Here is a 131,594-nt window from a genome sequence, read left to right as displayed (position 1 = left end):
GTTTCTATGGCAACTGTCAATCACGCGGGCCGGCTGCCCCACCCCGGCCGGGCGGGAGACGGCGCTGACGTGGGGAGGGCGGGGAAGAGCGACGGGTGAAGGGCGGGCCCTGGTCGCCAGGGCAACCGCAGCCCCCCCTCCCCGCCCTCGGGCGTGTGACGGGATCCGTGCGGCCGCGCCGCGGCGGAGCCGGGATGGACCCGGCGCGCCGGGCCGGTAACGGCGCTGTGGGGAGGGGAGCGCCTGCCCCTGCCGCGCGGCTGGCGCCCGGGAGGTGGCGGCCCGCCCTCACCGCCGCCCCGCGGGGCTGCGGCGGCGCCTTCCCCGGCCCGCAGGGGGCGCCGGTACCGCGGCGGCGGCGGCGGGGCCGGGCCGGGCGGTGCTGGAGGCGGGCGGGGGAGCGGGGCCCTGTGGCCGCCCGGGACGAGGCGAAGGGAGGGGAGGCCCGACAGGCAGGGCTTCCCTCACGGAGCGCGGTGTGAGGAGGCCCCCGGAGGGATGCGGGGTCGTTGCAGGCCGCTCTCCCGCGCGGGCGGAGCGGGTGTGCGGGCGGCTCGGGCGGGCTGGGGTCCTCCTCATCCGCCCCCTAAAAAATGACTCTATTTCCCAAAAAAGAGAAAACAAAAACAAAACCAACAAACGCTTAAGCAGTTGCCTCGTCTGGCAGGCGCGGTGTGGGTGTGCTCTGTCAAGGGAGCCTCGAGTTGTTGGGGGAAGGCTCCTTTCCACTCGTAATCGCAGAGTTGCGGTGTCGGTGCAGCTGGCCTAAATCTGTAACAGGGATTTTTCTTTTTTTTTTTTCTGGAATGCCCACAAAGATCAAAAAGTAGAGTATGGCCTTTATCTAATACTTTAATTCCAACATGTGATACTTTAGTCATTTCAGTTCACAGCCAGCCTCCTTGAAGAAATTAGGACATATTACTAACACTTGTTCCATTTGCTTTTCTTCCTATTTGAATATTTTTTATCTTGGCTTAAAAAGTGGAAATAAGCAGCCAAGGAGAGAGGGACAGGTGCAGTAACTGCCAAAACCATAGGTGCCCCAAATAATCCAAGCACTGCTTTACAAATGCAGTATCCCATGCAGGTCAACCAGGCTAAAATTTTGTTGAGGCTGAAAGTAGCAGTACAGAGTCCCTCCACCTTCAGCCACACAGTCTCCCTGCCTCTTTTTTTCTACATCAGCATGAATGCTAGCACAATCAAACTAACTGAAACACCCATCCAAAAGAAAAAGTTCTCTCAATGGCTAGGAGAAATACGGACGCACAGGAGACAGCAGGAACATGTGGGGGGGAATTGTGGGGCCACCCCATTGAGTAGCAACACAGGTTTAGGTTAGATTAAATCATCCACGAAATTGCACCTTAAAGCTGTGGTAGGTATCTGGGAGCACCATGATTTAAGCAGCCATTTCTTATTCCTCTCAGGCCCAGAAAGATTGAGAGGTGACTTTGAGCTGCTTTTGACACTTCTCTCTTTGCCTTCAAGTATGACCAGAATGCAGTTCTTACCCCGGGATGGGGAAAGCCAACACGCATGTTCTGCAGCGTGACAAAGGCCCATGGGATCACCTGCTCCTATCCACGGACTCCCAAGTTATTATAGTATCATCATATTTTGGCCTAGGGTATCTAGAGTACTGTTCAGTGTATTGTACAGGAAATCCAGAACATACAGAAAAGCACTGGCTTGCATACTCTTACAGTTCATCGGTAAGGAAAGGCAGCTCCTCTTTTGGGGACTCCATCCCCATGAGGAGTTCGTAAACCTTGCTCTCACTTTGTCATTCTGTGTGGACGGTGATGTGCCATGGCAGAGTAATTTCTCCGTTGTTCTATGTAGGTAACTATAAAGCTCATAGAAAGTTGTCACATGATTTACTGTATTAGAGTATGTTACAGCGTGTAACTTGTTGGGGTTTGGGGGGGAGGGTTGAGTGGGGTTTTTTGCTAGCATTAAAAATATTACAGAGTTTTCCTGAGTTTGTGCACTTTCTCTGTTGTCCCCTAATTTTATCTTGCGGGCTATACCCAAACTGATGGTATGTGGCAACTTGGGCTGAGATAAAACATCCTTTAAAAGGTGATGGCCTTTTTCTAAATTTTATTTTCCGGTACAAACAACTAAATAGTCTTGTCTTCTTAATGTTATCTTGATAATAATTAATAACCTGTATAGTTTTTCTATTCTACAACAGTGTTCTCTTAAACGTCCACCTCATTAGAAGAATGTATACACACTACAGATGGTCTACATTTTCTGTTTAGATCCTCAACAGCTAAAGTGTTGAAGCTGGTAATCATTAAAATTAAGGAACAAGGCCATTGCAAACTGCAGTTCTTCCACAATCCTGATTCATGCACAAAATCTGGGATTAGAGCTGGTGTCAGAATGGAATTGCTTGTCTGTACACACTGGGAGGAGCTTGTGTTCTCTGCTGGCAGTAGGTTTAGGGCTAGGGCTAGGGATCTGAGCATCTGCCAGGCGGGGACTCCTGCCTCACCTGGAAACCTGGCAACACAGGGTGGGAGCAGGAAGAGCTCTATCTTGGCCATGGGAGCTAGGAGTCCTCTTCTGTGCTACAGATACAGCTAGGGTAAAGGTTGGGTCTCATGTTTGGGAAGTGAGGGTCTTCCAAGCTGGGACTCAGCCAGAATCTTGCTCCATCCACAGAGGTTTTGTTTTGATTTTAAAACCAGGTCAGCTTCCTGATCCATTCTGTTACGTATCCTATAAACGGTTGTACTGGAGAAACCAAGAAGTTGGTCTTGCATAGATGTGGGGTGGGAGTAAAGGGTAGAAGACAAAGATACACTTTAACTGAACTCCACACAACAGGCCAAAAATAAATATGACAGTAAGAGACATTACTTTCTAAGAGATCAGCTTTGGAGGGAAGTAGCTGAGATAATAGAGATTGAAGATGGAGCAATTTCTTCTACTCTGTTCAACATAATAATGAGTTATCATATCTTACTTTTATTTTTCTTTACAAAAGAAGGGACTGTCAAGACAGGAAAGACTGAGAGTCCTTTTTTTCTTAACTCTTCATCAAAAACTACCTAGAGTAGGTTGACAGTATTTCAGTATCACACTTGAAAACAGGAGTTTGCATACATTCTTTATGAATTGGTAGACAGGCTCCTAATAAATACTTGGTTTTCTCTTCTTAAGAGACTAACACCTCAGAAAGCTGAATATTTTGGGCCAAAAAAAACCAATAAGGGGAAAACTTGAAAAAAAATAAGGCAAAAAAAGTACATAAAAACAAGGAGAAAAGAATACAGTATGGAGAAATAAGGTCTAAGAAAGTAATATACAACAGTCTAGAGAAATAGAACAGATTGTAAACTAATAATACTACTAATACTACTAATAATAGAACAGATGTAAAATAAACAACAAAACAGTATAAGAGTTTTCTTTATTATATAAAATAATAATATATACAGCATTCAAAATATTAAATTACTGTATCTTAATAGGACAGAAATTTACCTTACAGTAAACCTTGGGTGATTATTCTGCCTCTCCTGCCTTTCAGTATGATCATGCTGAGAAATATAATCCTTCCTGTTTTCCTCTATTGTTTAGTGTGCATTTACATCTATGCTGTTAACAAAGTGGACTTAGGACCAGTGCAGAAATGGTTATCACTGGAACTTAAATAATTCAAGAGTTCCCGAAGGTGCAAGGGTACCACGGAAAGTACGCTGTAGGAACAGTGGTTCTACATAGCCCAAACAATAGCCCAGACTGGTGGCTGCTATTATTATTATTATTATTGGTATTAGGGGGAAAACCACACACTTTGCCATCTAAGTGAAGAACAATCAGATACAGCATGGCAGATGAACATGAAGTCAGAAATAAATATTTGTGTGTTCCTATTTACTTTTATCAAATAAATAGATTAAGGAGATCAATGAATTGGAGGGGAAAGCTGAAAATTACATGACATTACTTTCATCCTTTGAGGCTTCTACCCAGTAAAGATTAGAAAGGAATTACTCGTTAGGTCTGCTTGTTTTATAATTGTTTTTAAAATTTCTGGTAGTGAAGGATGGACTACTGGTGTGCTAAATGTGGCATTTCTTACATCCACAGTGGCCAGTTCTGCTTATTTATTTGTTGGTTTATTTGGTTGCCTCTGATTATGGGCATAGTCTGCATATGATGGCAGATTTACTTACCTGGGTTCCCAGATGTTGGAAGCAATAGGTAATTTCAGAACCTTCCTCACTTCCTGCGGAAGATTACCATGACTTTGTAACTCCTGAGCTAGGAATGTCTGCTCACATAACTAGTATTTTTAAATAGCTTTTTAGTTATTCAACCCTGCCTTCTGCCAGTCATAGAATTAAAGCAGTATAGTTATGTCCATAGTAATTTTTGTGGCCTTCAGAGTACACGTTATATCAGTAATACCATCTCTACCATTTTGGGGATGAAGATGTTTTCCTAATTAAAGCATTAAGCACTTCCCAAGTCTATGGAAGCTGCTCAGTTTCTTACCAGCTTGGATTCTTATAATCTCTTCTGCTTCAAACTACAGATGCTTATTTTGTTGTTTCAGCCACACAGTTGCCTGATAGTGGAGTATGATTATGGGTAACATGTCCCAGTTTTTCCCTTTTCAACCTTCTTACATTGAGTAGAGGGGTCCATTTGCCTCTTCACTGTATGTTCTGGAAGTCTTCATTCTGTGATCCAAACCCCAAAAAGCCCTTGTAGCCGTGCAGTTTTTCTTTTGGAGTGTGTACGTTTCTGTCGGAACTCCGAGCTTCCTTCTCACTAGTCATAGGCACTCTGACCTTTCCTTAATATTTGTACTTCGAGTAGATGTTTCAATCAGATGATGTGATGTGCCAATAGCAATTCAAATAATCCTTGGCATCCTGCACCTCCTCTGCAAGAGTGGCTGTCTTAGGCCAGCAGACCCAGAAATCCCAGAAAGGATTTCTTCATAATATAGACAAAATATTGTGATGTCAACGGTTCTGTTAACTTGTGTTTCTTAGGCAAAGCCACCATACAGCTCAATCCCTTTGGTACTAGGCCACAGTCTGAAGTTAAGTCCCAGAAGAAGTTCTTCTCTCTGGGTTACATCATTAACACTTCAGAGAATGCCACGGCAGCTCCCAGACAGACTTAATTCTAAATCAAACCATCATCTGGAGTGAGCAGCTTGTGTTTCGCCTGTCAAAAAGGTGCTGCTAAGTAACTAATGTGGTCCATCTCTTTTTAGGCCAGAGAGGTTGCCATGGTAACTATTTGAATGTAGATAGATATGCTTTTGAGTCATCATCAGAGCCCAGCTTTGATAGTACAAGGTTTGGATTGACAGCCAGTACTGCATATTGTGTAGGTTGGCACGCCTCTGGACCAGAAGGTCCTGGAATTGCTGCTGTTGCTACCGGATGAGGCTTGCTACAAAAAAAGATGTGCGGTTCCCTGAGTTTTCTCTTGATATTCTCTTGAATGGCAGTCATGTATTCCTTGGTGTTCTCACTCTATAAAGAGGCAGGTTGAAGACCACACTCCCAAGTATGACAAGTTCCTCACTCCAGTTTAAAAGTCCTTCCTCAAAACAATGGAGTTTTGGGGGGAAGAAGGCTCTGGGAAAAAGGCTGAGTTGCTTACTTTAGGGGAAACATATACTTTAAAGTTGTATCACAGAAGTGCTCCTGAAACTTCCCGTAATAAATACATTTGTAGAACAGTTTCCTATTAAAATCGGGCATCCTGAAGAATTGTGATTCTTCAAAACTTTTGCAAATCAAGTGCTACAATGTCAAGTATTTCCAATCTGGAAACTTCTCTAGATCCTCAGTTTCCAAATTATAGAGTGATCTGGTTTCCCCATGTTTGAAAAGATGAAAAAGACCTTGTTAATTTAATCGTAAAGTTTCACTCCCAACAGGACTAGTACAACACAATTCATGTCTCTAAAAATGTGTATTTGGTTCTGCTGATTGTACCATAGCTAAGTTGAATCTACCTACACCTGTTCAATGTAAAGCTTTATCTTCTCTGCAGGAATTCCTAGAAGAGGAAAAACTGTCCTCAATCCTGTTAAAATTAGGTGCTTCATTGGCAGCTTCTTTTGAAGCTTATCCAGAGACACAAAATACAGTTTCCTTACTCTGTAGTTGTGTAGCAGAACATATGTCTTAGCTGGCTAAAATGAAAACTTTGTTCTTGATGTCAGGAGAAAGCTTCTTGTGCTCCCTCAGGAGGGATATTGTCTATGAAGTTCCAACACATGATATTTGCAGTATCTTGACTTCACAAATCTGTTGAAGTTCTTAGAAGTATGTTCTGCTAGGTGCCTACATGACCATAAAACTTCCTGCTAGCTAAGAAAAAGAAACTGTGATGAGTTTTAAATTACATTTCTCTAAACTTGCCACCTAGGGCATTTCACCGTATTAAGAAATGATTTTTGGAGCGGCAGAAGGAAGAATGCTTCGTTGTCTATTCCGTTTTCCTCCCAGATCCTCTATCCCCTCCCAGGCCAATATATTATTTCAGGTTTTCAGATTCCCTTTGTACCTCAGACACTGAACTACCCAAAGCTCCAGCCTGTGACCCTCCCACTATCTGTTGAGCAAAGGGGACTGTGAACTGTGACTTATTTGAGGTTACACGTGTGCAGCTTGGCCAGTTAGCCACAGTTCAGCTTACAGTTCAGCTTTTCCCAAAGTGAGAAACGGTTAACTAATTAACCAGGATCAATCCTCAACCCAGCCACCAATTTTCACAGAACAACTCTGAACCTCTTTTATTCAAGATCTCTGCCCAAGACAGGTCTGTCAGATTGTGAGGTGGCCAACCATTACTAGGAGTTAAGAAAATATTTTGAGAGAGGACTGAGGGTCTAATCAAGAGGCAGTCCACTCAGCCTTATGACACCAGTATGAAAACAGTGTGTTTGTTTCCAGTTTGCATGTAAATCAAATCAGCTGTGTGTACATTACCTTCCTATAATGTGTATTTCAGGCTCAGTTCCCTGGCTACCCACGCTGTTGTGGCCCTCGAGCATATTCTGTGGCATCACTAATGTAGGCTAATTGCTCTGTGGGCCAGAACTCTTTTTTTGTAGGGCACGCTTTTTAGGGGCCTGCAGTTTCACCTCTGCAAGCTATTCCAGGGAACTGGCAAGGCAGACAAGGTTGGTGCTGACCTTATGCTGAGAATGCTCCTGCCCACCTCATCATGATCACTGCTGCATGCCAGCAGCACAGCCAAGCAGGCCTGTGGTGTCACATCCCACAGGGGTAGTGCTGCCAGAACGGAGCTACTAAAATAGCATGTCGGCTGCTGGGCAGGGTTTTTCTGCTCGTGCAAGGATATCCCATAAGTAACCCACTGTAGGTTCCCCAGGCTGTCTGTAACAGTCTGAGGAGGGCAGAACGCCACAAGCATCTGTGGGGGAAGCGCACGTGTGGACATAAATCTGAAACCGCCATGAGAAGAATAATGTCACCTCAACAGTTCGGTGCCTGTGTGTCAGGCAGCACGCTCTTCCTGTGGTTAAGTCAGGTCCCAGTTCCCTTTAGAGATGTAATAGGGAGGATGAATCCAGAAGGTCACTAGATGGTTTGCAATGAGTTAGGTGGGCTTGATTCTGTTGGATCTTACAGTTCTCCATCCCCATTCTTTTTAAAGAAGCTACAGAGCTATCCATCTCCTCCTGTCAGTGTTAGTGACTTAAAAAAAAAAAAAAAAAAGTTGGAGAATTGATGGCTTTCAAGTCTCAGGAAATCAGAAAACCTTGCAAGGGGTTCAGCCCCCCCCATCCCCCATCCCCCTCCCCCCCCCGGCCTGAAAGAATCTGGGGTAATGCATCCTTTCTCTTCCTCGGCTGCAGTCAGGAAGTCTGATTGTTCATTTATTCAGCACAGATACGTTTCTGAAAAGATTTAGCAAAAATGGTTTGAACCATCTCCAAATCAGTTCAGGAAATCCTGAACTGGGCCAGATGCATGTGTTTTGGCAACGCATGCTGGGCAAGAATTGGCCTAGAAGCGTTTCAGAATAGCTTGTTGAACTGTTCTTTATTAGTGGTTTTCCCTCTGCAGGAGTGTGTATTGTCACAAGTTGTTTTATTAAGGTCAGTTCCAAGCTCTGTACATTGAGTAAATCTATGACAAGACAAGATGCACAGATAGTACACTAGTATGTGACAGCTGTCTGAAACTCCTTCAGTCACACTGAATTGTTCAGGATATGTTTACACACCAGCAAAGTTGTAACCACAGATTGCCTAAATTTGTCCAGTGCTATCAATGTCAGTATGTTTGGAGTGCATTTCTGAATAAAGTCTTAGATCTAGTTTAAATATAAATGTCTAAATCTGCATTTTGGCTCTTAAATGGTGGTAGTTTGGCTTTCAAGATGTTAAGCATGTTGAATGACATTTGACTTTATCCATCACTACTGGAAATCACATTATTTCTGTTACATGTAAATAGTATAGATCTCCTTCAGCTCACCTTTTTCTGCACCAGTACTAATTGCCGAAAGTGGATACAGTTATGTGATGTATGCAAAAAAATGTTTTATACTGGGGGTGATGGAATATTGGCAAGCGTTGGTTGCATAATTGAAGATGAGGTGTGGTGTTTGCATAAGTGCTGTGAAACCTGATTGTGAGTCGAGGAGAAAAAGGACTTCTACTGCCATTTAATTTGTTGCTGGGTTTTGTGCACTTGCATTGGTGGTATTTCATAAATAGTATTTTAAACTGTTTTCACAAGAAATCTGTCATTCACAAGAAATCTGTCATTTTTTAAACTGTGGAATGGACTGGGTAAAGGTGGCAAGTCTGTAGAGATGTGAAAGATTTCATTCAGCAGCAGCTGCGCATGAAACTCACTATGCCAGTGGTTGCACAAAACCACTTCTCTGTTCTCTCTTAAGTGCATTGCCCATAAATTCTTTCCCTTCTGGAGAATAAAATTAACATAACTTCAGATAGCTAATATTTTTATGTGTAGGGACCATCAAGTTTATGAATGCACAGACTGTCATGCTTATGAGTGCACACATCATCGAGTTTATAAGCAGAGGCACATAACAGTTATGCTCACAGCACATAAAGTTTATCTCTTGGTATATAAAACTCAGTTATGAAAAACAAAAGCTGAAAAATTACTTCAAACGCTTTTTTTTCACCCTTCCAACCTATATGTCATAGCAGGTCTTTTCACAATAAACTTCAATTGAATTCTGTATGTATTGACAAAGGAGTTTTTTAAAAATACTGCCTCAGGTATGTGAAATTGGACTACTATAGACAAATTTCAGGCAGAACTTAATTTTGAAGACTTCCAGTTAAAAATTATAACAAAGCTAAATGAAAAGCATACAGAAAATTCAAAGTGCCTAAAAACTAAATTGTGAATGCTTATATAAAAATTCCACTATCTTAGGGGAAAATCCCCAACAAACTAATTTTTCAGCTGTTTTTTTTTAACACGACCCTATCTTTGCTGTAGCCAAGATGTGTCTGTAGCAGTGTAAGTATATAAAAAAAGTAATGTAACATATCCATTCTTTAAGCTTATTCTAGGTGTATCAATATCGAATGTAAATCCCATATTTGACACTTAGAAGTGTGAATTACTACCTTTTCTGAAGAACTAGACTATATTTATTTAATAAAATACTAATTACACAGTGCCAATTGTATACATGGGAGACTTATAAACAAGCAGCGCTCAAATTTACACACGTGCTTTGTATCTGGAATGGACAGAGTGTACAGTTTTCTTTCCAATGTGAAATGGAGTACAGAACACTGTGTTACTTAGCTCTTCTGTTTTATAATTACTGACTCTCCCTTCCTGGTACTTAACTACTCTGAATACTACTCTTAATTGCTAGGTTAATGCCAGTGGCCAGTGAACAGAGCACGTACCTCCCCAATACACTGAGAAGCCAGCTACCCTGATCGAATGCTCAACTAGATTTAATAAGAAGTCGTATTTGAGTTGTGCTATGGGAACTTATTCACTTTTTATTAAATTCATCAGAGTCCTAATACTACAAAACATCATAAGATGTACTAAGATGTAAAGCAAGGGCTGATAATAGTAAACCAAGAAAGCACAACAAGAGCAGTACTTGTCAAAAGAAGCCTGAGATCCAAGGCTTGTCTTACAGACACTACTTCTGCTGAGTCTGAAACTCCTGTCTGCTTCATCTAACTCCTAACATCCTAACATCACCTCCTATGCCCCAGAAATCTTTTTTCCGCTCATTTGTACCTATCCGCTTGCCCACAGTAACCCTGTTCCTTGTCCTCTCACATTCGGTGAGAGATCTGTCTCCTCTGGACGTCAGCAGCAGCAATGCTGAAGAGACAGAAGAGATATTCTCCCTGCTGGACATGCGGGTGCCCAAAACTCAGATGCCACCATGTGCCGGAGCAAGCAACTTCAGTTAGCCCACTGCTGTATTAATCGGAGAAGCAGGAACTCTGGGGAATTTAGCAAAGTTTCTACCGTGCATAGGCAACTGTGATTCTTTAGACATTCATCATTTTGCTTGGTGAGGATAACAAGGAGGATTGTCTTCTTAAGCCTTGGGGTGAGAACCAAGACCCAGTTTCAAATAGGCCCCAAACCCAGTGTTCAATAAGCCTGGCACTGAATATAATCGATTTAGATACATGGTATGTAGTCACTGAGACCAGACTCTCTTGTACGTGCGATGCAGAATCATATTCTACACGTGGAATACGTTGGGTGTCTTGGACATGCTGTACTTGCGTGCATGGTGGTCAGAGTCTTGTGCACTCATGAGATTTGGGGTAAACCTGAAAGGAACAGAAGGAAATATTCTCTCTGACACCAAGGCAGCACCTGTATTGATTATGAAAACCTAGTTCCAGGGAATTGAGGTTTCAGTTAAAAGTCTAAGGGTTTTACAGAAATGTCAGAGAACTTATTTCCTCCTAACTTCATTCTGAGAAACAGCTAAAACCTTTCTGGCCTTGTTTTTTCAGTTTTGGGGTGGTTTGGGTTTTTTGTTTGTGTGTGTGTCCAGAACATTCAGGCTGAGGCAAACATCCAACTAATCCTTGTTTGTTTGTTTGTCTGTTTTCCATTGTTTATAGGTTTGCCAAGCTTTAACTACTTGGAAGAAGTTTTCTGTTCTGGGTGTTGCTTCAGGCGGATTTTTAGTTTCTCTCATTTTATAAAATTTGTTTTTTAAAGGGGAAGGAATAGGGAGAATTTGGGTTTATTTTGAAAAGGGTAATATTTCAGTTTGGGAAATTTATAAGCAACTGCAAATCAAATGCAAGTTTAAAACACTGAAAACAGCAGCAAAAATATTTCAGCTGTTTTTCACAAGAAATAAGTTTTTGTTGTCTTTTGCATGTTGCTTTTCAGGGCAGTAAAATCAGTGTATAATAAATTATGGTAAATATCCTAACTGTGTCACTAATTTTTACCCAAACCCCAGATGGCCCTAAGCATCATCTAGTCCTTAGCCAAAGAGACAACAATATACAAATTTTTTAGAGGCAACAGACAAGTGTTGCTGTATGTGTTCCACAGCAGAAAAAAAAAAAAAAAAAAAAATTGCTTAAAAGTTACTTCTGAATTAGGAAGTTTTCCAAGCATTTGTTGTTCTTTGTCCCAACAGAGTATCATAAACTACAAAAACAGAAAACAGGACTTTCTGCAGCAGCTTCCAGTTGTATCACAAAATTCTGTCTGTGACTTTGCCACAGTTAGCTCTGAGACAAAGGGTGTTGAGTCACTGCTTCTTCAGAGCCGACAGAAGCACCTTATGGTTTTGATATGACTGCCAAAGTACATCTTATTTTACGTGTTTCATTTTATGGTTATAGTAAGAATAAACATTTATTTTTTAAAAAATTAAGCTATTCGGAAATTAATCATATTTCTAGTCAAGTGCTTGTTGTCTGACACAGATTTTACATACCTGTGGTACACAGATTACACTTAAATTCTAGAGTTTAGATACCACTGATGGAGCCGTCAGCCCTTCCTAGCTGCCTAATCTAAGTACAGTCACCTTTCCAGTCCTCTATTTGTGTAGGAGAGACATAGGGGCCTGGACCTACCACCTCCAAAATGTCACAGCATTTACAACAGAAACATCAAATACAGAAGACAAGATTATGAAAAGTTAGAACCAAATAATCCTTTAAGGCCATTACTAAGGGTGTAAGGTAACTTTGAGATGCAAGTAATCAGTACTACAGCAGCTTGATATTCATATAGCACTATGAACAATTTTAGCTATAGATCACCCAGAATGAGTAGTGATTTTTACTGCATCAATATAGGTATTTAAATATTTGTGGCAGCAAAATACTTATTTGATTTTCTTCAGACATAGATTGTTTTCTTTCCTTAATGGCCCCACAAGCCAAACCGAATCTTTTGCATTATGATTGTGTGACATTTCAACTGATGACTAATGGAAAATGTATTCTCCTTCATGCTATATAAGTCAAAAATAACTGATTTTGCTTAAGTTTCCCAATAACTCTCAAGTTGAAACAAAGCACACAAAAGCTCCAGTTCAAAAGAATTTCTTCAAATGATGAAAAAGGGAGACTAGAACGTCAACTACAACCTTAGCTAATACAGTTCAGTGCAGCAAGCATTATCATCTGGTGAACGTGCAAACAGTTGAGGTAAGATGAGCATCTTTGATACAGTCTGTTTTCAGGTTACCCTTATGCAGTGAATAAAAAGGTTTAAATTCAGGCTGCATTGAAGTATTATGCCATGTTCTACCATACATCTAAAAGGAGAGAAGTTCTGAGTATACAAGGGGAGGAAATTACATTTTCTTCCTCTCATCTGATGGTCATGCTCCCTCTTTGCATCACTACCTCCCACATTTGCATTCTTGTCTTTTCTGTCTCTCACAATGGCAGTGGCCACCTGAAAAAAAAACCAAAATGTTTTTCACAATTCATGGAGATTTTCCTTTCCTTTTTGGAGAAAGATTTTGAGGCGGCTTCTCCTCCTACAAGGAGGTAACCTTTCTGCCACTATGTGCTCTTTCTTTCTTTTCTTGCTTTCTAAATTCTCTCCCTCTGCTCCATGATACGCCTTTGCAGCTAGTAGCTGTCCCACTCATCACCAGCAGAACTCTCAGACACCAGCATGGCCACCCTGCAGAGGGCTGGTGTTAGGTATTTACACATGGGTGACCTACTTCACTGCCTAACTAGTTTTGACAGTATTTTCCAGCTATATGGATTAAGATTTTTTTCTTCCTGAAGTCATCAGTCTTTCTCTAACCTTTCATGAGTTTGAATCATGTCATAATAGTAAACTTCATGGCCTCTTAATCTGCTTTTCTATAGTATTTGCATGAAGAACTACTGTATTTGGAACTTAAAACTCCTCTAGCCTGGCATCTGGTTTCCAGCAGCAGCCAACAGAGGATGCCCAAGGAAGAGCTTACAAACAAGGTAAGCATGTTGTCCCCAAGCACTCCTGGGCCCAGTAATCTGTGGTTTGGAGGCTTCTGCAGTGTGGACAGTGGGTGAAATTTTCTTAACAGTCCTTACATTTAATGGACTTTTCTTCTGTTAGTTTATTTGGTTGGGTTTATCCTCCAAACCTTTAGCATCTTTGTTAAAGAATTTCACCAGCCCTTGGGTATCTCTAGGCTTGCTTTCTTAACAAGTCAGAGTTGGGCCATCACCTCAGTGAGTGGCAGCGGCTAACAAAAAGCGCCCTCTATATATGATTCTACACAACATAAAATACAAAAAGTCTTTGGTGTTTTCCCAGGAACTCTCAGCTCTTAATTCTTCATCCATTTCAAAAGGCCATTATATTCCACAGTTTCAGCTAGTTCTCATCGTTCTGTTCCAATTCTTCTGATGCCACTGCTCACTGATGCAGTCTTTGGTCATCATGGTTACTTATCTTCTTAAACAATCTTCATCATAATTCACCTTCTGAGAAAAGATTGAAAATGTTCTATTTAACATGTACTTAATCTATGTCTAGCTTTTAGTTACCTAGCCTTTCTAAATTGATTACCCCAAGTTAATAACTTATTTCTTACCTTTTGTTATGTCTAAAACTTAATACTCAAGATTGATTTTTAGTAATTCAGCTTGACTGGGTTTTAAGCCAGCCATGATGAGGGCTCTACAGGAGACAAATGAGCAGTATTTGCATTGAACTGTCAGTATTGTTCTTAAGAGCACCTGTATCCTATTAAGTTAACCTATAAAACAATATCTATTTATTAATTATTCCTGCTATTAATAACATCCTAAAAGAGTTTTCTAAAAGCTTGTTCCTTCTACAATCCTACAGTATCTTGCTGCAAAGATTTCCACAGCTTAAAATGATGTAGAGAACCCACCTTCTTGTTTTCAGCACGCTTCCTAATAGCTTCATTAATATTCTTAGTACTCGCATTGGAAAAAGACAGTGTCTCTATCTTTTCTGTGTCACTGGTGGTTTCATAGACCTCTGTCATATCTCCCCTCAGTCATCTGGTTTTCAGAGTTAAGAGCCCTCACACAGGACCATTCTGTTTCTTTGGTTATCCTTGTCAAACCTTTTCTGAATCATTTCCAGTTCTATTATACCCTTTTTGATATGTGAAGAACTGTACATACTACTAAATATGCAGAGAACTATGGATTGATACTGGGGTGGATGTGTTACCATGTTCTCTCTTTTGTTCCAAATATTTGTTTTTCTGAGTAAAAGGGAACATTATGCTGATATTTTCATAGAAATATTAATCAGAACCCAAAGATCTCATTTGTGAGTGGAAAACCAGCTTACAGCCCATCCTTGTACATAGAATGTTTTTTTCATGTGCACTACTTTACTCGATTATATCAAATTTTATTTGCTGTTTTATTATCCAGTCACTCAGTATTGTAAGGTCTTTCTTCAGTTCTTCACAGTCAGCCCTTTAAATGCATCACAATTTGTCCTCTAACTTTCCTTTACCTGAATAGCTTAATATCATTAGCAATCTGTGATATCTCACCGCTCACCCTCTTTTTCCAGATCATTTATGAACACATTAAGCAGCACAAGTCACAGCACAGGTCCCTGCAGACTCCTCTTGTGATCTCCCTCTTCTATGAAAACTGACCTTTTATTTCTGTTTCCTGTCATTTAGCCATTTTTTGATCCATTCCTCTTGCTTTTTGTTGCATAAAGGCGCTTTTTTGTTTGTTTGTTTTTCAAATGATGCTTTGTCTAGGAACTTCATTGCCCTGGAACTCCTGGTAACCCTGAAACATGAGATCTCCCTCGTCTACGTCAAAGAATTAACATCACCAAAGAATTATAGATCTGCAACACTTGACATAACGCAACAAAAGCTGTATTGTCTTCCTTGATATGTCATATTTATATATGTGTCCAGTGATTCTGCTCTGTAGGACAAACATTAGTTAGCTGGTCAGCACAGACAACACACGAGGCTCATTTGTGTGTAGTTGCCTGGGTCTTCATGTCTGCCTTCCCCACCTGGTTAGCAGGGGAAGGGTGACACACTGCAGTTAGTACTTCAGCTTTTTGACACCTGAGTTCTGTTAGAACTCCTGGATGGAGGCCACCTGGTCCCTATGACGTCTGGCTTATTTCATCTGTTCCCTAACCTTTTCTCCTCTGCACTTGCCTTTGAGGTAGATCTGCTAAATTCCCCATAATGCAAAGTTCTGGCATGGATTTCTCTAAGCTGTTGCACTGTGAACACAGATGCTAGAACATGAATGTAGTCTTTTCTCCTATGCTCTCGCTTTCTCTGAGTGTTCCTTTTACACCTTGATGGTCTACAGGCCCTACCCACTCCATGGCAAGCCTCCTGTTCCTGATACTTCTGGAAAAGGACTTGGGTTTATTTGGGTTTTTTTCTATGCCTTTGCAAGTCATTCCTCAAGTTCAGTTGTGATCTGCCTTAACTGGCTAAATTCAGTTGTGATCTGGTTAATGTACCAGAATTTACCCATCTGTTTTCTACAATTCCAAAACAGTTCCCAAAGGATACCTTATTGCTTCTGATAACCTCTCTTACCTTGTGGTTTATGCATGCTTGCTTCCTATTCTTCTATGTCTTTCTTCGTATGTTCTGAGAAGCTGGAGTATCCCATTATTAGCAAGATGATGAAAAATAGGTTTCTCCTGAATACCAGAGAACAGGCCTAAAGGCCAGAATTTACCTTGCAGAAGAGTTACTTTCCATCTTCCCATCAACAAAAATTTTCTTCTCCACACTGAAAGGATTCTTTCTCCTCTCATGTTCTTAGTCAATGCCAAGTCCTGCTCAACCAGCAGCTGAGGATCTGTCTCTGCGATGTTGAAAGAGATCTAAAACTGAAAACTAACATGTTTTTTTAAGAAGAATCTTATACATGTAATTGCTTTATTGCCTTTGAAAATTATTAGATAACTTTGTACGTGTGTGTCTGTATGAAAGCTAAAAATAATTTCCATACTATCCCTTACACCATTTTAAAATATTGCCATCCAAACACAGAGAAAAGTATGTAATTAAAAATGTGTAGTGTCACTCAGTGTTTTGTGATGGTATCTCCTTGCCACCACACCTATAATCTGTCAAAGGAAAAAGCTACTTTAGGGACCAAAGTACAAAGTTTTATGTAAAAAGAAGAAAACTAAAAAAGGTCTTTCTACTATCTCATCTAGCTCCACAGTCCAACAATCAGAATAGTAAGGTTGTAAATTTAACAGTCATTTAACATACCTTAAATTTCTTGCACATTTACATACTCCTTACAACTAGCAGTAAGAAACATCAGTGGATAAAAATTATCCATAAATTGTAATTTTAGATTTGGAGTTTTAAAAGCTATTTATTTCACATTAAAATGTAAACAGCTGAGGGTATTGATATCAGTTACTGATTTTTTTTTTTCCAGTCCCAAATCAATATTTTAAGAAATTAAATTTAAAAAGTTCTGTTACATTCAAGTCTCCTTTGAGGCAACTACAAAATTTAGCTACACAAATCCTCTTGATTATAAAAGATGACGTAAAATGTGAGGTTTATCTTGCATTATTAACAAGCACATGTCCTTGTTTCCTGGGAAAACATGGCAATTTCTGCTCCTCTAAGCGGCTGCTTTGACTTAAGTGTTGGGCCTAATGACCAAAGGAATTAAAAAATTATCAAGTGAGATCAAACTAGTGAGTCGATTGGCCCAAGATTTTGCCATCTACATAAGACTTGTCATAAAAAACACCACAGAGAGTTATGGAATATCCAGCTCCCAGATAAATTCTGGGCAATACATTTTTTGTTTAATATGACTGAGAATGTTTTCAATATCTATATAAATCTCAAATTATATTTGAAGTGTTATCAGCACTCAAAGAGTCAATTTTACGCATTAATTATCTGTGATTATTTTAATATTTTAACATGCTTTACAAAAAAACCCCACCTTTTTTTTAAAGACTGCCAACTCCAATTTATTGCTGCTGGCAGAATATGCAGTAGAAATGTGTAACTTACTTTCTACTGATTTTATTCTACATGCTTGTATCAAGCCACAGGCTGTCTGGCAATTTACCAAACAGTTCCTTTCTATCAATCAGTTCTCACACAGAAGTCCGCAAATTTTACTATTTCATTAAGAATTTCTTTTTCCACAGCATTTTTAAAAATACTAACTTGCACATCATCATCATCATAATCTCACAACGCCCAGCATCAACCTTTCGCACTAGAAAAAATTGCCATTTATCTCTATAGGGTTTTTTCTGATTCTAAAGTACTTCTTATTCAGGATAAGGCCTCACCTGTCACTATTTTCTTTTCCTGACAGACTCTTTCAATAATTTTTTTGAATATCTAACTCAATTGTTTTGCTTTACCCACTGTTGGCTGTCACATGTTTCAGAACATTATTTTCCATATTTGCTAATTCTTTTGAGAGGGAAGCAAAGCTTAGTGCAATTTTCAGTCAGTTCAAGCCCTTTTTAAACTATCTAATGACATTTACTTTGAGGTAATTCCCTTTAAAATTGTGCATTTCTGCTGGAAAATGAGTTAGTTCATTCTTAAATACCTTCGAAATTCCTTGACCAATATTATATAGTTTATGGGATTATCTGCGTTTAGTTTCTTACCTTCCTATCACCATTTCCTGCTTTTTCAACACCTCAGCTTCCAGCATAGTTTTGTCTGTCACCTGACACAAATAAAATTAGGTATCTCTACATTTCCTCTGATGCATCAGTTTGCAGTGGTTTTACCCTCTTTAGAGGAGTCCTCATTGTGCTGCCACTGAAGTTAACACAAAAAGCTCTGTAGGTTTCAATAGTACAGAATCTAGTCCTTGCTCTTCTAACTTTCTAGAGGCTGAATATGGCCCTCTAATTGGACAAAGAATGTACATCTGCATTCTTCTACTCTACGTCTCCCGTTTCAAAGTCTTTGAACATTTACTTTTATTGTACCTCTCTTAATTAACATGACATACTATCTGGCTTTCTTTAGGCCTTCTGTATGGACTTTTCCTCACCTTAGTTTCATCTTGACTAGGTTTTTCCACCTTGACATTTGAACAAATAGGTGTATTTTGTTCTCTTCTATAGCCTGTTCTCATTTATATACGTGTAGTTCTTTTAAGTCTGTTATACTTTAAAGGATAAATTTTAATGAAAAAGAAATTTCTGTGCAATGGGAAATGTTTTAGAAAACATTGGTAAGATTTAATGTCTATATAGCCCCTATATTTGGTGCAGAGATTTTAATTTCTTTTTTATTATCTTCCCCATTTCTGAGGCATTCAGAAACACTACCACTTACGTTACAGTGCTGGGATTTGGTATGATTTCTCCACCAAAGATAAGAATTTCAATATGCTTCCTGTTGTTTAGTGTATCAGTTACAGTTATTTCTTCAGCTAACACCTTTGTGTTACTTAGGAGTAAAGGATAGCCTTTCCACTCAGGTGCTCTGAAAAATAATTTTCAGTTCATATCAAGCATATGCTTATATAAACCATATAGTGCTCTACAGACTGTCCCATACATGAACAATATTTGAAATTACTGTTTTATTAGAATTAATCATCTCTGATCTCTTTCAGTAGTACATACTCCATATTCTTCTGACAGCAAGTAGTGAACTTTCAAGTACATTTGTATTGACATGACTTTGTATTACCTGTACAACTTCTCCCATTGAATTCTTTAAGCATACCACTGCTCTCTAAGCAAAGATTTCAAAACTATTAAAAAAGCAGAAAAAAAGTATATTTCAGCTTCCTTATGGACGTTTACCCAATTTGCATAGACTAAATTTTACTTATTACAAGTTATGAATGCCATCATTCTATACCAATTAATACATATATTTCAGTTCTGGGTTGAGACAAATATAGAAGTCTGATTATTCTAAACAATTTAAACATATTTGTTAAAATAATGTCCCATAGGAGATCAGTTACAAGCATAAAACAAATGTATGTATCATTCTACTGAAGTTAATATGATTTTTCCATTTGGTTTCAGTTTAGGTTCATTCATTACCAGAGTCCTTCTAGTTCATTTCTGGTTCAGGCTCAGCAAAACTTGAAAAAAAATACTGAAGTTCAAAGTCAAGTTTGGGTTTGGTTAACTCCACAAGTAGAATTACATGCAAGATGAGTGCAAGCAAAATATGTACCCTTTTAGTCTAGTTCTTTGTGATAAATTCAGAAATAAACAATATTTTTATTCTTGTGGCTGCATGCATCACTGCATGGACCAACAACAGTACCAGTTACAGGAGTTAAGTAATAGAAAGCTGTCATATCAAAGTAGCTACTACTTTTTTAAAATAATTCAGATCTCCCAAATAAAACTATGTTAAAAAACCCCAACCCTCCCAAAACAAACAAAACCGGAAAAAAAAAAAAAGGGGGGGGGGGGGAATAAAAGAACTACTTTAAGAGAGAAAAATATTCAGTATGATTTTGTCATTAAAATGCATATACAGAGAGAGTACCAGAGGGTTGCAGCATAACTTTAATGTTGTAATTACCTCACAAGTGATTCTTTATCTCTGGAATCTAACACCTCCAAATTCCTAAAAGATGAAGAAAGCAACAAAAATACCTCCCGAATTCCGCTACATGGCAGAGTAGTGGTACCTACACACATAATCTGTTGGGAATATTTTAACCCCCATCACAAACCACTGCTACTCAGACTGCCTCAGAGCGATACAAGCTGTCACCATGTGCCTGGGCCTGCCCTCAGAGGGAGTAAGCCCCACGTTTTGACCCAGGTGCCACAGGTCACGGCTGTTGGCCCAGGCATGGTGACAGGTGAGCTGCCTTCCCACATCCAGCCTGTGGGCACCAATATTCTCCTGAGAAGCCCCCTACCCCCTTTTCCCTTTTCATTACTTTTGCACTTCCAGCCTGGAGTGTGGCTGGGGCAAATTTTCTGAAGGACCTCCCGTTGGCCAAACAAAGCCTAAGATTTTCAGTCTCATCATTTGTCCAAATTTGGAGTGGATTTTTCAAGTGGACAGAAGCAGCATACTCCTGACAATGAGAGGACTCGGTGCCAAAATTCAAGCCTTTGCTCTGAAGCTTGAACTATTTAAGTAATTTTGCTGAAATCTTCCAAAATAATTCGGTATGAGGTGGATACTCAGCAAAGAAAATTTGTAATTTGGGTCACTCAGAAGAGATCACTTCCTATAAGTGGTTCTAGTAAGGCCGGTAACTAGTGACATAACAGAAACAAATAATACAAGAGATGATCACTTGGTGACTCCTGATATTCATCTCCAAGAGTTAGATTTGACTCTGATAAACCTTTATTTTTTGGGATCCTGGGATAAAAATGGTTAAAAGGGGAAGGGACAATCACAAGAAATTAACAGTAAAACTCAGTGTCAGATTTTGGCAAGCTGAATAGAATTGTTGGTATATGTCTAGGGCATCTCTCAGCGTTACAACTAGTATTAGCTCTGTCCAGACATTTAGAAACACTGATGTCCACATCTGCCAATCCCTTTATTTTAGCCAACAGCCTCCCTAGTCCATCAGAACATACCTTCATACCTTGCATCTGAGGTCATGGTCACGAAGGAGACATCCAATGCTGGCAAAAAGAACTGCACTAAGAGTGTTGAACTGTCAATATAGAGACCATATTTGGACACCGCACTCGTTGGGAGCCAGGGTGCTCCAGAGCAGTTTGTTTGTGATGATCTGTGTTGCTAGGCAGATGGGCAGCTACAGCTTGTACCAACAGGAGTTTTTTCTGGACATGAGACTTCAGTTCCTAGAAACGAGTAACTGAAGTACCTTTAAAAAGGTTTCCTAGGAATGATAAACACTTAATTGTGAAAGTGACAGCAGAAAAATCTACACACTCAGAAGGCAACTGTACTCACTAGGCTAGAATTTTTTTCTTCCGAGTTCTCCTTTGTTGGGGTAGAATATAAAAATTTTTAAAAATCCCTCTTTACCTGCCTCATAGTAACTAAAACCAGTAACTAGCTATATAAGGCATGGTACTAATATTCATTAATCAAAGTTAAGTGCTCTTTTCTCCTTACACTGACCACTTTCGTTCTCTCTTCTCTGAAACAAACACTGCAAAATGTGGAATGACTTAGGTATCTCACTTCTTAAGACAAAAGATGCTCGTCATTACAAGAGCGTGCGCTGGTTTTTGCCAAGCTTTCTGTAAGCATTCAAGCAGTGAGGGGGCAGAGCAATGAGGTGGTCTTCAGTACTGGAGTGTGTGTAGGGGTGAAGAGGAATGGGGCAGAACCATCTTCTTAGCTTCACATAGCTGAAAGGACTGAATGCAGGCTTGGAGTGCTGCAGACCACGTAAGCTGTGAGTGCTTCCCTCCTGTCGCTTCTAGAGCCCTTCCACGCTCAGGAATGGTCTATCTGAACACTGTTGCTAGGGCATGGTACTCCCACCACTGATAGTTTAAAAAAAAAATAAATACAGCCCCTCTGCGAAGCTTAAGAAAATGTATCTTTAGACTGATACTTCTAAATACCAATCTTTAAAAAACTCAGTTATTTATACTAGGCAATGCAATTAAAATACAGAGAACTTTAGAGTCGCTCAGAGGCTTACTCATTCTCTAATCTCTTCTAGACGCATTTGCATTACCTGTTTGCACAGAGAACAGTAATAAAAATGGAAAGAATCAAGACTTCAGTCAAGGGAACCAGCTCTAGGAATTGGGCTTCAAAGATCCACAATGCCACCAATGAACAGTTCCCCCAGTGTAGAACTCAGGCCATCTAAAGACTTCTTGGAAGACGGCATTCCACAGGCAAATTTGTCTTTACTCTTCAGCCGTGTGCTTTATGCACTGTTGTTACAGTAGCGCCAGTTTACAATGACTGTGTAGCACACTTCCAGGTTTTTTTGTCCAGGCTTTCAGTGGTTCTGTTATTTTGATTGCTGGTACTCAAAACCCAGAAATCTATCGCAATCCCCTGCTCCCCGACTAAGCTGTAGTTCAAGAATTAAAGAACTCCCACCTTTGAAAATGAGGTAAGAATGGGGTTGCTAGACTCTGAAGCTGGCTTGTGCTTGTAACATCTCAATGAAATAGCTGCCCTCGCTTTTTAACACCGAAAGAATAACGACTTTAGAAAAGCATTAAAATTCATTACTAGACTCATGCTTTATAGATTTCCTTTGGGACTTGAGATACTGCTGATGGACAATTTCTGGTCCCACTGAAATCATAGGAATTGCTTATCTGTGGTCTTCATCTGTAAGAGACTGAGGCATTTCTCTCTAAACCATAACCACACACATTAGCTGTTCACCTGCAATGTTTTCCAGACCTGTTTTTTTTTTTTCTTTAGGTTTTTAATACAGATTTTTCTCACTGTGTATTGTACAAGTCATTGCCTTCTTAAGTTTATCAAACAAGTCACAGACAACTTTGAGAACAGACGCTGGAATGTATTTTGAAATTCGATATGCTGAATCATCCGTGTAATTTTAACGGAGATAAACTCAGTCCTCGCATATACAGGTTCTTCTGTCTGCACGGCCTACGGAGCACTAATCCCCTTCCGTGCCGCCAGCACTGTAAATGTAAAGGCCGCGAAGCCCGAAGCCTTTCCCTATCTCCCACCGCTCCCGCGCTAGTCAGAACGCGGCCCCCGGCCGCCACCGCGGCACAGGAGGAGGGAGAGGCCGCGCCCGCAGGGCCCGGGGGAGCGGCGCCAGCCCGCGCCGCCGCGGCCAACCGGGGCAGGGAGGGGCGGAGTGCCCGCAGCCCGACCGCAGCACCGCCGCCGTTACAACGCGCCCCACCGGGCAGGTTCTCCGGCGCTAGCGACAGTCCCCAGGCGCGCCCGAGGGGCTCCCAGAGGCGGACATCCCCTTCACCGGCGGCGGCGGCAGCAGCGGCCTCCTCCGCCCCGCCGCGCCCGCCAACAGGCAGCGCGCGCGAGGCCGCCCCCCGCGGGCGCGGCCGTTACGGCGGAGCCGCCGAGCCCGCAGCCGGCACCGCCGGGCCCCCGAGCGCGGAGGGAGCTGCAGTCCCCGGGGCGTACCGCGTCACCCGACCCTCGCCACCCTCGCCCCCCTCGCCCCCCAACGGAGCGGAAGGGCGCCGACACGCCCGGCGGGAAGCCCCACTCCCCCGTTGCTATGACTACCAGGAAGAGGGCGGAGCCGACCGGGAAGCGGAGTCACCAGCTGAGAAATGACGCCGCTGGAGACCCGGATGTTCACGGGGCCGACCCGCCCCCCGCCGGAAGCAGGTGGCCGGGGGCAGGTTGCCGCCCTGACGGCCGGGGTCACGTGACCGCGCGCCGCCACGTGACCGCGCGCGGCCGGTGTTCGCCGCCGCCGCCATGGGCACGGCGCTGGACATCAAGATTAAGCGGGCCAACAAGGTGTACCGCTGCGGGGTGAGTGCCGCCACCCCACCGGCCACCCGCCCCAGCCCGGCGCCGAGCCCTCCGCCCCGCCCTTGCCGCGGGTCCCTGGCTCGGCGCGAGGCTGCCGCGGGGCCCGCCCGCCCGGTGCCGTGTCCCGTCTCCCGGCTTCGCGCCGTTCCCTGAGGCGGCCATGGGGCTGCGGCAGGGCTCGGGGGCTGTCGGTGCCGTCGTGCTGGGGGAGGCTTCGCCGCTGCCTGCGCTCGGAGCTCTTCCCTCGCCACCACCTCGGCTCCCCCTCCGGTCCCTGCTGAGGACGCCACGGGTCCCCGCTGGCCTCCGCTAGCCCGGCGGTGCGCGGGTCTGGCACGGCCTTGGTGTTCAGGCCCCGTTCTTGTGCCGGTACCGCCGGGCACCGCGAGCCGGGCTCGGGCGGGCGGTGGGGCTTCAGGAGGGAAGGAGGGAGCGAGGCCCCCTGAGACGCGACAACTTGAGGTCACCCGCAGGGCAGGGTCGCTTCAGTTGCTTGTGCTTGTGTATTCCGGCAGGACTGGTGCTTTGGTACAGTATGCAGGTGCGGCCACCTCCTGCTACACGGTCTTGTTCCATTTCTGGGCTCTGCAAGAAACCCGAAAGTGTCTTAACATGCTGTTTGTACCTGATGGGAAATCTCCTCCTAAAGTACTTAGGCAAAAGCAGATATATATATATATATATATCTATCTATATATCTATATATATATATATATTTTTTTTTTTTTAACCTGCTCAGGAGTCTGGCTTCTTAACTTTTTTCACTGATTTAATTAATTGTTGATAACGATAAAGTGATTGTGCATACTTCGGCTTTTGCAGCTACCTGGAAAAATGCTGTGCCTTTTTTCATTGTTGATGACCAAGTCAGTTAGAAAAAGAAAAAATTACCCGGCTTATGTTTTAGACATTTATTTTTATCGATGTTTTTCTAGGAAGATTGTGTTGCAGTTTTTGGTTGGGGCTTTTTTGGTTTGTTGTTTTGTTTTTTTTTTTCTATCTTGCTACACACTTGTATTATAAAAATCCTTTTCACGCACAGCTTTCCCATAACGTTAGTAGTTTGGCTACTAGAGTGTATAAAGCATGCTTCAAGTCATTTAATATTTTTAATGCTGGAAAACTGCTTTAAACTGATTTGGATGGAAGATTGTGCAGCATCCAATCTACAATTGTCAAATCAGCTAGAGAATGACTTTTATAAAGCTAAATTATCAGTTCGTAACCAATACATGCTTGTAGGTATGGTGTCCTAGCAGTGAAGACTGCTTCCTGTATCTTACTTTCACATTGTTTGCGTCTTATTAGAAGGATCTTATTTATTTCAGTATCATAATGCAGTGACTTGGCTTGCTTTTTATCACTTTAAACTTTTTTTGAATACAGGAAACGAGTATTTCTTGTCTCTTTAAGATGAAATTAAGATATTTATGGTTAGTAAATCTGTCAGTATTGTTTGCTTCCACTTTAACTCTATGTGAAAAGGTTTATAATTTTAGTTCATTAACTAGGCCTGGAATTTGGAAGTTTGAGTGATGTGAAGGCACAATGATGAGCTGTACGCTAGAAGTAGACTGAATTCTTAATAGAAATTTCGTAAGGACAGAAAGGAATTACAAATCTCTTCTTCAGTTGGATGTGGAATGTATGCAGCTTTGTTTTTTGTTGCTTGGGGCTTTTTTTTAGAAATTTACTGATTATTGTATACTTCAGTGACGATAACTATGCTGATAATACCTTTGGTCTATGACAACTTTCATCTCAAAATATGTCTGCATCAATGCTACTTGAAAATTACAGGATCCCTTTAGTAAAGACAATAGTTCATCCCAATGTATATGTCTAGCTATTCATTTGAAGGCAATAGGGGTACAGTGGCTAGACTCGATCTTGTGTTTTCTAAATTTATATAAAGCTGCATTTGAATATGGAAGAAGGTGATGTCTAAATTATGTACTGGTATAATAGTCTTTATGTTATGCCTGTTGCATTATAATAGCACCAAAATTTGCTGAAACATTACTGAGCTTTCTAAGTCATCATTTCCCCAAGACTATGATTAATCCAGCATAACTCCACAATGCCAGTTGTCTCCCTAGCCGTTTAATTTCTTCTGCCTTGTGCTGACAGTATTTGCTACACAGTAAGCCAGATCAGAGAAATGGATGGTATTTAGTTGGCATGTCACTCCAAAAAAAAGTACATAATAATTAAAAATCCGTCTATCGAGTCATGGACATCTATTTTTGGTTTTCTTATGAATGTCTTCTCAGGCAGAGCAGAATATTTAACAGCCAGTGTCAGAATGGTCTTGTGTTTGATGGCCTACAGAAGAGAGATTAGACACAGTGGAGAAGCTCCAACAGACCAGGAAACTGGGTGAATGGACCGAAGTGGTGTTGATAAAGAACAGTCTAAAGGGTTTCAGCCTGTGATTTTAGGTGATAATACAGCAAAGATCTGGTAATGCCAATGGCTGCTGATTCTTCCATTCCAGCTCTGGTTTTGCACCCCTTCATAGTGCATAATACGGGTGAAATATTTGGGGATTTTTAGCAATTAGCATCTCTTGATCTGTTGTGTGTATGTTAACCAGCATCTTTACAATGGTTGAGTGTATTTGCTATACATCTTTATTTCCTCCAAGAGGGAAGGGGTGAGGGGAAACAGATATAGGAGAGACTCACATTTAACAAGTAACTGTTCTGAGGATCTCTAAATGGTAAATTCCATGCTGAATAAGGCCCTGAAGGTGCAGGAGTTTACGTTAAAAACTTCTAGGGAAGAACTCTGCAAGTTAACAAATTTATCTTTAATTTTATTGCAGGACTGAATTTGTGCCTTCTTAGGGGAAAATATGGTTGAAAATACATATGAGAAGGCTGGTGAGTGGAGAAGATAAAGGGTGTGTCTGAAGCAGTTGACCAGGAAAATTAAGGCCGAATAACAACTTTTTTGCTGGTCAGAGTGATGCATATGTTTCATTATAGGCCTTCCCTGTCAGGCCAAGATGTTTAAAATTTCTCTTTGGTGCTGAAATATCATATCATAGAACCTTCAAATACTGTTCCCTCTTGTCTTGGGTTGGGTCAGACAACTAATCATACTGAACAGTGACCTTGGTTATACTAAATCCAGCCGAATTCAAGCACTTCTCATTGTTGCAAAGCAATCTCCTACGCCAAGTGGAAGTTGCTTCACTTCCAAAAAATTTCTTTAGTTCCAGGTAGTTGAGTAGGTAACTATTTTGTTCTTTTTAGTTGTTCTTTGCTTCTGCGTTCACTGTTCTTTTTTAATTTGGAAAAATTAGATGCAAAATTTGCAAGCCTGAGATTGTGATCTTGCTTTTAAAAAGGAAGTTGGTTAAAATAATGTGCTGTGATAAACAGTAAGAAATTTCTGTGTTCATTATTTATAATAATCAGAAACTGGAGGAACTAAGCCAACAAAGACCTTTATTTAGTCCAGACTTCAATTTGAGAAAAGCTGGCTTAAACAGATTACTTTAAATTGTGAGTGAAAAACAAGTTTGCCACTTCTTGGACCAAAAGAATAATAATATTGTTTAAAAAGAAAAAAAGGGATTTAAGAACAAGATGACAGTAAAGTGGATCCAAATAGCATGTTCTGTAATAGCAAAATCAGGCTTATTGCAGTAAGACTCTGTTGAAGTTCCTAGGAGCAGAAGATGTGTGTTCAAGAGACTTTTTTAATTGGATACGAGAATTCTTGAGCCATTGAGGCTCATTTAATAAGCACTGGAATGCTAGAAGGATGAGGGGACAGGCACAGCTAATGATGCATTCTATTTAGAAAATCTAAACAGGATGACTGGAGTAACTGTGGCAGTTAGTCTGATATTGATAATTAAAAGAATTCTAGGCTGAAAGACCTGAAGAATGCATTGTACAAAGAAAGGTGCCATAGTTAATGTCAGCCAAGACTTAATGACAAGTGAGTCCAAAATATACTTGTCAGAATTTGGCCATAAGGAAGCCTTTTACTTTTTCTAAAAAAGCAAACTAATTAGTAAATCAGAGCATTGAGGTTTTAAAGTATCTAATGACTAGAGTTGGGTCTAGCAGACTTTTTCTGTTGAATGTGGCCTATTTCCTTCTAAATAATCAGAAGAATATGTAGTTAAGACTTATAGGTCTTGTAGAGGAAGAGATGTGGAAGAAAATAATCAGGAATATTTAGTAATTGTGACTTGTGTGAATTTAATGTGAATTTTTAAATTGCAAAATGTTTGCCCTTTGTCCTAAAAGTGAATGCCTGTGGTGTGGAAAATGGAATCTAAAAGGAACCTAAGGTGTCTTGTTGGTAACCAACTGACCATGGACTTCCATTCTACCAAAATAATGACAAGCTTCATCTATCAAATGAAACTAGAGAAATTTTAGGTATTTCTGTATGGCATTAGATATGGTGTTCTGTGCTGTTGTCAGCACCTCAGAAAATATGATGACAGATTTCAGGTGGTCTTGAAAACCACCAGCCTTGTGGTTGGTTTGTTATTTTTTCAAAGGTACCGTGCCTTGGAGAAAAAAAAAAATTTGGCTGATTTTTCTTATCAGGGATGCTGTCAAGTGATTAGATACAATCTGAAAATACATAGTATCTAGCTAAAGTTATTTTTGTAGTTCCTTAATGTAGCAAACAGACCTGACAGTGTAAACAGTCAATTTGGAATTAGTATATATTCTAAAAGTAATTTTCCCAACAACTTATGGGACAGTGTAGTGCGTACTTTGATCCTTCCGGTCTTTACATAAAGATTATAGATACTGAATAGCTGTCTAGTTCAGTCAGAAGTCTAGATGTGACTTGTGACTCTTGAGGTTCTGTGCTATGTGTTATGCACCATTTCATGTTACTGATTGAAGATGGTTCCAAATTGTCCTCAGCCAGACATGGGTAACTGTTCCACAACTAGAGAAACAGGGAATTGTGCTGCTGGATCAGATGAAGCAGGTGTTTATCTTAGTTGTGACCCTGGAAGTGACTGAAACTTTGAAAGTGTCAGTCTTCCTGACAGTTTCACATGCACATCTGAATGGTAAGGAATAGAAAGCTAAGAAGCCTGTTTGGGATCATTAACCTGGGACAGTCTTCTCACAAGCATGTTTTGTTTGTAGTTTAGCATATGTACCTCACTTCTCTCTCTGCTTCACATAGTAAATACCCTGGCCTTCCTGTGAATGGATACTCTGTTTAGATGAGTAATTCTGTGTAGAACCGTATTAGCGGAGTTGAACGTTTCAGTTTTGTCATCACATGGTGAAGCCATGAGGTGTTCCTAGTAAAGGAGAAGGTAAAAAGTGAGTAGGAGCAACTGCTTGTAAATTACTACATTGTAGTACACGGGGATTAATTCTAGTGGTGACTTTCTCTGCGCCTTTAGTTTTGTGGTGTTAAAGGTAAATGAACCCCTTCTGTTAGGGACTAGTTTATTATTAAATGATGCCAGGTAACTCTTACAAATCATACATATTTGTAAATGTTTTGCAAAAGTTAAGTTTTCTCATAAATTGTGTGCTGACTGTAAGTATTGGAACATCTTGGTAAGCTTATTATGTTCTTTGATTTGTACTTTTTAGAAGGATAAATATACTGACAGCTTTGTATTTAGAAGGGACCCTGGTTTTACACAAAAAAGGACAAAGAGGCTCTTCTCCAGAAAACACATAGCTGACTTCCCTCTACTCATCAAACAGAAGTATAATCTGATTGCATATAAACAGGTTAATATTACAGCATCCTTTTCATGATACTTCCCTCTCCCGCACACTAGTGACCTGTAGAAGTTTTTTGTTAGAAGGTAGTTTTGAGGTGTTTTTTCATTTATTGAGACATTGAATGTTATAAGAAAAATTAATATTTAACTTCAAGTCATTCTTCTCCTTTCTGCCCCAAATACGTACACCCTTATTGTGTGAAAGTATGTAGGCAATAGCTCTGCAATAGGTTGTTGCTGTGTGGTTGGAGACTGTTCTCATTTATTAAAGGAGTTAATGTGTTCAGGATTGTCCTTGCTTCTTATAGTTCAGCTGTACTCATTTTTCAAAGCAATAACCTAATTGCTTGTACTAATTAAAGTGTGTTAGCAAAGCAGTACAGTATTTAGGTCAGCTTTTCTTCACTGTCCTTTTGTGCTTGTGTCTCCTGTTCCTGGCATTTCCCAATTGCTGCAGGTCCTCTTTTCAGACTTTCAGTGTGTCAGCCTTCATTGTGATGCTTGATGTTCTACTCCTGTCCTGTTCTGCTTTAAATCACGTGACCCATTTTCTATATTGTCCTCCTGTACCACTAGTAAACACAAAAGGCTGCAAAATTCAAGTAGTGTCTGTCAGAGATGGACCTAACTGGACTGGTTTTAACTGGTTGAGTGTAGAGTTGGCAGTCTGAATTATCCTTTGGTTGAAGTGATCTGTAGCTTGGTGTCTAGTTTGTAAGCCTGGTGAAGATGCAGAGAGCGTTACAGTGAGCAGAAGAGAAGGTTAGCCCCAAGAAACGTTCTTCAGGTTCTCAAATCACTTGCTGCTATTTCCAGATGTGCATGAACGTTTGATGTGGAATTCAGGACTGAAGTGGATTATCTGTTGTAGGAGAGGGGAAGGCTATATATTATGGGGTATGTAAAATGAACTGTATGTTGCTGTCCTGCTGTTAATCTTTTTATCAGTGTTAGAACTTGTAAGTTGATACTTCCAAGATGCAGTGTTCGTGTGCAAATACAATTTTGTAGACAAAAATTTCTTAATGGGATAAATGATGCCTTTCTTGAGTCATAGAACTTGTGCCTTCAATTCAGATTTAACTTTTAAACTATTTCCCATGTAACATGGACATTGCTTATGTAGTAGAACAACTCATTTATTTTTTTTATTTTAAATCTGTTCTGCTCCACTCTTGAGATGAGTCTTATCCTCAGCTTGGCCATCACTTTTACAGTTTTGCTTTCATCTCCCATGGCTGACTGTCCCACTGTTCATATGAAAATTCCTCCTGGGCTTTCATTCTGACATGTAAAATGGAACTTGTCTATTACCAACTGACCTGATAGTTGTTTATGAGGATATTTTTCATCTTCCTGGAGAGTAAGATCTTGAAACTTTGGAAAGAAATTGAAGCTCAGATTAGTACTTCTGCAAGAAGGAGGATAATTTTTTTTAAAGAAAACAAACTAAAAGTGCAAAGGTCTCTTCCTGATGTTGCTTTCGTTATCAGTATTTGTCTTTTCTGACAAGGTTAAACTGTTCTCTGGGAAAAGTTTTCCTGAGTTTGAAAATCAGATAGCATGCTGTCTGCTGTAGAAGAAATATATTTAAACAAATGTTTTTGTGTTGTCTTTTCTCCTGTTAGGAAGTTCTTTCTGGAGTTGTGGTCATAACAAGTAAGGACACAGTCCAGCACCAAGGGATCTCATTAACAATGGAAGGATCAGTAAATCTGCAGCTTAGTGCCAAAAGTGTGGGTGTGTTCGAAGCTTTCTATAACTCTGTCAAGGTAAGACCTGTGCAGGTTAGTATTTTTAGCACAAAACCTTTGTCACTTTTCTCAAATCTTTCCGTAATGGCTCTCGGGTAGTTATAGCACTTCATGGTATGTAAATGATAGAAAGCAAAGCAATGTTCAACATTATCTAGCAGTATATGCTGACATTTTGAGGAAGGAACTTGCAGTGGTTGGAGAGGGTTTTTTTTAGGGCTAAATACAGTAATATAAATAGTATGGTTACTGAATGATGCATTGAAGAACCATGATTTAAAGAAAAATAATATTTTGTGATTTTTAAAAAATTTTTTTTTTCTTTAAAATGATTTGGTTTGATTGGACTTTTGTGCCAGATCATTCACTGTCACAGTAGTTTCTGTGGAGGCCGTTGAGGTTGTGCTTTACTAGGCATGATACAGGACCTGCACAGATTCTTCTGTGGAGTGTGAGGCTATGCACAGGGTGTTTGACTGCAGAGATCCTGGAAGGCCTCTGTACTGCTCTCCAGGTTTGGAAGTGTGGGGTTTGGAATCTAGCAGGGCAAGTTATCTCAGGCTCCACACAAACATGGCTGCACTAATTGAAGAAAGGCTGGCTCTGTCTAGAGGCAGTATAGCTACATTTGCAAAGCAGTTTGCTTAAGTTAGGGTAGCCTCTGTGCGGGGCCTTTAAGGTCTTACTTTGTATCATAGTTAATTTGTTTACAGTATGAAAAAACTGCCCATGAATGACTGAAACCCCAAAAAAACCCGAGTAGAAGCAATAGATTTTCTCATTGCTGTCTAGTAGGTGGAAAATAATAGTAAAACTCCAGAGAGAAAAGAAGTGTAATCTTCAAGCAGGCTTCCCCAGTCCAATCATGGTTAGCCATTATTCCAGTGAGAGACTAGCCCAAAATATAGACTTTTTTTTTTTTTTTGGGTAGGAAAGGGCTGGGAAGCAGGTAGGAGGGAATGGCTAACTGCTCAACTGGCACACATACTGGTTGATTCCTGCTGCTACTATCAAGCATCATAATTTAGAGAATGGAACTCTGCTTTCCAAAGAAACTCTGCTGTTTAGCTCTCTAAATATGTTTGGTCATTAGTGTGATACAACCATAAAATAGATCACAAATTGTTTTCTTAAGGAAACCATTCTTGATGTTTCTTGTAAGACAGGAGAACTGTGTGTTGTGAAGAAATACCCGAGTTTCTGGAAATTCAGGAAGTCTGTTAGAGTTTAGTGAATGTTGTTGATTCTTGAAATGACAGGTCTGTCACTCTACTTTAACCTAAACCTCTCTGTATTTATTTTTGCAGCCTATTCAAATTATTAACAGCACTATTGAAATGGTAAAACCTGGGAAACTTCCCAGTGGCAAGACAGAAATTCCGTTTGAATTTCCATTGCATATGAAGGGCAACAAAGTTCTGTATGAGACGTACCATGGCGTCTTTGTTAATATTCAGGTAAGACACTCATGTGTAAAGAAAATCTGAATTTTTGTTATCTGCAGAATGCATTCTAAAGCATCTTGTATTCCATGGAAGAAGAGCATAAAGTTTTGTGATAAAGTTTTATTTTCTCAATTTGGAGAATGAGCAGAAAGTTAGAGATCCTTTGAAGTAAGTAGCTTTTAAGCTTCCCCTTTTTAATGTAGCATTCTTCTGGTGTGTACTGTGCTTTCTAGATGAAATTTAAGATTAAAAATCATGATAGATCTTAACCTTTTAAGTACTTGTTTGTAGGTAGTTTCTAGTTGCCTTTTTTGGTTCCAGTTTCTAGGAGTAAATACTTTCCACAGGTGGTAACACTTCTTAAATGTGGCAGAGGAACCATCCCAAGATCTCAGAATCCCATCAATATATTGTTGCTTTTGAAAAATTGTTGTGATGTCTGTTCCCTTTTATTTACCAGCAGGTTTAAGGTTTTCATTGGAAATAGTTGATGGTAATGAAACTGATCAGATGTAACATGGGATGTACAAGAGAGAGTTAAAAGCCTACTGGAAAGAGGGACTTTGGGTTGAGAAAGGATAAAACGTATTTACTGTGTTTGTTAAATCTTGTACAGTTCTCTTACAGGGTAATGATTTCATCTAGTTCTGATCTTATTTTGAAAGAAGCTGCATTTACTGTTTTGTAGATAATCTGCATAGCAGTACATATCCAAATGCAAGTGTGTGTGGTGGTAGCTGAGTACCAGTGAGACTTTGTAAGCATAGCAGACAATTACTGCTAATAATACTTAAAAATGAAGTGTACTGATTTACCACATCCACTTTAAGAATACACGGGGATAAATCCTACAGCTACCTAGTTTTCAGAGTCTGTTTTCCTGCATTTATTTGTGAGAAGAGTCCTCTAACTAGAGGAAATCTTTCCACCGTTTATTGTTTCAGGCCTTCCATATGGAGTAAGTCTTTAAAGAATGATGGCGTAAACAGAACAGTAACAAGATGTCTTGCCTGAAATACCTTGTCAGAACTACTGTAACATATACCTGATCCTTCCTTATATTGTAGACAAGTACAACCATTCCCTTCATGGAAAAAGGAGTGCACCACAGCGTCATTTTGTTCAAAACAAATGTGGCTGTGTAACTTCATAATGAAGACTCAAACCAAAGTGTTGAGAGCTTGTAGCATCTTCAAACACATGAATTGTTTGCTTTCCTGTGGAGATGCGTAATAACACTTCCTGTCCAAATCTGCACGTACTGTATGCTTGTAACAGAATCTTGTGGAAACAGTTTTGAAACTTTACCTTTTTTGGTTAAAAATTATCTTACCATAGGTGGGTTTGTTTGGTTGTTTGTTGCTTTTTTTTTTGAGGGAAAGTCTTTCTTCAGCCATCTCTTGGATGTAAATACTGTGTTAGACTATGCTTTTTCCTACTGAAGAGTGGTTTTTTGGTTTGGGCTTTTTTTTTTATTTTTCATTCAAGGCGCCACTAAATGGAAAAATTTCCAGACCAGTGCTGGTGAAGAATCACTGGGTTGTAAACTTCTCCCTGCCCCCCCACCCCCCACTGATGAGAGTACTTGATTTGATGACAAAGTGCAAAACTGGTGGCTATTTAGCTGAACTGGAAGTCTCATATTACAGTCTGGGAATTAAAAAAACCCTAACAAACCAACCAAACCCCCACAAATAGAACCCCACCTACTAGCCTATCAGAAGTAACTAAAAGAAAAATTTCACTGTTTTTTGTCTACATTCTGTTGTTTTTTTTAAATACTTAGAACATCTTTTTTCAGTCTTGGCTTTCTTCCTAATGTTACATCTGTTGTTTGTGGTAGGTATGTCAAAAATGGTGCAAAACTGGTTGAGTTGCTTTCCATAATCCAGATAACTCGCCTATGATCGATATCAGTTGTTTTAAGGTATACTTTAATGGTGAATATTTGTTTTGTTTTGTCATTCTCTCTCCCATCTACATAGCTTCTCTTTACAGGCTGGGAATAAAATGTAATTAAAAGGTTAATCATTACATTTCAGCCCTTAAGAGTCCTGCTTTCCTGAAGATGAAAAAGTTATGCTGGAGGTGCTAGTTAAGAAACACTTCCTAGACTTCTGTCCAAGGCCTCTGCAGCTTAAAAGCAAGCCTCTCTTTCTTGATCTAAGTATTAGTATGTTAGCTGGGGGTTCAGTATCGCGATTCAATTGTCTGTTCTTATGCAGAGACCTTTTAATTAGACACTGATGGGGAGGCTCTGGGCCAAACTGCATGGCCTGCGTGGTCGTGCTTGCCTCATTACACTGTGTTCCCTGGTCTGAGTCAAGTGTAGGGCAGTGATAGAAGGCTTGCTCAACAGTGATTAACTGCAGCGGAAACCATAGTCTGTGATGGGGAAAGAGATACGCTCCCTGGTCTCGTTCCTGCACACATATGCAGGTTATGTGCAGAGAGACACCATGAACTAAAAGTTACAAAGCTGAGTGCCTAGTCTGAGTGCACTTATGTTTGCCAATTCCTAATCTGTAAAGAAGAATTTAAAACCAGAACAAGCAAAACAACAAAAAACCCTACCTCAACAAATTCCCTATCTTGTAAGGACATTGAAAGGCCATGTTAGAGATGCCGAAGTATATGATTACTGTGATAACCAAGGTCACACTGTTCTTCAGTCACTGGTTTGTGGCTTGTTTTTTAGGTGAGAAAGGGGTGCAAATAGGCAGCAAGTTTCTGAACAGTGAACAGTAAAATTAACCTTGTTGCCTGACTTGACTGCATGCTGCTGCTTTTAAGTCCAGCTGTATGGTTAAAGACAGTTCCCCATTAAATATGCATGTAACCATTACCACTGCTAAATTCAATCTTACAAGAAACTTAAAATTAGAGGGGCTGTGAATACAGCTAACTGACAATCACTTATCCAAAATACAGTGAAAAGCAATACCATAATCACTCTTAACTAAATGTAACTTGGGTGCTGAAGCTGTACAAGAATACCGCACTCTGTCAGTGAATTAGTCCCTCAATCTCACAGGTTGCTACATAACACAAAAGATACAGAAAGCATTTGCCAATGACTATGGGAGTGTAAACACAAAAATCAGCTTTCATTTGGGAGCATCTACGATCACTGTATATCTCTTCTCTCCTTCCCCTTTCCCCATCACTGGTATGTACATTGCCTATTGATCTGTTTTAAACGATGCCTTAAATATTAATAACAGTAACATTCTGCACATGTGCAATAAAAAGATGAAAAGTTGAGAGAGAGGAAATCTTAACTAAGGCTCTATTCTTTTGCCATTGTATTCTTGCCAGTACACCCTGCGGTGTGATATGCGACGTTCTCTACTGGCAAAAGACCTGACTAAGACTTGTGAATTCATTGTCCACTCACTGGTAAGTGTGGTTTGTATTGACTGTATAAAGTGAGAGGTTTGGGTTTTTTCCACTTTAAGTAAAGCTTTGCAGTAAGGTTAGAAAACCAAGTAAAACAATGTCATTTGTAACAGCAACACATGGGATATGTACAAGTAAAGGAAGCTAGCTAGCCTCAAAACAAAAACATCTAGAATAGCTAGGGTGTCAGTTGCTTTTGATTAGAATAACACATCTCTTTTAATTTAAAGAAGATAGTACAAAGAGGATTTGAATTCTGAGATGTGTTTGCACTGAGTTTATTCTCTTATTCATCCTTTCAGTTTTGAAAGAATGGTGTGGTTAGATAAATAGTGTGGCATTTTTCTTTAAACACTATGTCAGATTATCTGAGCATTTCTTAGCCAAAAGTTCCAGGCAACCACAACGCCTGCCCTAGAAATGGGAGTTAGTTGATGAAGAAAAAATACCTGATTTCTGTTCTTCAGATGACTAATTATGATTATGACTCAAAGTATCAAAGCTGGGACTGCATCAAGTTGGAAGTAAGAAGCTTGTCAGCTTAATCACCTTTACTATTAAGTAAGCCCAATGGTTGGCAATATGTTAAGGTAACTAGGTTAAAAAATATCCACATCCTGTGGTTAGCAACATGGAGACAGCCTTCGTCCTGTAGAGATACATAATTTTGGGATGAGATTTGGCTGTCACAAGAAATTCTTTGCTGCTTGTTATATGAAGTTCCCATATCAGTTTGAGTTTTACTTTATGTTGACTTGTACACATGTCCAGAGCATCCAATGTCAGTACAGACTGTGCAGGCCTAATTAATTATCTGTTTTTCCACCCACAACTTGCTAGAACATACTGTTCGTATCATTCCTTTGAACTTTAACAGGACAATAAATTATTCGACTCTTTTGTCTTACTTATGAATAATGGTGGAAATATGTTATTTTAGTTCTACAGTGCCTTTTTAAAAGATTTAGATAGGTGCTATAAAGAAGTTTCCTGTTGGTAAGATTTCGTTATTTTCTAAAATATATTATGCTACATTTTATTGGTCCATTATTACAAGTAAGCCACACTTGTCAAAACTGTGAACAAATTAAATATTACGCAGTTTCCTGGTTTTATTTCTTGTTCCCACTACAGCACTTCTTAGATCACAAGTCAGTAAATCATGAATCTCTCAGGGTGAATTAATGAGGTTTTACTGAACATATAATTCTCACTGTCAGTGCTCAATGTACCATTTCCCTTAACCTTATTCTTTGCCAGAATCTGGCATTTATGAGAAAATACAGTCTTTTGCTAATATCTTTCATCTTGTAGCTGGGCAGCAGAAGCTATTTTGAATTCTTAAGTAGTGAGGGTAGATCCTAACTAAGAGTTCATGTTAAGCCCATTGGTGGTGGGGTGCTCTGCCAACTCCCAGTTAAAAACAGTTGGGAGTCTCATTATTGATGTTGCACTGGCCACTTACTCTGAATATGTAGGGAAAGACAGTGCACCTGACTGAGGTAAGGATGGAGAGAGGTCAGTGAATGGTAAGCGAAGCTTCCCTTCCTGCTGCAGAGTACAGGCTGCCATCTCAGTGGAGCTCAGGGCCCATTCAGCCACTCACAGGAAGACTTAACTTCTTGCTTTTGTGATAAGTGGTGTAAATAGATACTGAAGAACCGTAATAATGTGCCCCCAGAATTGCTTCCCCAGTGTGGAAAGCTAACCTGGACCAAGTTCTGTTTATTTTACAGTTAAAAGAAGCTGGAATGCTAAGCCCATTAAATCAACACTACACTAGATTCCATCAGCTGAGGATCTCCTAGTAATATGAGGATGGCTTAGGAGACCTGAGCTGTTATTGAAAGGCCAGTGGAAAGAGTTCAAAGTGCTCAGATAACAGGAGGGAGAGAGGGTTTATGAAACATAATCGAAGCAATGGAGGAAGTTCATTTATAACCTTCCCCTCTCTCCTCTGCCCAAATTTACTGAGTATTAATAATGAAAAGAAACATTGCAAGTGATGTACAACATGTAATTATTTGTAAATAAAGAAATGTGAAATGTTAACTTTTTTCTATAGCATATCATATGCTTCAGCTAGGTAGTGTACTTCCTCTTTTCCAGGTGGTTTAGAGTAGTCAACCACATGTTTTGGTTTTGCTTTCCTTTTTGGTTTTTTTTTCAGTGTAGGTAGAGCTTATGTCAGAAACTTAAAAAGGGAGAGCTTGTTGTGGTTTATTGCAATGGCAAAGACAAAGTGACCAAAAATTGATGCAGTTCTGTTTCTACAATTCAGATTTGTGATGCGTTGTGACTTGTATTTAGACAATATCATGATGTTATTTAATGACAAAGGCAGGAAATTTCAGGTGTTTTATTAGATAGATGCATACTTTCAGTATGAAGACAGCCCTGAAAACTAACACATCCAACGGTTGCTTGACTTCGTTGTTTTTTAATATTCTCTGTGTGTGTTTGGTAAATCATAGTTCACAGTTTGTTTCATTACTTAGTCACAGAAAGGGAAACCGATGCCAAGCCCAGTAGACTTCACAATTACTCCGGAAACGTTGCAAAATGTTAAAGAGGTAAGGGTTTTCTTACTTTTTTATTTTAAATGTAATGCTTGTGTGATTCTGAGTGAGAACAAGAGAGGAATGATTAAATGCTGCCCTGCAGATAATCAAGGGTTTTTTTCACCTATTCTTCTTTACTTTTGTAAGCAATAAAGTGATTCTGCCTGATCTCTTGTGATAGTGGTAACTAATGTAAGGTGGAGCTTTTTTCAGTCATGGTTAAACATTTTTATCATTTTTCTGAGTGACAGATGGCAGTGAAGAAAGGGAAAACATTCTATACCATGTGTAGCCAAGATCCTTTAAAAATGTGTATTTTGATCCCTGGTTATGCCTTAATTTTACAGACCCATGTGGCTTTGGGAAACCTGTATGAACAGCAGTAGTTCTCTTGGTCATTTAGCTTTCTGAACACTGGTTTCTGTTTGTCCACTGAATCCTGTGTTCTGTTTTTCCAGATCTTTCAGTGGTGCTCTTCTTGTTAATAAGACTACTTTCCTGCTTTAGGCCTCCCTTCTGCATCCCCGATTTGTCTTCCATTGCCTTGAAACAGGCCTCTTAATCAGCTGTTTTGTTATTTCATGCTGTTGTTGACCTTACTCTACATATTCACAGAATCACTGTGGTTGGAAGGGATCTCTGGAGATTGGTTAGTCTAGCCCCTGTGCTCAAAGCAGAAACATCTAGAGCAGGCTGCTCATGGCTATGCATAGTCAAGTTTTCAATATCCCAAAGAATGAAGACTTGTGCAATGTTACAGTGCTTGACCACCCTCACAGGATTTAAAAAAAAAAAAAAAAAAGTAGTAATTTCCTTTATTTCAATTTGTTCCCATAGTCTTCTGTCCTTTCACTAGATACCACTGAGAGGAGTCTGACTCCATCTTCTTACTCCTTCCCATCAGGTATTTATACATACTGATAAGATCCCCCTGAGCTTCCTGTTTTGCAGGGTGAACAATCCCAGCTCTCAGCCTTTTCTTGTATGACATGTGCTCTTAATCATCTTTGTGGCCAAATCCAGCAAAGGCTGGGCTTGCTCCAGTCAGTCTGTGTTTCTTGTACCAGGAAGTCCTGAATTGGACACACTATCCCCAGTTTAGTCTTACCAGTGCTGAAGAGATGGGGAGAATCCCCTCCTTCAGCATGTTGAGAACACTTTCTAATGCAGCTCAGGATGCTGTAGGCCCATTTGTCCAGCCTGTTGAAGTCCCTGTGAAGGGCAGCACAACTATCTGGTTCATCATCCACTCCTTCCAATTTTGTATTATCTGCAGCCTTGCAGAGGTTGCACTCTGTCCTTCATCCAGGCCATCACTGAAGATATGAAGTAATAATGGCTCCAGTGTTGACCCCAGTCACTGGTGTATACCACTTGTGACAGGCCTTCAGCTGGACTTTGTGCTACTGATGACAGACCTCTGAGTCCAGCAGTTCAGGCTGTTCTCAGTCCACCTCAATGGTCTGATCTGTACATCTTGTCTGTACTCCATCAGTTTGTCAGTGAGGTTCTTAAGAGAAACAGTATCAAAAACAGCGCTGAAGCCAACATAAACGGTATCCACTGCTCTTTGTTTGCCCACCAAGGTAGTTATTTCATCACAGAAGGTTGGTTAAGCATGATTTTGTTTTCATAAATCCATGCTGACTGCTTCTACTCACTTTCTTCTCCTTTATATGTTTGGAAATGGTTTCTGGTGTTACTTGCTCCATTGTTTTCCCAGGGATTGAAGCAAGGCTGAGAAGCCTATAGTTCCTCAGATCTTTCTAACTGAAGATGAATGACATTTACTATCTTCCATTCCTCAGGAACCTTCTTTGCTTATGACAGCCTTTCAAAGAATCAAGATTAGCCTCATGATGACCTGGGTCAGCTTCCTCAGCACTGGTGGGTGTGTCCCATCAGGTCCCAGGAATTTGTGTACATCCAGTCTGTTCAAATGTTCTCTAACTTGCTGCTCCTTTACCAAGGATAACTCTTCCTTATGCCAGACCTTCCCTGTGGTTGCAGGGGCCTGGGATTCCTGAAGACAGATCTTATCAGTAAAGTCTGAGGCAGAGTAGACATTTAGTACCACTGTCTTTCTCATGTCTCTTGTCACTGGGTCCCCTGCCATAGTCAGTAGTGGGCTGGCATTTACCTTCGTCTTCCTTTTGCAGCTGGTAGACTCATAGATGCCCCTTTTTGTTGCCCTTCTTGTCTCTTGATTTAATTCCAGGTGTGCTTTAACTTTCCCAAAACCATTCCTGCACACTTGGATAGTGTTTTTATGTTCTTCCTGGGTCACCTGACCCTATTTCCATCTTTTGTATACTTACTTTTTATGTTTTTATCAGTAGCATCTTGTTCATCCATGCAGGTCTCTTCCTACCTTTTGCTTGACTTTCTGAATATTGGAATAGACCATTCTTGAGCATGGAGGAGGTGATTATAGAAAACCAACCAGCTGAGTCAGAGGATGAGCAGGTTGTGTCCAGCAGCCTCTTATGTCTCTGGAGACTGCTGCACACTGAAAGCATATGGTTTTTCCAGACATAAGGATACAATAATTATTCTTGGTGGTAAAATTACTTTTGAGACTACAACTAAATCCTAAGCTCTAAGCACTCTGCTCTTCCTATGAACTATGTATCCATATAAATTATTTTCTGTTTCTCTTCTGTATCTTGATACTCTGACTCACTGGCTCAGCAAAGATTCAGTGTTCATCATGAGAAAGGCCTGTCCATTAAAACCTCTTTCTTAAGTTTAGTAGCAGACCCTGTGCCTTTCTCTATTTCAAGTACATAACCACAAAAGTAGATTATAAAACTTCTCAGATATCTGATCCAGCAGATCTTGGCATTTAATTATGGAGCTGTCTGAAGAATGGTATTGAATGTGTTTGGTTGCACAAGCAATGGCCTCCTGTGTTTTGGAGATTTTTTTGATTATTATTTTTCTATTCTCCCTGTCTCAGAAAAATGTATGGGTCTGAAGTGACTACCTGGTGGACAGGTAGAAAAAAAATCACTGGTTTTGTATAGTTAAAATACTAAATTTCAATTCTCTGCTTGACTGAACTATAATTTCTGGTAATCTACTAGAAAACTGATTAGGAGGTTTGCAGTAGCCACGCAAAGCACAAAGAGATTAGATTAAAAAAAACAGGATATATTTGCTGGTATGTTATTGCTTCTCATTTTTAGGGGATTACAAAATAGAGTATAAATGACAGGTCCTGTGAGAGAAGATCTAGCTAGGATTAAAATATGAAGAGTACTGACAATAGTAAGGCTCTAGGGGGAATACACCTTTAAAAAACCCAAGTCTTGTAGACTAGGACTGAGGAAAATGGCGTAGAGTTCTCGTTCTGCAAATTCCTTTTATCTCTGTCTCTTAGGTTCCTGTACTTTACGGGATAGCTGTATGGTGTTCCTGTGAAGCAGGGAAGTAACTCTGTGTTTACTAATAGTGGTGATGAGAAGAACCTGCGAGGGATCATATGATAAAAAAGCATTTTATTCATATGTTATTAGGTATTTCATAGGGTGGTTTTGTCAGGGATGTAACTTCTGGTTTTTAAGTTAGGGAAAAAATACCCAAGTGAGATCACGTTTACTAAACACATGAAAATTCCTCTTTATTTCCCCCAAAGATTTGTTTTGAGTGGAACAGCTAAATTCTGCAGTCATGTTGGGTATCTGAGTGAAACAGTCTAAACAATAGCCGATAAGAACTTTTCTGCTGTTGCTACTGGCAGCCAGGACTAAGAGGCAAAACAGATTGGGAGAAAAAAGTTTGCAGCAAGAGATTTGGTTTGGAAGAAGGGAAAATCAGTTACATAGGCAAGGAAATCTGATGCCACAAGCAAGTGTGAACAGATGGTTGGAAGGTAGGGGCTAATATCAAAGAGGTCGATAACAAAAAATGAAGGAGGGAGCAAAGAACAAGGGCTACAAAGAAGGGGAAGGTTAGAGCAGGATGCTCAAAGAGTTTAAAGAAAGTTGGATGGTGAAGATATGAGCTGAAGAGGTGGGTAGAACTCTTGACTGTTTCAGTATGCCTCCTGCCAGAACTTGAAATGTAACTGGAGCTTCTGGCGTATGAGTTTCTCTGCTGGCAGAGAGTATCTGTGATGCCGGCTGGCCTGAAAAAGGGGAGGGCAGGGGGAGCAAAACTCCCGCTTTGGTCTTTTATGGAAACTGATTTATAGACTGTCATCCTTGATCAGCTATTCTTACTGCTCCTTCTTTAAAAAGCAGGAAACATGCTTGCTGCTAAGAAAATTTTAAAAGTGTGATCCTGTATTCAAATCAAACTTTTATTAACTGTCCTCTATTGGTGTCTTGGTACAAAAGTAATAGGCTATGTCTTGCATTAAACACTTTTAAATGCCTGTCTTCCAGTAATGGCCACGAAAAATTTTAAAATGTGAGAAAATCACTGACATAATAGACTATGCTGTAATCCATAACATGGGACTAGAATGCAGTTCTCTAGAGCACCACCACCTGATTTAACTTGGCCATCCCATTAGCTCCTGTCCAGCCTACCTCCTTCACCATGCCATTCCTGACTTCTGGATAATTGTAATAGCCAAATTTTGCCAGCTCATCCCAGGAAAAATGTTCCTGTGGATAGAGTGAGTAGGGAGGATGCATGTCAGCAGAGAGAGTAGTAAGAGATACCTTAATGCATCTGCATAAGGATGCATATTTAAACAGTTTATTTGCTTGAGGCATTTCTGAACTTCTGAGTCCTTAACTTTGCAACTTTTTTTGACTTTCTATATACTTGGGAACTATCTTTCTGTAATGCATTTTTTTCTTAGTCTGCTCTTACAGTTGTGGTTGTGTTTTTTTCCCCAATCTTTTCAGAGAGCTTCACTTCCAAAATTTCTCATCAGAGGTCATCTCAGTTCTACAAACTGTATCATTACACAGCCACTAACAGGGGAGCTGGTCGTGGAGAATGCAGATGCTGCAGTCAAAAGTATAGAGCTGCAGTTAGTACGTGTGGAAACCTGTGGTAAGTTTCTCTGTAAACGGAATGAAAACAGACTGCAGTAATTACCACTTGCACTCTTTCAGCTTCAATATGAAAGATTGTCAAAAGCCATACGATTAAATAGACTTGTAAAAAAAACTGGTTTGCGCTTCAGGTAGAGCAGTCCAAACATAAATTTAAGTGACCTCTGTGATCCTTAACTCAGGAGTGCTAATGTGAAAATTTGCAGGTCTGAGCAAAATAGTTTGCCCACACATACCTTTCCTCCAGCCCCAGTGTGTCTTTGGTTTAAATTTCAGCCATTGCCTTCTCTTCTCTTTCACTTCCCCTCCTCTCCCTCTGAATTTCCCACTTTCACCAGGGTGTGCGGAAGGTTATGCCAGAGATGCCACAGAGATACAGAATATTCAGATTGCTGATGGGGATGTCTGCAGGGGCCTACCAATTCCTATATACATGGTGTTTCCCAGGTTGTTCACCTGCCCTACCCTGGAAACAACAAACTTCAAAGTTGGTAAGTGTGTAGTGTGGTATGCTGTGTGGGCCTCCTTTGTCCAACAGAAGTTTCTAGTTTCATTTAGCTTCTGGCAGATAAAAGGATAAACTGCAGTCAGCACTGTAAGAAGAACGAAGGACATCCATCTGTTTCCCTGGAGAAGTTTCCTGAACAGGATTGCAGTCTGCTGTATTTCATACAGATAGAGAAAGTACAGCCCAAGTACTTCCAACTAAAAACAGTTGTGCAGCTATTAAGCTACTTCTGACAAACAATTATATGGTAACAGGAAGAGAAGCAGTGTAATGGCAGGTAACTTTTTTTTTTCCTGCCAAAAAATTACATGGGAGTAACGGTCCAAGAATAAAATGCCAAGATGCTCTATTCCTTCATCACCAGTGAGAACCCCTCTTTCCATTCCCTCTCCTTTTTGTTTCTATTCTACGGCTGCTCAGACTGAGAAGTAGTAAGGTTAGGCTGTATGTGACTTTGCTTTTCTTGATCTACACCAGCTGCTTCTTCCTGCTTATTGTTGCCAAAATCCCACATTTTCCTTAAATGCCTGAAATTTACAATTTTCCTCACTTGTTCAAATAATTACTGCAAAAATTCTCTTTGCTAGCCTGTTTTTCTTCACTTCATCCTGGTGGAATCTGTCGGTGGCTTTTTTTTTTTTTTGTATCAGACTGAAGCTACAAGTCCCTGCCTTGAGGATCCTTCCCAACTGAATCATCTCCTACTTTTCTCCTAAGTATCTTGGACAAGTGTGCACAAGTTTTTCAGCTTTTCCTACCTGTTCCTCTTTTCCAAGAGCATTTTCAAACCCAATGTCTACAGTGGTTTTCCCCAAAATACTGCTGGTTTGATTTTGATTTTTTGTTTAGATTTTTGATTTTTTTTTCTCATAGTTTGCGTAGTTATATTGTGTTTTGGAGTTTAATTTCATGAAACCATACATAATGCAGGATTCTAAGGCTACGTTACATGCTGCCAGCAGGGGAGTAGTCTGTCCCCAAACTCCCCTCCCATGCTTCTAAACAATGCATATTGGTGTGAGGCATCTTTCCCAAAACATTTTGATCTTGGGCATCTGAACTCTGCCCGTTGGCCAGAAGACTGTATGTCCCAGTGTGTTGGTGATGGGGAAATGCATCCAGAGGATCCCAAAGATGAGAACAAGCCAAGGTTCTCTAAGAAGGGCCCAAGGTCTAGGATGCCTATGGTGAGGTTCTGCCTGAAGTATCATGTTCATCCCTGCCACAGGAAAATCCAGGGAGTCAAAATGGCTCAGAAGAGTCCTGTGAAGTGCTGTCTGAGTACAGGAACTCCCTGCCTCTCACCCTGCTGCTTTGGTTCAGATTCATATAGAGCCCTATTTTTTTTTTGTCCCCTTCTTCCAGAGTTTGAAGTTAACATTGTTGTCCTTCTGCATGATGATCATCTCATCACAGAGAACTTCCCACTGAAGCTCTGCAGGATGTAAATAGCCAGAGGAGAATCACCTATAGATTTACTGAAAAAGGACAAAATTCTTCAGAAGCAAAGTGAAATTTTATCCATGTCTTATTTTAACTGAAAACACATCACTTCCTTGTCCCTGCTTTGTGTTTTCAGACCTCCTTTGCTAACCATGTGATAGCCTACATGGATGTACCTATCCAGCCAGCCTTGTTTTGAACCACCATATTTTTCCTGATTTTTCTCAGGCAAAATCCTGAAGGAAGGATTCTCTGTATTTCTACAACTTGTAGAAATATGTAGTAAGTTTCTCTCCTTACTTCATTTTGTAATACTTGTCAAGAAGTGCTTTAAAGACCTGTGAAACCTAGTATGGCCTATTATACATGGCATGTATATAGACTGGGGGGAGGGAAAGGGACTTGTAATATAAAACTGAAGAGTGTCTTTGAAGGTATAATAAATAAATGGTGCTACAACAGTGCACAGTGGTGGTGTGGGATCAATACCGCAAGATGAATGTGAAATGAATAATGACATGAAATAACACCAGGTGTATTTGGGTCAAATTGGGAATGTGAGTCTGCACTGGAGGAATGCATAGAGCTGAAGGTGTTCTCTGTGTGGTTTTTCCCTGGGCTCTTCTCAGGATTAGACAAATAATGCCCTTACTTTACCTTTGTATATGTTTAAAATAGCACTGAAAAAGAAGATCAGGTAGAAGTTTTGAGTCTGAAAATATAATTAATTTGCATTATACCATCTTCCCTTTTATAAGACTTCTACAGCTCAGTTTTGATGTGGAAAAAAGTGTCACATGCCGAACACTACTACTGAATTGTTGCAGACCAGCCTCTGCTGATAGTGGACAAACTGAATTAAAAACTGCTCTGGTGTGGTTCCTTGTGCCTTTTATGGAGGGAACTTGTCACTACATGAATAACCATTCCACAGACGACCGTCACACTTTTTAATTAGGAAGGCTCCTATTGTCAGCTGTGCAACTCACAGCAGAAACATAAATGCCAGGAAAGGAGTAAATTAAGGTAAATACATTGAAGTGTTTCTAACTATATATCTTAAAGGAACTAGAGGAGAACTTTCAGCAAGAAATAATCTTGCCAATCTGAGCAGGTTGTAGGCTTTAATGGTGAGTTTTCCTTACACTTATGTGGGGTAGAGGCAGGCTATGTATATAAAATTATATGTCTGAAAAGACAGAATTAAGAAAACCGCCCAAAATAATTTTTTAGCTTTATCTAGCAACATTGTCAATCAGGAAAGCTTAATTCCAGGTTAGGCCCTGGTTCTGTATCATCTGTATTTTAGGAAGAAACATCTTAAATTCTTATTTCAATATCTTACACCAGTCTTGTGGGGGAAAAAAAAAGGCTATTTACTAGAACTTAATACTTCTCTAAGATCATGAATGTGCACAGGATCGTTTTTGGAAAACTGAAGATACTCTTTTGAGTCTGCAAGATGTTATGAGTGCCACCTGCTGCTGAAAGTGGCACTTATGTGGACTGAGGGACTGGGGTTCATCCCCTCTCAGACCCAGCACCCAGAGCAGCTGCCCCTCACTCCATACAGTCACAGGCCAGGGGTGAGCTGCCTGCTCTAAGGTTTCCTTTGACAGGTGGGAAAGGACAAGCTTGCTAAGAAGCATGTAAATACCAGTTCCCACAGCCTCAAGGCACACTACCATGTGCTTTGCCATGGCTTGAGCAGCTCAAGGATACCTCTGCTCTAGAAAAGTGCCTGAGTGCCAAGGACTTGGGCTGCTAAGATAGATGTATGTATGTATCCCTCACCTCACAAAAACAGTGGGAGCTGGAAAGGATGAAAGTGCTGGAACACTGAGCAGCACTGTACCCCATTCTTCAGGCAGCAAGACACCTCAGCTCTTTAGCAGAGAGTAGAGTACTCACCAATAACTTAGTCTCAGCAAAAATATTACACAAAACCCCCACATCAGCTGCAGTAGTAATTTTATTTTTGATCCAAGTGCCAATTAAGATACTGATTATTAATCACAGAATAGTTTAGAGCTTCATCTGGAGGATAAATACTCCCATAGGGGAACAAATGAGCCCTAGACTTAGCTACCTTAGTCTTAGATAATCAGTTTAATACTGCTTCTATCCAAACAATAGTCACACTCTATTTTTAAAGTGGTTAAGATGTAGTCCTGGTCTTTTGACTGTTTGAGACAAATTTTACTAAGGGAGGTACTCGGGCAAGCTCAGCCTTTTAAAGCAATAAGATAACCATTCTTTCTGCTGTTTGTATTCTGTACCTTAATGCTGTTGATGAACATAGAATACAGATGCAGTGTTGCTTCATTAAAAAATAGAAGTCTTGTAATTAAACAAATCATCTCTTCAACAATGTGGGAAATTCAAACCACATTTTGAGATTAAAGAGTTGAGCCACAGTATTCCAACTTGATACACAACAATCACATGAATACTTAAAAATTCTTGCTTTAAAATATTACTAAAAAATCATTATTTAAACGATTTAAATTATTAGCTATGGATTTATGCAGAATAGAGATCTGCAATTATATGAACTGCGTTTATAATGATCACAACAAGCCCAATTTGAATCCTGCAGTTAAATTGTAGTTGTTTATGCCAGAGGAAGATAATGCCTTGGCTGTTCCAAATTCTGCTCATCTGTCATTCAGGTCACCTACATGTTTGCTATGAGAATTTATTTTCAGCATGGTGTAAGCTCTAAAGGAAAGCCCCCTCATTACAGGAATTAGGCACCATCCTTTGAGAAAAGCATATACAGTAGTTTCAAAATCCCTTGGCCAAAATTCCAACCAGATTTGTGTGCTGCTGGCCTCTGAACTACACTGGCTTCACATGTTTAGGCAGCAACAAGGGAAAAAGTGCTGGATCTTCGAGTATGTGGTTCTGCAGGTGCCACAGCAGTACCAGCATCTTAAGAGCATAGTGCTCTGTTAAATACCAAATCAGTCTAAAACCAGGGTTCTGTCTCTTTCTAGGCATTATGTTTCTGTTCCTTACCAAGGTGGTTACTCTGCAGCAATTTTGCATCTTACTACAATGTATTCAAATAAAAGAATATTTAGACATATTTGTTCCGTGCAGGAAGCTCAGGGAAGTCTTCAGGTAACAGAGCGTGGCCACGGCAGATTGGGCAGGTACTGGAGTGCTGCTTAAGCCATGTTCTAATGCACTGCAACAACAGGAAGATGGTGAGGAAACCAGGTCTGGTATATAGTGTTCAGCTTAAGTATGTCAATAATTGTCACTAATAGGTAAGCACTTTCCCAAAATGTTCTATGTTAATAAAATTTGCAGTTAGAAAACTTCAATTGTGGTGCTGTGCTGATCAATTTACATTTGCACCTATTCTGCATATCAGCAGTAAACAAATAAGGTAAAGGGAAAAGTCACCAACAGAAGTATCAGGCTATTTAACATAATCCTGACTTTCTTACTATGCGAAGTTATAGGCGCAACTGCCATCAGGTGGCAAATGCAGGATTTATAGCGACAGCCCATTCTGCAAGTATGCTGCAAACAAATCTGACTTGACTACCAAATTTACTCTCCAAAGAATAAGCTTAAATGAATTATCATTTTAGTTAAAAATCTAAAGCTGAAAACTTTCTGACCCAGTAAGACCATATATATAGCAAGTCTTAGTGTACAAAGTACAGAAGAGAAAACTCTGCACTGTTCTTTAACCACTGAAGGGTGTAAGGAGGGAGAGGGTTGCTTTTGGAAAGTGGAACAACAGCATAACTGAACAGAGTTCATAAACATTTGCATCTAATTGATAAGAACAAAAATCCTTACTTCTCTGTGAAAACGATGCCCACATTCTAGTTCACACGAGTCTCTGCTTAGCTCATCATGACATATTGTACAGGGATCATCGCTGGAGGCCTGTTGATAAAGTGTTATTTGAAATTCATCATCAAGTTCTAATAAGGTAATGAAGTTACTAATTTTATCTAAGTATATTTATGTTTTTGTACACAAAATGAACAAGTCAATTATTTTTTCCAGCAATACTTTGATTATTTCATGTCTTATAAGTAGTACATGGCAGTCACTTCACATTCATTGAAACAGTGAAAAACTTACTGTAAAGTCTGCTTTTTTCCATTTAGATTTAGGTGTTGCTCCAACATTCCCCCAGGGCTGAAGATTTGGCCTAGATGGACTTTTACTCAAGGCATTCTTATGCGTGGGTCGTGCCTTGGGCAGGCTGGGTACATTTTCTTCTGCAGGTACTTCCCTACTCCGAGTTCTAGTCTGTGCTGGTGAAGCAGAGGATGCCACAGGTCCCCCTGTTGAAGTTGGTGCCTAGACAGGTATTGGGAAAGAATTTGGAGCAGGTTCATATTTCAGAGTCTGACAGCAAAGGAAAGTCTGCATTCTTTTCTGGGCAGCGCTGCACTGTCAGAGATGCACAGTAGAAAAGGCAGCAACTGCACAGACCACAGTACCTTACTTTGCTGGTCCAGAATGAGTTCTGTCACTCTGCTTAGAATTTCATCAAAACTCAAACCTGACAATGTATTCCCATTTCTTCTTTGTGCATCTTTTATGAAGCTAATAAAGTCTGAACTGAAGGGACAAAAAAAGGACGTAATTACTGATTGGCAATACTATGGCTGTTATCATGGTCACAGCATTAGAGAAGACTGTAGCTTCCACGTTTGATTCACAGCAGTAAAGCCTTTAAAAGATACTAACTTCTCAGATAAACTGTGGCAAGTACCTCCTTCCAGTACCTCTCAATAACTAGGATCTACCTTAATCATAAAAACCCCCAAACAATAAAATACTTGTTAGTGGCTCTAATTGGACTAAACAACACACATAAGCCAACACCACAGGTCTGTTCCCTTACAGAATACCTCACTGAACGGGAAAGGGAGGGGGAACGACTAATATTGTTATTCACATGAAATAGAAGCCATCTACTACTTTATCACTGGATGTTCAGAACTTCTGTTACTCAACATTACACTCATTAAAACAGGTACCTGCTATAGTTAGGGAATATACTCTGTAGGTGCACAATAATATTTTCAAATGCTTTTGGAAGCACTTTGCTTGGAAGTCCTGGCTGCCTCAGCTGTATAGCTGAGTCATCTCGGTGGTTCCGGTTTGGCTGGACATTCTGAGTGTTACTTCCAGAAATCCCTGATGGATGAGTTGCCGAAACTTTATCGGAATATGATCCTTCCAGAGGTTTGGAGTGTGTTTTCACTGATCCGCCACTTGCAGAACAAGCTCTGGAATTTGCATATGCTGGTTTAACTCTGGTCTGTGTATTAGATGAAGCATGTGCTGGACCTTGATCTTCAGAACTTGAAAATGCAGGAAGTAAATTAGGACGTGCAGCTGCAGAGGAATACATGACGATGGCTGGATCGCTGACTAGAGTTCTGCCTTGTTTTATCTAGGAAGTAAACATTTCACAGGAAAAATAGCGATTAAAGTAAATTTAGCAGAACTCTCAAGCATTTGCAATGTGAACTAGGACACATTTGGTCATGCTAAGAAACTGGAAGGTCACATCAATTTATCTTAACTTGCTTTCCCTAGGTAAATATATTGCACAAAGGTGCTCTTTAGTAGGTACTACATATAGACAACCTGTCTGAAATGGGATTAAGTAGGACAGCACATATGCAAACTGTTCCTTTAATTTACTCTTGCTTTGCTACAGAACGCATGGCTGTTGGACAGCTGTAAGTTGTACAGAAGTATAGCTTGAGGTGGGTGGTAGAAACAGAACTGCTTTAAATAAGTACCATCAATTTGAAAATACAAAATTCACTGCTTTTAACAGATTATATAATCTATATATAATCCAGGGTGATTTTTTTTAAACAGAAACACATGTCAGCCATAGTCATCATCTTGAAAAACTTAGAGCTGACATGATCCAGTAAGACTTGTTTTTGCACTAACGACTCTCTTCCATAAATGGAAAGAACTTAAAATAAGTTCAGTTGTTTGACCCCATGACTCCTATTTGTTTCAGAACCTGACTGCTCTAGGAAGGTGGCTTTCTGACACATAGAAATAAAATTCTACATTTTTTCATAGTCAAATCTGCTGGTTCTTGTGCTGTGTTCTTTATTTTACTGCCTTTTTGAAGCTGTATTTTACCTCTCTGTAAAGGTGTTTAATTAAAAGGAATTAAACACGTAGAAAAAGGGTTTTCATCACATTTTTTTCATTTGGATTCAGTATTTGCCTATTAAAGTCCTCTCAAAGCTGCAAGACTTACAGATCTCTCTTCTAAAAGTACTGTACTACTGCAGTAAAAATAGTGCCAAATGCAGAAAGAGAAGTCACTCTTTCCCAACCTGCAAATTGGTAGTAGCCTAAGGATGGCTATTAAGTTATCACATATTCTTAACAGTTCTGTGCCAATGAGTAGAAAGGAGATATCTAGAAATAGTGGGGAAGAAAAAGTATGCAGGAGAGCAGAAGTGTAACTATTACTTGCATAAATCCAGAAAAACTGTAGTAACAATCATAAATATACAGTATTAGAACAGAGCCTTGAACCTAAATTATACCAAAAACAAAAAAACCATGACTTTCTGCAGAGAACATATATAAAAAAGTCGTGTGGCATCTTCAGTGAATTCAGGGATTTCATATGTGTGTGCAGTATGAATCTGTTTTACTTAAGGCAATTATCTCCTCTATTTTGAGATATAGCTGAACCCCTTTTTCCTTACTCCAAACTGTCCCACGTCCCATGGTTTCTAAACACTATTCCTCTTCAGGACTAGGCACCAGCTTGGTGCCTGGTTTCACTTTTACAGTTGGTGAATGGCAGCACGCAGGCTGGTTGCACTGCTACTGCCGCTAGCTTGGCTCTAAGTATTTTATCACTGCCACAGGTCACTGCCCACCACCACGCTGACAAACTGCTCAAGGAGCACTGACTTACACTGACTTCGTCCTCGCACCAGGAACAATCACAGGGTTTGGAAGGAACCGACATGATTTGAGCAAAGCATTTGTGGACCTGTTGGCCCGTGAGAAAATGTTTTAAAATAGCATTTATCTGGGATGTAGTCATTACAGATGCATTTCCATAAATGGCTATACTCCATCTAGTTTGTAACAGATACGACTGGAAGTTGATTTTCGTATTAGTAATCAGTTACACATGTTGGTGTAACAGGGCCTGGTCCCTGTAGAATGTGATGCTACTGGGAAGTCCCAATTCAGACAAAACATGAAGCATTTTTAAGTTAACTTTAAACTTCTTAAGCCTCTCAAAGGACTTGAGAATGTGCTTCTCAGTGGATTTGAACACACTCATCTGCAGTCACCTTTTCCTTCTGAAAATTACCTGGACATATGAAAAGCCAGATTACTTTGTATTCAAATTCTTTATATACACGCCCTATAACGGATAGCCATGCTGATGCAAACTTAAAGAACTTTTTAACAAACTGCTATCAAGTGTAAGATACATACTAAGACACTGGGAGGAGAAGGAAGATCCATAGTTTCCATTTTAGTGAGGCAGTTCCGCACACCATTTTTCACCATCTGAACTTTTTCTTCATACTCAGCCTGCAGAAGGAAAACAAATGATCCTCCACATCAGCATTAACTAAAGCTCACTCTTTATTTAAAATGGCATTAACACAACTACTTTTTTGCAAAACACCAAAGATACCAGGCCTTTCAAATGGAGACATAAGATTACCATTTGCTCTAGTAACATAAATAGATATTTAAGTACTTGCATTGATGCTTGAAAGGGTTTGGGAAACCCCTTCCAGTTTCTTAAAACTCAGCCTAGACATTTTACATCTTAACTTTTCAGAGTTTTCTATTGTTTTCAAGGAAGTTGTATGGATTTCTGAAGTTCAAAAAATGTAAAAGAACCAAGCACCTACACTTGTTAATGTGGCATCCCATTTTGAAGCAAGGGTATAAAGGACATTTTTTTTCCTTTATAAAATTGAAGATATTCATTGTAACTTAACTATACTTAAATGATCTGGACTTAAAACTGTGTATTCCTTTTGTAATTAAAAAAATGCAGTTCAGTATTTGGAGGACAAGCCACTGGTGTATTAAAAAAAGAATGCAAAATTATTTAAGGTATTTATTCTATTTTCATTTCCAAAACTCAAAACTTGTTCAGAGAAATTAAGACTTACCTCTACTTTTTCCAGTTGTTTCTTTATATTTGCAATAAATATTTCCCAGGAATCAATCTGTGACTTCAACTTAGGTGCTGTGGAAGCTGAGCTGCTGAAGTATTCAAGATTTTCAGTTAAACTCCAACATTCCCATTATTTTAGCTTAAGACCAATGGTTTTAGTACAACAGTTCCTTTCCCTATCAACTAAATCACAGTTAAAGACTTGAAGCAATTTTAACTTAAAATCAGTTAAAATACTGATTTTATATTAAAACTAAAACTAACTGGTCTAGTTAAATAATCGTGGCTAAATATTCAGTAGTTACTTGTATTTAGCAACTAGTAGTACTGAAATTTCTGGTATAAACTCTCCATACCTGCTGAAGGACTTCAACATCTTGAGATTTGCTTCTGCATTGGCAGCTATGCCATTTACCTTGCGTACTTCAGTTTCCTTCCAGTTCTTGAGTACTGATATCTGTAACAAAACATAACTGTGTGAAAAAAGTGCTGTAAAAGCACTGCCGTAGCACAGGGAATACAACCTCAAAATAGATTTTAGTAAGCATCCGAAACAACAGTTTGATGATACAGAGTACAACACACACACACACAGTTCCTACGGTGAGGAATTTCAAGTGGAAGTAACAGCCCTGGCAGGCCTTTGGGAGGATAAAAAGGCTACTTTCACTTCAACCAATAGTAGAAAGCTTCCATAAATGTTCCATTTGAACTTGTCCTACCTATTTATTATTTTTAATATACACACACACATATACTCTTAAAGGCAGTCTTTTAAATACTGCACAGTTGAAGAATAATGTGGACCAACAATCTAATCTTTTTATATAATTCTACTGCAGGTAAGACAGCCTTCAAGCCCTTCTTAAGAAAGGAGGGTTGTTCACGATATTCAAAACATTTCCAGTAAAAACCACACCATTTTAGAAAAAACTTCTTGATACTTATCAGCACTCTTCTCCTTTCAGTGAAACACACAAGTAAGTTTTCGCATTCTAATTCTACCTGATAAAGCAGCAGCTATATATTCACTAACCATGAGTTACTTTAACAAGGAATTTATGTTCCTATAGTTAACTCTTACTAATGGAATCTATTTATGACAAGGATACGTATGAAACTCAATTACTAGCTGAACTTTGTTTGGGGCAATACTATATGCCCCAAATTCTGGCTTTTAATACTGGTCAATAATAATAATGTGCCTTAATGATCTGCAAAGTTTTGTAGGGTAACATCATGAACAGCACTTCTCAATATTTGATTAACACTTTTGATATAGTCTTATGGAAAGTTTTAGATGCTATTTTAAAAATAGCTGTTAGATAAGACTTCACCAGTCATATTCCCCACCTACTATCAGTGCAAATGATCCAAGCTCTAGCAAAAGTGTTTTAAGATTTTTTGTTTGTACCTCTGCTTTAACAGCTCTCTGCACACACTCTTGGCAGTCATCTTGACTCTTTTTTATAAGCTCTTCCAATTTTACTTTCTCATTAGCAAGTTTATTACTGTGAAATAAAAAGATGTTAAATATTTGAGTAACATTTGCAACAGTAGTATTTAAAATTTATGGCGTTTTTGAGGTTTTCTACAGCTATTCTCTCTTCTTCGGAGCCACACATCTCCATTTACACCGTGCCTTCAGATATGGCATACTGCTGGCTCCCTAGACAGGACCTTGGGATTTCTTAACCACATTTCATTGTGCAACGTAAAAAGCTTATAGGAGTTCAGCTACTACAGTCATGCAAGTATTAGAGTTCTGAGCCTGTATAGCTACACAAAGTACGTATCTATAAATGAAACCTTGACTTTACACTATGTGCAAATGAGTAACTTTTAGAAATGTTTAGATAACAATGTACATTTGGGACTAGAAGCGTGTGAAGACCCAAACCTACATACAACAGTTCAGTATGTCTGTACCACACCCAACTTCTAATGTGTGTTCTAAAACACAGTATCATATAATCACGGGAAATGTATGAAAGTATGCTGAAAAGCCAGGTATTTATTATTCTAAATATCTGAAAGAAAATAATATTTACTTATAATAAGTAAACTAATTTAGAATAATAGATACAGGTTGAAGTACTTGTTTTTCTCTAGGACTTTATCTAGAGTGAAGCAGACAAATCCAATAATGACAAGTCAGAAGAAAAACGTAAACATTGCTGAAAGATACAAGAGTTTTACCTGGTATCGAGATAGGTATTTAAATATACATTATACTGCTTTTCCTTCTCATCAATGGCCTTCGAATACCTAGAGCAATGAAACATTTATTAAGCTTGTTCTGAAAAATGTTCATTAGCAAATACATAACACGTTCCTTTTTAACCACAGTGACAATCGGTGTGTTTTATATGCTGTTTAATACCGTAAGTGCATTTAAATGTATTCCTAATTAAGCAGTAGCTAATATAAAAGCAGGCTGATGATTTTTCAAGAGATATTTGGCTCAAACTATTAAACTAAAGCTAATACAACAGCATTCAAGGACAGAAGTTCTCAGTTCTGTAAACCAAGAGAGAACATTAAAAATACAGTAGGAATTGTCAAATTTGAATAGAAAAATTATTGCTATGTCAGTTTCATTGGTTATCTAGAAGCTATTTTAAATGTTTACCTGTAACTTGCAAAAAAACCCCCAAAAAATCAGACATGTACTTATTTCAGCCTATTACTGTAATAAAACATCTAGCCAGTTAAACAGCCAATGATTAGGTTAAAGATTTCTAAAGTCTTTGGAATGTTTTGGGGAAAGCTACTGATAATACTTCATTAACTGCCACAAAATTTATTTTCCAGTACAGCAGTGACATGATCTCATGGATGCTTGATGACTATGGTAGAAGTTGATTCAAATTGCTTCTTGCTCCTCCATAGCCAGGAGAGCTCATTGCCTAGGGATCATCTGGGTTTGCTGCACACAGGATCATGATGAGATCTGTACATTGATATTATTGATTTAAGTTCCATGGAAATCCCCCCAGACTTCTGTTTTAGGGTGAAGGATGGGTAAAAAAACCCTACAACAGATACATGCAGTTATGTGGTTCTTATGGATTTCTCAGATTCAAGTAAAACTGCAACAGGACTAGAAAAGAAGGAAACATGCATCCCTGCGTGACCCTCAGATAGGCTATGTGGCAGAACAGACAAAAAGCCTGTAAGAAAAATAGATGCAGAGTTCAGCTGAGCTGATTGTACAATAGAAGGAAGGCTGAAAATGGAAATGAAAATTTAAAGCTAATCATCATGCAGTAGAGGACACACTGAGAAAGCAATGGTAAATCATGAAGGAGAAAAGTGAAAAAGCAGTGCTGATTTAAAGGATTCTGGAAAACACAGGAAGATCCTAAATAGTGAAGGAGTAGTATTTTTTAATTACGTTAAATAACATTGTATGTAGAATCTATGAACAGCAGCTCTAATCCAAGAACTGCATTTAACTCATTTCACAATGACATAATCAGGGCAACAAGTCTGAGTTTTCACTCTGCATACATCATGGAATCAGTAGATACTGAAATTTACCACCGTCTATCAGAAATAACTGCACTTACTGCAGCTTTAAAAACAAAAAAAAAGCAAAACCGAAGTAATATAACCCTGTATTTAAAATTAGTACCTATCATTGGTATCTGTATGCTTTTTAGCTGTGCTCCTTAGTGCTTTTAAGTTCTCTTGATTTTCTTTTTTCTCCTGTTGCCATTTTTTCACTTGTATTTCTAAGTCTTGATGAAACCAATCCAGTTCATTCTTTGATACCTAAAAGTAGAAAATAAGAAAACATTATTTCTGAAAATACTAATTTATTCAAATGCAAGTTACAGCGGATTGCTGGCACACGATCAAAAGCTAAGCCAGTGAAAATTGCAGTAAGAGTTTTACTAGTGCTTAATTTACTCTTAGTTCAGGTGTTTAGCATTGGCAACATTCATAAATACTTTCTGCCAGTCATCTGAACACCTCATTTACACAGCTTCAGAGTACTTACAACCCTGTTTCGCAGTCAGCTAAAAGAAAAAACCCAGTTCCACAGTGTCATGTAGAAATACATACTGAAATCCAACTCAAAATCCAGCTCAGAAATCAGTACTGATACTGTTGTATCAGTACTAACAACTGGGAAATTACAATTCATAAGGAGCAAGACAGCAGTGAATCTCAGGGCTGTCATAACTGCTTAAAAAAACAAGGTAGCATCAATGCATCACTGGGAATTCTAAAAAGAGTATTTTTTAAAAAAGATCCTACAATGCCCATGGACAAGTTCATCCACCATAAACACTGCCATGCTTCCAGCTCAAAACTTTTTAAGCTCACATTTTTACCAAATATTCATACAGAAAAAAGATGTGAGACTCCATCATGCCTTATATGAAAGTTTGCCAGGCTACTCACAAGCCAATGGTGAAGCTAGAACTCAGGAGGTGCCAAGCTGCAGTACATGAGTTTACTCCAACCCATCATTGTAATGAAAATAATATATGAAATAGATTCAATGACAGGCCCCATCTTATGAAAGAGAGGGCATGGGGAGAGATGGTTCTCCTTTCACCTGAATTTATTCTTTTTTTAAATGGAAAAATTCCTTTTCATGTGGACAGATGGGTAGCCTGTAGCATCTACAGCTTTAACTATAAAATTAATGCAGTCAAAGTGATAACAGGCTGATAGTGTTGTTTGGGGACTACCTCTCCCAGACATTTTCAAGGAAATAAAGCCTTGTTAGCAAACCCAACCTATCAAGATGGAAGAAAGAGTCAGCAGTGTGGTGCTTTTTTGTGCTAGGGTGGAACCAAAACCAATACATATTCACTAGATGGAAGCAACCAATATCCCACATGTTTAAGTGTGTTTGAAGGAAGATGACACACAAGGATTGTGAAGTTTGCAGTTAGACTTCACAGCAATGAGGACTACCAGTCAAGTTTCAAAAATACTGTTGATCAGTTACAACCAATCTTGTGAGCCACTGCAGTTCGTCCCACTGTGTATGGATAAAAACATTACCTCAGTCTCTTCAACACTTTTCTTTAGAAGCTCTTTTAAAGCACAGATTTCCTCTGAGCTTCGGCTTTGTAACTGCTCATATTTTTCCTCTGCTTCTTTAAGTTGTTCCTTTAATACATGATGCTCTTTTTCCATACGTAGAATATCTCCCTGAAAATAAATCAGTTGTAAGAAACAATCTAATATCTGTTACCACAGGACACTGAACATTCATAACGTCTAAAAGGAACAGTCTGCTGTCAGCTGAGATTCGAAATCTTGAATGTGATTGGGGTGGGGTTTTTTTTTGTTTGTCAGTTGGTTGGGGCAGAGGGGCCAGTGTTTAAGGGAAAGTTGCAGAACAGTTTCAATCCAGCTCAGGAAATGATAATTCATGTCTGACCACAAATGGAACATGATTAGTTGGAAGACCACATTTTTTTACTTTTATCTCCTCCTACAGATGCAAGATTGCCATTAACATCCGTCTGAGCTGTCTCTATACCCAAATGGAATATTTAAATCAAACCAGATTTTTGTAGAGGAAATAGACTTCCCTAAAACATACTCCAACATCTGAACAGCTACAGAACAAAGCTCCAAAACCTCCTGTGTAAAGTTTCCAAGAACAACATCACAGAATACAGCCCAACTTGAAGCAGAGGGGAGAACACTGCCCCATACCCTGCAAAAAAAGCTGAACCACAAACACACCACCAAACAAATTAAAATTTAAAAAAAAAAAAATCTGTTAAAATGTCATTTTCAGAGAACCTTTATCTTTTCAGTACTAAATTTTTGGACATTCCTTTAACCTTCTTAATGAGATATTCACACAAACATGCAGGTAACTTACTTGCTGCATTTCAAATGGATGAAAAGGCAAGGTATTAGTTTCCCTATCAGCTACTTCATGATTTACCTAGAATACAAAGAAACATTAGTTGATTAAAAAGCTTTCCAGTTTATACATGCAACTCATAGGTCATCTATATTTTGGAACTTTTGTACCTAACCTATAGTTTTACAAATCTAACTACATTATGAAGTAAGTCTATCTACAATGTAAAAAGAAGTTAAGCAAGTGTTTCTGAAATGGACTTCAACCTATAACGAAAGCACTTTTTTTTTTGTCATGAACTTTCCCTAGTTTAACCGACTATGAAAGAGTTTATACTAAGAACAGTTCTCCGAGTCTTTAAACACGGCTGTGCTCTAAATAACTGAAAACTTAAAGGTTGCAAAAACAGTGTCTGACAGCTCACTGGGGAGCTGTGTTTTGTGGCTCTTCCTAAACTCAAGATCTAGTACATAAGTGCCTCTACACAGAAGGAACTAGACTCAAGGACTTTCTTGTCCCTGCTTGTTCTCCTCTAACACCATCCATCAAAGACTTACTGAAAGAACTGAAGTTTAAAATATAATCGTGACATTAAAGATCCAGTTTATGATGTCACCATTCTAAAAGGCTATTAAAAATCACAGTCATAACATTAAACACCTTGCTCTACCACACTTTTGCAAACAGAAACATATCTGCTGCTTAGTGACCTTTTGATCTCTGCTAACCAGAATTCACTAAATCGAAAACGGTTGCCTCTTCTGATACCTTTGTTGCAGGTGTTCAAGAACCAAACAGAAATCCCATTTTAAAAGCCCAGTCAGCCAAGTGATCAAATGCACCAGCCAAGACTGATAGAAAACTTTCAGCAACTGCTCAGGAAAGATTTGAAGTGAAGAAAAAGTTTCATACACAAAACAAGTTTGGAAAACCCCCCCAACATGTTAACATTTGCCTAATTTAGAAAGCAGTAATAAAAAGACAGCTATTTATCTTACAGCTATAAACAGCTATTCCTCCCTGAATAGCAAGAAACAAAGATAAGGAACTCCTCCCCAGCAGTCCCTCTAGCATGCTGGATAATCTCTCATAAATGGATCTGTGAAACTGCCATATTCATAACTCTGAAAAGCCAGTATCTTAGTCCAAAATGTTTTCTGTAACAAATGTGGATGTGACTGTTGTCTCCCTCTGTTACATGAAGTGTGTTTTCACAAGTGGTGTATGCTGATCTAACACTGGGGTACCATTAAAGAGTGAATGCTCCAGCCCATCATCTGTTCAGCTGTATGCCCTGCTCCTTTCTGGGTGTTCAGCAATGTTTTCTCTGCCTGTAGGAGAAAACTTACAGGTTTTCTTACTTCAGAAGGGAAAGGAAAACGTGAGGAAGTTTGCCCCCTGAACTCACCTTACAGCTGAGCCACCACAGTAAAACCACAAGGGAAATATCAGCCAGTAAAAGCTATCTAAATCCTCAAACATTGCGGAAGTTAAAACAAACCACTGAACTAATTACAAAAAGAAAAATGATGACACCAAAGGAATTTCCTTAACCTCTAAACCAAAGTTTAAACTGACATGTACCAGTTCCCTCCTTTGATCCTGGGACAAAAGATCTGTGAAAATTTCACGCAGAGCAAAATTCAGTGACCACCTCTAAAGAATTACAAATGAAAAACAAGACTAGTTGTAGAAAGTGTTAGCAACAGCAACTTAAACTGCAAGTTCTAAGGAAGTTCCCAGTCTGATAAACACCTTAGTATTTTCCAACTAATGGTCTTTCTTTGGGAGCTAAGTACTAGAAAATAACACTACTTTTAAGATCCCTTATATTTGTGTGTCTGGGAATATTATTTGAATATTTGCTCTTAAAACTCTACACAACATTTGACCCTTTGGTAAGTCATAAAGAAACCATTCAAAAAGGAGCTGCACTTTCCAGTGCTTGACACTGACATCTATCACTTAAAAGTTCTCAGGTAACTATTTCATTTCAATTTCTTACCTGAACAGCTATCATCCTTGTATGAGGATTGCTTTTCATTAGAGGTACACCTCTACTTTCTTTTTCCATCTTAATAACCTGTATACCACATTCGGCTTCATTTGTACTATCTGCAATAGCAAAATTGTCTTCGTAAAATGTGTTATCCAGATGGCACTGAAGGTCTTCATACGTTTGTATTTCATTTGGTATGGAACTGCTGAAGACGTATTTTCTGTCTGAAATTGCTGATTTGTCATTATCCTGATGAGCTACATGATCAGCATAAATATAACTAGGTTGCTTGGCAATATTTGACGTGACAGGCATTTGAGAAGGCACTGGCAATATTCTTTCATATTGATAACTCCAGGAAGCCTGAGGCAAAAATATACCAGGATTTTTAGAATCAAAGCACTTTAGTAAAACATCTGGAAACGATGACTCATTTTCTATGGTATCAATGTTCTGACTACACAAAGAAGGCACCGATTTACATGAAGTAGAAAACCAGGGCAAATATTGTGGAGTCCCATAACTTGCTACTGTTAAGTCAGTAGATGATATATAGGGTTGCTTAGGATAAGACAGTGGTTTGAATTCCTTAGCATCTGGATTTAACTGTAGGTTGTTCTGGGAAGAATTTTCTTGCACATCACAGACTATATCATTTTCTTCTTCATTACTTCCTGTGTCATTTCTGTTTGTATCTTCTTTAATAAAAACTGCATGTTTTCTTAATCCAATAAGATTATCCACCATAATGAAATGAAAGGATTTCAGAAGAAAGGATTTCAGACCACCTTCATCTTCTAAAATTTTTCGAGCTTCTTCAGGGAAATGTTCATATTGCCCAACTAGTAATTCATTATTAATTTCCATAGGGCCATGTTCTTCCAAGATTTGAGAGAAATATCTTAAAGAAAAAAAAAAAAAGAGTTGTCATTATTAAGCAAAGTTTTTTCATGTAATTCTAAAGTCATATCTCACAGGTTCTATTTTCACAATGCTACTTAAAAGCAAAGAACCTTTAGAACAACTTGCTTTGCCAACTGATGGGGTCAACAGAAAGGACACAGACACCAAGTTAAAAAGATAAGCTTATTTCACTTTAGTTTAAAGCAGCAAAAAGACTAAGCAATGTAACACACCTGATCATTACTACATAAAGTTAGCTATGGTGATTAAGAAAGATACATCACCAATTGCCCTCATACTTCACAATCATCCAGATCCATGCTTCAGCTGGGGAGCCCCATCACAGTGAAGGATCAGAGAACCTCTCCCAGCAACTGGGCAGTCCTACGCAGTGCGTCCACTCATAGGTGAGGTCTCCATCTTTGCTGTGAGGGGGTCCTGCCTTTATAGAGTTTATCAAATAAATCATATAAAAAAGGGGTAAGGAAACATCTGGTAGACTGACTTCACTTCACTTGGGCACACCTAGATTTCACCAGGATCCTGGGTACATCCAAAAAGTTCCTGTCTTCTAGGAAACAGGGTCCAAAAATGTATGTTATCTATAGTTTTCAGAAGATATTACCATGGTCATATTTCATGCTGATATGATGCTGGTCAGGAAATTTCACTCAGAAGACAACTATGGTTAGAGGCATGGAGTTCAGGCTTTGGTTCAAGGCCTATGTTGGAGGCCTTTTTATGTCACTACTACAGAACAATCATTTGGAAGCTGGTGTTCCAGCCAAGCATAAAAATTCTGTAATACTCTTGTTTGTCCTCACTAAAAGCATGGAACTATTTCAAAGCATTAGTACATACCCACATATACCAAACCACCAGGATTCAAATTCTGGACTTAATATCTTCTAAAAATCATGAAGTAATAAGCACAGAAATATATACTTACTCATATAAGCTCTCACAGGTTTGATCTGGGTTATTATCAATAACTCCTTGATAACTGTTACTATTTGAAATGTCACAGAGAGCTTCAAATTCCTCTAATTGCCCTCGAAGATATTCTGGGATTACAAATGGTTCATAAGGATTTGTAAAATCTCTGTAGCATCAAAAAGAAAGATAAATAAATAGTGCATATGAACAGTAATTCTTGTCTCAAAGTAACTTTATTTTTCACATATAATGAAAACAGTATATGGTATCTACATAGAGCTAAAAAATATACCCCAACAAATTTTTTTCTAACAAGTAGAATAAATGCTATCCACAAAATACTTCATGACTGAATTTATTATCTGACTTGCCACTAGCTAATACTAATAAGACTGGCTCCTGCTAGCAGCTTTCACATCTATAAGCAAGAACAAAACCAGGCTCAGAATACAAGAGTTTAACTCCTGATTAACACACAGATTCTGAGCAATGCACTACAGATTACCTCAATCCATCATCACAACCTGCTTGACATGGTGTGGATGGTAAAGTTGAGTTTGTGACTGACTGGGTACGTACAAACTTACCAACTAATTTCTTGCTACATTAAAATGGAATACAAAGTGTGTAACACCTTACTTGAAAGAATTGCTTCTGGCCTAGAAGATGTATTGGGCTGCAGCCTGGCAACCATTTGGTAACTTCCTACAATGTTAAGATCTTTAAAATTCTAATGCCCCTTACACCTATCCTAGAAGTAGAAAAGTAACGGCTCTATACAAGCTCATATCAAAACCACTTCAATAGAAACACCAGGTCTGGGTTAACAAGGCACTGTCTTCTCTGGTACCTGCAAAGCACTTTGGTGTCTGGACACTAAAAGCAAAGATCATGACAGTACTTACAAAGTATTTTCTTCTATAAATATCTTATCTTCTTCTCGTGGTGCTGTACTAACTCCACTGGATAATACTAAAATAGACTAATTAAAAACATGATTATTTTTTTAATCTCACAAAAGTATATGCAAAATGATCCACTGTATTGACTATGAGTAACTTATTTACACTGAACCTTACTCATGTTCAAAGGTCGTATGATGAACCACAAAACTTAAGTACAATTATCAGTACTAAGCCATTAGCAAGAAAACTCTTAAAATTATTACTTTCTTCTTCAGAACTTATTTTAAAAAGATAAATTGGGATATTCAGCCCAATCTCCCTCTTTATTTACCAATTTTATCAAAATCCTAGATGTGCCCGATTTTAATTTGGATTAAAACCCAAAGATTATTACAGCTTCAATTTGTTAAGACTTTTGTATAACTTGTTTCCACTGGGCTGCACCAACTTTCTAGGAATCTCTACAATTGAGAACCTTCAAGATTTAATAATTTTACTACAAGTAAATCTGACTTATTCCTAGTTCCTCATGGTTTCAATCTGACATGTTATTTTTATGTTCACCATTATAAATATTTTAGTTGTCCTTTAATTTATTATCTAATAACTTTATAAATATACAGACTTGTATATATACATCTAATTCAGAAAAAGAAAAAAAATGACTGATAAGAACAGGAAAAATCTTAAATTTACTCCTGAAATTCTAGTAAAATTAGAAAAAAGTGGAGGCACAGAGGGAACAAAGAAGATAGTATCTGAAGCTTTCAATAAAGTGAAATCCTAGAAAAGCGGGGCAAAAGACAGTGTAAGTTTCAAGCAGAATATTACTCTTAGAAAAATGTTGTTAGTTGTTGTTCAGTATTTTATAGATTTTGCTGAGCAATAAATGGAACACTTCCATCTTCAGTCACTGATATGCCCCTAAAAATTATCAAAAAAGAAAAGTTAAAGACATAATTTCAGATCTATTTCATGAGGTGTAAAGACATGTTTTTCTTTCTTTCTCAAGATGACTGGTAAAGTGTCTTTCTGCAAATCTGTTATTTGTCAGTGCAAAATGAAACGGAGCAGAAAGTATTAATTACACAGCGCAGTCAGTGTACTGTATTCACATTCTCCCATACGGCAAATTAAAATCAAAAGTCATTCAGAGTTAAGACAGTGAATAGACTGAAGGTATTGGTATCCAGTCAGTGACAAAGTTATTAATAAATAACTTCTTTTTCAAGTTTAGAAATACCTTTTATACTGAAAAATTTGTATTTTAACAAAACAGAACTGTATTAATTGAGTCTTAACAGCATTAAACTACTTCAAGAATGAGCCTCCACAGAGTATTTCAGAAAACAGCCTCTATACATCTGAGCTCCAGCAATTTAAAAAAACCTATTTGTAGTAAGCAGCTAAAAAATTACTCACCCTTGAATCTTTTAAGTTCTTCTTCCTGTTTTTGTTTTTAACTTTGATACCATTAGTCTGAAACATAAAAAATAAAATTACTGTTTTTTTCACCAGAAAAAAATTACAATGTATTTCCAAAACCAGTATGTAAATTTTAACAAGTTTCATATTAAAATTCTCATTCTGGTTTGACCAGCAAGATTTACAAGGTGAAGTATGCAATCTTCCCATCCTCCATCCCCAGGTGAAAAACACAAAAAGGAACAGATTTACAAGAGACTTTATTCATGTTTCTTCCTTTCATCATTTTCCTCTTTAAATGCACAGAACACTGATTTTTAAAACCAGAATATTCTATCATTTTAGTATTTCAGATGCTTACTCATTACTTATAGCTGAAATTGCATATTTAAAGGCTGTGACATCCTGCACAACACAGTTTTGTGTGGGGAACAAGAAGCAAACAGAACTTTCAAATGTTCTGGTCATTTGAATTTTCTAAGATATACAAAGACAAAGGAAGTAAAATGTATCTTCACTGTTTTATAGCACTGGAATTATAGATTAACCTAACTCTACTAACAGCAACTTACCCACAGTCTATTTTAGGATATAAGTAACATCGAAATAGAAGTACTTTTATTGTAATGGCTTTAATTTCATTCTTGGCTTTCTAATTTATGAAAAAACAAAGAATTTCACATTTTATTAAGATGTATATTAATTAACTCTAAAGATTTATTCTGTATCAAAAATAAATCCTGGATTTGCACAGAAATTTATTTGCAGGCTAGAATAATTTTAAATGAGAGTGCCTCAAACACATAATTAACCAAAATACATAATACAATTCTGCCAATCATTATGGATTTTAATGAAGATACTAATCAAAAAGTGATTCAGAATGATGTACACTATGACTTAGGGGTTGAATCTGAAAAGCCTCTATAAACGGTAATGAATAAATGCAAAATATGTCTAACACTTCAAATTTACTTCACTTATTAGCGGAACAAATGTCAAATTCCTAGCCTTACAATTTAATGACACCTGAAGGTAAAACTGGGTTACACTACCTTCCCATTTGTTGCTTTGGACTGTAAAATATACAGTACAATTAAGTGTCCAAAATTATGCAGATACAAGTTAAGCACACTCAAGGAAGAATCATGCTTCAAGTGCAATTGTCATGGTAAACATGCAGATACAGCAGTTAGTAAGAATCTCTCTGTTAGTAAGTTGGGCACTTTTTTTTTAAATTCCCCAATGATACTTCCAGAGGGGCTTTTTTTAAAGTTAACACCAAACTGCTGTTATCAAGTAATATGTAAATGCTATTCCCGTGCACCTTATTTGCCTTATTTTCCCTATACAAAGGAGGCGATACAGTACAGTGTACCCTCATCTGCTTTCACTACAACTTCCTCCTCTGCATCCTTGTAATGCTCATAATCTGAAAGGTATCTTGTTGGTTTGTGCTGTAACTAAAGAGAAAACCCAACAAGTATTTTACTGATGGAAGTTTAAGAAAAATGGTATGCAGTTGCCAAAAGCTTTAAGAAAAGGGGCAAGGTTGATAAGACAAGAGTAAATATCTAATCAGGTCTGAAGGATGATAAACTAGACCAAGAGATGCACATCTCTATTCACTTTTGCACAGCTTTAAAACACCAAATACGTATTTGTTTCCGAGCTTACACCAAATAGACATTAAGTTCACTTACTGATATATTTTCATTTCCCTGCTTCTTTAATATAATGGTAGGGTCATCTGTTGAAAGGATAACAAAGTCATAAACAGAAACAGTAATATTTTATGTAACTTACAACTGTGACCTATGAAACTATAGGAATAATTTTTATAATCCTTTATCAAATACCACCAAAGCATCTCAAAGACTGTAGCTGCAGTTATGAGCTTAAACTGAAAGATAAATACTTATTTTGGCTGGACATCGTATGTGCACAAAGGTAAACCAACATGCTGGCTGTGGCACATGAAACAAACCAGTAGAAGGCAATCTCAAAGAGGGGCTTGCCTTTTGAGGCCATAATGCCTTTTAATGCAAATGGATGATCTTCAAGGTCTTTTCCAACCTAGACGATTCTGTGATTAGTCACTGAACACAGAAAATCCCATATGAGGCTGTTAGTCTTTTGCTGAGGTTTCAGCCTTTTACAGAGCCCATCTAATTTGGTGTAAAAACTGAAAAGGATTATGACCTTTGCATGCTTACCCATTTTATCAAAGAATTCATCTAAGGCTTGATGAAGAACTGGAAAATTTTCTCTGTTGTCTTCTAACAGCCATATAAAACAACGGGTTTTCTCTAGGGGTGGTTTGAAGAAATAATCACGAATTTCTTTGTCTTCAGAACTAGTTGTCACATAGTCAAATTTACTCCCATACTTCTCATTCCATAGAGTGGTTAAAATAGAAAGGTCAAGCTCTTTTAAAAATTGTCCATATTGAAGGAGAAAGTTCTTTGTAGCTGTCAGACCTAAAAGAGAAGAACAAAACGATTTCATTCTAGCTTCAGAGTTTTACTGCTACACTGTGATACTCTTCAAAGAGGAACAGTCTGTGCTAGAAATTATACAATAGCCTAAACAGATTATTTAAAAACATTCTGTATCTCGAAAACAAAACAAAAATGATAAATGGAGTTGATATAAATTTTACTCTTAGTCAACACCAAATAATTATTTGTATAATAAACCTATAGAAATTCCTTAAAAGACACAGATGAAACAGAATTGACAACCCAACTGTTGTCCAAGGTTTTGGCATCTTATGTCCATTCTGCCTGCAAAAGCAAACTTCCACCTTCATCAAATTATAAATTCAATAGGAAACTACACAGCAAGGCACCGCTACCAAAGAGCACCAAGTTCAATTCCCTCCAAGTTACACAGTCGGCTAAACTTTTATGACAAAAAACCCACCATTATTTACTTTCCAGAAACAAATTAATTATAGAAATATTATCATTTAAGCCTACCTGGAATTTAAAGACATTAAAAAAACATATCTGTTCAATTTTCTCTTTCCTACACAAAGCCCTGTCCATATTAGAATGGCTTACTTGCAGAGACAAGAGAGGTTATTCCTGTGTTACCAATGATCATACTTTAGAAATCCTGGCTAAGGATCAAATAAAAAAGAGGAAATCTTCACCATTTAAAGTTAAGAAAGCAAGACTGGAAAATAGGTTATATTTTCATCCATAAAATGAGCAAATATGACAGGGTAAGTTTTTCCGCTATTACATAAGCATATAGCCTACCCAAGTTGTTAAGATGTTTCAGCCATTTGTGCAATTTGGGATCCACTTCTTCCAGCTCACTCAGCACATGGATAAAACTCCTTGTTTTAACTCTGTTTTTTTCTTGAATTAAGTAAATTATAAGCTGCTCCATCACTTCATGTGACATGCTATTACTTTTGGTATATGACATGTAATCCTCCTCACTGATTACCAACCATGAAAGCAATTCCTTTAATAGTTTGGAAGCATCACGAACAGCTGTTTTTATTTGGTCAGCATTTCGACTGATATGTTGCAGGACTCGATCACCAGCATATAAATCTTGAACATAACCTATACCAGGATTTTAAAAAACAAAGAAACAAACAAAAAAGCACAACAAAACAAGATTTCATATCTGTTTACCACAAAAACATAAACTTTAAAGTACAGATCATTTGGACTAAGTGATGTTTTTAATTATTTGCTTTATCTCAACACTGAAAATTACGGAATATATAACTTTACATATAAATTAGCCTTTGCATTATGAATTTGACACAACATTGATTTAAATTCAGTTTACACAAAGACACAGTCCTTAGCATCTTAACTAGATTTCAGAAAAAAAACCAACTGCCTGGCAGCAACAGTAACTTCAAGCAATCGTCTATACAGATTTATCTGTATTGGCTGCATGCCAGTCCTGATGCAGAAACAGAACTCCCCCAAACATCAGTTCTCAGAGCAAAGGCAAACTTCTGAGTGCCTGAGCATATATCCAGTAGCAAACATCTGCCCTGACGCTGCCACTGGTTCTTTGTAGAACAAGAGTGAAAAAGATCACTGGCTCATATCAGCCTTCACCTTTCATTACTCTTCAAGACCATACATTTATAGAATGACAGTTTCAGAGCTAAACTCACAGCAACCGTAGTCAAAAGATGTAGATCTGTAAAGCATTTTATTAAAAACTAAGCACTACATATTACACCTAGAATAATTAAGCATTGCAACAGACAGTTCCAAGCATACTAATAAATTCAATGAACTGTACAGGTATAAGCCACGCCTGAGTTTATCCTGCACGAGTCTGCATGAAAAACCTCTCTACCTTACAAGAATGCACACAAACAAGTGCTCCTCTCACTTGCACTCCTCTCCAATTTACAAGATTTCTTATTTAAAACGTAGCTGTGGCTGCTAATAAAACAAAACAAAAAGCCCTTTTGTGATGTAGCTCTCCCCTGAAATTGGCCTCTCACACTTTCAGACAGTTTAAGAGGTTGAATTAGATGTTCTTTTGCAAGATTTCTTCACAAAATCTCTCGAAGCGAAAAAACAGGGTAACAGATACCTTGTTTCCACAGACATGCAAGATTTCAATTTTATTATGGAATTGACTCAGAACAAATTAAAAGGTTGGCCAACACCAACACACAGATTTTTGTAGAACTGCGATAAGCTGCTTCATGTTGACATATTCCTGCATCGGTGCCCCAGCTTTTACCTGCAGTACTGCAAGCTGAGTCTTTTTGTGACACTTTTTAGCTCTTAGAGATTTTAATTGGGACAGCCAAGTCACATACATGTGAGTGACGTGCAGTGTATCCAAAGACCTGAACTAAAGCCATTAGGAAGGGATGTAGACTAGACTTAAAAAAACCAACATAAAGTCAACCAACTGTGATTTTAGAAAACCACATAAAAGCAAAAATAGTCATCTTGTGAGAGAATCTAAGTAATTTGTCCCCCTTGTCTGAGCGGGACATGACAATCTATGGTGCTAATGGAAAGGACTGCTCTCAAATAAAATGTTTAAGAAAAAAACCCCAGAAACTAAAAAGATTAGCACCTCAGAACATTTTATAGAGAAAAATGCCAGGATATGCCATTGAACAGGCAACAGGATTCTGGAGAACTCCGAGTGTGGCATGTGTGGGCTGAAAAAGCGCCCACATAGTATTTCATATGAAATTCTACAAAAAAAATAACATAAGCACTATTTTAAAGTTAATAATATAGACAAAAATTAAAAAACATCACCCATTTTTGTTTGCGCTGTAGCTTGCCCTAATACAAAACACAGTGTAAGTTCATACCCCTGAAATACAGAACACTGCAGATAAACGTAACTGGAAGACAGAAGTTGAAGCATTAACCAACTACGTACTTATAGGTTAAAGTATCTTCCCCAATCCTCTGAAATAGACATTTCAAGTTACTGCAGTTTCTATGGTTCAAGTATTGTTTGCTCTCCACCTGAGATGCAGGGTTTTTTTCCTGTAGCAGTGTCTTAACTTGCTGGGCATAAAGCTTTTTCTGAAACTACTTTTGAATGGAGTAACTTGGAATTTGAGCCTTTATCCTCTTCAGGCTTCTTCATGAAGAAATGAAGCACATATAAAGGTCTTCTACAAGGAACTCAATGATACACTAACATCTTACAGTTAATTTAGAAACTAAAGATTACTTCTACTTCAGTTCTGGTTTTAGTAAAACTGCAAGTCTTTAAGAGGAAGGATTAAGTTTAATATTAGTATTCTGCTATAATTCCACTTAGGACATTCAGAATGCTATTTATGCTACTTCTTGATAACTTAGAGCAATAATCTATACTTCCACATACCACTGTAATCACTGTATCGAGATGGCTCATTTCCCATCTGGTTTTCTTCTGTTTTCTTTTTAGCAGAATTCTGTGCCTCTTCTCGTGCACGCTTTCTTCGTAATTTTTTTTCTTGTTTCGTTTTTAGCTTCTTAAGACTGGAAAAAGGATTAAGCAGTGAGCTTAATGTTAGTTAAGTTGCCAAAGGAGTTACACACGTCTGAGTCTTTTTCCACGTCTTATAATAGCTATAAACTCTATCCTACTATAAAATATTATACTGAAAAGTACGAATATAATAAAGCTAGTTTTCATTTAGAAGAGACCACAAGATTTCTTAAGTTTCATAATAATCAAGTACGTAAGTGTAACTGTATCTTCAAGGTACAATAATTTTTACTCCCATTAATGTCTGAATTAACTCAAATACTATCAGGTTTTTTTCTTAATTTATAACTCAGCATTTTGAACAACGTATCAACATTTAGATTTCCTTAACTTTTAAAAATCAATTTTGTTCATTCTCTCAGCATGATTCCTCATTATTTATAACCTTACTTGACATCAAAGCCACACGCATCAACAACTGAAATAGTACAATTATATGCCGTTTTTATTTACACTTTCTAAACATTCACACAAAGTTGGTTAGATAGCAAATGCTGTGGAACAGTGGTGTTGAACTTAGGCCACACAGCAATACATCTTCCTTCCAGCTAAAAATCTTGCTGAGTTTCTTCTCTCTAGCAAGGGGGAGGAATAGAACAATGCCTGCAATCTCAGACTGAAAATAGAGGTGGTGTTCTAATCTAGATACATTCGACTATCACTACATGTACGATTAAGACACTCAATCCATTAAGAAGAATATCAGATAACTAAAAAAAGGGTAAGTATCTTAGCACAAATGGAAGACATGTATGGAGAGCAAGAGTAAAGTAACAGTCCTCAAGTTCTACACATAGCCTCCAAATCAAACTTTCCCCAAACATGTTACTTCTCTGCCCAGAGACTTCATAATGAAATTAGGTTTCAGGTGCAGATGACTGCAGCAATTTATATTCAGAAACTATCTGTTCAAATTGCCAGGAAGTCAGTGATGCAATGGACAACTTATCCCTCAATACAGAAGTGTGGAAAATCTGATTTGTATCAGCTCATACGCTGTATATTTGAAAACAGTTTCCTGTGACCAAACTGAGTATGTTTTTAAAGAACTGTATGACCACTAGAGAGCTACCAATAATTTATTCAGCAATACCAGTTAATGCCCTCCTGTGCTCATTTTATAAATCTTTAACTCTGTATATTGCTTTACAAGTTAATGTAAATGCTTTTATAACTGAATCATATTTTACCAGACTTTTTAGTTTACCAGAGACAGGGGAAGAATAGCTTTCCACAGTTTTTGTGGTATTTTAGCAATTCTTAGAAAGGCACGAAAAACAGAGAAATAGAGAAAAACAGAAAAAACTGGTTTGTTCTCAAGTTAGTTTAAACAGTAGAGAGCTTACCTTGAACATTTCTGCTTAATACTGGCTCTTGGTGGTTCCTTGCGTTTTGTGATTTTTTGTTCAAACTATCAAAACAAGTGACATTGTATTAATTAAATCTGGGTTACAGTGCAACACTGTGTACTCAAAACTCAGTGTCATTTACTGCTTTCCAAAGCGTCAAAAGTAATACTACAAAAGAAAAAATACAGCCTACATAAGCCTTATAAAGCTCTACCTAAAATTATGTTCTACTGCTACAACTTGGTATATAGCAGCACATCTTTATCCACAGAAAAAACAGGCTGAAAGATAACAAAGTCACAAAGAACTGGAGGCTGTTTTGCTTTACCAGTGGGCAGGAAGCAAACTTTACAATAACTTTTTTTCCTTCTCATAGACCATACTGCTCTAGGAAGAAGTATCCATCTTCCTGTGGCTCTGTAGAGGGTAAGAGCACTCTTCCAGTACAATTATTTTGTTTAGTAAGATTAGCTCTGAGTTAAACTAACAGTTCCTTTCATGTCCCTCTAGTTAAATATAAAACAAAGCTCCAGTTCCCACCCATAGCACTTCTAATCAATACCATAAAGTAATGCCTGCTCCACCAAAAGAGCAGATAAGAGAACAGATAATTAATATTCCTAAATAATGCTCAGATTCTAGTTAAGATAGCATATTACTTATGAGTTTGCAGTTAGTCTCATCTTCACTTAATCTCCTTTACCAGAGTAAGTACTTTGAATATTATTTTCATACTTGATATGAACATCTACTTACTTCACATTTTACCAGACCAGAAGAACTGAAAATAACAATTTTTGAAATAAGGCCTGTACAATCAGGAGTGAAACACAATTCTTGAAGAAAATCCTGTAGGAGATGATACACACGACAGACATTTAAATTAATACAAAATCTATGTTCTTACACAAATTACAGTTTCTTAATTTGATGTGACCAACCGGTTATAAAGCTAGCACAGCCCTAAAGTCTTACTGGATGAGGAAAGCAAGCGACAGCTGACTTGGCAAGGACTGCAAATCAAAAGGATCCTAGATCTGTGGCACGTACCAGTTATTCCCAAAGCTATAGCAAATCCCCTCTTCCTCCAACTTCCAGAGTCAACTTTAAGGATATTTTTTTATGAGATCACACTCTGCCTAGATTTCCCTTCATTTTACACTGGCTGCTGATACTGTGCTTTGTAAAATTCCTTTAGACATACTCAATGTTGAACTGTTGCTTCAACAGCAAGACGGTACAACAAATAAAACAAGTTAACAAGAGACTCTTTCCTGTCTCTCCTGCCAGTGTCATGCAGGCGGAACATCAGGCTGTAGCACTGCCCTTATCACAAACCAACGGAATGTGATAATCTTGACTAAGAAAAAATAATATGCTTATAGTCCGACACTGCTCTTACCTTATCATTTTTATCACTGTAGTTTGTTGTTTTCAACTTTTTCCAACAGCTGATATGAAACTCCACTCTACATTGTTGGCAGCAAGTAATACATATAAAACCCTAATATTGAGAAAAAGTATGAATTTAGTATCTTTAAAAACAACAGAAAACAGTACACAATTTAACAGTAGATAGGGTAAGATGATATATTCCAGCTAGCTTTTTAATATGAAAGTGGGCAGGAAACATGTAAACATGAAGTTTTATCTCCCAAACCCTTTAAAACTAAATTTTTACCTTGAAGTCTGGGTCTGTAAAAAATATCTGGACTTTGGAGTGGCCATGGCATTGCTGATAGCGACAAATTGCATCTGGTTGTGGAGGGAACTTGCATTCCTCAATACAATTCTTTAAAATCAACTAAGAAACACAAAATTATATAAGATAAACTGGACAGAAACCAGGAAAAGGTGCAGTATCTACTTACAAACTTCTAGGGAACTATGAAATGAAACACACATCTCTTGAACAGCAGGTGACTAATACCCAAAGAACAACTCTTCTCTGGTGAAAGCTACGGAAAACTGCTTTTATGACAAAACATTCAAAAAGCTTGTTTGAACTGCTATCAGCTCAGTACTCACAGCTTCCCTGCACGCAGGTTTATCTTGGACCAATATTTTACATGCTGACCAATTCCAAATGCATGAGAATATAATTAAGTTTTCAATTGCCAAAACAATGAGCCAGATTACTCAGATAATGTGACGAAAAGGGAACGTCTGCTCAACTTCCCAGCATTTCTGAAGCGCCTCACCTGCATTCTGAGTTACAGGATCAAGTACATTCCCAGGAACAGCTCAGACCTGGCCCTGCAGGGAAGCTAGTTAGATCTCCCAGAATAGCGTCTGAGGTAAAAACATTAGAGTGGCTTTATGTAAAGTCAGTTCAAGTCCCACAAGTTTGGCATTGAGCCCAGATTAACAAAACATTATGAGAAACAAACAGAACACCAGTTACAGCCTTTCAGATATTTGCATTAAGCTCTCCAGAAGTCCCAGACCATGGATTTCTTACTGTGGCCAGACTACTGTGGTGTCAGCTGGAAGTCTATGAGAAATCTTTAGGTCAGTTTTTGTTTAGGAAGCAATAGTACTGCTGCTTCTACCAGAAATGAAACAGGTCAGTATAGTATAGCCAAGTGGATATACTGAATAACCTAGCAAGGTCTACTGTGTCAAATGGCCTCCACAGAGAGGAGTTTACACATCTTGCCTCTCATGGCATGGTTTATCCAGAAATCCTTCACAAATAACTGACTCAGTTATAGCTTAAACCAGTAACTACTGTAGTAATAACCTTAAAAAGAAAGCTGTTCAGTGTGAGCAAGCAAACTGTAGTGTCAGAACCACAAGTTTTAGGTTTTTCAAATCAAACCGGGAATTTTACCACACAACTCCCATCGCAGCAACCGAGAACTGCATGGTCAAACTCTCCTAGCTAGTTTTAAATATAGCATCACTGCTGCAGTTTTCAACTTCACTTTTTTCCGAATTCAAATTTTTAACCAGTTCTCTCCAGCGTTACATTGTGTATAGTATACACATCTACTTAAAGTCTGGTAACATGCAACTAAGAAGTAGATACATTATAAAACACTTGGAGCAGATAAGAATCTTCTTATTACACAGAAATACCCAAGCATAAAGCCTGACACAGAGCCTCCACCCTTGCACTGTAAATGGGATGCCTCCCACATGTTCAAATTTGTTGTTGAGTTCTGCTCCACAAAGATCAGGCCTTGGGGCTGACAACGTTTCAGACACTGACCAGTGGTGCTTGCCCTGGCTGCTCCAGGCCAAAATCTTCATTTGCTTTCCATCCTTCTTTGGCCTTGATAATGGAGAAGCAGGGAGGCAGATGACCACCTTTTAATTTTTTGGAAAGGCCATTTGACAGAACAGGTTTTTATACCTTTTATTTTCTTCTTGTAACATACCTGTAAATTCTCTGTTCGTGTCTCTTCAATGACTCGAGATGTTGTGGGCCAAGTTAAGACTCCAGGTACAATCTTGTGATTAACCATTGTTTGTGATTTCATGAACTGATCGAGTGCATCTGCAAACCTGAAGTTTGAAACAGGTACAACATGTTCAAATCATATATGAATAACTTCTACATGGCATGTAATACTTCCACAATTCATTTTATGATCAAAGGAAAAAAGAAATGGTAACTGTAAAAGTATGTGGAATGAAAGTGCAAATGGTTCATTAACTTAGTTTAAACACTGGTTTGAAGTTTAAACATTGGTTTAAAAACTCTTCAGTATAAAAGACTCAAAAGCATAAACCTGGAAGACAGCCTAGCTAAGGGGCCCAGAATCCAGGCATGGATGTGAGGCAGACTGAGAGCCTGCACTAATGCTCAAGGGACCCATGAACACAGTTGTGTTTGTCAGTACAGAGAGCGAGGGCATGTGTATGTTCACAAGCGACCTTCAACCCTGATCAGCCAGAGAGGAGGCAGCACAGGACTCTGCTACCTATTACTTACATTTTACATAAGTTCAGGTAATGCTATACATAGGAGCTGCTCTGCCTGGGCTAATCTGGGTGGCCAGCTGTGTTGTCATGTGTGTGTGTGAACACACCTCTTTGGGGGACACACACAGCCTCACTACGGGTCAAAACTGGTAAGGGAAACAAGAACCACATCTGTGGGACTGGGATGCTGGCACCTCTTGGGTCTCAGACTGCACCTGGCTACTCTGTGGCAGTGAGAAGTAAGAATCCTCTCTCAGCATCCAACACTCCAACCAGGCACTTTTAGATATCCCACATGAGGAGGATTTAAGGTTTGATATCAAACTTATTTATTTAGCACTGTATTGGGTTAACATGTAAGGTTGGGCAGGGGGATGGGGACCACTGCTGCAGGGGCAGCCTCTGTGAGGAGAGGCCAGGGCTGCCTCAGTTCCTGTTGGCTCCAACAAACCCACCACAGGGCACAGCTGAGCCCCTCAGGCAAGACTGGTGGCATTTTGGGGAAAGCATAGGTAAAAAAGATCAAAACATACTGCATGGCTGTCAGGAGTAAGAAAAAAAAAAAAGTGTGAGAAACAGCCCTTCAAGCACCAAGCTAAGAAAGATGAGGGGAGGAGGTGCTCCAGGCATGGAACAAATATTCTCTTGCAGTCCCTGGAGAAGACCTTGCTGGAGCAGGTACCCACACTACAGCAGTGGAGGATCCCTGCCAGAGGAGGTGGATGAGCCCTGAAGGAAGTGGGCTGGTGGAGAAGCCCCAGGCTGCAGCAGGAGAGGAATGAGCAGAGAGAAGCTGTGACGGACAGATCACAAACCCCATTCCCCATCCCTCTGGGCCACTCGGGGGAGGAGAAGGTAGAAGAGTTAGGAATGAGGGAGTGAAGTTGAGCCTGAAATAAAGGAGGGGTAGGGGGAAGGTGATTTTAGCTTTTTTACTTTCTTTCCCACCATACAACTCTATTTTAACAGACAATAAATTAAATTTTTTTCTCTCAAGTTGAGTCTGATTTGCCTATGACTGTAATTCGCAAGTGAGCTCCGTGTCTTCATCTTAACCCCTGGGCTTTTTTCATCTTATCTTCTCCTCCTCTCCCATTGAAGAGGGGGAGTGGGAGCACAGCTGGATGAGGATCTGGCAGCCAGCCAAGGTCAACTCACCGCAGGCATTAAGGAGGATTTTGATTAAGTAGAGCAGTACAGTGATATACTGAAATCAACACAAGCATAACATAGCAGTTGCAATACACAGATGAATCACTACAAACATTACCAGTTTCTATATGCTTACCATCAGGACACTGGGAAGAAATACTGCCAGGAATACGTGTGCTGAAGACAGCTCAAGACTTCACTCATGTTTATTAGTTGTCCAGTTTCTGCACTTTATGTTTGGCTGAGCCACATATACACTCCCCCCTGCCCTCCCCATGCTGGTCTGTCTAGCTCAGGAAGACATCACTCTTTATCTCAGGGAACTCAGTGACTCACTGGTGCAGCTGCCTTATCTAAAACCAAGGTTACCCTCCAGTCTCCCTGGTGCTGAGATAAGTTAAGCTTTCTCAACAACACATTTTTCCCTGAGATCATAGTTTTCTGCCCTTCTCCTGTGAGCTCTCCTCCACTGCAGGGATGTGCTGCTCAGTCATATCCCTGTGCCCTATAGTCCATTCAATTCACCAGCTTCCATTACATTTTTAGCAGTAACAAACTTAAAGTTGTTATAAATCAGTCTGATGTATGAATTTAGTGATTAATGAATAATAATTAAAAACACCACACACATGATTTCCCAAATGAAAATATTTTTTGTATCAAATATTGAAGCTTTGTATTACACCAACCTGTTTTGTCTGAGGTATACTTTTCCAATTCCATAGTATGCCAAACAACCAAATCTTTCTTCCTGGTACTGTTCAATTATTTTCTTAAATTGCTCTTCAGCCTTTGTCAATGCCTTAAAAATAAATTTAAGACAATAATATGTGACACTTTGCCAGAAGCTTTTCACTTTTCCTCTCCTTTTCTTGCTCCAGTAGAGTGGGTCAGTACATGCTATTCTTTGATCAGTCTTACAAACAGTAAGGGAAATTAAGCAACCTTATGATCACACACAAAGGCTCCCTTTTTTAAAAAAGAAACTTACTCTATAAACATGGGCTCCCTCTGAAATAATGAAATTAAATGATTGAGCTCACTGAGGCACAAACACCCAGATATTTTTAAATTCATTTTAAGACACTGAATATTTTTAAACACTGCAGAAAAAAACCAAACAAACCCCCCCAAAAACCCAAACAACCCACACTTCTATGGTGGTGCTTTCCAGAACCAAAACCATTCTCTTTCTCTTGTTTTAGAAGCCAAATGTCTGTCTTGGAAAGATTAGTGCATAACCACATTACAAACAGTGTAGAAGAGTAATTGACTATACTTCATTAATATTTAAGAATCTCATTTAAAAGCTTAATATATATTTTATTTTCTGGCTTAATTTATCCAAAGCCATTAAAGATCTAGTCTTGATTCTAAAAGTGACAAAAACTTTCCTTCCCCACTCATTTTATGTCTGTTAAGAAGAGACAAAAGGCATGGCCAACTACCTGAACTAGAATTTTTAATAAAACCAATATAGTGGCTTAGTGTCATACCTCCGGTTGTCCTATTCCAAGAAGGGCAGTGGCGTGTCCATAGATGATTACAACATAATTAATAACACGAAGATTCAGTTGCTGCAAATAGAAACACACACAAGAACACTTTGCTGTGAAGTAGAACATTATTGTCTAACGTGAACTCACTACAACAGAGCCAGGAAACTCTTTCCTCATCCTTCTTACCATAGCCTCTAGCAAGATTTATGTTACAATTAGCATAAGAAGTGAAGGTTAACTACACCTTTACTGCTGGTCATTTGACAGCCCTATATATTTTAAAGTGATTAATCCTGAAAGGTCTGCATTTAGAAATGCTGTAACTACAGGCCCCACTATGTTGCCCTCATGCAGTGCATCTTCACTACATCATGCTCAAAATTGAACAGATTTTTTTAAAAATAAACCCCCCCTTTTAATTCCTAATGAACTAGGTCACAATTCCAGATGGACTGGTGCATTACTTGCTTGGACAGACAACTTGTTGGCACTGCAACAGCCCTTCTAATTTGGGAACTTCAAATGCAGCAACACATATATGCACACACTGTCACACAAAACTTAATACTACAGTACAATAATTTCAAGAAATCTATGACAACAAATGGGTCAATGGTTGACTGGCTAGATACATATACACAAAATTTCAACAGTATTTTCCATCAAAGAGTTACCTGACCTGAAGAATGTTAAGTTGTTTTTACCCTACATTATTATGAATAAAGTATAAGCTGGACAATGAACAGTAGTTTCTTATCAAATAAGATACTTGGTAAGAGTCTCATTATTCTTATAAGAATATTATTTTGGTAAATACTTTTAGATTGCATCTAGAAACATATGTGTATGCTGAACATGACAAAAATACATCCTATGCTACTATTGGTTTTTTTTTATCCCATTCTCCTTTGTCACCTCTTTGGTATACTTAGTGATCGGCATTGTAGTCAACATCACAGGCAACAATTCAATAATAATGACTATTTTGGTGAAAGAAAAGAATGAAACATGGTATTGAAAGCACAAACTTCAATTACTCTAATAAACTTGTTACTCTCAGTTTACCTTTAATTCTGAAGAATTTAGAATGCTCAACAATTGTGAAAAGGCTTGTTCAGCACTGTGACACCGCTGGTCCATCAAGGCTGTATAACCATCACAAACCAGGGATTTAACCTCTTCTGGCAACATAGTTAAATCCACCTAAAACATTAAAGAAAACAGTAAGTCCAAAAGAAAACAAACTTACTGTTTTATTTTTATTTAAAGCAAGCTATTTGCTAAAATACTTATCCAACAGACAATTGTTAAAATTCTATACTTCCTACAGTTTTATCACAATTTCACTTTTAAAGCAGCAAATCAGGTACATTTTTATAAAATTGTTTTAAATTCAAAATCTAAAAAGTTAAGATTTGCATGGACCTACTGCTGCTAATGTCTTAAAAATCCAGTTTTTGTTCTAAGTATATATGCTTTTCTCTCCAGAAAGTTTCAAGTTTAATTCAAGCATCATTTTAATTCTTCTTATATATATAAAAAAGCCAGACTTATGCTTTTCCTCATTTGTGCACTCCATTTTGTGTACATTTTTGAAAAAATGAGAACTATTTCCTTCTGCCTACACCGTCTCTCCATCTAGGTTAATAGCTAATGCTAGCAGGGCTCCAGAATGCATTGTTATTTGCAACAGATACTTCCTGTTCCTGAAGTCTGCAGGAACTACCAGCAGCAGGACTGTAAATCAAGATCAACAGTTGCAGAATTAGGACCTTCTGATTAAGTCAACTAGTAATGCATTAGCCTTACAAAAATATGTATTTTAAAGGAAATAAGGGGTCTTAGTGCAGGCAGAACTGACACCTTCTCCCGAACCCAGTTTTGTCTTATGAGGTGCTTAATCAGAATAGATATTTCTGGTATCTACTTCGCCAAATTAACAGAGAAGAAATGATTAATTATGTATGTCCCCATGATTTCACTTAGGAACTTTGGGATATTCATCACTCTTTGCTGATAAGACCTGAAAAGGAGAATTCTCAATTTATGAATTTTATAATGTTTTAAGCAGCCACCCAACAAAATGTCCTATCATTATTTCCAAATATATGTATCAAACATGGGAAATCATATTTACTCAGAACTTTGGGAGAGGTATTATAAATCCCTGAATGATTCTTAGCAATTTTTGTAATTTTTCTTACAAATCAAGATACAAGGGAGCTACATTACAAACTCATGGTTTTAGCTAAGTTATTCTATAATTACACTGTGTTTTCTTACACTGATTTCCAGTGTGAGGTCTTTCAGGAGGGGAAGGAGGAAAAGCAAAAGACTACCAGCAACAAGACCGTATAAATCAGTGTAATCACACAATCTTTTGTCTCCTGATAAAAGTAAGGCTAAGTATAAAGTGCTAAATTTTTGAATGAACTGAGATTTTGGATGATTTTACTGAAAGGTGACAAATCTTTTTCACATAAGGTCATATGCTAATGAATTCCCAGTTACCTGTTGCACTGTACAGAAGAGTTTATCTTGGACAGCTTTAGACTCTATCTTCAAATCAAGGTGATCTCTGCAAATAACAGGACAGTGCCATTACGAGTTTGTACATGTACTTTACACGTAATCTTATTTCCAAGAAACAAATTTCTGCGCTTTTATCAACTAGATCACATTTGTCTACATCCTAGAGATTATTACAGCACATTTTCACAACTGCAACAAGTACTGTAACACTATAAAGGATAATGATACTATTCATATAGTTCATATACTTCTGGCTCAGGAATCACTAGGGCTTCAGCAAAGTAGCAGTCTTCATCATTTTATTTGTTTTCTTTTACTTTCTCCACCTTATTCTCAACTGAGTTGATCTTATGAAAGGGTGGTACAGGTGACTAGAGAACTTCCATATACCAAACGCAGCAGTAGAAGGTGCTTAGGCCTCTTTCCCCTTCTCTGCTCTTAAGTACAAGATCCTTTAACCTAGCAGAACCACCACTTCAAATCAAATACATGTAGCACCTATGTGTGGTGGGGGCAGGGAGTGCACAGAAGAGAGGAACAGAGTTGTCTCTTCCACTACTGCAGCAGAAACACCATGCACAGCTAGAGAATGGAGGAAGTATAATGAAGAGGCAAAGTATTGCTTAATACTGTAAACTAAATCCTCAATGCTAAGATTGTGAGTCAATGCTTAATTACATATTGCCTTTTACTATAATAGTATACATTCAGTTCTGTCCCTTATTCAAAGGCATCAAACACTCATCATCTGAGGTAAATTCTTTACAGTGTCAGTCCCTAGATTTTTGGAAGCCTAGCAACCTGCTAATTACAGAAACAGAGATCAGATTGTAACTGACCATGCATCTCACTTGTTAAGAGCTAGCATGTTTTTTATAGTCTAATAAACTTCCTTGTGAAAGAAGCAATTTTGTAGGTGGTTCAGTTACTCTCAAGAACATTTGTTCCCATAGTGAATACTATCGTTTTTCCACCCCTCTTAAAGTTAAAGTCATCAGTGGCAACACAGGTAAATAACGTAAGTGGCCTCTCCTGTGACAAAAATTCAATTGTCCTAGCTGCAGTGGTATTTGAAAAGAGTTATGGAAAAACAAAACAATTGCAATGTAATAAATACAGATTAAAAGATTGTGGGTTTTGTGGTCACACTTAGATCAGGACTGGGAATAATCAAGTTCAGCATTTGGGCTTCCTAAAGGCCTGGACTCTCCTACATGAGAAATCTGTCCTTAAAAATTATCACTTAATGGACACTCTCCTATTTCAGTGTAAACAGCTTATTTTGCTGTACCCCTCATCTGTTTTTAATCATTCTAAGCACAACTGAAAAGCACTAACTGAAAAAGCATACAAGCAAGAAAGTACAGTCAGAGTTTAATTTGTCTAATTGCCCAGCTCAGGTTAAACACTGAAAGCCTCCATCTCTGTGTGTCCTTAAGTAATGAGTCATCATTTGCTCGGTCACCTTATAAAGAAGACAGCAGTAACAGTTCTTTACTCCTGAACTATGTATTAGATGAGCAAATACGTTAGCATATGGAATCACCTATAAATGCAGCAATTTCCCCAAATCTGTTCGGAGCATGTTGGCCCAAGTATCACTGGAAATAAATCTTTCTTTTGTTGAACTTTGTTTTAAGTGTTATAACAGATGGAAGCATAAATTTTGTTCATAAAAATCTACAGTGTTTCTGATCTCAAATAGTTTAAATTTTGGCCCCAAACCATCAAACATAGATTTATATTCAACATGTTCTACAGGGAGTATTCATGTACTTTGACACTGATATGCTTTAAGCAAAAATTCAAGTCTAGAAACAACTATAGGATGCTTTAAAGTTCTAGTATTCAATTTTGAGACTGACTTACAATGCTTTCCTCATAGTCAAACCTCCTCTTACTATTAAGCATATGAAGTGTCAGAGAAGTTTTAAAAATCATTTGGTTCACAGAATTGAAACAGTAAAAAGAGGCCTTGAAAATAAGACAGAGCTTGAATTATGTTGTGTCATAAGTCTAAATGTAACAATTGGAACAAGATTCCTACTATCTTTTGCTGTAAAGGAAGCACATTTTTTTGTTATCGCTATACTGCGCAACTTGCTTTTGGGCAACAGTTTTTAAACAGCAGTTATTAAAATTATGCCTTCATTTACCAAAATTCAAGTGAGCTTCAGAAAATATTTAGCTTTCAAGTAGTAACTCAGGCTCTTTGTGAAAACCAGAATTTTGTGAATTTTAATCAGCTATCTTAACCAATGTCAACACAGCGATTAGCAAGGAGCAAGCACCAAGTCAAAGCTGCATTAACTCCTTCTTAAGTGCTACAAAAAATAACTCAAAATAATAATAAATTAAAAAATAAGTAAGATTTCTTACCTCGTCTTTTCAGAGTCACCAGGTTTGTGTTTGGGCCTTCCTTTGTTTTGATGACCTTGGCCTGTAATGAGAAAAAGTATTTCAAACAAAACAATCATCACTTAAAAGGAAAAAAATACACTCAGAACTCATGTTTTGCTTTATAAGTAACAGATCATAAACATTTACAATAGTGAAAGTTAACACACACAAAAAGGTTTTCAAAAAGCCACCTCTGAGTGTTACAGTATGAATCTGATACTATTTTTATTAAATAGTATAGGATTTTATTAATCCTATAAAGAGGAAAAGATACACCAAATAAACAGAAGACTCTTAAAATTCGGTAAGATACTATCTGACTCTACAATATTATAACAACTATTTAGACTCCAAGCTAAAGAATTCAGTGTTACATAAAACCACAGTTATTATTCACTAATAGTTGATAATTATAATTTTTTAAAAGGAAATAATAGATTGTTATGGATGTTCAACTACAGAAATTCTACAGTCAGCTGCTTCAGAAATATGCTACAGGAATTAAGTTCAACCCACATTAATCTTAGAAATGTAAACATATGAGTAGAATCGAGATAAATGTCTCTGATTGCAAAATAAAAGTGTTTGACGATGTGGAAATACTGGGATCACAAAGACAAGAAAGAATCTATCACATGATACTGATTCATTTCTAACTCAGAAACTTAAACTCAAAAACTTAACTAACTGGACTAACACTACACTTTACTAATCCACTTTACCATTTCAGAGATCTAACACTGTTGTTGATTAGTTACAGGACTCTACAAGCTGAGTAAGCAATTCATAGTAACAAGGAAGAAGAAAACATGTTTTAATACTTAGTTGTAATTGGTCAAAACCAAGAAATCATGTAATTAACTGCAAAATAATCTCTCAACTGTTCTCTGTGGAATTAAAACATGACATTAGGCATGTGAAATATGAGTATGCATGTGCACATTAAGTCAAAAAGTTTTTAATTTTCAAGAATCTTAAGTCAGAACTTTACAAGGCATTAATGACTCAACAGCAACAGTGACCATCCACTTACGGGAGAACTGCTTTCTAGTAACTGGACAATTAGACAAGCAAGGCAAAAAATAGCATTTCTGGACTGGTAAGGAACTAACCAACAGCTAATTCAGTTGTAGAACTGCTGAGCATATTGGAAGTGTTCCTTATTACGGATAGTAAGTTGAAGGAGTGCAGAGCAGCAGATTTTTTTTGCTAAACCTAATGGATATTACAAGGCAAATAGGAATGCCGCCTTCTGCATCGGCTACCTGTTCCAAGAGGGTATCATTCCAGCTATAATCTTTCAGAAGCAGCTTAGGAGGCAACTGTGGCTTCCCAAAATAGAATATAATCACAGAGACAACATACAGTCCAGCACCTGGATTCAAGCTATTGAAGCACTGGAACCCAAACGTAAGGTACAACTACCCAAATCATTAAGTACTGCTTCATTTATTATTATGCTTATGATGAACTACCATAAACTCAAATTTGAAAAAAAGGGTTATTTATCTTTAAAGTTTCAGTAACTATCTAGGCTTAAAAATTGTTTATTGCATGATACTCAGAAAAGTATTTTCTATAATTAGATGCAAAATATTAAAAGACTGATTATAGAAAAATACAAATCTACCCATTAGAGTAATCTCACTCAAGCTGGGGGATGTCTCATATAATCATTTCTCAAGTTAAATTGTATGCATTCACACTTCATGCCTTGTGCCAGAAGTAATTTTTCATTAAAAACTACTTAATGACATAAACATTAATTTAAACTGAACAAAAATCTAACACCACAAAGACTGAACACATTCAGAACTATTTCATGAACAATTTCTTGAGATTTGTCACACGGGACTCTGAATAGGTGTCTCTTGAAACAGTTCATATGCATCAAAAATTCTAAAGCAACAGTAATCATCATCACAAATTCCTCAAAATAGATATATTTAAAGGATGGAAAACAATCTTTTTGAAAGTCAAAAACCACTTCAAGCATGTCATCATTTAACCATTTAGAGATAGAGAAATACTACCTTTTCTTCATTATATAGGTCCCTCTCCCTTAAGGAACCAACCTATCATTCAAAACAAATCTTAATGAAGATGAAGTAATACAAGCCATCCCTCTCACCATCAAAAGAAAGAATTAATCAGCAGTTTTTTCACTGAATGATCTAATTTAAAAAGCCATTCAACAAGTTATTTCAAAAAAACTTCCTCCAGAAACTACTATTCCCATATACCACCCAACTTTAAAAAAATATTACTTTCAGATTTTTAAAAAATACTTTTAAAAATTTAACAAGCAAATCCTGTTGAATTATAGTTAAAATATTTGAGATATATTAATTCAACAGAAAACATGATTCACTTACCCCACAAACATTTTAAAATATTAGTAGGAGTATTGCTTTTGCTAGACATTCCCATTAGAAGCGAACAAAGATATTTAACAGAAATGTACACATGCTCAAAAAAATAGTACATGCAAACAAAAACTGATATTAAAAAGGATAACTTTAAGATAAGATACAGTGGCATAAAGTTCCTTTACATTAAAATTCCTGCAAGTCTTAAGCTTTTAAGTGAACAAAGGCTAAGAAAAAGAAAGCTATTCTTCCCCACCCACAGTAAACTTGTATCAGCTAGTCATCCAGAGCGTAACTCCTCCTTTCAAACCAAAGCCAAATCAAATATTTTCTTCTACATCTGTACTGACATAAGTATGAGGGGAAGAGGAGGAGGAGGAGGAGGAGAAAGGAAGAACAGAAAAAAACCCCACAGAATGAGCAAAGGGTTTTTTGAAATTGCTGTTCAATGCAACATTTCATAGATCTATGGTCTCTCTAGGCTAGAAAAATTTCCAGTTCTCTCCCAACATTCAGCCTTTCATCACCCCTTTTTCTCTCCTCAACCTCTCTAAAAAAGCTATCCTTCTGACACCCTGCCCCTTCACCAGTATCAGCAGCACAGACATACTGCAGATACCCTGCCCTTGACCAGTACTGCCAGCCCAGACAGACTGCCAACACCCTGCCCCCTGACGAACAAGGGCAGCAGGACGCTGCCCACGTTATTCACATAAAGTACGATTCTCTCAAAGCCCACTACTGTTGGTGGAACTGAGGGGCAGCACAACTCCTACCTGCATTCGAAAGACATTTGCGTGGTCTTGCTGACAAGTGAGCTGGACACCAAGAGTCCTGGACAGTCCCTGGAGCCAGGGCATCACTTATAATCCTGTGTTTGCTATCAGCAACTGGGCAGGTTACTGTACAGACACTTTGCTGATTTTTTTTTCCACTGCTTCAATATACCTTTGTTTTATAACATGTCGTCAAATTCCATTACTATTCAGACCACACCTTCTTGCTCAGAAAAATGTCTGGATTCACTTAGTTGTCATTTGTGTCAAACTCTATAAGAAATTTTGAATGACTCCGTGCATCTCACATTTTGCTCCTTTGCACCATCTACATATAGTTCTTCAAACATTATTTGTATTCCAGAGCTTGACTTCCCCTTTCTAAATCCCTTCCCCGAGTCATGCTTTATGCATTAAGTTCCTTCAGCACTTTATAGTTTCTTCTTTTCTTTATTATCCTACAACATATATTCTCAACAAATTCGTCTTGACTCTTCTCAACCTTTCCCACATTTTCCCATCTCCCAATAAATCCTTTAATTCTTCAAGATGTTCACATACATCCAAAATCCACAAGAGCAAGATCACTTCTACTGCTCATTTTAAAATAATACTTTATAACAGATCTTCACTGGTTTCCTAAAACCAACTTTTGAAGTGCTCTGAACTTTGGCACCTATTCAGCTAAGTATTTAAGTATGCAAACTCCAAAGAACAGGATGGCTGGGCACCAAGGACTTCCGACTGCTGCACGGTCAGGACTAGAAGGACCCCACTGCCTTGGAGGTCACAGCTTGAGAATTCAGTGTAAGCATGCAGCTCATCCAGATGCAGTATTCCATACAAACATTAGAAATAAGAAAAATCTCTGAATGTCAGTGAAATATCTTATGCTTTCTTGGATATGGCAGTTTAGCAGGTGATAAAAAAACCCCAAACAAAATTCAGGAGAAGATTTCACTTTGAAGATCAGAACTGCTTGCATTTTACTTTCATCACAGAAAAGTAACTCTGGCACTGTGGGAGTTTTGGTGGGTGGGAGTTCTCTCTATAAAAGGATTAGGTGGTTTGGGTTTTTTATTCATTTAAAAAAACCCCAAACATGGACAATAAGTCATACCAACTTATACCTCTCAAACTTTATACTTAAAAATCCACTCTCAAGTATTTTTTGGCCTCCCTCTCTGACTGCATGCTTATTTTAGGGATCTATAAGGAGCTTTTAGTAATCACAAATGTGAACCTACCCACACACTTCTCAAATTTAGACCCTTTTAGATCCCATACCTGTCTCAGAAGGAAAAAACATTTCTAGCCTGTGACTCGGCATTCTACTTTTTAGTTCCAGTTTCAATTCTGAATTCATCCACGTAAAGTAGATTCAAACTACAAAAGCATGAAGGAAATAAGACAGAAACACACGAGAGAAGTATCTAAGTAACTGCAAGCTAGCAGGAAGAGAAGTGAAACACAATAGCTTACTGTTGTGGAAATAACACTAAATACACTTTTGCTTATTAATAACAGCAACAGCAAAGAACACACTGACTCGGACTTGATAAATAGCAAAACCAAACTCACTTGGCAGAAACTCCGGAGAACAACCTTTGCTTTCTGTTCTTTGGTTGTCAGTCACCTAACGACAAATACATTAGTTTTGTTTTACACAGATAACAAAAACCAAATAGATATCACTCATTAAATTTAAACAAAGTAAAAACCTAAGCCACTAACATTTAATCAAAGAAATCACAATGATAATACAGTATATTATGTCCCCAAGAGGTAAAGAGAAACAATTTCATTAAATCAAAGTGGATTTGTATACTTATACTTTTCCCCCAAATTCATATCAATTTACATTAATTAGTCCAACAAATTAGCATTTTTTGCAGTTATATTCATCCTAAAAGAAGACAAGTTTACAGACCTACATTATGAAGATTTCCAAAGCAAAAAAGCAAATGAAAATTTCTTCTAAGACAGTCAAAAATCTTTAAGCACTTCTTGTGCATTCTGCAACTGCTGTCTTTTTCAACAAGTTCTGTCATTTCCTTCCCTTTGCCCCTGTACATTGTTTTAATTTTCCCCACCGAGTCATCTTTTCTGCTGCCCCACCCACCTGTGAAACCCGGAAGTTTTTTCATGTATGCGCTGAATTGTTTTGACCTTGCTAGTAGATTCACATGATTTATCGTCTTGTTTTCTATATTATATAGCTTATTTGTAACACACTTTATAGGCTAATTTATAACAAACAGTTTCATGATCTTACAATAACAATTCTTCACAATACTATTTCTTTAATAATTATTGTGAAACTGAAAAACTGTCTGGAGGTTCATTATTAAATTTTTAATTCCATATTGTTACAGCAGGACTGTCAAAGTCTGTATGTGTCTACCAAAGCAAACCACACAGGAAAATTTAGGTGCATTCATTATACTGGCCATGAGGCACTAAGATAGCAACAGCTGGGAAATTCCACTGGCATCCAGCAGCAAAACCCATCTAAACCAAGGTAAGCACCAACAAAATCCCCCAACTTTCCACTGTTTTGGGGCTGTGTGTTTGTTTTTTTAGGGAATAAAAACCTCTGTACTGGTTTTGGCTGGGACAAAGTTGATTTTCCTCAGCAGCTTGTATAGTGCTGTGTTTTGGATTTGTGATTAAAGCACTAGTGATAACACAGGGATGTTTTAGCTATTGCTAAGCAGTGCTTGCACAGAGTCAAGGCCTTTTCTGTTTCCCATGCTGCCCTGACAGCTGGGGTGCACGAGAAATTGGGAGGGGACACAGCCAGGACAGCTGACCCCAACTGACGAAAGGGGTATTCCATACCATGTTATGTCATGCTCAGCAATAAAAGCTAGGGGGAAAATGAAAAAGGGGGGGACGAAGCTCTGAGTTTTGTCTCCCCAGGTAACTGTTATGCACGATAGAGCTCTGCTTTCTGGGAAATGGCTAAACATCTGCCTCGAAGTAGTGACTGAATTCCTTATCTTGCTTTGCTTGCGAGTACAGCTTTTGCTTTGCCTGTTAAACTGTCTTTATTTCAACCCACGAGTTTTCTCACATTTACACTCAGGATTTTCTTGCCCATTCTGCTGAGGGGAGTGAGCAAGCAGTTGTGTGGGGCTGAGCTGCCTACCAGGGTTAAACCACAACAGAGTACACCACTGCATTTTCAACAGTAGAATAACGTTCTAAAATGCAGAATTAGAGGCTTTTATTGGTGGGTTTCTTTAGTAACCTTTCACTAATGTATATCCTTAGTTTAATTACTTTTCAGGAACAAAAATGAACCATGAACAGACAACAAAATTTACTCTATTAAGCTTCTGTGATGGATGCACTTAAGTCCTTGACCAACTAGCAGTAGTTTGGTTCAGCCTCCAAAGGAAGCAAAGGCCTAGGCTGCGACCAGGCCATGAACTTCTCTAGTTCCAACCAGTTTTTTTGAAAACCCACACAGGGACAGGGTGACATGGTGAGCTTTGATGTGTAAGAGCTTGGAAACCAGAACAACAATCATGCGATTAACACATAAATAGCAGATAGTTGTTTCAAAACTCATTTGGTCAAGGAACAAAGGAAGTTGTGGGTACAAGGAGTCTCATGCTTACCTTTGCCATCACATGTAATTTGTCTATGAGCCAACCACTTTATCCCATAATATGACAGCCCAATTGAGCTTTTTTTGAGCTCTCCCTCCTAAGCAGCTGGCAGCAGGGCAGTGATCTCCTCTTGAGTTGCGACACCTCTCAAGGTTGAGGAGTAACCAACCAACTGCAGATCTTTGGTTAATAATCAATATTGCACACAACCTTGTATCACAGGGCATTAAGATCTTGTATTGGTAATTTTGAATCATTACTGTATCCTCTGTGCAACAGAGTAATAGATTGAACCTTGACATTGGACTTTAAGCCTCACATTTACAACATCTTACTTCAGTAAAACCACTTTTGCAGCTACCTTCAGCAGTGGTTCTCCAAGCAGTCTAAATTTCCCCTACAAGAGCTTCATGTTCTCCTTTAAGCCTTCCTCACCAAAAAAGTTAGGAAAAATAATCTAGTAGAATATTTGTGCTTGTGAACACTTCTTTTAAATTCAAAGAATGAATCTAAAGAATTACAAAGGGCTACTAAAGTAACACAACTCCATCTTGCACTACACTTGTTTTAAACACACAAGCCAAACAGATACTTCAGAACCACAAAACCCTAGTTTTAAATACAATGCAGTTAAGCATACTATTTAACCAGCATTTCTCCCCTACAAAAGAAATCTGTTTACAGAGCATGAAAATAATAGTCTATAACAACTCAAATACCTTAACATCACAGTATCAGTGCTAAACAATGCTCTGGTATAGCAAAAGCCCTGTATGTGAATTAACTTTGTATAAAGCATCTTCCACTGAATTCCATTATACCAGTACACATTAACTCAATCCTCTCCTAAAGCCAAAAGGAAACCCACATCTGAATGCACACTGACGATTAAGTCAGACATGACTTCAGTCTCACTTTCAGTAAGCCCAAAGAGAGTCCTCTCCTCCTCATAATATATGGTCTCCACCTTCTCATTCAAGCAACAACCTCCCTCCCACCTTCTTTCAAATCCAAAGTTCTGAACATTGATTTAGTAGTTAATTATTACTGGAAAAGTGCACTTGGCTGAGAAAGTACACAATTATTAAAGCACAGTGGCTGCAAACTTTCAGCCACACCACTAAATAACATGTTTCAGATTATTAAAATCAACACCGTTAAGTCTTGTAATGCCAGCTGTAGCGTAACTTACCCTGATATCATGTTTCTGATGACACTGGCAATCTTTAGGATCAGGTTGGGTTCTCCTTCTGTCTTTTTCTATTTCTTTTTGTTCTTGAGAAATTATTAAATGAGACTCTGAAGAACCGCAATCTCTGATATGTAAAAAGAGAGAACCCTAGTTCTTCCAAGATTTATGCCTTTTCTCCATATTCAAGAAACAAACCATACATGTATTGTGAAACAACAACAAATAAAAGAAGTCTAACCCTCATGAAACTGTAAAGGCCTAAGCATATTTAAAGCATTTGATCAAACAGCTATTTTTTATACATTCACATTACACAGTCCAAGGCTATGCAAAAATTTAACAAAAAAGCGCATCATTTTCTATGAAAAGGATGGGAACAGACTTACTGCATCTTTTTTTTAAAAAAAAAAGATGGTAATGAATTTTAAAAAATTTTTTTAAAGATTAATCTTGTCCAAGGCCACATTTTATCTGTGTATTATAGAAGGGAAACAAATTTAAGTTCCTCTAGAATTTTCAAGTTTACAAAAAGCTGTTTAGTAGTTTACTTACTGTACTGTTTTTGAATGACAGCACATTACTACAAGTAGGCCAATAAAAAAATCAAAATGATCTTTCAGAAAAATATTTAATACAAAAGTTACAGAATATATTGTAAGTTAGCTGAATCTGTGAACACAGAATCTTTTACTTTCTCTGGGCAAGGCAAAAGCACAGAATAGATGTGACAAAACCAAGTTCCTACAAATGATGATATACATTCATTTTTACCATTGTCAAAATGCATTCGCTAGCATTCAGTTCCTCAAATGAGATTAGTATCTCCTAGCAAACTTTATATAGCAAAGTTAACACAAAAAAGTGGGTGTGATTGCGCATTTTCAGGCACCAAATTTCTGCAACAGCAAAGTACTTAAAGTTGGGAGGACAAAACACATGAAAATGTAATTGCTTCCTGCTATTTCCAACATGGGTAAAACTTACTGCTGAAGGAAACTGCTTGCAAGTGGAACACATCTCAAGATAGCTTATTTAGGTACTAAATGCCCTCTTTACTCTTAGGCTGCGCTCTGCTTGCAGTTCTGGTAAGTTTACTTCTTCCATTTTTATTTACTGATAAATAACGAAATTTAAGCAATATCTATGCTATGTATTACTTAAATCTTATACTAAACTCGCTAATTTAAAAAAGCAAACTTGACAATTGCTTACTTTTTCTCAAGAAGAGATTTCTTTGGTTTCTGTTTATGTTGTTTAATACCTATAGAAAATTATATAGGAAGGGGGAAAAAAAAAAAGATAATTAGTTAGTTTCAAAGGGAAGTTACTAATGAAGGAGTTTAGCTATGTTCAAGGTAGATACTGAAATCAGAAAAGGTTACCATTGATTTCTTCTAATGTCTTCTTTAACTTGTCATTTTGTTGAATAAGATCCTTAAGTCCATCAAGAATATTCTTGCATAATTCCTGGGCTCTCTCATTAGCTTCCAAAGCCAGTTCGTGTTCCCCCAGTAATGACAGTGCCTTACAGAAATGATAGTGACCCTAAAAGGACATAAGTTTGAGTTTCAAGCATTCATTCACACAAATAGAATAATTTCTATTCAAAACAGTTGCTGCAGACAATAAAAAGTAGAATTGTGCATACTCAGAAGTTATCTACTGCACCTGTTTCAGGACAAATGATGAATCAAAGTTTTCAATTATTCATAAGACTGGAACAGAAAAATAATCCACTAGGAGCAGCATCTAGCCTCTGGCTTTGGAATAGAGTAAATTTTCCTTTTCCACTAATCTCAACTACTACTTTGCAATTTTGTAACTAACCCTTATTTACTCTTCTTTAGGCCAAGAATATTGGGAAATACATGTTGGTCATTAATCAGGATTTTTATTGTAAGGACTACATATATTCTCTTGAAAGCATTGTGATTACATAGCTATGCACAACAATGTAATAAATGTTTTCTTCTGTCTTTACACATGCAGAACACCATGTAACAACACTTACAAGCATGTCAAAATAACATTTTTTAATGTAAAAGTACAAGAATACTATGTATTTGGCTGACTGAAGCAGAACTCTCAGTCCACAAAGTACTGGGTTCATTCTGTGGTCATTAGTGCTAAACACAGATGAGAACATGTCACATCCACCTGGGTCAAAGCTATAATTATGACTCTGGGTTTTTATGTTGGTTTACAGTACTGAGAAAATACAATTTTGAAATTTATATGAAACTAACCTTTGGCCAATTAGGCTTCAAAACAGTTGCTCTTTTTCCATCAGCAAGGGCTCTCCTTAGAGAAGGGAGCAAAAAAGAAGAGGTATTTATTATTTATACTTCAGAAAAAAAACCTGAAGACCAGAAGTACAAGGCAATATAAAAATACAAAGTGAATAAAAGAACAGTTCATTCACCTGTGTAAGGGCACAGCCAGATAACACTTCTCTGTTGAAGTTTACCTGGGTTAAAATGTTACAGTCTCAACTATTCCACCCATCAGATATTTATTCCCTCCCACCACCTCCTAGGTTTTCCAGCATTTCTACATATGTACCTACCCCCTAACTGGGTTCTAACAAAATGTTACTCTAAAAAGCAAAGATTTAATAAAAAAGCTTGACTACCAAACCTAAATATTTTGACAGAAATCATAAAGTAGTTACATAATCATAGCTAGAGATTCAAGGATGTAAGTATTAACTGCCAAGCACTGAAAGACAGTAACCTCCAAACATCCCAACAACTAAAGCCTGAAGAACATGCCTGACTGACTTTCTATATAAAAGGCGTCATGGAATAACTGGAATTAAAATGTTGATCAGGTCAGAAGAGGAGCAAACTATCCCTATGGCTATGGGAGAGAACACAGGGCGGGAGCAACAACCTCTGCAGATACCAATCTGCCCAAAGCGGGCGGTTACAGAGTTTATATACCTTTGGGATACACCACTCATTCTTCACTGCACCACAGCTATGCATCAGATCAGCAGGACGCAGTAAGTTACAACAAAAAGCTATCATATTGCGGTGGTACAATTTCCCCCCACCTTGCTGGGCTACTCGGTGCCTGGTGTGATTCCCTCCCTCCAGCTTCTGGGCCACATACCAACCTAGGGCAGTATGGACTGCAAATACCAGTGGACCAGGGTGTTAAGGCACCCCCTTGACGTGCCTGGCTCCTGCTCTCCCTATCGCTTGGGAGCAGTAATAACAGTCCATCACCTCCTGACAGCCTGGTACATCTGTACCTGGGATGTGGCCGAGGGAGGGCAATCACAGAACTGCACATCCATCAACTTCTGGGGCTGCACAACTGGTGGAAAACACCAGAATATTTCATCACTTGAGTTGGGCCGAAGCAGAAAAGCACCTGACAAAAGTCAATTATCTTGGACCCTATAAATAATGACCCTGAGCTCTCCTGCAGGCCTGTGACCAGCACTTCCCCTGAGTGGGACACCTCTCAGGTAATAACTCTTGGAGGTACTGTCTGCCATTAAAGCCAACAAAGGGCCAGGGTGAAGTCACCCCCCTTGAGTCTCAATTATCACCTGCTGAGGAATGGCAATGCACTGTAAGTATTTACATTCAAGAAGAGGGAAATTTTAACTGTAGGCTCGCCTTTCTTTCACCCACCTCTCTACCTACCACTATGTTTGGCTATACACAGCTGTTTTCACAAGTGTGGGTACATACGTATTTAACTGGATCCAAATATTTGCCTGTCTGTGTGTCTGTATGTCTTGTGTTCATGAGTATATATATATACACACACACTGATTTAGGATACCTTGTAGTAAGTTAGTGTGAATCTTGTCATTTTCTAGTTAAGTCGCTATTTTAATCATAACATATTTTACTTAATTATTTTGTAATCCTTAAACTGGTTTATGATTAAGTGCTGGTAGTCATTAATAAATCTTGGTTTGCCGCTAAACCATTACGAATCTTTCCTTCTGCAACATGTGGAGTACTTCAGATGAGGAAGCTTACAGTTAACCTCATTCTTTCAACAGCTGGGTTACACTGACTCAGTAAGGATGTCTGCAGCAAGACCTAACTCAAGAAGTCTGCAAAGGCCTATGAGGCATTAACTATTTTACCTCCACAAAGGAAATGAATATGGAAAAAAAACCAAACTTGTTTCACATGAAACTGTTCATAAATTGCCTAGTCATTACCACTATTTTTTGTAACCATTGTAGCAGGAAAGCTTGTACAGAAGGATCTAAAGGAGGAGAACAAGTTGATCTGTTGTAACAAAAGCTGGATACTAAAGAAAAGCCTGAAAGAGACAGTAACTGCAAGACAAGGAGTATGTTTTACACAACAAAATTCTTAAAAATTTCAGGAAGAATTAATTCAGTGAAATGAAAGCAAGTTAGAACAAAAAACACCACCCAACTAGAGAAACCTGGGATAGTAACAGCAGAATTTAGAGATGCGGCAACACACTATGAAAAATCAGTAGTAAGAAACCCCTACAACAGAACTAGTGATTAAAATGGGAGAAATTGCACCATATTCATATTGCAAAGGAAACAAACACAAGGAAAAATGCTTGAGTAAAAGACAGCGAGGTACAGAACCTCAAGTTACTAAGGCATTATAAAAGCAGTTGAGAAGATCTGAAAAAACTGAATCACTCGTCTTGTTCTCCACTGCGTACTGTTAGCTTTGTTTTCACCCATCCAGTCCTTCCTCTAGGTGCCATCTTTCGACAGCCTGGTGCAGTGCAAGGAAAGTTGCCCCCGAGCACTGTCTAACATCACCACAGGAGGCCAAGGGAAAGGTCCTGTCCTGTATGAAAGCCTGACAGGGAACATGGCCACTGCCTCTCACGAGGCTCTGAAAATGGAAGGAATACACCCTCCTTGGATAAAGCCACGAACACTCCAGCACATGATCTGGAGATGCATTGTCCCATAATACAGTATTGCCACTGCCAACAGCAGGCCATAAACTCAGCACTGAGTTTGCAAACCCTCAGGACTGAGGCCCCTCGGTCCTGCTCAGCCTGAACTGCAGCTTGACCTGCCTGCACTTATCTTTCACTTGGTTTAACCATGACATCCATTTCTCTAACTGACTGGATGTCGATGGCTATTTGTTCTACTTTTGTTTATTTTTGTGTGGTACAACCATAGATTTAGACGGAATAACTGCTTGTTACTGCTATCTATACAGAAGGAGGTATTTGTGACTCAAAAATGATGATGTCCTGTAAAGAAATACAGCCCTGATATGACAGCAGAGGCCTTGAGAAGTGGAGACACGGATGCAACAAAGGAGTACAGGCACAAGATGACAAGAAATGGGGCACAGGGTTGGCAATGAAGACCTCAGTGGTCAATTAAAGACATGCCAGATCTGGACAACTATGTCTTTAATAGTAAAAGAAAAAATAATATCCATAAAAAGTACCATGAATAGTAAACTCAGATGTAACATGGTACTGGATACCAAAGATAGAACAAAGGTGTAATAGCACACTGGAAAACACAAAACCAACCCCAAGTGGATCCCAGAGTGACAAAGAAGAAACCATCAGCATGAACATCACATTCCTCACAGAGAAGGTCTCTGCATACTGACAGCTCTCTAATCCCACTGCTACAGCAATGGAACTGCTGACCTTAGTACCTACCCAGAGGGGCAGTGGAGGGGTGAGCATAACACCAAGAAAGAGGGTAGAAACTAAGAATCATGTGGATACTAATTTTAATTACATTGTCATTATTTCTTTTTATTTCAACAATTAGATCTGGATCTGGACTAGTAACAGTTTGACCCCTTAAAATTTCAGTTATACTAACAACAAATTCTTGCATTGGCTTTACATAAAAGGTACACATCCACTTTGCTCATAAACCAGATTTTTAGTTTAACAGCTGGCTTAAGGAAAATAACCCCCATACCCACACTGATCTCTTCTTAAAGAGGTTTAATAAAAACCACAATACTCAGTGGTACTGAGATTTCGTTTGTTGTTGTATACCCCCTCCCCTAATTTTAAATGGTATTACACCCTGCCAGCAGATACAGCTAATATTATTCGGGGTTTTTTAGTATCATTTTTCTGAGGACACAACATCACCATTACTATAAACTTAAGTTTTAAAAATACCATTTTCCTAAGTATATTGCCAATTTTTAACTGCACATCACTAGAATATCGCAGATTATAAACAAGGTGTTACTTACTTGTACTGCCTTGTGAGAATTAAACAAAGAGCTCTGTTTCCATACAAAAGATGGTTTACAGGACTTAAAAAAAAAAAGAGAGAGTTAGTAACATACATTACATTTAAAAATCTTGAGGAAAAAAAGCAAATTTTCACAATAATTGTCTGCAAGCACTCTAGCACCAAATTATACACAAGCTTCCTTGAATAGTCCACTGATTTACAAGTCACTAAGAGTATTAGTTTTCATCATGTAATAATTTGTAAGATTTGGGCCCACTGATGCAATTTCCAATAAATTCAAATCAATCTCAGCCCACTTTAAAAAAAAAAGAGATATTTAAACTCCTTCCTCAACTCACTAGGCTCTGACAAACGTAGCAAAGCATACCTCAAATGGTCCAAAGATATGGCTAGTACATTGCTACTATGTTCCCTGCAGTCTCAGATTTGTTTAAAAAAGAAAAAAAAAAAAAAAAAAGGCACGAAGCATGGAAAAGCTAGCTCAACTACCTGACTGGGCAGACTAAGCAACAGTTCTAAGAACTAAAGCATTGTCCCCAGCATACCTAATGGAGAATGAGAAGGGGGAACCGATAAATGTAATCCAGCAACCACCAGAAAGGAAGCCAAGGGAAGATGCAGCTAGTTAGGGAAGGAGTGTGATGATGAAGCAGATGAAAGTCAGCTCACACTGGGAGAATAAGAAAGGAAAGGCAGTGCACAGATCAGATAAAGGAGGATTCTGTAGCTGCTAGACATCACTGAGCTATCCTTCACCTTCCAGCAGGGTCTTCAGGACAAAGAATTTCTAACCAGTAGCTGTACCAACAGCTCAGCTCTACAGCCCCTGGAAACTATAAGACTTCCTTTGTTCATTCCAAGCCATGGGATTTCCGTTGCTCTTTCACTCAATTCTGCTCCTCCCTCCCATTAACCAGCTACCCTGAGCAAACCCTTCTTAGCCTGTTCCATCATCTCAGATACAGTCACTTGACCAAAGTCAACTTACCCACTTGAAACTTGGATTAAAATATATCCTACTATGTGACCTGAAGCAAAACATCAGTAAAATGCTAATCCTTTTAACTGCACGATTATAAAGCTACAGACTTCAAATAGACACCAGAACTTGTAAAAGCAGTATTTGCACAACTACAACACAAGTACCAATTACACCAAATCAGTATTCTGTAATTAGTTGATATTCTGTGCACACTACAGGAAGGGGGCAAATGCTCTATATACATATGACATAAATTCTCGTTTACTTTCTGTCTCCCTGACCCTTTATAGAGCCCAGGTAAACCTCCAAAGCCTTTCAGCAAGCAACTTTTGGGAAAAAATTAAACAAGACTTACAAAAGAAAATTAAGACTCTTGAATACAGAGTTCCCCAGAACATACTTGAATATTTGTTCTTGCTCACTTTTTTTGCATCATCGCCAAGACAAATATTTGCAACAGTTGGTCACACTGTTCTGCTGGAATAATATTTAGGAGGGATGATACCAAAAGTGGCTGTTCACACGAAATAACTCATTTCCTTTCAGGTTTACTGTACTTACTGTTAGTAATTTTAGATCAGTCTTAAACCCTAACAGGATTTTCAGGGCATTAGAAGTGCAAACAACCACTAGTAACAAGAAACAAAATAGAACAAAAAATGTTTTGTATAGAGCTTTTTTTTTTTTCAAATTAGATATCAACAGCCTCTATGCAAAACTATACAGAATCAGAATAAATCTGAATAAGATGAATACATAATATAACACAAACTAGTTAACAAGGTTAGTTCTTACCAAAACTCTATGGCTTTAGTATATGACATTATAGCACAATCAAAGTTTCCTTGGGAAAATTCCTCATTTCCTTTCTGTTTCATAGATTCACTGTTCTGTGAAATCAAAAAAAACAATTCAGCAATTACTGTAATGAAACTCATTTGCAATGAAGAGAAAACCTTTGACAAGAGGCAAATAAGTTTTGATGCTTGTAAAAGCAGAATGTTACATATGCACTATTATTGTAATTTAATACTTCTGATTCATTGCAATTAATAAGCTTAGAAGAATACAAAATAAAATGTCATGCAGACAAGAGTAAAACAATAATTAAAAAGCAGGACTAATTCAGAAGCTCTCCTGGGTTCCATAACATAGTCATCAAAAGCAAGCATGTAAAGAGCAAAGTAGGCCAAATAAAGCACAGCTCAACCAGTTCCCTATTCAGTCCCTTTCAGTGTAGCTTCTGAACTACAGAATTGTAGCAAGGAAGACACAGGATTTAACCAGACCCCCATAGAAAAACACACAAACATCTACAATAAGGGAACACATGGCAAAGAATTTGAGAGCATCTTATTTCTGTTTTAAAAGGATCAACTTGAACAGTCTTCTACCAATATTAACTACATTTCCTTGAGCTCTCTGCGTGGTGAGGAAGGGAGCACTCTCTGTTGTACACCGGCAACATAAACAACTAAATCTCTCTATTAGGCCAGGATCTCTCAAGGTAACTATTTATGTCAGAATGATTACTCACCCAAGCTTTTGAAATCTTTATAAAAATGACCAAATGATTAAAGGTAATCTTTGATCATTAAAAACCTCCAAAGAAAAAAAGAAAAGCACAACCACATTCTGGTATCTTCTCTCACCTTCCTACAGTTTTCACAGGTCACAGCTTTAAACTCTTCAACTAAATCACAGTCTTCCAAAGCAACTTTAGTAATATAATGTTTACCTGGAGACAAAATTCAGAAAAATACAGTGGGTTAAAAAGTTAAAGACAAGAATTAGGGTTTATCTTCTGCTGCTAAGAATCATACTCTGTTTTCTGACTGAAAGCAAAATTTGACATACCAACTAAATAACAGAAACAAATTAAGCAACAGAAATGTTCAAAAGGAAATGAATTATTTATTACTGGGTAAACCCAAAATAACTAGCTGAAGACTGTAAAATATTTAACTATTTTTCTAATTTCCAGCAATTAAATGAAACTCAATTGTATTTTAAAGAATTTGCAATTTAAAGATTTGTATTTAAAAAATTTGTAGTTCAGTACTTAACTACAAAAAGATTCTTCTCCTTACATGTGAGTTCAATTTCTACTACCCTGTTACATACTGCAACAGCTGAGTTAGAATGTGTATGTGTAAAAACTAAGACCAAAATACAAGCCATTTAACAGACATCAAATACAGTGGGCCTGGGAGCTTTTTGTAATTTTAGCAGAACTTCTTCTCCTGCTAGTGTTAATATCTTATGGTAACTCCCATGAGCTACATAAGTTAATTTTTGAAATATGACTGACATTTCAGTATTTTGACAAAATCCTCTGCCAAATGGTTAACAGAAGGACCCACATAGTATTTCAGACAACTTTTAACTTAATCCTAAATTAAAGGGATACAGGGTGCACATACAGCCCATAATGGATACCAAAGTGAAAAAATATTGAGCTCCTGTTCAGAAACAGCACATACACTGTAAATACACAGCACATACAGAGATTCAAGGAAGAACTGATTGGTTCAAATAAGCAGAAAACAGGGAAAACCACCACACCACCACTGCTATTTTTCCAGTCGCTCCCAGAGTAACGAAATACATTCAAACATGAACTATTTCATAATTACAACACAAATGACTTGCCTCACCATTGTTTCTTCAGAAATGTTCGTACTTACACTCAGCAAAGAAAATTTCAAGATAGATCCAAACAAAATCACTGAGTTTCTCCAGCCTCTGCAGAACACTGACATCACCTGTGCATCTGACCCAATCAAGTGCATCCCCAAGATCAAAGATACCCTATTTCAATTGAAGGAAAATAAAGAAAAAAATGATAACTAATTCTACACAAAGCAAAGTTTTAAAACAAAAACACCAACAGATCAACAGCTCACTGGCAATATAGTGGAAGCATTCCGTGTAAATATAACAGACAATACTACTGTAACACACTATGCACTTGTTCCCAATTTGTTAGCCTTTGAAACAGACAACAGGTCACAAATATAAATAGCTGGGTAACTCAAGCACAACACGATACAGCGTATTCACAAAATGAAAACAATCATTCTTTCAACAGGAGACAGGGGAGCCACTCAAATTATAGAATACGATTTAGAAACTTCATTTTCTGGAACTGCAAACAAAATTGCTTCAGTGTGAAGTAACAAGCCTAATCAAAAAAATCAACATTCTCCAGGCTTAACCCAAGCAGGACTAAGACTTAATTCTGTTAAGTCATGACTTCCCTTCTATTCAAACTAAATTTAAGTGTTTGAGCTATAGAGCTTTATTTGAAGGAGTGGGATTAAATGAAGACTGTCTGTTGCCTGGGATACTCTCACATTATCTGAGCCTGCACATTATGAAAAATAACGTAAAAAACTCGCATGACTAAGGCGAATATCACTAAAAATACAGGAACTGGGTAATCCAGCAGGAACATAATTGTACCTATTCTGCTTCTCCTACTGCTACTATCAGTTATGATATTGTCTTCTAATGTCAATGTTTTTATTTTAGCTTTTGCAGTTAACCTACAGCAGGCATCAGAAACTAGGAAGTGGAAAAAAAGTGACAAACACGGGGAAACTAACAACATCCACAGACTAAAGATAACAAGCTGAAAAATGTAAGGAGTCTAGTTTTACTATACACTGAATTTGGCAGTGAGGATGGTTCAGCAGGTTTCCAAACCACACTCTTACTCTGCCATTCACAGTCCATCAGATTGAATCAGTATCACTACTTGAGAATCTCATAAAAGATTTCCAACCTGCCTCCAAAGAGTAGAACTTCCGCATCATTTCAGTGATTGAGCTTAGCCCTGCTTGTAGCACTGTTAGCCCCACCATACAGCATTGCTATCACTAGTAACAGGCCACAGGTTTTGTACGGAGTTTGCAAGGCCACAGGACTGTGACTTGTCAGGCTTCCTCTGAGCTTGTCCTGACCCGCTTAAAGCTCTGTTTTAACCGTAACAGTAATTTTTCTTCTGACCTTGTGGTTATGACTAATTTGGTGAAAAATGAACCTAAGTAGATCCTAGGATGAGGAAGAAGAAAACATCAACAGCAGACCTTGAAGCTAAGAACTCCAGCTAGCAACAACTATACCCCACACAGGCAAACACCAGACAGAAGCCATTTACTTCAGAATCCCAAGGAGCAATACAAGGGTAAGCACAGCACCTGGAAAAGGGTCAGATACTAGGAAGTGAGTGTATTACAATTTTAACTGTATTATTATTAGAGAGTTTCTCTGGTTAGTAGTATTTATTTCTTAATTTTCTTTCTTCTTCTGAAATAAGTAATTCTAGAAGACTTCAACTATACTAACAATAACTTCTTGTCTTTATACATAAAGTGTATTTGCCTTTTAACCAGACTTTTAGCACAACACACCAACACCAGCACTGAAAGAGAGGGCAAAGCAAAACACATCACACAGGTAGGACTGTGTGCTTGTGGGAGGGAATCTAGAGCTCTTAAAAGACTGAAGGCAGAGAGAGTGCACTGTGACATCTCAAAGGAGTAAGCCTTCAACAAGAAATGGTAAATCGGCAAGCAAGCAACAAGAAAAGCCACCAGCAGGTACTGAAGCAGATACATGGTGGGCTGACCTGGGTTCCAGCTGCACAGCCTAAACCCACCCAACCACACTGCAGTAGCAACCTCCAAACCATTTATTTTCAGCATATGAACTACCCTCAAAGTTCTCAAGCATTTTGGTCTCCTTACACAAACAATATTTATTTCACAGTTCCAGTAACACATAGATTTCGTTTGGTGGCTCAGAGTTGCCACAACTGGCAACTCCAGTCCTATATACTGCATATTCCAAAAACTACAGACTCAATGTATTTATGCAAGCATTTTCAAGTTTTGGATATTTGTACAAATGTTTTGTTCATATTCACGCATAAAGAAACATTACTATTAAAACCAATTCCAGAAACTTACATTTTCTATTCCGCTACCAATTCTCAGTATGCCACTGATAAAAGGTGGAACATTCTGGAAGAGGGATAGAAAACAAATAAAACCCAAGTTATTAAGACCTGATAACTTCAGTTTCTGTCTGCTCAGGTTCAACTCAGTAACATTTTCTGTTCAGGTAAATCCCCTACTGTTTTTGTTGAAAAATAAATCATACCAAAGAACCAGCTGATACATCCCATGAAAACAACCCAAAACAACAGCACTTCCTCTCCTGAGCTCTTCTGCTCCTCCAAATAAATTTTACTATTGGATATACAAACTTCTACATGGAGGAGACACAGGCTGAGGAAATCAAGAAGAGGGAAGCAGAGGTAAACAGGGAGATGGCAATAAACACAGACCCTCTCATCTAAAGATTGAATGGGAGACTACCAGGGAATAAACAGCACAAAGAAGCCATGACATGAGACAAAATGGAAAAACTGCAGAAACATCCTGAAGGACAAGAAGGTGAAAACAGAGCACTCAGTCTGAAGGACGAAGCAGCAAAAGAGCATAAGTATGAATCCACAAGATCAATACAGCACATGAATACCTCATCATAGAAAGTCATGTAACAGTAAGGTAGACTGGAAAAGTATAGGTTGGGATTGAGCACAGAATTTCAACAAATTATTTTTTTAAAGATGCGTCATACCTAAATTCAAAATAAAATAAAATCTATTCCCTTCAGCTGCTGAGAACATTTCTTACATCATTCTCTCCTCTGCACTCTTATGCTTCTGTTTTAAGTCAACAACAATAGCAAACCTTAAATATCACTTGATAAATGAGGGGAAAATAACTGAGCTGGAAAAAATTATTTAACTTTTTCATCCAGGAATGGTGCCATTTTTCTCACTGATATGACTCCCTTTCTTAGCAATTTACAAGGGCCCCAGTCAACTGTATCATTGACTCTGCAAATATTTAGCAAGTTAGCTCAACTGTAATAAAGCCTATGACACACTTTCTAGAAAACTGCAACTCAACCATCAAATAATTTATTCACTCCAGCAAAAGGAAACATCTAATTTAAGATATAATCCCAAAATGCATAAGGTACAGATTTAATTAACCTATTATACTTGAAAGCTTACACAAAATTAAAATATAGTACTTACAACAACTTTTTTAATTAAATCAACAAGGTCTTCCAAAACCTCTAAATCACAGAGTCTCTTCCAATGCCGGTCTAAAATCTGTGAATTGCTTAAAAACAGAACCAGTTAGCATTTAGAAAAATAATACTGTGTTACATGGTCTTAATCACTAGTATTTATAGTAATTAGATGTATATCAAAAGATACTTTTGAAATAAAACGCATACATTTAAGTACATAAATACACCCTTAGATGCCAAACTTCATTCTTAGTATTTTCTTCTGTGTATTCAAGAACTATGCCTTCTGACCTTAACTAACTTAGCTCACCAATAAAACCATTCCTGTACACAATTTAATGACTACTGAAAGTATATAATGATCTTTCCCAGGTAACAAAACAACAAAAAAAGTAAAGGTTGATGAAATCACTTCAAGAACATGATTACTTACCTCCAATCAGCTACCAAATAATTACTTTCACTTTTGAAGAGAAGAGGCCAAAAGATGCGTATTTTAATAACATTGCAATATTCTCGTAGAATGTCAACTGGTTGACTGCACCACACTTCACAGGGATCAACATCTTCAAGAAAACAGTTAGGAATTAGACTACAAAATTCACGCATTACAAGTAATCAAAGGTCAAATAAACATTGAAAAACATCAGATATTTCCATACTGTATTCCTAAGTACTACCTAACCAAAACAAGAAAACTTGAACACTCCAAACACATCTGTCCACTTGAGGTTTTTTTATAAATTGAAAGGGGAGAGAGAATTTATACGGAGGTAAAAATAGGGACCTGCTGGCAGTCTTTACATTTCTTGCTTAAGTAACTGCCTGTACTCTGAATCGTATTGATATAAAAACATTATAAACAAATAAATGCAGCCTGCTTCTAAGTGAGGAGCCTAACAAGGGCTGTGAGCCCTTTAATGGCTAAGGGATTCTACTTCCAAAATAAAACATGAACCTCTTTTAACTGTACCCATTTAATTATTTTCTACAAAAAATCCAGAGTAATGTGGCACACAGCAACATGGTACAAAAAGATCAGCAATATTCTTTTCTTCTCCAAAGGCCATGTGTGTGATGCATTGCTCTTTCAAAAATATAATCTATTTCCCTGAGATACTGTCTTTAAAAGGTAAAGATCCTTATTAGTCTATTGAGGTGACATCAAGTACTCTCAGAGCAGAAGCATGGTTATCTGAGAGTCTGAATATATGTAAAAATCCATTTTACAAAGCTGGCTGTGTTCATCTGAGTTTCCTACATATTAGAGGTTACCATTTGTATAGTGAATAAAAGTTCTGAAGAACTCGACATACTCGAGCCACCTGCTTTTCTGCAACTATTAATTTTTTTTTTAAATATTATCACTGCAAAACTTTGCCTACAAAGATCAACTTGAAGGTGTCTTTAGACCTGTACAGCTGAAACATAGCTACAATTAAAACACAGCCTATGAACACAAGCCTTAAATCTCCATCCTCATAACACTGACTGCATATATGTACATATTATTGAGTATTTACACTGTTCTCAAATGTATAGCAGTCTTCTGCACATTACATTAGGACAAAAAGATGAGAATTCTTCCAGTGTAAAGGAACATGCCAATGTTTCTGCTCAGAAGTAAAAAATTTCTATTTGTTTTATACAAAATAAGGAAAAAAGTGAAATAGCAATCAAAAGATCTGAACGCAGCAAGAAAAGTGCATTAGAAAGTTATGTAATATTGGTTTAGTTTACATACCTGTTTTAGGCTTATGCGGTGACTGCTGTACAAACACTCCATGACCCTGAAGATAAACATGTTTTTTAACACTGCACATCTTGCATATGTGTTACACTACCTATAAAGAATGATTGCTTAACTGTTTCTAAATATTAAACCAATATAAACTGTTTACATCAGGGAAGAAAGGAATGGAAGCGATTTCTACGTTCTGTCACCAATTATTGAACATACTTAGACTGGTATAAAAGATGGTCTATGATTACATCTTCATAAGCAAGCAGCATGATTAAACAGAGAACAAATCTGTGAAGCAAAGTATTTGGTAACAAGCATTCTTCATCACAGGATATACTCTTCAAGGGGTTTTAGTTTGCACTGGTTCAGTTCTAGTCCCTAGTCCCATGGACAGAGCTCCCATTTGTGGCTGATGCACATTACCCATACTCTTGAAAAAGCACCTTCCAGATTAGTTTCATCCCCAATGAATCCCACTAGCACACTCCAAGACCTCTTCACAACATAAGCCAAAATATGAAAAATGGGGACAACGGGGATATTTGTTTCAAAAATGTTCTCCTGATGCAAACTAAAATACTAATGCAAATACATTAGTTAACAAAATTAATTGATAATTAACTACAATTATTTAGTTAACCATTATAAACTATAATTATTTAGTAATTAACTAAAACACTCATGCATACACCACGGACCTAAACAGGAAAATTATTCCTATATACCTTCTATATACTCATTCTGAACAGAAGCTTTTTATAAAATGTTAAAACTGCTCATTCAATGCTCACCAGCATGTCACTGTCTTCTAAGACCAATCTGAGCTAAGTAAATGCTCCCATGTGCTTTTTCCCCCCAACCCCATTTCCCCATGAATAAAATACTATTGGTATTCCTCATTCTCCCATATGTTTTTGTACTAGTGCAATGATTTTCTGAGGAAAACAAGGAAACTTGAAATCTGCAACATTCTGCATTACCAAATGACAAACCTCTCTGGATCTAATCTTTATAATTCACATTAAGCACAGCCAAAGAGCAAACAAAAAACAATGGGGAAAAAAAGCTAATTTACTAGAATTAATACAATGGTTTGGTTGCTGTCTTATGAAGAAAAATGTTAACCTGCATATCCGTTCAAAAATGTCCATAGATTCATAGTTATTAATAGATAGGAAGATTTTTACTAGTTTAAACAATATATTAAACCATACTAGAATAGTATTCTAATTAATAATTCAAAATCAGGTACTAGGCAGCAATATAACATTCAAGAATACCTAAGGAAACACATTTAAGATGACAACATCGGTTTTAAAAAAAAAAAAAACATTCTGACTATTAGCACCTGTATATTTAACTAAATACATACATATCAAAGTAAGTGGAGTGGTTGATCTTCTACTTCATGGAAGCATACTGTACCAATACTTATTTTAAAACATAGTACTCCATATGAGCCTCTCAAGCTGAAGAATAAATGACTTTGTTCTGTTTTACTGATCCCTACAAAATCTATTATGTTAACAAACATTATACATGTGTCATTTAATAAATACTAGATATCATGTCTATGTATTGCACACTACCATTTTAAAGAATATGACTGAAGAATAAAACCAAACTGATTACCAAACACATCTTTCATAAAGTTTCTTTAGCAAACATTTACTCTTTCTGGCAGACTTCCTGGAAATGCTAGCATGCTGTGCAATGACGATTTACTAACTTGACCTAAAGTGATGACAAGCAATCACATAATTTCACCCAAAGCAGCATTTCTGAACTATTACAACGTTACATGTAAATCAAGGCTTACTCTCAAAAATAAATTAGAACATCGATGCTTAACAGACCAGGACACTCGATAACAAAGAGGGAAAAAAATTATCTCTTATTTCAAAATCATCTTGAAAGATGACTAAATGTCTCCTTCACTCCATAGCATGGATTTTGCTACAATATTTAAAAAAAAACAAAAACAAAAACAAAGCACACACACACCTCCTCTATATGTCAAGCCCAGGTGGTATTCACGCTAAGGCAAACCTGAAAACCAAGAGTTAGCACTTGCACAAAATCAAGGCCTTTCTTTCTGTAACAGAGCACACACATCACCTTAGGGGATAAGGTGTCTAGTAACTTATGCTGACACAACTTTTAGAAGTACTTCATTTTGTCCACAGCACAAAAAAAAAAAAAAAATTAATATAAACAATTTCCAATGAGACTCACTACTGATAATTGTCCCTTGTAAAGATACAGCTTTACAAATAAGAAATTCAATTTACCTGTACTTTTTGGTTCTGCAAAGAACAGTAGGCCAGCTAGCTCCTATTTTGCAGCAGCAACACTTCGGATAAATAACTCCTAACTGAACTTTCCAAGCAACAGGAAGACTAACTACCACAGTGTTTTCTAAGACTCCTTAAGCACAGCAAGAAGTGGAAAGTAAGAGTCAAGGAAAGCAATTTTGGAAGTATTAAAGCGGAAGAGGGCTACAGTTTATTCAATAAAAGAAACCGCTAAATAAGCAGGGGCCTTATTGGGCACAAAGAACTACAAAAAAATTAAGAGATGACATGAACAAGGAATAGGTGAACACGCTGCAGTTAGTTTGCCAACTTGAACTTACATGAACTAAGTTGCAATGCTTTGCAATTGAAGGAACTGAATCTGTGACTCTGAGCTATATCATCCCAAATACAGCCTGGATACACAGCCAACAGATTGGTGAAGTTCTGCTAATAGGATCATCCCTGTTTAGTTTTACATAGTTGTATATGCATTCAGCAGAACTTGCCTGATAGAGGACACACAGTCTCTATTCTCTACCACAATTTAGTACTGCAAGTGAGTAACATACAGCAGTGTAAGGTACTTCTGCATCAGCCTGAATTAATCAACACTAGCAATTACTCTGTAGATCAGATCTGGGTATAAACCCCAATGGAGGATCTTGCAAGTTTCTCCTCTAGTTTCAAAGCTACTTACCAATTCACAGCAAGATTTATCAAGAGCATAGAAAGCCGAGGCTGCAAACCCAGATTCGGATATAGGTTCACCCATGGTACATGATCCTGAAAGAGAAGTATGATGAAAAATACATGAGGAGAAGGCAAATAACGTGCTTTTGCAGGACTTGATCACATTAAATGGCACTTTAAGAGCTTCATGAAAGACGTTGTGTTCTTATTTGCACACAGCATAGGTTAATGTTGAAAAGGGCTGGTTAACTCGACAGTCTGCGAAGCCGCCGACGCCCGACAGCACTCCGGCACGCTTCCTCGCACCTGACAGACAGGCGGGAGAGGGACGTGCAGCTTCTGCCAGCCGGCTGAGGGGGCAGCACCTGAGGAGTTGCAGCCACACGCCGGGAGAGCGGGGTTCAACACCCCGCCCGCTGCGCCGGGCAGCCCCGTGTGACAGAGCCGGCGGCGGCCCCGCTCCCGCCCAGGCCCCGCGGCCCTCTGCCGCCCGGCGGCTCGCCCAGCCGCCCCCGTCCCGCCACGACAGCTCCGCCGGAGCCGAGGCGGGGGTCGGCGGGGCTCCCCCACAGCCGCCCCTCCGCCGTGGGAGCCCGGAGGTTCGCCACTGACGTGTCGCAGCCCGACGCTTCCCGCCGGGACAGCCTTGCCCGTGCCAGGTCCTCCCCGCGGAAAAGAGCTTCCAGCGACCCGGAGGGGCTTCTCCGCCGCGGCTCCCGTGGCCGACAGCACCGTTCCCCACCCCAGCCGGGACAGGCCGGGCGTCACCCTGCCGGGGGCTCCGGAAAGACGGACGTCACCCTCCGAGACCCAGCCCTACCGGCCAAGGGGTGTTGTGAGGGACGGGGAGGGAGCACCCACCGGCTGCGGCGGCACCGCCACTTACTTCTCCCTCCCTCACCGGCCTCCGCCATGCGCCGCGCTCCCCTCCGGCTCCGCTGGGCCGAGCCGGGTCCCGCTACCGCCCACACCGCTCCGCCGCGGCCCTCCTGCCGCGCGCGCGCCACCGCCCCCACCCCCCTGGGCCCGGGCACTGGCTCGTTCCCATGACGTCAGGCGGGAACGAGCCAACCCGCGGCGAGCAGCCGGCGGTCCCCGCCCGCCGCCGGCTGGCAGGCAGGCTCTGCGCATGCGCCCGCTGCCCGGGCGGGCCCGGGGCCGGCGGCACGGCTGCGCATGTGCGAGATGCGGCCCGTCGGGGAGCGGGACGCGCGGTACCGGGGGGTAGGGAGCGCGGCGGGGTGCCGCCGCCTGCCTCCTCCCTCCTCCTCCGGCGGGTGGCTTGGGTGTGGCTTCCTTCCCTCACCATGCTGGGACCTGGAAAGGAAGGAGGCAGGGTGGCTTGGCGGGGCCTGTGGAGGAGGGAGGAAGGGGGTCGGTGGGTCGGTCGCACCGCGGTTCCTGTGTGCCGGTTGGGGGGGGGGGGGGGGGGGGGCGGGGGGGCGAAAGGGCCGCTGCGCGCGCCCGCCCGCCGCCCACTCAGCGCGTGCCCCTGGGCGGGCGCATGCGTCTGTCGCGCGCGTATCCCCGCCCCCGGGGCTGAGGGCGGGTGGGCGCGTGCGGGACTCGGCGGGAAACAGCTTCTCACTGTCTGCGTGTGTCTGTCCGTGTCCCTCCCTCCCCCCGCCCCGCAGCTAAAGGGAAGAGACCGGTATGGTTGAAAACTCCCCAGCCCCGTTGCCAGAAAGGGCAATCTATGGGTTTGCCCTTTTTTTAGGATCCTCGTTTGGCTTTAGTAAGTATACCGGCTGCTGAATACTTCACCAGAAAGTGTCGCTTTGCTTAGGAGACAAATGTCATTCCGATAAGACCATCTAAAAGGGATCGAAATCGTATTACACCACCTATCGTAAGGGTGCATGATGGAGGACTAAGGGACCAGTGCTTGCCGGACCTGTCGGTTGTTACAAAGACCTGTCATTGCCTTTTGCGATTTCCTCGTGTTTTGTCTGTCTTTAACATTATTATGAGGTCTCTAATAATATTATGGAGTCAAATTATTTTAAAAATTATCTGGGTTCTCATTTTACTAACTTGTTTACTCGAATTGTATACATTGTCACTGTTCATAAACCCTAGTAGATAGTAGTAGTGCAACCTTCCCCACTCAAATACTGAAAAAAAAAATCGATCTGGTCAGGAGTGATGGAAAATAATGAGGGTTATACCAGCATTTCTTTGCTGGTGTGACAGGTGCTTTAGCATTTCACTGGGGACATCTTGCATGCCCACACAGGACCAAGGCTTGAGAGAGTGAGAACACTTTTTCAACACAAGAAAAGGTGCTGCAAATACACCGTAGTCAAATAATAATCCAGGATCCTACTGTAAGTCTTTCTTCCCCTCAGGAAGTAAGTAGAAATTAAACAAAGTGGGTTTTCGTTCTTCTCACAGGAAGCCACTGCAGTTGTATAACTTGTGTCTCTGTCTGGCTACTAACCTGTTCCTCTCAAGTTTTGTTAAACCTTTCTCTGGATTATTTGTTAGGGAGAAAAATTTTTCAGTATTGGTTTTGTTGATGTGAAAATGATGCCAGGAATTAAGAAAGTATTTCCAGTAATTTTCTGAACTGTTCCATCCAAACACTGCGATTCTGACAAGTTTTCCTTCGACCAAATGACTCACTGTGTAAGCATTTTTTGCTTTAATATTTTGTGCACAGAATCATTTGGCATCCTTTTACTGAAGGTTTTTTTGTTCTACAGTTCAACTAACAATAAACCTTTGTCTGTCTATATAGGAAATCAGAATGTAAATTTTAAAGCAAATATAATGATACCATATAACCAGCTATAAAATATTGCCCCCATATTGGGTGGGTTTTGTGTCTGAGAGGCATATTCTGCAATGTTTTGGTAGAGCTATTTTGGTTTAAATAGTGTAAACCAAAAATATTTTCTTAGGATGTATCAGTATGAAGCATTACTCTAAAACTTAGGAAGGAAGTCTAAACTTCAGTTGTACTGTTATGACTTATTAATTCCTCCATGCAGTGTTGTACCTTATCTGGGCATATGTTCCCGAGACTTGGCTGTTCTCCTTGGGACTAACATACTGGCCTCAAAAGTAAGTTCAACCAGTTAAAATGTTTAGCCTGAATGTGTGTTAGTATAGGACACCCTTGATTATTTTCAAATAACGAAACTTTTTTTTTAAATATTGGCCTTGTATTTAATCCATTTTTTTCCTGATGGTACAGGACTAAAATCTTTATGAAACATTTTTTTGTGTAGATAAGTATCTATGATGAAACGTCTTCATTGTGTAAGGAAGGAAATAGTATTTGGAAGTTTTATGGTAAATTTGACATTTTGTTTTCAGGAAGTTTGCTGATTAAAATACAGTAAACTTTAAACCATAGTTAAAAAAAAAAAATCTTCTGGAAGGAATCTATTTGATGGTTTATACCAAACTAGCTACAGTGACTCTGCAGTCAGTTATCTTGGGAGAGCAGAGTGCATATTCAGGGGTGGTGTTTCTTTTCCTCTTGGCTAAGTTTGTGCTAGATACAGTAACAATCACTACATGAAAATTGTTATATCATTAGGTGTTTGTTATTATGATATGCAAATTTTTAAATCTCTTTCCTCAGATACTGGGCAGTTGCTTTGCCAGCGTACCTACTAGTTGCTATAGGAATTGGTTATATATTACTTTTTGGTATTAACATGATGAGTACAGCTCCTCTTAACTCCACACATACTATTACAGGTAATGTTATTGGGGTTTTTTTTAAGATTTTGATGCTTAACTGATAATTTCTGTGAATACATATATGTTATATATAATGTAAGTCAAATCTTAAGCTTGAAATATTTTGATCTAGAAAAGGAGTTCTTGGAAATACTGAAGTACTAGAGTGAAAAGATAGCCAGGAGTATGACTCTTCCCTCTTTGCCATCTCATGGCAGTGGTTTCCAACTGGTAGTGTGTACTTTGTTATTAAAACAGACCACATTAGTGGAACAGGGGTTAGGCATATAAAGATCTCCCAGGTGTGTGCCTTGTGTTACAAATCAGTGAAAAGTATCACGGGAGGAAGGATGTGCATGCCTACCTGGCAGTGGCAGAAGTGGGAAGGAACACAGCAGTCAGGGTGGTGCAAAGGAGGCCTGATCAGGTACGTTAGTGATTATCTGCCTAAAAAATCTGTTCTTCAGTTTTTCTCTCAGATTTTGTGTAGCCTTTACTCCTGCCAAGGAGGCATGTTCTGGGCACTTTCAGTATTCTCCAGGCAGCTGCATCTTCCTCCATGTGAGGAACTCCACCACTATTTGCAGGTGGCCATTTTTGTTAGAAAAAATGCAAACTGTAAAATTTGGCAAGAAATTTACCTATTGCTAAGGCTGCTGAAGTTGTATGGTTTTAACAAACTATGTACCTAGTATTACATTACACTGAACTGCTAAGGAAAAAAATCAGTTAAGTCTGTAGTTCACATGCATTACTCCAACACTTCTGTTCAGAACTGCCATTTAGTCACCCCTGTGTTCCTGGTCACTCATTCAAACTCTTATGTCACCCTCTCATTTGGTGTCAGCCCAAGAGTTTGTGTGGCAGGTGGAATGGGGGATGTACTTTGTTTGAAAAAGAACTATATTTGAAAATACTCTTTTTTAGAGAGAGCGGTTCCATAATTGTGTTCAAAGCACACCTGTAAAAATGTATATGCTGTTACATGAATGGGTGCTCTGTGGGGATAGGAACAAGCAGCCAAGATAAAGGGAGGGTGGACAGCATTTCTTAGCCTAAATCCTAGTACAAAGCGTTCAAACTACAGACTGAGATAATCACTGTGGGGATTTTTCTTTGTCTGTTTTACCTTTGGGTAGTTATGGTTTAATGTCATGCAGCATCTTAAAGCAAGCAATGTTGCAGGCAGTAATTTCAGCAGGAGAGTAGGGTTGATTTCTTCAGGGGCTCTGCTGATATATGTTGATGTAAAGGGTTTCTGATGACCATCTTCTATCTCAGCAAGATGGGGTCTTCAGCATCACTTATAGTAGCTAAATTTATAAAGTGTTGCATTATATAACATTTTTTGAAAGAAAAAATATCTCTAATATGTGAAATGTTCTCATTGTCTCCTGTAGATAACTATGCAAAAAAGCAGCAACAGAAGAAATTTCAAGAAGAAGCAATACCAGCATTGAGGGATATTCCCATCAGTGAAGTAAATAGAATGTTTTTCCTTCCTGAGAAGGGAATCTGCAATAGCAGATAGTCATTATTAAGATCTGTTTGAATAAAGGATTAGTAGAAGCATTACATTAGGAAAAATAAAACAAGCTAAAAAACCCACCCTCTTTCTGCTTGTAGAACAAAGCTTGCTGCTTTTTTTTTTTCTGAATTTCTAACTAAATTTATGTTAACGCATTTCATTGAGATGGCTTGATTTTATTATTTTGGGGGCACCTTAATAACCTGCATTGGTATGAGAATTATGCCATGTTAATTTATCTAACCATTCTTGTGGGTTTAAAATAGTGTTCTATTGCTTGATTTCCGCTTGTAATTTCCTTATGAAAGTCAAAGAAATCGCTTTTGGACATAGCTTAATTCTATTTCCCTTTGAATTCAAGGAGAGAAAATGTGTTCCGCTAGTCAAGTGCTTGAGGATCTTTTTTTATTACAAGTTATGTTACTTTGGAATGTTTATATTGTAAATATACAATTTTAATTTGTAAATACTAATAAAATGTAGCTATTTTTTACTTGTTAAAGTTAGTAATTTTTCTGTGGTTCTATCATATTTCTCCTGGGTAAAGTTGTATAGTGGTTCTTTCTTTTTTTTTTTTTACGCAATTATTTACTCAGCAAAATGTGTTGATTTTTTTTTCCCCAAAAATTTATGGGCTTACTGAAATACCAAGATTACCAGAAATAGCAAAGGTGGGTTGTGAAGATTTTCTGAAACAAGTCTTGAAATGATTTTTTGTTTTTTAACCCTTCTTAAGAATACTGAGAACTGGGTTCAAGGAAATTTCTGGAAATACAGGAACTTACAGGTCCATCTTACTGTCGTTTAGGTTATAGCAAAAAGCACAGTAACTTGTTATGGCAGTGGTTCAGATGTTTCTTAAACAGTGAATTTTCTTTCATGCATGCATTACTGAGCAGAGACAGAATTTTTGTTTCCTTTCATCCAAGAGTCACAAACCCAGTTATATTCAGTAGTCAAGGTTATTTAGTTTGGTTATAAAGACCAGTGAATAGAGCCTCATTATTGTTTGGCTTACCAACTTCTGACCAGAAGAGATTTTAGTTAAAAACGTCACTATTTCATTAAAAGATAATAAGAATTTTTTTTAAATTTGTGTGGAGAATCTTGTGCCAGTTCTTTAGAAATCAGTCAAAACAACTATCAGTTGCTGTGGGAAGTCTTAACACCTGCTAACAATCTGGTATGAATATGAAATTTGTAGTTTCTTGGTCCTCTAGTCTTTAGTAGTTTGCTATTTTTTCCGCCTGCATTGGAAGAAAAAAACCCATGCTAGGTATTGTGGGTAGGAGAAAACTACCTTCTTAATGAAGGAGAAAGTGCTTCTCAACACTGCACTCTGAAATAGTAGATTTTAGGTACACTGTTGTTGGGGGCATTTCATATGAGCATGTATTTGTACCTCAGCCTTGATACTTCTGGACTTCTTTGTGAAGTTTTGTTTTTTAGTTTGCCCCCAGTTGCTAATGTTTTCCCTTCCTGCCACGATTTTGTCCTTCTATTAATTTTAAGTGCTCAAACACCCATCCATAGGGTGAATTCAAGCTTTTATGATCAACAGGCATGAAGATGTATTTACTCTTTTGTCAATTCTCTAATCACATTGTAGACACTGAAGTATTGACTGTAATCTTTTTTTTTCTGTGTAATTTCTACCTGTGTTCTACGTTCCTTTTGCTTTCTGAGAAAGCAATTTCGTTTTCAATTCTAAATTGACAACAAGTGAAGGCCACGTTTCTGGTATCATTTGATGTAAGGATTAATTTAGTCCCCTGTTAAGGATATCCAAATCCCTTCAGGATAAAGAAAAGCTACTGGAAAATGCCCTCAAGCCCTGAAAGCACACAAATTAAAGGACTGTAAACCTTGGACAAAGATTGTATCAGTGATGAATCTGCCATTTCATTTAACTGCAAGCCTCGCAATTATGGGAAAACTAACAGAGGCACCTAAGTGAGCAGGCAAACTGGGGCCATTTGTTTAAGTAAAACTTGCAGGCGTGAAACTCAATCTTTGCTTTTCTGTCACTGCTGTGTAGTGGTACTTCAAAGACTATAGTGACCTTTTCTTCAACTTAAGAGTAATGTTTGACACTTCAGAAATTGCCTCTGATCAAAATAAAACCAGGTAACACAATGTATATGGGCTAATAAATACATTGTAGGAAATTGCAGGTGTTTGGGATCCATCATTTCACAGTCTTGCCTATGACTGTGATTAAGGAAAAGATGCAACTCTGCCAACGAAGAGAAGATGTAATTTGTAAATATGCAGCACACTCAGAGTTATTTAGTGGGTTTTCTATAGATTTTGCCTTAGCTCTTATTCAGAAAAAAACCTGAGATGATTGAACTGTGTTGCTAGTAGTGCCTTTCTTTACAAAACATACCTGTTCAAAGACTGGATATCAGGTATCCATTCTTCTCAGAGACTGAGGAAAAAATAAATAAATAAAGGCAAAAACCTAAATCTGCCCTCGTTTTCACCCTTCTGGCTTACTGATGGCATATTGTTATAGCGTAACCAGTAGAGTTTAGACAAACTGCATTGTCCCTGCTGATATAAACCAAATGATGGAACTTCAGCCTTTGTTTTTCACACACCTAGGATTCTTCTGCAGTTTTTATCATATTTGAGACTGATGGCATTTTGCACATCTTGCCAGAAACATAATCTTGTAAGACAGGTTCCCCCCAAATTGTATTTGAATGAATGTGTATGTAAACACATCATAAAAAAAAAGTAACAAAGGTGCACTCTTTCAAATGAAAAGCCTGTATGCCAAAGGAAATAATAGAGCTGTGGTTGCCAAATCTGTGTAAAGGTGATGGATTATGTCTCTCTCCATCTTGGCTGTAAAGGGAAAGGTATTAACAACACAGATGGCGCGTTTATGAAGTTGAGAAGTACTGAAAGAGAAACTTTGGGAACAGAGAGTCATGCAATTGGTCTAAAAAGGGAATCTCTCTTGGATTTCAGTCTCTTGCATTGCACTGTATTGGCTGCTGTAAGCTTGGAGGCTTCAGCACAAATACAGAGTATATGCATATGAAGTAGGAGAAGAGCTAAATTCTTTGTGTATCCCCGTAATTTCATTTTTATTGTAAGCATTAACAGAAGTATTTTGCCACTGTAATTGAGATCAACAGGGAGCTATAGTAAAAGAAGTTAATGCTCTGTTGTGAAGTTCGGAGGTATAAAGCATGTGGAGTAGAATATGCCACCACGTAGAGGTAAAAAGCACAATTTTGCATGTGCTTCTCTTTACTGTTCCTACTGATAGGATGACTGGAATAAGAAAATGAAAGAAAAACACAGCATCTCAAATGCTGTTTCGGTTTGTAGGCATGAAAGTTATGTCCTTGCAGGAAGCTATGCTGAGTGAAAAAACTTTGTTCAGCAGTATTAAAATGAAGTTGTCTTTCTCTTCGAGATATGCAAGTATACATTTGCTGTTACCCAAAGCATGCTGAAGTGTACAGGCCATCTTGAGCATCCTGTGGAATGCTGTCAGCTTGATTTGATGATTTTTATGATAACCACTTTGTGATTGGGGATGGGGGGGAAGAACAGGCTAAAAGGTGAGTAACAAGTTCTATTAGTCTAGATTTTTTTATGGCAGAAGTTATCAGTAGGTATAATCAAAGACCCTCCCATGTACATCAGAAAACTGTGATACTAAATGTTTATACTGTTGCTGCAGGCAACATTTCTGTGAAGCTAAAAATTGGCCCAAATCAGGAGGGCTCATACAGGTTTTCTGAGAGCAGGAGCAGGGAAAATGTATGTATGTTTCAGTTGCATAGTGTACTCTTTCTGGTACTCCAGTTGTACGCTTCTGTGGTAGGTGGTCTATAAACATTAAAAATGCAACATTGCCACCAGCGGCAAGTAAAATGTGCACAAGGAAAGATAGTGGTGAAGTAATAATAATAGGTTTTGTTGTTCTTTTTAGTGGACCTTAAGTTGCTGTTAAAGTTAAATCTGGAAAAGTTAGGCTGAAAAGATACCTTAATGGAGAGGTTAGATCGTAACTGTAGAAACAGTGAACTTTCCATCTCTGACAAAACAATATGAGAATGGAGGCAATGGTGAGATAAACAGTGTTTGACTCTTCTTCCTCCTCTTTGCCCCTGCTCCAGCTTTCTGTCCCAGGAGAGCGTAACAAAACAATGTCTTGGCTGTATCTGTAGCAATTCAGTTTTTTAAGAGTGATAAAAAGCTATGAGATCTTTGCCCTAATACAGTGTTTTTCTGATAGTTAATTCACATTCATGCCGAAGCTCTCACCTACAGGTACAATGAGAAACTCACCAGTAAAGCTCTTTTGAAAAAGACTTTTCAAATACTTGATTTCTTTACCAGGCATTTTCCATGGATTTCAGTTTCATTTGTGGGTGTAAATGATAAAGTATTTCTGACTTACAAACAGAATAGCTAATAAATGATTTTGTGCAAATATATTTTGTCCTATAATGAACCTTTTCTATGGCACTTGAGTCTGCGTGGCTAAAATGTTTAATGCAAAGCCCTGCTTGCTGCTGTACTGTTAGATCTCCAGTCAGCTCTAAAGCAACTGAGATGAATGGGGTTTTTTTTGTATCTCTCCCTCTATTCATGAATTGAACTGTGTTCTGGGGAGAAAGTTTTGGAAGCATTTCATCTTGTTCTGCCAGTTTCCTTAGAGATTGCCAAAGTAAATTTTGTTGGTATTCTGTGCATACCAGATTATGTGTCAACTTAATTCTCAGCTTTTTGCTAAAAGCAGCTGATAGATTAACCCAGTCTGGAAATCATTATTATATAGAGTGTAATTAAATGGTAGGTGTTTCAGTGAATTGGATGGATTTTGTCTCTAGAGCTCCTAAAACCACTATTGTGGAGATTGCCTTTTCTCAGTTGTGGCAATTCAGTCCTGCTACTGTTGTCATTCTCTCAGTTTAAAAGTAAGTTATAAAAAAAAAATAATGTTCCCATGATAGTTCTTTTTCTCTTAATTCAAATTATTACTTAGAAAGAACACTCAACAAACTTTAATGTCATGTGAGGATATGTAAGAGCTTGTCTTAAAAGAGCTTGGAAGTAGTTCAAGACTGGTTTATGAACATACTTTAATTTTGATTTTTCACGTGAATACATACAATACAAAATTGTACATATTGTCTGGATACCTCTCCAGCATTCATGTACCAGTGGAACATTAACTTATCTTTTACTATCATAATTTTAGACAATGGAAATCGAAGGGTAGCGTTTGCTGGAAATGTTGCGGCTGTTGAACTGCTAAGGGAAGTTCTGTGGAACAGAGATCCTGAGCCAACAATTTAATCTGTAAATTGCTATGTTTCTAGTCTTGTCTTTGAAGTAGTAAACTCAGATAAACTCCTTATCTGGGGATGCTTTGTTATCTTTTTCCTGTAAATGATGGATGATTCTAAGGTCACTGGAAACTTAGCAAGGTCAAATCACAGATGAAGTAACAAACCAGAACTGAAAACTGAAAGTAACTGCAGTTGAATACCAGAGATGCTATATTAGTCCACTTTAAGTTTTCTCTTAGTTTATTAACAAACTGATAAGGGATCTCAATGCATATTTTATTTAAGTGTGCAAATAAGGGTATGTTGACATTGAAACATGAAAAGACAGTTATTCAATGAAATGAAATGCTGGCTTGAGGGGAAAAGGATAATACGGTTTTGGCTTCCTCTAATGACTGTAGTTAAATATTGCCGATCAGGTAAATAGTACAGTAATATTACCTTAATTTGAAAGTGGAATTGACAATACAGGGGAAACCAAGTGGAATGAGTATCAGAGACTGAGAAATCTGATCAGCTGAAGCCAGTGCAGTGGTGACAGACCTCAGCAAGATGATGTGCAAGATGATTTGTTTTGATATTTCTAACAGCCTTTGGTAAGACTGTCATCCATTGTCTTTTTCTAATAACAGTGTCTGTTCTATTGTCTTAAAGAACACACTTCTCAAGATATTTTTTTCTGTTTCAGAGGTGTGGTTTTGTAACAGCAGTTGTCTATGTCATTAAATATACATCTGATGCATCCAGGTTATAGCCCATTTACAAATATTAAAATTACTGTTTCGTGTGAGACCCAGGATAAATATAGTTAATACCCTGCCTCCAACACTAATAGTGCCTGCTATAATGGTAAGAGCAAAGATTAGGGCAAGAAGCTAGTAATGTTCCCCCAGAATGCTTCCCCAGACGGCAACAATGTGAAACTTATGGGTTTGTATCTTTGTATTTTTCTTATGAAAATAATTTCGTTTTTATAAGTAAGTAGCCTCTCAGTTTCAACAACATCACAGTGTAATCACAAATTGGGTTAAGTGCTTCCTTTTGTTCTAAACACACTGCTCAGTATTTTCATTTGATGTTCAATCATTCTCCACCATCTCCAAGCCACTCAGGATGTTAAAGTCTATGCGTGTCAAGTATGAATATAATTTTCTAGGATACAGCAGACTTATGCTCATATTCTGGGTAGTCAATCTGCATTTTTTCCATGGCCACTTGACTGGCATATCCAAACCTCCAGCATTTGTCTAAAACTACTCCTCTTTTCTGCCTAGAAATATTTTTAGTGGGTCTACTGTCCCACTTGGTTTGCTTCAGGTCTGGAAATTCTGGACAAGTTCAAAATGTTCAGATTCTGCCTGGACATGTTACCAGGAAACTTGGAGTAAGATGCCCCATTGCAGTATTGGTGTGGTAGTTCAGTATGTATGGCCACTGTCTACACTGTATCTGTTCTCTTGTGTTTTACTAGTTACATCATCTGAAGCTTCTTCTGCTGACCAGAAGTTCTTCACCATCACTCTTGAAAAATAGTACACTGAAACCAACTCTTTCCAGTTCTCAAAATATGCAGTAAACTTCACCAACCAAAAATTGACTTAGAACCTGACCGTGTTCCAGCATGCTGCTGCCAAAAAGTCCAGGAGGCTTTTTCACAGATTTCACTGAGCCACTTACCACTCCAGGCTTGTTGCCCACCAGCTAGTGAGAGTACAGAGAGTAGAGAGGATTGTGAGAGTACAGAGAGAATAACAAAGCTCCACACAAGTGGAGTGAGTGCTTGGAAGATGATACATTGATGATGAAGATCAGGTATTAACTCTAGACACAGATTTTCAAAAGCTCTGTTCTTCTGAAAACATGGTAATTTCTGCTGGTCATCCAACGTGCAGTTACTATGTTTTCAGATAGAGCTTTTGAAGATTTCTGTCTGGAATTAATAACTAGTCCTCAGCAACAACATATAGCCTCACCTGTTGATGCTAATTCCTCCAGCTCAAAACCTCTCCTTAATGCAGGAAGATCAGTCTCAGTTGTGACCAAAGCTGGCCTCCAGTTATGTTATGTGGTCCTGCAGATACTAGTTCCTCACTGCTGTCCTGCAACAACAGTAACACCAGCTCTTGCTGGGCATCTGTGTCTGCAAGCATGCACTGGTCTCATCTGTTGCTTTTCTGCAGAGTAACCACAGCCCACTGCTGGTCGTCTGCAGGTCAGGCAGGGAAGCTGCAAAGGAGGAGGTAACAAGCAGTGTGGTCTCAACAGAAAGGTAAGGATTAGCAAGGAAGAACCTACAGAGTGTTCCTTTTACATAATGGATCCTTAAATGGTGACAGCATCTGTGTAAGGCAAATGGCTCTTCAGTGTATTGTGTGTTAGGGAGCACTGGGCTGTGGGGGGGATTGTGTGGTAACCACCATTTTCACAGGGTATGAAGATGGTTCCCTCAACACATCCCTCCAGATTCCAGTAATGCTCAGTGAAGGCCTGAGCAATTCAGAAGTAACCAGGTAGGTTTGTGTCATAGCACAGATTAAAATGGCAGCACAGATTAAAATGGCAGCACAGATGCACACGGAGGTGTCTTAAAAGGTGAGGAAAAACCCTGTTCCAGACTTGAAGGTGAGGGCAGAACTTCAAATGTTAGGAGTGAACTCAGATGGGTGTTGATGGAGACTCGAGATTCTTGCAAGGAAGAAATTGAGGCTTAATGTACAATAATTTGACCATCGTAGGGAATATGTCATCGCCGACCTGTTAAGTGCTCTTGGATGCTTTTCTGTTTGTGCTACAGACTGAATAATGATGAAGCTGGAGCATAAATAATTTCAGAATATCTTGTGAGAGAAATGAAAGATCTTTAAAAGGTCTGTATTTCAGTTCCATTTGTTGGGAAGTAAAGATGTGGAGATGATGAATGAGTGAAATGTAAAAGATGAATTTTCATATGTTACACCAGAGTTTAAAATTTCAACTAGTTCTTGTAATTCCATTCTCCTTGAGTACATTTAATTAATAGATCCACTTTTTAGTTTTCAAATGGAGATTTATTTTAAAATCCTCCATTCTATTATGTTCATTCATTTGGAATCCTAATTTGCTAGATTTACAATTTATAACACTATCGCTTTGTTTGACAATGCATTGTACTAAGAGGAAGATCTGACACACACTTTAAGTGGCTCTTACAACTGTCTGACCTTGTCTACGCCACCGACAGTAGTGTAGAAAAGGTCAAGAATCTTGAATTCTGCCTTTGCCTTGTCTCTGGGGAAATTATGGCAGTTTTGGTTCAAGAAAAGATATCTGAAACATAGTAATTCCGAAACACAGTGGGGCCAAACAGCTACTCTTTGAGCTAATTAAAAGATACTAGCATAGCAACACAAGTACTGACAAACTCTCTGAGCATAGACAATTTATGCAAACAAAAGGCTAACCAGAACAGATTATACCAATCCTCTGAATGAAACAAACTGTACTGAAAAAGCAGTTTTTCCTAATGGAGTAACGGTGTTGGAATAAATGTGTCTACATTGTATGTTACATAAAGATGCTTATGAAAGTTAGTTCCTTAACTCTTCCTGAACATCAAGTTAAAAGAAATATCAAAGTAGTAAAATACACATCCAAAGCTCACTAGATGGGAATCAACAGTAGGTCGGTTATATTAAAATCACAGATTCAAGCACACTAAGCTATAGAAATAAGATCTGAATACTGTGATGAAGACAAAAAAGGTAGCACATAATGCGTGTTTCTATGTGTCATTAAGTTAAATCAGAGTTTTTAATCGAAGCTGACTTTTTTCTGAGTGATAAAAAGGCATTTTTCTGATTACAGGGGGAGAAATCTGGTAATAACAGAATGACAGGACCCCAGAAAAATACCACGACTGTAATTTAGTACTTGTCTTGACAGGTGGTTATACTAGAAATGGATTAGGTCAATTTGTCATAAACCATTTATATCAAAATAAACATGCCCCATGGAGCCAATAAGCTCTGCATTTAAAAATATTTCTTGCTTAAATTCTAACATTGTGTTTCAAAGCCTTCAGGTTAATTTGGGGCTGTACATTATATTATTTTGCCTCATAATCAATCCTCTTTTCAATTTATCAATATAAATGAAATGTAAGTTTTCATTTTATCATTTAATGCATTGTAAAAAATAGCAAGTAACTAAGTACAGTGCTCTTAATGTTCATAATCCATGTTACTTAAACCAACTTGATTTAAAACTTATAATCTTTTGTTTGGCTTCAGGATTTTATTTAAAAGCCTCTCAAAACACGAAAGGATTTCCTCTTAATTTCCAGTTGCATTGACTCATTCTTCTTGGTAATATAGTTATAAATAATTTTCTTTAGAGCTTTGAAGTATTTCTTTGTTCCGTCAGACATTTGTCCATACGTTTCTGGCAGTTCTTTTTTTATCTCTTGATTTTTTAAATTTTTATTTTGTGTTTCTCAAGGCTGACCACTGTTTCTTATTAGGCTGAACTGATTTCTTCATCTTCCTCAGAGTCGGCGTCATCATTGTAGAAGTGAATTGTAGCTTGTACTGGAAAACTTGCCAGAACCTTCTCTCCGATGTTATTAAGAAACTTTTGGGATTTGGACTTGGGCAAATAAAGTCTAATAAGAAAACATATTTTTAGAGAAAAAGTAAAACTATGTGACTCCTTCCCAGCTAAGCTAGCTTGAATATTAAAACCCATTTTTATCTTTCTTTGGAGAGAGAAAAGTCCTACGGTTCCTTGTCTTTTAAAAGAAAAGCTGCTAACTGAAAGGTAGTGTTGATTTTAAGTTGCTTCAGTTGCTTTGGGCATATTGTGTATTGGATTTACGTAAGGTCCCACCCCCATAAAGTGTTGCCAGGGGTGGCAACAATGATGCGTGCTTGAGATGGTCCAGTTTGGTTTGGTTTTTAGCACAGTTCGGAATGGAAGCATCCCATGAAACTGGGGAAAGTTTGAAGAATGTTTTGGGATTTAAGAGTAAGACACCAGGTTAAGATTGGGGTGGGTTGCCTGATGCACGGAGGTTGAGTCTAGTGGATTTTGTGTCTCGAGGTGGAGGAGGAGGTGTACATTGAGAGAGATTTATTTCAAAATCCACGTTGTTTTCTGTTGAAATCATAAATGTCTTAATTTACATTTCAAGTTTTCCCCAGCTTTCCCACTAAAGCAAAACGTATGTGGTCTGTATACATACATGGTTTTGTGTGCATATGTATGTACTTCTTTCTCTTCCTCTTCAGTCCACTTTGGCCACTTTCCAATTAAATTTGACAGTGATAAGTCACACAAGCTTTTACAGCTTTTATTTTTAAAAGTATTGTAAAGAAGGGGGATATTCCATTAATTTTCCTTCTCTAAACAGAAGTCCTAATCAGGAGTTTCTACATCGTTAAGCCTTAAAGAATCCAAATGCTGGTGAAAATGCTTATAAATCCCTGAAGCCTAGGGAAAGCTTTACATGGAGTTAAACTTCTATTCAAGAGCAGATTTCAGCAACCTCAAGACACAGATCTGTAACAAGTCACATTCCATTAGCAGCTGTTCATGTTAATTATTTGGGCCTTGTGGGCTTGTTATATTAAATAAATGTAACTATAAATTAGATGAGGCAGAAGAACATTGTTTCTTTTAAGATTACTTTTTTCTTATTTTCATTATTAGCATACTGTTTCAGGTTGTGTTCAGCCTGGTCATCTTTCTTTGTGAAGGAATAAAAATCTATGAAATCTGGTGAGTAGTTAAACTGCATTACTAAAAAGAGATACTCCAGAGAAAAACTGATACTTTTTCCGTGAAGGAATATGTCTTGTCTTGGAAGGTGTCACTTTTCCTGTATCAAGTGATAGGATTTAACTCACCTCACTGGATGTTGAAACCCCAGAGCTCCTTTTGATCTAAAATGTATTAGTTGACCATCCAGTTCTGACTGTAAAGAGACATATTTATTATTTAGAATAGGTTAAAAATGAAGATTTCACTTTTTTTTTTTTTACAGGCAACTATAATTTTACAGTAATTTTGCTTTGTTTGCTGTGCTGCATGTTGTTTTGCTCTAAGCGTACTTTAGAGAAAATATGTGCCCACAGTCTGCCAATAGTTGCACATTTAACAAAGCATTTGAACTTCTACATTTTATAAGCCATAAAGTCATGGAATTGTACATTTTGCTTAAGTTCTTATGGAATATCTATAGCAACTAGTGAGCTAATAAAACCACCAAATGGAAATGCAGTAATTGGACGAAGAAAGGATTTTAAATCAGTTTAAAGGGTTGGAATGTTAAGGTTTTATAAAATACCTCTTTATCTACACTAACCAGTAGTTTGGAGTTAGAATGTTCAAAATGGTAAGTTTATTTGCAATCAGGGATCACACAAGCATGTTAAAGAGTCCAAACAGTAAAATCAAGAGACAACTGGCATCTCATATTTCTATGCAAACAGCAATAAAAAAGCAAGCATTTTTGATACAACGGAGTAGGTAGCAAAAATATATTCTAAATGTCGAATTTAGCACAGAATAAATTCCTTCAAATTAAGATCACAATAAAAAAACATAATTTGCAAATGTTAATGTTATTAAATCCTATTAGGACTACAAACCTGGAATGTAAAACTGAAAGCATCTCCCAAAATCACTGAGCTCTATCACTTAATCTTGTAGGCATGTATTCTCTTCCATATCTTAAGAAGACTTTTTTTTCCTCCTGTTGCTATAAACTTGATGTTGCATAAAATAGGAAGATTTAGCTCTGCTATACTAGAAATTCTAGTGAAGAGTCTAGAAACTGTCCACTCTGCCACAAACAGACAAAGATGACTTTTGCCACTTCAGAGCAATTCATCTGTCTTTCTGAGGAAGCAGGCTTCGGCATGGAGATTCTGGTGGGCCTCAAAAAGCCCTTGGGCTACAGACTGAGGCAGGGGTCCAACAGAAGTCTCTCAGTGCCTTTTATGTTGTCCTGTTTCTCTCATAGCCACCTGTTTGTATTGTAGCCAAAATTATTTGTCTTCAGGCTGTCAGGGTTTTGTTGATATTTTTTTTTTGGTGTTTAATCAGGACACTCATTTACTTTGTTTCCACAGTACCTAGTAAAATGGGCTCCTGACCTGGCTGAACATTGTAGATGTGATCATAATATATGTGTTAAATACCACATATTATTTTTCTCCTTTCATATTTACATTCAAATTAGATTAGTATTTGTTATCTTTATTGACCTGTATTTTCTACTTGTCTTCTTTTTGGAATACATTTTAATTTTTAATAATTATATGTGTAATAGTACATATTGATTGAACACACATTATATGCTTTTTCCTTTCAGACTATAACACAGCATTTTCAAAAAGCAGTTCTGGTAAAAGCCAATTAATTGCAAAACCTAACTCAGTTTGTATACAGCAGAGAATGTTCAGTGTTAATTTGTGTTATGTTGTAGATATGTCAATGGCAACTTTAAATTACTTTTCATGGCTTTTCTTTGGGCATAAATAACATATGGAATTTAGGTAGTAGGAAAAGCGCTACTTTTTATATAAGGAAAAGTATGTCATGTATAGGTAACTATACGGTATATTGTAACACAAATTCTTGGTAATAGATGTAAAAGTATTAGTGTATTTTTTTTTACCAGTACTTTTGGTTTTTAGTGCTTTGCTCTGCATCTTTCAGTTTCTCTAGTTAGATTCTTATATGTATATTCCTAAACATTTTTTTTAAATTCCACAGAGGACATTGAAACTTTTATTTGATTCACTCTCCAATGTTTGGAGTGTCTACTGGCCTGTAAAGCATGGGCAGTTGTATGTATACATTGCAGAAAATAAAAGTAGCCAGCATGCAGCTAACTAGCAAAAACATTGTGCTCAATTCATCTTTGAAGGCCTTCTGCTAGAAACCTCAGTAACTTTGCTGAAGAAGATACCTCTTGCCTTCTGCAACTGTGGGATGTAGGTATACAGTAGCGAGCACTTCTTCCCACCTATGCACCCCACAAAGGATCCAAGCATCTTTCCTGTTAAAAAGCATATGAACTAGCCCCTAAAGCCCTCCTTCAGCCCTCCTTAGGTCCCAAGCTACAGAGACATACAGGATGCTGAAGCAGTGTGGATGGGCCATAAGGTACAAATGAGAATCTTCTGGCAGGAAGGAGAAATGTTAAAAAAATTGAAACCTACTGTTTCAGTTATATTTCACTTGAAACAATGCCAGGCTGTTACCATGAATGTGGAAAACATGTATGGTTTGCTTTTCTCACACAAGTGGGCAGAACCCCAAGTGTGAATTAAAACTTTTGAGCTCGTTGGATAAAATTTTCTACAAAAACCTCAGTAATAAATCACAACTTCCTTTATTTCAGAAACTTTAGTTTCTTGAATTCATCACTGTAAGCATGTACTCTCATGAGAGTAAGGCTCCTCTCATCCTTAGCAAATTTACAGGTGCCCCTGGCAAAGCTTGGAACGCTGCTGGGAAGGATGCTTTTCTGCAGGCTTTCCCAAGGCACCAGCCAGGAGGAATGGGGCACTCCCTCAGACCTGTATAGTTACAACCTCCATCAGCAGCAGACAAAAAGTACAAGTTAAAAAGCTGTTGCATGTGTTAGAACACTGTGGAAATTGTGAGTCTTTAAAGACTTGCACTAAGGAGACTTGTTGTCTTAACCTGCTGAGCCTTTGGTAAAAAGTTGAAGATGTAACTGTGGGTCTGATGCTTCAAATACTTATGCAGGTGCTTAAAACTAAACATGGAAGGAGCACCATTTCAATACATTTTTTAAAGTTTGCAGTGTTGGGACCTATGTTGAATGTACTTCAATCTCTATTTTTGTTCTTTGAGCCTAACAAATCTTCCTACATGAGTAGGTAAAACCAATAATCATGGTGCCTCTCAAAGGCACTTGGCAGTAAGAATTTTCTGCTGATTTCCTAGCTGGTTTAGCTATAGCAACATCTTTCCCAAAAAAAACAATCAATAAAATTGTGTGCCTGAAATATGGCTTTTAAGTTTCATCTTAAAGTCTTTTTCACTCAAACTACCCCTATATACAAATTAGGCTTGATAATTTCAAACTGAGGTTATTCTTATTTTTATAATTAAGCAAATAAAAACTGTCAAAAGGTTGGTTTGAGTAAGCAGTGCTTTTGGCAGCTCTTTAAGAACTGATAATGATTCTGCATCTGATACACAATTAGAGATACTCTTAACCATTATCATGTACAGAACACTGTAATTTGAACCATATTTTCTAACACTGAAGAAATGCTTGAAAGAACAAATGAATAATGACTAAGACTCATTTCCAGTGTTCAAATAGTTTCAATTTCTGCACCTGTTTTCTATAAGGATTATTTCCTCCAGAATTTAGTCTCACCATTTGTTGATTCTCTGTCATTTCGCTGTCTCTTGCTGTGAGCATCCAGGGCCTCCATAAAGCAGGGCTGCTGAAAGATTAAGATAGAGTAGCGCTCCCACAGTTAATTCTTTGTGGCAAATATCTGTACAGTACAGCTCCTTTTGTTAGATTCTGATGGTATCTTTATTTTTTTCTTTTCAACGCATTTTGATTTGGTAAACTTGATTGCTATGGCAATATTATGCTCTCTTCTGTCTACGTTCTGGTCAAACAAACTTGACATTTGCTTGCACATTTTTAGCTGAAGTGTCATGTCACTTTAAGATTTTGCAACTTAAAGTGACTACATTGAACTCCAAATGAAAACGTAATTAATACTGTCATTTTTTTTTTTATTTAGGCAGCACTGCTACAAAATAAAAAGTAACTCTCCCTCTCTGCCAGTATGTCTAAATGGTTATTTATTGAGTAAGCAATTCCTGCATTAAACCAACATGGGCAACCTGATCTATCAGTTTAAGAGAGCATATGCAGTGGTGGGTGCTACATCTGCCTTTTGTTTGGTCAGGGGACAACAATTACGGATGCTCCTTTTGACAGCATTTTCCATCTCTGCTTCTGTGTAACAGATCCATACAGTTGTGGAAATGGAAAAGTGCTTTCAGATACAAAAAATAAATAAACTTAAAAATAATAATAAATTGGTCGTCGCCACCTTAATTTTCATTTGCTTCCATTTATAAGTAAGTTCCTAAATATTTGACTGAAAAGGCTAAAATATCGGCAAAACAAATAAAATACCCGTTCCAAGTGAAACGTTTTCAGAAACAT

At 38.3% G+C, this 131,594-nt stretch overlaps 4 protein-coding genes across 14 annotated transcripts; 2 read left to right on the top strand and 2 right to left on the bottom strand.

Moving 5' to 3' along the window:
• The first annotated feature begins 23,786 nt into the window (after positions 1-23,786).
• Positions 23,787-46,240, top strand: VPS26C (VPS26 endosomal protein sorting factor C). 5 transcript variants are annotated; one of them, XM_074903727.1, is made up of 8 exons: positions 23,787-23,919; positions 31,285-31,428; positions 32,718-32,867; positions 36,174-36,254; positions 38,753-38,827; positions 43,675-43,825; positions 44,166-44,318; positions 45,701-46,240. In XM_074903727.1, the coding sequence occupies exons 1-8, from the start codon at positions 23,863-23,865 to the stop codon at positions 45,781-45,783; spliced, it is 894 nt and encodes a 297-aa protein (XP_074759828.1). In that variant the 5' UTR covers positions 23,787-23,862; the 3' UTR covers positions 45,784-46,240. The 5 variants fall into 5 exon arrangements, with proteins under 5 accessions (XP_074759828.1, XP_074759846.1, XP_074759861.1 ...); XM_074903736.1 differs by having other exon boundaries at positions 23,848-23,904; XM_074903752.1 differs by lacking the exon at positions 23,787-23,919 and adding an exon at positions 30,253-30,553.
• A 1,497-nt stretch (positions 46,241-47,737) lies between these two features.
• On the bottom strand, positions 47,738-111,834 carry TTC3 (tetratricopeptide repeat domain 3). 2 transcript variants are annotated; one of them, XM_074903707.1, is made up of 46 exons: positions 111,726-111,834; positions 110,847-110,932; positions 107,853-107,898; positions 106,542-106,674; positions 106,110-106,197; positions 104,968-105,021; positions 102,682-102,805; positions 101,647-101,732; positions 100,790-100,884; positions 99,008-99,070; positions 95,042-95,096; positions 94,178-94,340; positions 94,008-94,056; positions 92,796-92,919; positions 89,568-89,622; positions 84,821-84,881; positions 82,421-82,487; positions 80,975-81,112; positions 79,907-79,987; positions 79,100-79,212; positions 76,712-76,838; positions 75,010-75,132; positions 74,731-74,832; positions 74,085-74,177; positions 73,326-73,390; positions 71,833-71,969; positions 69,243-69,557; positions 68,193-68,456; positions 67,680-67,726; positions 65,974-66,030; positions 64,552-64,628; positions 63,660-63,812; positions 61,814-62,708; positions 59,824-59,889; positions 58,989-59,138; positions 57,601-57,740; positions 56,163-56,231; positions 55,378-55,474; positions 54,320-54,420; positions 53,959-54,052; positions 53,264-53,362; positions 50,797-51,215; positions 50,254-50,374; positions 49,889-50,110; positions 49,598-49,687; positions 47,738-48,971 (listed from the first exon to the last, which is right to left on the bottom strand). In XM_074903707.1, the coding sequence occupies exons 1-46, from the start codon at positions 111,751-111,753 to the stop codon at positions 48,861-48,863; spliced, it is 5,943 nt and encodes a 1,980-aa protein (XP_074759808.1). In that variant the 5' UTR covers positions 111,754-111,834; the 3' UTR covers positions 47,738-48,860. The 2 variants fall into 2 exon arrangements, with proteins under 2 accessions (XP_074759808.1, XP_074759816.1); XM_074903715.1 differs by having other exon boundaries at positions 53,959-54,049.
• Positions 111,835-111,970: 136 nt separating this feature from the next.
• PIGP (phosphatidylinositol glycan anchor biosynthesis class P) lies at positions 111,971-117,312 on the top strand. 6 transcript variants are annotated; one of them, XM_074903652.1, is made up of 5 exons: positions 111,971-112,063; positions 112,474-112,574; positions 113,833-113,905; positions 114,432-114,550; positions 115,933-117,311. In XM_074903652.1, the coding sequence occupies exons 2-5, from the start codon at positions 112,493-112,495 to the stop codon at positions 116,061-116,063; spliced, it is 405 nt and encodes a 134-aa protein (XP_074759753.1). In that variant the 5' UTR covers positions 111,971-112,063; positions 112,474-112,492; the 3' UTR covers positions 116,064-117,311. The 6 variants fall into 6 exon arrangements, with proteins under 6 accessions (XP_074759753.1, XP_074759787.1, XP_074759796.1 ...); XM_074903686.1 differs by having other exon boundaries at positions 111,973-112,053; XM_074903695.1 differs by having other exon boundaries at positions 111,988-112,017; positions 115,933-117,312.
• An 8,255-nt stretch (positions 117,313-125,567) lies between these two features.
• On the bottom strand, positions 125,568-131,316 carry RIPPLY3 (ripply transcriptional repressor 3). The gene is made up of 3 exons (XM_074929158.1): positions 130,782-131,316; positions 127,264-127,331; positions 125,568-126,020 (listed from the first exon to the last, which is right to left on the bottom strand). Exons 1-3 carry the CDS (start codon positions 130,824-130,826, stop codon positions 125,876-125,878), a joined length of 258 nt encoding a protein of 85 aa, XP_074785259.1. The 5' UTR covers positions 130,827-131,316; the 3' UTR covers positions 125,568-125,875.
• Between the last annotated feature and the right edge of the window lie 278 nt (positions 131,317-131,594).

The sequence above is a fragment of the Athene noctua genome, chromosome 1 (assembly GCF_965140245.1).
Source record: "Athene noctua chromosome 1, bAthNoc1.hap1.1, whole genome shotgun sequence".
Taxonomy (NCBI): Eukaryota; Metazoa; Chordata; class Aves; order Strigiformes; family Strigidae; genus Athene; species Athene noctua.
The sequence above is the reverse complement of the archived record's forward strand: the minus strand, read 5'-3'. Positions and strand labels throughout refer to the sequence as shown.

Excerpts from the sequence above, each read along its gene's own strand:
- VPS26C (XM_074903727.1), top strand. The coding sequence starts at position 23,863 with ATGGGCACGGCGCTGGACATCAAGATTAAGCGGGCCAACAAGGTGTAC. Across the intron at positions 31,429-32,717 it reads CTTTCTATAACTCTGTCAAG|CCTATTCAAATTATTAACAG; the intron begins GTAAGACCTGTG and ends TTATTTTTGCAG. Across the intron at positions 36,255-38,752 it reads AATTCATTGTCCACTCACTG|TCACAGAAAGGGAAACCGAT; the intron begins GTAAGTGTGGTT and ends TTCATTACTTAG.
- TTC3 (XM_074903707.1), bottom strand. The coding sequence starts at position 111,753 with ATGGCGGAGGCCGGTGAGGGAGGGAGAA. Across the intron at positions 100,885-101,646 it reads CCTGTGAAAACTGTAGGAAG|AACAGTGAATCTATGAAACA; the intron begins GTGAGAGAAGAT and ends TTGATTTCACAG. Across the intron at positions 48,972-49,597 it reads GGCATCGTTTTCACAGAGAA|TGCATTAGAACATGGCTTAA; the intron begins GTAAGGATTTTT and ends CTGTTGTTGCAG.
- PIGP (XM_074903695.1), top strand. The coding sequence starts at position 112,493 with ATGGTTGAAAACTCCCCAGCCCCGTTGCCAGAAAGGGCAATCTATGGG. Across the intron at positions 113,906-114,431 it reads CTAACATACTGGCCTCAAAA|ATACTGGGCAGTTGCTTTGC; the intron begins GTAAGTTCAACC and ends CTCTTTCCTCAG. Across the intron at positions 114,551-115,932 it reads CTCCACACATACTATTACAG|ATAACTATGCAAAAAAGCAG; the intron begins GTAATGTTATTG and ends TGTCTCCTGTAG.
- RIPPLY3 (XM_074929158.1), bottom strand. The coding sequence starts at position 130,826 with ATGCTCACAGCAAGAGACAGCGAAATGACAGAGAATCAACAAATG. Across the intron at positions 127,332-130,781 it reads TGACAGAGAATCAACAAATG|TCAGAACTGGATGGTCAACT; the intron begins GTGAGACTAAAT and ends GTCTCTTTACAG. Across the intron at positions 126,021-127,263 it reads GGGTTTCAACATCCAGTGAG|ACTTTATTTGCCCAAGTCCA; the intron begins GTGAGTTAAATC and ends TTTTCTTATTAG.